This window comes from Amia ocellicauda, chromosome 3, assembly GCF_036373705.1.
Source record: "Amia ocellicauda isolate fAmiCal2 chromosome 3, fAmiCal2.hap1, whole genome shotgun sequence".
Taxonomy (NCBI): Eukaryota; Metazoa; Chordata; class Actinopteri; order Amiiformes; family Amiidae; genus Amia; species Amia ocellicauda.
This window is the reverse complement of record NC_089852.1, coordinates 12,134,478-12,251,689: the sequence shown is the minus strand read 5'-3', so window position 1 is coordinate 12,251,689 and position 117,212 is coordinate 12,134,478. Positions and strand designations below refer to the sequence as shown.

Below are 117,212 nucleotides of genomic sequence, written 5' to 3'. Positions count from 1 at the left end.
AGGAAGGCAAGACCAAATATCCATTAAACCCTTACAATAAGAATATAAAGCCCATCTGCGATCTGTACTGCCAATACTATACGACGTTATCATCGTGCGGGGTTTTATCAGACTGATAATCGGCACGGTCCTTGGTTTCTTGGCATGAACTCCTGCCCTCATCAGACACTGTGGTGGGGCAGGAAGGTGGACTGATAACAGCAGCAGCAGATCGGCCTCCAGGAATAGAAATGCCGCAAAAAGGACCCTGCTACCCCCACAACCAGTCGTGTTGGGGCCGCAGTAACGCGAGTGGGGTCGTGATGGCTCTGATGGCCACAGGTGGGAGAAGTGGGGGTTATATCACAAAGGTGCCCCAGTGCACCCAGCACTTCTGCAATGAGTTTCATCTTAAATATTATTATTACAATGTTGCACTTTTTGTGGTTAGGTTCTGCTGCGATTCAGTCCAAAGCAGATCATGAATGCACAGGAAGGCGAATAACATGGAGAATGTTGAATAGGTAAATGTCTCCAGCAATATAAAAAGTTATTATTAATTATATATATATATATATATATATATATATATAAAAAAGAACATGGTGAAGTACATATGCTTGTCTTTTGCTGGGAGTGGACATGAAACCGATTTGTGTTCTCTCGTAGCTGACAGGTTCCAGATGTGCTTCAATCCAGCTACAGATCGGTTCATGTCTGAATTGTGCAATTAGGCACGCTTTCGTCTCTTGACATTGTCAAAATGAACACACTGTTAGGGCCTTGATCTTGTCAGATAAGTTAATGCAATAATATCTCGCTGATATGCACAACTGTGTTAGCTGCACTGAGACAAATGTTTAATCATCTATTTCAGTCACAGTTGAAAGTGCACAAGATTGTAAATCAAATTTAAATGTCACTTTGTCTTCCGTGTAACACAATCAAGATGTATCTGATTATTTATATAGAGGTGTACAAAGCACAGTGAGATTACATGTTCAAAACTGGTGGTTCTTAAACTAAAAAAGTAAAATACAATTTGGACAGCATGTTCAAAAAATAAAATAATCTACTCTGATGCAGATATATTTAATCACAATGGCAGCTTAATCCAAATGGCTAAATGCCATATTTTTACAACTGTGCCTAAATATTGTGTTCTGTTTAAATATGTGTTACTCTGGGTTTGGTTTGCAGAGGAGTTCATTGTACATTTCATTGGGACTTCAGAGACAGACAAATCATTCAATAAATTATATATATACATATGGTTTAAAAAAAAAAAAACATTAAAAAGAGACTAAAATAACCCAGGAAGAATGCAGAGAATGTCCACAGGATATTCAGCCAGTATTAGGTCCTGTTTAGTCCTGTATGGATTTGTGACGGTTATTTTAGTGATAGTGAATAGTCACTTCCTGTCCCGCTGGCCCATGTTGCTCATTTGGCAGTAAGGAGATTGTTTGTCTTACACTTTCGCCTGTTGTTTCTGAAAACAGTGTCAGTTTCCCTGCAGCAGAAACGCTAACTACACGATGCCTGAGAGAGAAACACTCTGGCCTCTCAATATGTTTCCTTTCAGATAAAGAACAGGCCTATCTCTACATTCACAACCTCCAGAGCTCGAAAGGAGTTGAACTCATCAGCTAGCTCCTAGTCAAACTGGGATTCCTTTTTCCCCTTTCAACAGAAGTCAAAACATAGTGGGTGTTCCTTTGCTAGTTCCTAAAACCCAACAATACATTCTTTGGAAATAATAGAAGAAAAGAAAACAACCCCCAACAACTTATTGTACATTAAAAGTGTTTGACAATGTAGAGAACAAGAGAGATTTAGCAGGCACAGGCTTCTATGCTGGTTGCCGAGAACTGAAACCTAAAAATAAATGTAAGCCACATATATTGTTGTAAAACTTTAACGTATTACAACAAACACTGTCAAAACTCTTATAAGAGAACCTTGAAGACTGTTTCCACAAAGAAATACTTTTCATGCACAACATGTGAAAAATATCCCACCACATCCAGACAGAGTACAAGACAAATCAAATGAATGGAGAGGGTCGTGTATCTTGTGCTGCTTTGGTGGGAAACAGCGGCGATCTCTAATTTGGGTTCAGTCCAGTCTAGTAGTTGGGTTGTCACTTGGCTGCCTGGCCGGTTGCTCACGGCTCTGTGAATGAGTGTGCTCTTTAGATACAAGCTGGGCCCCTCTGTCGTAGTCGTGGTTAAATATCCCGAGGTTAGGAAAGGGATGATAAGGTTATTGCTCATGTGAAGGGGTGGTACTGTATTGCTCCTTATGGGCCGGGTTCTCTCCAGGCACTTAGGAATCTTTGACATGTCTTGTGCTACATCAACACTGCTTTTGTTTCACTGCCTCTTATACATTTTTATGGTGTAAATATAAACGCCATGACCTCATATATCCAGTCATCTTTCAGACTTTTTTGTCTGTAAATACACAGTAAGTGCCGGGGGCAAAGTGTGGGGGAGTCCTGCACTGTACTCTACTAATAGTCACACAGAAGACAGAAGCCTTCTGGCCTTTATCAGGATGTTAGCAAGCAAAATTATATTAGCTGGCTTCTTTCTATCATTTCCCCTGAACATTATTCCAAGACAAAATGATGCATCTTTCAAGAAATCAGCTCAGCTGAGCAAATGGTCACAATATCAATATTTCTTTTGCCTCATTTTCTCTTCTTTTATAGTGATACCATCAATTCAGAAAAACTAGATGCATGTATTCTGTGAAACATGTGCCAGACATTGAGGGGGAAGGATATGTGTACATTTAGACAGTAAAGTGACCTTTGCAGCAGTGAGTGGATGTAAATGGCTGCGATTATGATATTTTCTACAACAGACGAGCATTGCGTTTACAATACAAAACCTACAAAAATAGATACAAAGCGTTTAAAGACTCACAACTATGTGTAAGCCTTTCCTTAATACATTGTACTGACTGAATAGAAATTTCACATTTTTTACCAATATATATATTCCTTTTTATTGTAATTAAGTTATTAAGCAGATATGCCAACAAAACAAATGGCAATCCATAGTACAAAATAATCAAAACCACTGTGGACAGATAGAGCCCCCTCATCCCTCTGCTGTCTGGAGAGCATGAGGGCCTAAGTCTTCTAATGGGACTGAATAAAGCAAGGCACCAAGAAAATTCTGACCCCCAAAAATGATAAATATGCAGGTTTTTTGGTCCCTCATTCCATTTGTGCTTTCAGATGATGATATTGTATTGTACATTTACAAACATTAAAAATAAATGGTAATAGCCCTTCACCAGGTTGATCATTTTTGGAATATGTCCCTTTTTATATTGGACAGTGAGAATCTTTAATCCCTATTCAAAGATCAATCACTGTTAATTGTATAGCGGAAACACCATCCCAAAGCATGTCAACATAAAAAAGAATAAGTGCATGAATAAATACATAATATGAATATTGCAGAATCGCTACAGTGCAGTAAAATGCACGAATCACGTTTCATCACGAATCAAGTTTGAGGATTATAATGCTAAAGTACATGAAAATAAACAATCGCAGTGCATTACACTGCAGCAGAGGGACTGGTCTCATGGCTGGTGACATCACACACATACGCTCGTCAAATTCAAATGCTGTAGTGTCAAACTACCGTGAAACAAATGAGGCATAATTATTATTACTTTTTTAGAATTGACAGCTTGCTTCCCCCCACTTCCCACCTGCGGCCTCCCATATTTTAAAATTGGGTCTAATTATTGTGTACATTCCTCCATTTAAAACAGGAGATATCGGGAAGGAAATTGTTTCTTTCCCACATGTCTAAATTATGCATCCATTGCTGACCACAATTACACAGACAGACAGACGTACCGTTTGTGTCATCTTCCTCCTGGACCCAGAGTGCAACACAGCAGCATAAAACAGTCATCATGACAGGCAAAAAAACAACAAAACTCTAAACCCTACAGATAACCTCTCTCTTGGGTGCCAACGTATTGGGCTCTGCTGTATAGGTGCCACAGGTTCGCCATCCCTGACCTAGGCTTACCATGAACAACAGTTCAACTCAGGTCATGGAAAGAAAAAGTATGGTACAATACTGCCACCTGCTGGACAATGTACCTAGCTAATGCACAGAAATTGGAATTGGGTGGACACACTTGAATCATTCATAAAAATAAACTGAAAATGTAAACACTGTTGAGTTTATTTACATGTACTTTTCTGCAGTGAGAAACCTCAACACTGCTTACGCAAGAGAATGCAATTACAATCGCATCATTATCAGACACAAATATTCTGTATTGCAAATCTGATCTTCTACCACTGGATGGCACCGAATTGCCACCCAAACCACAGTGTGGGAAATGATTAGGGTTGCTGAGTGGGGAGCAAACCATGACACTGCAATTCCTTTACATGCCAATTAATGTGTGTTAACATACAAAAGGTAAACTAATTTGTTATGATTCCCTGCTAATGAGCACATAGTAAATATAGAGGAATAGGCACATTACAAAGTTTGGAGAAAAAAAAAAAACAATTATAACAACAAATATAAAAAAATAAACACTGAAGCCCAGACTTGCCTCACTGGTGGGAGACTCATACTGCAGCGCCACTGGAGTGAAGTCATTAATCTAAGTGAGGGCATGCAGATGCAGCAGGCTGTATGGGGCTCATTAATCCATCATCGGCCGCACACCTGGTGGGGAGAGCGACTGTGAGCAATTCTGTACAGAGCTAATTCAATGGGAGTGGAACAGAGGCAAAGCAGATCTCAAAGACTGGACACTAGTGGGACAGCACACAATTCACACATCAGGTCAAGGTAACACTGTCAGCCTGTAATGTGACTAAAAGAGGTTAGGGTGGCAGACCAAGCAATTAGAAAACAACTTTAGTGAAGATTTTACTGCTGGGCTGTGATTAATCCACCTGTTTCACACTGTGTTGATTTATTGTATATAGGTCACATTGTGAAAAGGAAATCTACGTTGCAGGCATTTCTTACCCACATCACAAAATGTAGTGATCTCATCATGTGATGTGCAGCACATAGCAGCACACTGTCCGTACGAACAGAACCACAGTTGTTCTAGTCCTCGGTCATGAAATCATAAATCAGATGGAGACATGCTGAAGCTTTCCCATAATGATTTGCATCAGATTGGTGCCTTAAAGAAAAAAAAAAAAAAAGAAAACTGTGCCACAGATTTTAATGTCTGTATTTTCAGTTGTTCCACATGACTGTCAGGTCATGGGAAAGTTTCAGTGGTAGCCTTTCTTCCTAAATATGTATTAACTATGCCGACTAGCATATCCTATCATATGCAATCCTGTCATATCAAATCCTTGAACAGATCAGCTCTGAAGCCAAGAGGATGACAGCGAAGGAAATTGGGGTTGCACACTGTTCAGAAGTCTACTGAAGTGATGTTCTGTGTAACACAGACACATTTCACCATCTCATTTCCTTTCTTTCAGGCTCAAGAATTCTCTTCGGATTAAAAAAAATAAAATAATGATAATTTCATTTGTGTGGCAAAACGGAGAAAATAAAACGATCAGGGAACTACATCATGCCAGTTCTGTCTAATCCAAAGCAAGGTATTGAGAAAAATAAAAAAAACGAAGAAAACAATAACCTTCCCCTAACGATGCGTGGCAAATCCTCAGAAACTCCAAAATAACTTGAAAGAATGTGTGATTTGGGGGCTAAATCATCTAACAAGCCAACTGTGAAAATAAAAGAGGAAAACCAGAAGACCATTTTAATTAATAGCCGAGGTCTTTATTTCAGTTTTATTGTACAGTAAAACTGCCACAGAACCATCTGCAGCAATCAAAACAAGACAATGTAATTCTTAAAAATCATCCTTTACAATTAGCAGCTTAAACTCTAAAAACTACAGTGTTACTCCCACAAGTGTCGTTTTTCCTTCTTTTTCACCGTACTTTCAACCCGTGCTTGTGAGGCAAATTACAAGTGAAAACTCTTGCGGCTAAAACAGACACCTACTAAAGGTACCACCTTGCACACAACACAGACACACATACAGGACTAGTTCTTTTGAATTAAATGCATTTTATTCATCAATCTTCATTAAATACTTATTGTTAAAACCGGCAAGCCATCTTGCCACAGTAAACTCTCCAAGCCTTGGCTGTCTTTGATGTGTATGCTGTTGCAGTGTAGCTTTGAGAACAGAAACACAAAATGGAACATAAATGCAGTTTGTGAGACAGTATATTTTCCATTTTCTTTTCCCCAAATTCAATAGATTAAGAAAAGAAAAACAAAAAAACATTATCAGCAACTTAACAACGACAACATTACAATCTGGTAAGGATTCACATAGGAATCATCAGATGACACTTGGACTTCAGAAAAATGAAGCACAACCACAATCCCCCATATAACATTTTTTTGACCAGTTCAGGTTTTAAATGTTTGCTTCTCCACAGAATGTTCTGTGTTTTAAGACTAGAAACAGGTTTCCAATTAAGCTTTCACCCTTTGCAGGTTATAAAATGTTTTTCTAAGGATGCTCCAAAACATTGGCCCAAGAGCTGTTGAGCTTCAAAGAAAATAAACTATTTTATTCAGACTAATCATGTGAAGTGTCACCCTGTTGCAATGTGACCATGTTGTCCGTGTATGCATACATTACCTCATAGCACAAACTCCTAAATTCCAAAATGATTTGAACAGTGAAAAGGGTGAGGTTCAACTGAACATGAGGTACGGAAAGTCAAAAGGGACAAAGCTCTCATTTATTGATTTAACACCGAAGGAGCTTGAACATGAGGTAACCTGGCGGCCTCCTTTTTGTCAACAGGAGTTCATGTCAACCGCAAAGAAAAGGCAGGTTTGGAAATAATGCATCATTTTAAGTGGGAGTATCAAGCTTCAGAACTGCTTTTCTGTCAGGATTCACTGGGTCAATTTAGAGGAGGCTGGACATGAAACATTGTGAACAGGAGCTTTAAATCCTGGAGAGACTGCTTTAAGACTTTCTGAGTAAAGTAATACAAAGGAATTAAAATAGCAATGGCAGTTCCCCAAAATTTGTCTTCCTTTTTTATAATTATATATAAATATATAAAAGCCAAATGGTAACCGCATGCAGTGTTTATCCAAGCCAGAGCAAGGTCTGTGTTCTTCAAACCTGTTTTGTATGCAATTCCAAGTCACATGCAGGGTGAAGAAACAAACAGTACAGAAAAAAAGGTGACAGAGGTGGCAAAGGCTGGGGGGTGGTTCACCATTTTTCTACGCTCTTTTCAATGTTCGTACATTTGACAGTTGCCAAAGAATCATTGCAGAAACAATACATAATACACAATATGTGGGGCAGGTCACAAACAAGTAGGCTAGCTGGTCTACACACGAGGTGCCAAAATTGAGCTGAAAGAGTCCCGTTTCAGCCTGGCTATTGCTGGAACACCTTGTGGACGATGCCGTATAGATCACAGAGGAGACAACACACAGAACCCAGGGAGGGTTAACAATTGTGTAGCATTTTATACAATGTCATTGAACCGGGAAAGGAAAGAGATTCTGTCTCAGCAGGTAAATCCGGAATGCTTCACTTTATTCACAGAATTATAAAAAGAGAAATAACAAAAGGCACTGGAGTTCTTTTGATCTGACCCCCACCACCCCCATGCCCTCCCCAGAACCATCAGTCCAAACTTCTACATTGGTCTTTGCCATTCACTAAGGCCTGTTAACACTGGCCACCAGAAAGGGCTTTTAAAATTGAAGGGAAAAAAAGTGCAACAGTAATATAAACAAAAATAAAAACGAAAAGATTTGGCATTGACTCTGAACTGTGGGAATTTGTCAGGCGCACTTGTAACTCACCTCAATAGCTTGTGCAGCAAGTCATTTTCAAACAACAGCGAGAGATTTCTGGGCAGCTTTGGTGGGGCATCCCCTGTGAAGTGGGGTGATCTGACAAGTTCATATGGCATTGAGGGCGATTAAGAACATGACGGGTGGGCCTTGGGAGGAGCCGAGGAAAGTGGCTGTTGTGATGTCAGACATCAACACCCCGGGCAGGGGGCAGATTTACAGCCTGCCACCCACAGTACACACACCTTTTTAAGTCGTCTGTGTTGCATACCTTCGAGAGAGAGACGGAAAGGATGAGGAAGCATACAATACTCCTGAGTTACACAATCTGACACATCCTAAAAATTATTGCTCTGACGTTTTCAGCAAAATCTGGAATCAAACCAGAAAGCCAAACTCGAAACCGGGGAATAGATATTCACATCGAGGTTTTGAACCAATTAAGAAACGTGCAACAAATGCCAGGCTGGCTGAGCCCAGGAAGCGATGGAAAAACAAACCAGTACAGGAAATTAAACCAAGAGCCTACCATCTTTCACACAACCCCTGCCTCGGGTCTCTCTGTAAACACTGCGAGCCGTGAACAACCTGGAAATGACACGATACCTGCACATTGTCATTCACAGCAAAAAATAATCATAATAGAAACAAAATCTACAGAACTTTTTGGCACAAATGGGGTCTTATAAAACCAGCGACTTGTGTTTTCCTGATAAGTGGAGTAAATCGTTTGGCTACAGATGGAATCCACTGCATCACAACCTCCACCAAGATGGCCTTTATTGTCCAAACGGCACAGATACAATATAAGAAGTCTGGCAAACCTAGACGATAACTTGGCTATCCCTCCACCCTACCCAGGTGCAGGATGTGCTTACATAATTGTATCTTCAATGCCACTCGCCCCCACCTCCCTGTTGGGCAGCCATGTGACAGTCAAAGGCAGGCATGGTAGGTACAGAGCTCAGTTTGCCCCCCCCCCCCCACCCCAGACAGCTGGCAAACAGAAGGGCAGAGATAGTGGAAGGAGCAGTGGAGGTAGCCAGGGTGATGTCATACCAGGAAACTGCAATTTGACTGTAGGCGTGACTAACAGAGAACGGTACTGGCATTTGGTTTGACGAAGAAAACAAAAACCTCCACTATTAGGCTTTCACAGCGTCCAACAATCTAGTTTGGCCTCTGCCAGAGATACAACACCAAGCAAAGTGACGCAAAATAAAAACAACCGTCAGTCTGAGCTACAGTACAGGTCTGGCTGAGGCCTACACTTTTGATGCAAAAGAATCTCTGTACACCCTCCGAATGGACGAGTGGGAACCTGGTCAGCTGATGCACAATACAGGCGGCCTGCCCCTAGTGCTCTCTCAAGTGTCCAGCAGTGCTCCAGGCTGTTATTGCGGTTTACAATCAGCAAGTGGTTTCACCATCAGGCTGACAACATCAAAACGCACCATTTCCAGGTCAACTGCACTATCCCTGTCCATTTCTCATCTCTGCAGCCCATGGGGCCAGTAAGATTTTCATGGTGTATAAAGCAACACCAGTATCCAGTTAATGTATTGAGATGCCGCGAGTTGATATGTTGGCCAGAGGAGCTTCCTTAACTGCCTAAATAAGCAAGAAAAAAGGCCATTCACACAAAAACTGTTTTGCACTGAACACAAATGAGAGGATGTGATAAAAAGCACATAGCTGTGATACTAAAGAACTGAGTAATGTCAAGACCAAACACATCCACCAAAGGATGTCCTCGAGATTTCAGTTATATAAACTATTAATACAATTTACTGGTTAGCAGATTTTTAAGCATTAAAAAGGCTAGGCTTTAACCAAGGCCTAGTTGCGCTAGACAGCTATGCAGCAGAATATCATTTTATGGGCAAGAAGGGCTTCATGTTTTACCAAGGGCATTATTCAGAACTTTATATAGAGTGCAATAGTCAACAAAAAAACTAATAAAACAATTACAGTTATATAACAACAAACGTTCTTTAACTTGACCTCAAATGTATGACTTCCACAAATCTACTATCTGCTACAATTATTCATCCAAATTAGAATGGTTGAGTTTCATGTCTCCTTTTGCATGAGGGGACCCTGAAGCAAAAATTAGTATTTCACACGACTGCCAGCTCCTGTCACTGTCGTAGCTTGACATTGGAATTATGGCATCCTCTCCAAGGTGCCGAATTACAATTTAATTCTTGTACATGCGTCCCTAGACAACCACAACCACCCATACACACTTTGGGGGCTAAGTTGGTATTTTGCACTGTTAAGTGAAAAGAGAAAAAGAAACAAAAAATTAAATCACTGTTAGGGCGATGAAGCAGAAACTATGCACCACTTCCTGGTTGGGCTGCTTCACTCACTCAATCTCTCTCAGGGACTGTCCAGTTTTATCCTTTCCTCAGCCTGAAGTGAACATATGAGAAGGTGTGCGTGTGTGTGTGATCGAGTGTGAAGGCCTCTTTCTGATGGCACCATGACAAACAGGTTTAGGAAATTCACCTCCCCCCTTGAGATGGTTCACACTATAAATTATTCACTCATTACTTAATTTAAAACCGCTTCTTTATTTAAAAAATAAAAAACCTAAAAATTACTTATCGCTAATAGAAACAGTACGGAAGCACTGAGAGTCTTTGAGCATTACACTCTTCAAGTATGTTAATCTGTCTTTTGTTTGTCATTTTTTGCCACGAAAAAAAAAAACTAAAAAAAACTAAGAAAGATGAAAAAAAGTAGCAGGGTTTCTTAAGTCGGTACTTCACAATACTTTTGTCGCAAGAAAAAAAAAAAAAGAAAAAAGGTGGAGTATCTTGGTTATGGTACAATGTTTGTTGCTCTGTTAGGCCAAGTTTTAATCCACTCTATAAAACTTTGGCAGATGCATTTCAGTTATCACAGGAGTGCACGACACCCCCCAGCCCACCCCAGCTCTCCCACCATCCTTTGCTCCTGTTCTGTTTGTGGCAAAAAAACCTGAATCCATGATTTTTTTAGTTTTCTCATCTGTGGAATGTGCTCATGTTTCACAGTAACTGGTGGATTTTGCAGATTCCATTCTGGTGCCATTGCTCAGGGCAGCGGACTTCATTTCTCGGAACTATTTTCTCTGAGTTTTTTGTTTTGTTTTTTTAAAAAACAAATCTCCTCTGAAGGACTTTGAGTGCAGAGCCGCACATCAGAACCACTACCTTCCTGATGACAGACTTTCTTCTTCCTTGTGCAATCCTTCCAGATGTGTGGAAAAAAAAAAAAGATCTTAATGCTACATGTAATTTAACAGAAATAATAATATAATAATAATAAAAAAATGTCTTGATTTAATTCTAAAACCAAAGATAAAAAAAAAAAAAGTATTGCAATGTATTTTGCAAGATTTCATTAATCTTTCTCCAAAATTGTAAACAAATTCACTCCGTTCCTTGAAAAAAAATAATAATAATAATGTAGGGATTTTGTTATCTTTTGCCTCAGCCTCTTCAGTTTTGTGCTAAGTTTAGTTTCTCCAGAGGCATTGGTACACGCACATGCGCATGTGTGTGTTTGTGTGTGTGTTCCAAGTCCCCCTCGCTCAACGTGTTATTTACAGCGGTCATCTTGGGGGCTGCAGGAATCGATCCAGGTATCCCGATATGGCATCCCAGTTTTTCCAGAGGAAGGCAAGGAACACCACCAGGAAGAAAGTGCTAAAAGTCCGGTTGCGTGTCTTCATGAGGGGCACCACGCAGTTGGCCACAGTGGAGACGAACACCAGCAGCACGGCCATGACAGCCAGCAGCACGTTGATGAGCTTGCCCAGCAGCGTCCTTGCCGTGGCGTTCTCCAGACCCTCCAGCTGAACCACCTGCTGCTGCTGCTGCTGGAGCTCCATTTTGGAGATACGCGTCTGACAGGCCTCCAGCGCCTCCTGGTGGTGGGGGAGAGGTAACACAAAGTGCAGATTAGTGAGTGTCCGGGGTTTGAATGCTGTCCTGCTTACACCAACACTAGTCTGCAACCCTAACCGATGGTTTTGTTTTTGTTGCCGTTTCTGGTCTATTTCAATTAATGACATTTTAAAGTGCAGAATAATACAGCTATGGAAAAAATTAAGAGACCACTGCAAATTGTTCTTAAATCAGCATCTCTACAGGTATGGCAGTCGTTCCATTCTGGTGTCTGTTGAATTCCAACACAGGCACATTCTACTGAATGAGGTACTGATTAGGTGATCACCTGAACCAAATCTTATTTAACAAGGAAAAGTATAAAAACCACTGCTGTAGTCATCACTATCCTCTTGCAATAGGACCAGCTGGATGGCAAAGCAGTGCTAGTTGTACCTCAAAAGTAATTGGAATCAAAAAATAACTATTGACCATTCCAAAAGAGTTGAAAAGGAACGTTTTGAGAGAGGAAAAGAAGGGTTCAATTCTGGCTTTACTGGCAGGGGGATACAGTAAGTGTCGGGTTGCTTCCATCCTTAAAATTTCAAAGACGGTGGTTCATAAGAACAAGGTCAAGCAGCAGACATTGGGGTCAACAAAGCTACAGACCGGCAGAGGGCGAAAACGACTCTCCACTGACTGGGATGACCGCCAACTCATTCAAATGTCACACAACAACCATAGGATGACATCAAGTGACCTACAAAAAGAATGGCAAACAGCAGCTGGGGTGAAGTGCACGGTGAGGACAGTTTGAAACAGGCTCTAGGGGCAGGGCTAAGTCATGCAAAGCTAGAAATAAGCCCTTCATCAATGAGAAGCAAAGAAGAGCCAGGCTGAGGTTTGCAAAAGACCATAAGGATTGGACCGTAGAGGACTGGAGTAAGGTCACTCCTGGTCATCTAATGGTTAGACGGAGACCTGGAGAGGCCTACAAGCCACAGTGTCTCGCACCCACTGTGAAATTTGGTGGAGGATCGGTGATGATCTGGGGGTGCTTCAGCAAGGCTGGAATCGGGCAGATTTGTCTTTGTGAAGGACGCATGAATCTAGCCACGTACAAGGTTGTCCTGGAAGAAAACTTGCTTCCTTTTGCTCTGACAATGTTCCCCAACACTGAGGATTGTTTTTTCCAGCAGGACAATGCCCCATGCCACACAGCCAGGTCAAGGTCAAGGTGTGGATGGAGGACCACCAGATCAAGACCCTGTCATGGCCAGCCCAATCTCCAGACCTGAACCCCAATGAAAACCTCTGGAATGCAATCAAGAGGAAGATGGATGGTCACAAGCCATCAAACAAAGCTGAGCTGCTTGAATTTTTGCGACAGGAGTGGCATAAAGTTACACAACATCAATGTGAAAGACTGGTGGAGAGCATGCCAAGACGCTTTTGCAATCTGTGATTGAAAATCAGGGTTATTCCAGCAAATATTGATTTCTGAACTCTTCCTAAGTTTAAACATTAGTATTGTGTTGTTTAAAAATGAATATGAACTTATTTTCTTTGCATTATTTGAGGTTTGACAACACTGCATATTTTTTGTAACTTTGATCAGTTGTCATTTTCTGCAAATAAATGCTCTAAATGACTATTTTTATTTGGAATTTGGGAGAAGTGTTGTCAGTAGTTTATAGAATAAAACAAAAATGTTCATTTTACCCAAACACATACCTATAAATAGTAAAACCAGAGAAACTGATCAATTTGCAGTGGTCTCTTAAATATTATACAGCTCTGGAAAAAAAATAACAAATACAAAAATGTTAATTGTTAATTGACCTGTTAAAAGTGGAAATAAATAAATACTAAAAAGAACATAATGCAGGATCAATACTTTTGTTTCCACAGTACTGAGATTATAGGCGTAGATGACACGGAGTGGGAACTAGCAAGTTTCGTTAATGAGTAAACGAACGTAAAGACCGATCTTGATATCAACTACATCTCAAGCTTGACAGCCTCTGTGTAGCTGAAGTTCATCACCATAGGGGTGTCTGGAAAGGACACAACCACCATCATTTATGAAAAAACCTGTGGGTCTGAAGTAAAGATCACGCGAGGCTGCAGGGTGCTGTGGGAATGCATGCTGTGTGTGCGAGAAGCTTCCTTCACATGAGGGGGAAAGGTCACTGTCCAGTGGAAGTAGCACTAGGAGGAGCCCAAAACACGCACTGGCCTAGAAGTCAAAGAAAGTTGAAAACCCTTGCCCTCATTATTGCGCTTTCGTGTGGTCTTACTCAGCCCCACTGCCAAGATAAACAAGAACTTTCAACAGATTGTTGTTCAGTTCCTGTGAAAAATGTGTTAGATTGCCCACTATATTATTGTTTTTTCACAATCCCATTGGTTATTGTTGTCAGGAGAACGAGTCAATGACTATAGACAATTTTGTGTTGTAGGGTGTAAGCGTAATATCTCTGCAGTCATACCTACTCTGCCGGCCAAATCAGTAACCTAAACAAGGTGCTGTATCAAGTGAGCTCAGATGATAATTTTTCAATTCCTCAGCTCTGGACAGAATCCAAAGACAATATCATCATAAAAGGCACAAGGTACAAGAATAGATCACCAAGCTCATGCATCATCTGGTGGAGGCTTTAATTAACCTGTAGTGTGTGTGTTGATTGTTTGGGGGGGCAAAAGGAAGTTATAACAACAAGTGCAACTGTATGAAAAACTATGAAAGATGAATCTATAAAGAAAGCAGGCAGAGAAATCACTTTCAAAGCAATCTGGGTAGAGAAATTGAATTTATCCAGTAAAAAGAAGAATATGGCTCTGAAAAGTCATGGACACTTCACTCCTTGCTCCTCTTCTGTCACAGAGCAGTTGTTCATGCCGGTGGGGTGTCAGTAAGTAAACAACCCACACTATCATTTCAGGACAATTATAGCAGTTCATTTTGTTAAGAATTTCACTTATCATTTAGTAGTAACATCAAGAATAGATTCTATGTAGGGCAACCTTTTAGAAAATGATGGTGGTTGGGTGGGCATAACATCTCAGTATCTCAGTATCCGGCCATGTGGAGTTGGAACCCTAGATTAAAGTCTCAACCCTCGCCGACATGGTGAGTGAGTGATGCGAAATGTCAGCTCACTCTTGTAGGCCGACTGACCTGAATGTCCCGTGCTCGCTCGTAGGACTGATAGGCGATCTTCTCCTCCATGCTGGCCAGTTCCTGCTTCAGATTGAGGATCTCGTTCTGGTGCAGCTCCGTCAGATCGTTGAGCTGCTCCTCCAGCCGTTCACACCTGGAAGGCATAGACAGAGAGAGCTCATGATCTCTCACGCCCGGACTGGCGACAGGAATCTTGCCATTGCAGAAGCCCCATTGATACCCGTGTGCTCTGCAGTTACTCAACATGCCTGGAGGGACTCTGTTGCTGGAGACACTGGCAGACACTACAGGAAGATTGCAGAAGACACTTGTACATACCATACCTCAGCATGGTCCCCTTGGAGGACAGGCAGAGCACCCAGAGGTTTTTAATGTTTGTACAACACTGATATTTCTGTACAACTCTGCTGGTATTCTTGTGCACCTAATCTTTGGACTGTTAATTACTCAAGTGATTTTTTGTGAAAATAATCGAATCAAAAAGGCAATCAGATAGGCAGAGTGGTTTTACAGCTCCTTTTATGGGACAGTGACAGATCTGGAGTCCGTGGGTTCTCAGATCTAGGGAACAGATATTCCCAAGAGATGGAGCCCATTGAAAACATGCACCACTGACCCCTGACCCCAGACAACTTTTGCTTTGAGCACTGGAATACCTCGAAGACACACAGGCACCATTTATTAAAGACATTGTCTAACAGCATCTGAAAGACATCTTTAGCACAGATTAGGTAATGGTGATCAATATGTTCTTTCTCCTAAATTGTGACACAGATCTTGTTCCAGGATTCTGTACAAGCAATCATAATCCACATCATTCACTGTCACTGAAACCTGATCTGGCAGATCTAATTGAATTAGGATGAAAATCAAATGCACAGGCCATTCTTTGTGTGAATGGCATAATGCTCTATTGTTTGCTCACTCTTCCGTGAACTTAACCCCCTCATTGCAGATCTCATCAGGGCTGCACCACGCTCACAGGTGTCCAGCTCCGACTGCCGTCAATTGCCAGAAACGGTTCAAAGAAATTAAAACTATACTGAGACCTGCTGCAGTACAAACCAAATACGAATGGCAGAAGACTCAGCATTTCTGCAGTATGGAAGACCAAGGGCAGCATACGGGTAGCACCTCAGATGGAGAAAAATATTATATGTGCTGATTGTAAAACATTAACCCTCGTGGGCATTATCAGTTCGTCATAAAATAAAATCTACATTATAAAAAAAAAAAAAAATAAGAAGCAAAGACACTGTTGATAGGGAAAATACCTGGCAAATAATCTCTGATGGTGACTGCCAGGTAATCAATGACCAAGCTACTCTTTCTGGCTCCTGGCCAATCACAGAACACTTGCCGTAAATGGTAACTTCCCGTCTGATGCTTTGAAACCTGCTCACCTGGGAGCGCTACCTGTGACAGGCTGAGGAAGACCTCCCTGCCCTGTGGGGCCATGACGGCAGCAACTGACTGAGGCCGAGCTAAATTTGGTACCGATACTGACAAGGCCCCAGGGTAAGGCTGTTGTGTACAGGGATCTTTAATCTCTCAAACTCCTTGTGTGTGGGAATGGTACCCTTTAAATTTATTATTTTTGTTCTATGCTTTAAAATGTGATGCTTCATTGGAGGCTGAAGTTAAGGATAAAAAATATATATCCATTAGGAAAACTTCTACACAAGATGAATGTCTTTTGAAGTTTCAATGAACACGACTGCAGTAAACTCCATTATACACAGGATTTGTCTTCCTGAGCAAAGTAAATGTCACCGCAAAGCTCCAAGACAGAAATCTGACCAGGCTTTCATTATATTTTCTTTTCGACTAAATCAAAAGTTATAAAATGTCAAAAAGGATAAAGTCAAATCCATCTGTGAAAAAGATAATATCTGTTTATGATGGCCTGTGGTTGCTCTGAGCTATGCTGCAAAAATCAATATGTATAAAATAAGCACAATTCTATGACCAGAGAGTATTAAATAAAGTGCACCTGGCTTGATTTTTTGGCTAAGCTGAACAAAACCTTACAATACTGTGTGAAAACACAGAGGATTTTAAAAAGCAAAGATGAAGTGCTTTAATCATTCCCCTAACTTGATGAGATCATGGTTATGTAATGTGCTGCCCCACACTAAACCTCCCTCCTTCCAGCACACCTTCAGACTTCCCCAAGATAAAGAGAAATATCAAACAACAATGACATAAAACGAACATGTCAAAACGTTATCTTTAGAATCCTCCTTTTAATTCAATGGCACCACTTTCAAAGCCTGAGCTGGACCATTTTCACTGCAGCCTGAGAGGACAGATATCTTTAGACAGAGCTCCTCCTGCTTTGAACCCAAAATAGCAAGCAGTGATGATCTCTTTGCGATCAGTTTTGCCACTGTACACGAGAGACCAAGTGTAAAAACACAAGAGCACAACCTGGTACTCACCTGGTTTGCATTTGGTCTTATTGACAAGATAGCCTACATACTTTGGGGAAGTTGACGGCTATGTTACGGGGGAGAAATGGAAAACAACCCAGACCTTCCGAGACGCCTTGGGACATTTAAACTATGATACAATTTGCTACAGATACTTTCTATTTTGGTATTGGGTGTGATAAACCTACTAACCTCTTCCCCAGGCAGGTTATTTACAACAGGTCTGGTAGCACTTGCCTGGAACACATAGGAGAGATCAAAATAGAAACTGAAGTTTTGTTCTGATTGTTCATGGTATTACATCTGAAGATCATCAACTTAAAAACAACTGACTTCTTGATGAAGGATGATCATATTCATCACTGAAGTGCAAAACAGTAATTCTACTCAACGGATGTTTGGGGAGGGGGGGCAGGGGCTAGTGCTTTTGAATCTATGAGCAAACATTGAACAACATTTTTTCTCTCTTTTGTCAAATGGTGCAAGGGATAGTTATGTGTTTGTTGGCCTATCCTTTAGACAAACACCAGAGGCAAATATAAAGAATTTTAGTTTTAAAAAATCCCTACGAAAAAAGTAGTGTTGTATGAGAATGTTTGAGTGCTGTATCTTCGGGTAAAAGGATCATCGGGCCATTTTCCTCACAGGGACGAACAGGTAACTGCCAACATTTACAGGTAATCCTGCCCTGTGAAGCGGGGACAATGAAAGCTGTGTGGAGTTACCTCCCTCAGCACCCTACCAAGGGACAGGCCCTCAGGCAGACAATATGTCAGGATGTGGAGTCGACTTACCAGGTTTTTAAGTTGAAAGTGTGGAGGTTACTTTGACAGCATGCAAACATTATCCTGCAGTAATATTACATACAGGGTGTAGATTTAAATCTCTTTAGAGTCTTGGCACAGCTTCTGTACTATCCTTATTGACCGAATTCTACCCATTTCCATGTTTTAACACTAACATATTTAAATTTCCCACCTTTAGTGCTGCTTAATGTGTTTAACAACAGCAACATGAACTGGCTGTATTAAGCTGGGTTGGGGAATATTCTTCCCAGTGTAATTTTATATTGAAAGGTAAAACTATAAAGCTTAATTTGAGAAGGGTTAAAATGGTTAAACCGGGTATCTTGGCAATTTATTCTTTAATTGCACTCTTCTTTAGCAGAAAGACATATGTAAAGTTACATATTAATTTGCCTTCCATGGCCACCATCACAGCTATTACAGGGAGGTTATGTCCCCTACTTCAAAGTAAACAAGAACATGATTATTGATTGAGCCGTTTCTTTCCCCCTTAACTAATGACAAGATGCTCTTTACAGCTTAACAGCAGAACTCCCCTATTGTTCCTCTCTTTGAATTTCAAAAGCAATTAAGTTCTTTGCCATGCGTTAATGACTGAAGTCAGAGTGCAGGACATATCCTGTGCGAGAGTTTACATAGCATACAAGATCCGCAATCTGGTCTGAGGTACCCCTGAACTTACTCCCACACTCCCGCTTGTCCTCTTTGTAACTCCATGCACTTCCACGTTTTATGACTGTGAGAAAGTTCCTTTGGGGAGAGACCATGAAACCCTTAAACAATGGAGTCTAGAGTGCGGCACGTGAAACAAGACAGCTGGCCAGATGCAGCTGCCAATGCCAGTGGCTGTTAAAAGTGACATGATTGAAAGAGTAGAAACTTCAAACATCTATGCAATAGAAATGGTCAGCTAGCTCATGTAGTTTCTTTAGACCATGCTGTACAGTCTAATTAAACTAAATGAAATTAAACTGCTTTACACCAAACCAGAGAGAGCGCACAGGGCACGTCTATTTGACCATTTTATTTATTATTGCTGTTGTTAATATGATCAGTATCAAATATTATGAGATTCGCCTTTATGAAAGGCAAAACAAATAAAAAAATAGAATATACTGGAGTGCTCAGTGTTTTGCAGAAAGACATAGATTACAGATTAATGTAAATTATTTCTCTAATATTCCTCCTACTACCAATATCAATTCAGTGCCACTGGCCTTAACACTAATCATGTAGTGGCAGGACATTACTCTTCTCTCACATTACCAGAATTACCGAGATCACATTGCTGTATAAACTGCATTCTGAGCATGATTACAGCATGGGATATGTAAAGCATTCGTACACTAGTTGATTGGCAGCAGTCTCGCATAAGGAAGCAGGAAGAGGACTGTTCCTGAATGAACACAGCCTGTCAGGTCCCTTGCATGAATGACCTACAGCACAAACATTACCTGCTGAAAAATATATCCTGTCTCTATGCTACCCTAAGCAGTTTCGCCCTCGGCTGGAGACGCTGTCAATTACGGTGAGAGGTAGACCCTGTTCTGTTAGATGCTATTACCAAAACAAGGCTCACAGTTTTAATTTTCTGCATTAAAAGTGCGGTGCAGCTCTTACAAGGCTGGGCACACTAGCAGTGAAAGGACTGCTGTGCAGAGGCTCCAGCCAGCTGACTCGGCAGGCGTTTTCTAATTGACTATTTTCAGTGGACACATGGCAGATTCACCCGCAGCGTTACCGTCCACCTAAAGCTAGTGAGTGGAATCTAAAGCTCTCTTCACGAGATACTTCCTTGATTAAAAAAAACCTTGCTCATTTATTTAGAAATTCCAAGTTATGTACCGTGTCTGCTTTGCATTTTACATCTCGTGTTTCCGCAAACTTGATTTTTCTGTCTTCCTGCTACCAAAGAAAAGTGAACGATCTTTGGAGCTGAAAGAACGCTTGTGTGGAAAATTATTACATTCCCCAGTCAGTGCAGATGTATACATTTGCTGAACTGTAAACATGTTTTTACTGGGGTTTTTTTTTAAGTAGAAAGATACCTACAAACCCCCGTCACGGTCTTGTGATCGCAACTCACTGGCTTTTTAAACATCCACTAATTAGTGATCTGGTTAAAGACAAAAGAAAAAAACTGCTTCTCACGTACCTGTATCTCTCCTCCTGTAGTGCTTGCATTATTAACGTATAGTCCCTCTGGTAATGAGTTTTGAGGTTCTCAAAAGACTCCTCCAGGCGGCCCTGCATGTCTCGGATCTCTTGGATCTCATGGAAGAGTGCATCGAACCCTGAGCTCTGCATGTCCAGTGTGTTGGTTTTGGAACTGGGGGGACCCCCGGGGGCTCCGGTGGTGCTGTTGGCCCCTGCTGACCCTGATGTGGCACTGGAGCAGTCTTCCTCGCTGCCGTACTTGGGGCTGGACTGCAGGTGGCCGCACACACCCAGGGGCTTGCCTCCGTCCTCGCCCTGGGAATCATCCAGAGAGTCCTTCAGGCCTGCGATGTTGTCAGCGCTGCCAAACTTGTTGCGGATGAGGGAGGCTATCTCCCGTGGCTTGGAGACCACGGCCCCAGCGGCAGAGTGGGTGGCCTGGGAGAAACTGGAGAGGCCGCCCTTCACGCTGTCCACCACGCCTTCACTGAAGCCGGTCACCTTGGCCCCCACGTCCTTCAAGCCCTGGTGCATGTCCCGGAAGACGTCCTTGGGCTGCCGCGGGATGCCGTTGTGCTCGATCTCGCGCAGCTTGCGGTGGTAGTGCTCGAGCTTGCGCTGCAGCTGCTGAATGGTCTGGGCCGACTTCTGGTTCTTCTTCTCAAAGACCTGCTTGATGCGGGCGCTCTGCTGCTTGTCAGCGTTGTTGGCCAACTTGAGGTACTCGGCCACGTTGTCGTCACGCGCCGTCTGCTCGATCTTGATCTGCTCCGTCAACTTCAGGATCTTCTGCTGCAACTGGGTGATGGCCTGCTTAGTGCGCTGGGGATCAGGGGTGCTGTCCACCACGTCCCCAGGGAAAGAGCCATCAGCGCTACAGGGCACAGCGTTGGGCGACTGTGCTAGGCTGCTCACCTCCAGTCGCTCGATCTACAGAGGAAGGAAGAGAGAGAGAAACCCATAAGAGAACGAGGCTGTCATAGTGCATTGATCCTCACTTCTGGTCTTAGAGAGGACATCTCCTTCAGGTTTCATTAGTACTTAAAAAATCTTCAACAGTTAAATACTTTCAAAAGAATGGTAATTAAGGCCATACTGAATCAATAATTGACAGCATTAAGTAATTAAGTGCTTAAGTTGGAATGAAAATATGGAGTATATTTAGGAACAGGAGCATCCCTATCCAAGACTAACAATTTTGATTTTGTTTCGTTTTCCATTTATGGAAATAATTTGGAGTAGCTGGCATTTTCTACATTTTTCCCCCAATATGCATACATTTGTAAGTGTTCAGTTTCCGAGCAATTGCTATGCAATTACTTGTTCAGCCCCATGGGAAGGTATACTCATTTAAACTTCTCTTGTGTAAAAAAAATAAATAAAGAAACTATTGAAAAAACATTTGAACATGTTCTGGAGGTCTGAACCCAAAACCAGCTACAAAAAGTAGCAGAGTAAAATAAACTTACTAATGAAGATCTAATTTGCAATCAAATAAAATATTATTCCAATATTATGTCTGTAATTCTTGTACTTTAAAGCAAACAGGAAAATCCCATGCAGTTTCCAGTTATAAGATACAGCAAAATGTAAGCTCTTTTCTAAAGCAGGAACTGAACACAGGAGTCAAAATGGGTTAAGAATGTAATCAAAATGTTAACAGAATCAACACTTCTACATAACTGAACTTACATGTCAAGATGCTGAAAATAATAACAATAGCAACAGAATAAACTATTGGAAATAAGCTTTCACGTGGAAACCATACTCATGGGTCTGAAAAATAATATCATCTGTAATCTGTTCGAGTATGAGCATTGAATGAAAACCTGAGACACTGAGCGCAGTTGTATGTAATCAGTTGTATCTGAAGGCACGACGCAGACAAACCGAATGAAGTGCGGAACCGTGTGCAGCGTTTACACCAGCCTACGTAACAGAATCAACAACTGGACTCGGGAAAATACTGACACAAATAATAAAAAGCCAAACAAGTTTTCTTAGAGAGAAAACATTAGCCGCTGCTCACAACGCCGTCATTCATTTTGCACTTGATTTCGCAATGCGTAACTATTGTATTAGTTCCATACAAACACACAGACACATACATCACATGCGTGCACATATTAACGGTCATCTTTCTTCGAAAACATTCAAAACGTGAACAGAATGAAATAGAACAGCGAAGAACATGACATAAAAGCGTTGTTATAAGGACAGTCTTACCTTTCCATTTCTTATATGGAGTAACTTTTCCCAGTGCATTTTCCCCACACGAGGGGATGAACATTAATAACATTTAACTGGCTGAGCGCAGCGCACCGGGTCTCGCACTTGTTTTGAAAGTTAATCTCCACCTGAAAGTCTCTCATCTGCTCCCGCCGCGGCTCCTCCCTCCCTGACGTCACCCCGCGGGCAGCTCTGCGCAGGTGTACAGAAACCCACCGCTCCCATTGGCGGAGCAGCGCAGAACTGCTTACATCTGCGCCACACGAAGGCGACTTCTGCTTTCAACCACAGAGCAATGCTTTCGCAAATCAAGTTATCAACCGGTTATCTGTGTTAGGCGATTTACACGTTTATCGTGCGTTTATGCGAGGCACAAACACAAATACTGTTGCAGGCGGGAGCATCTGCTGTTGCTCTTCTTAACCGATACAAAATAAACCATCAAAACCGAAAACATGAGTTAATCAACAACCAGGTCTATGAAGGTGTTCTCCGAAGGCACAGCCGTCGACAAAGTGTGCTGTGTCTGCATTTCACTCAAAATGACAACTGCAGACAGAAACCAGTGACTCAACATGGTGCCTAGTTTCTGTTGTGTCGTTCATTCGTGCCGTTTTGCCGGATGATGTTGTGAAATACATTGCTGTATAGGTACCAAACATCACTCGTTTTATACAATCACTGATGTATTTCCGAGATAGCTGAACAACGGAGAACTGCATTCACACAATGAATAACTTGTTTCCATCAACGGGATTATACTGCGCGATTTTATCTTAACCCCAAAGTCTGCCGGTAAAAGTATGACAGTCCTACACATTTCAGAATAATTTTGAAAATGTTAATCAAAACATATTTAAATATATAAAAAGTAACACAGCTTTAGGTTACGGTCATATTTCACTATTCCTGTGAGTAGCACTGCATACAGACAGCATCTGGATAGATTTGATCCAACTCAACTGCTGCTGTATGCCCCTTTCAGCACAATTTGCACACAGTACTCAATTAACACACACAAACTAATTAAAGGGAGCCAACTTATCATTACTATGTTATCCACAGAAACCAAACAAACACTTTTGGAGCATTCATGTGTGCCATTGCTTGTTTAGGAGGGAGGGAGGGAGGGAGAGAGAGACTTTCTTGACTTTGTAATCTCCTTTATTTATCAAAAATCATCAGTCGTTTACATAATTATTTTTCCAAACAATCCAAATTAAATAAAAAAAAGTGTGCCACTGACTCTGGCTGTTTGCAGAACGAATAGGCCCGGCCTCCAGGTGTGCCAGGCACCTGTTGGTGGCTATAATGCTGTGTATAATCCTGCATTGGAAATCTCCAGTCCTCTTAGGCACTGGCAGTCCTCCAGGTTATTGCACTAATGTGACCATTTATTAAAGCTTCCTTTCACTTTGACTCCCTGATCTCTGTCAGTAAGTGAAAATGGCAAATGTTCACACACACACTGCATACAGCGCCACCTTCTATACCACGTAGACAGGGCCCAGTGTGGGGATGCTGAGGGACAGAAGCCAGCCCACTCCGACCCCCTGCTCCCCCACGGCAGGGGCGAATCAGCGGCTCCTGCTCCCTTCCCTGCTCTCCTTGGTTTCCTTAGTTCACTGCATTCCCTGGCTAACTATTACAGAGGCCTTGACTGTGTTTGTATCTGGGTATTTAACCTGTAACCTCTCCAAGTGAGTTTGAGGCATTAATCTGATAGAGCACCTTGCCTAGTAATGGTGACTTTTTAAATATTTGAGGCAGGGGCTTCTCTTTGTGGCATGTGCAGGGGTCACTGCACTCTGTAGAGCACACTTGCCTTGCACAGTTCTGGCTGTGTAACTTCCATCTCTGCAGCACTTTTCATTTTTGTGCTGGTTTGGCAATTTAGCGATATTATTATTTTAAGTTTTCATTTTGATTTTGTAGTGGGGAAAAGAGAAACGATACTGCGGTGAAGTAGGAAACAGGAATGAGGGCAGATTATTTGAAAGACTGTCCATGTGATCAATTAGATCTGACAGAGATTAAAAATAGACTGACAATACCACATTGTTTTATGTCATAGTAAATGTCCCACGCAGCTGCTCAGGCCTATATCCAATTACATAGGTATTCTAGTTGGACCAGTCAGAAGTACCATCCAATGCCTGTCTCTGGTAGCAATCCCACTGGTTTCGCAGGAGAGACCTGTCTTATTCAACCAGGTGATCTTCTGCAGTAGGTTCCCTCAAATAGAAGGAATTTCTTTTTTTTTCTAACTTGAAAAAAGGACAATAAAGCCTTTGAATTGAAAGGCACAATCACAGTCAATGAACGTGCCCCTCCCCCCCCACAAATACCCACATAGACATCAATGTTGATTATTAACCTTAATCTTTATTTACTGTCCAATCCAGACAGACTCTGATTGAGATCTGGGAAGTCAAGGAGCTAAAAGCATGATAAACAAAGGTGTCTTTGCTCTGCAATTAATTGCTGTCTTCTTGTGAGCCACTGTTGTCACAGTCTAACTGCACCCAATCAGAGCTGAATGGGCCACTGTAGCCTAATTTCTGGGTGTCGTGATATGCAGCCCAGCTGTGTGGACTTGTTTTACTCTCATTATGGCCCAGAGCTAAAGGCACAGGGTGATCCAGAACGACGTGATTAGATTAGATTAGAGCCTCAAGTAAACTGATCTAAAAAGTAATGAAGTAATCAACATCAAACATATACCGGTTAAGCATTATCCTTAAATGCATCCCATGTTAAACATTGCAATTGTATTGCTTAGTTAGTGATCTGTTTGATCAGTTTATTTCAGGTCGCTTTATTGTCATGTTGAGGTTTCGGTCTGAAAACCACATTAGTTAGGTGGTCCTCGCTGACCCAATCATTTGATAAGGCCTTCATTATCATGTTGACATTTGCATTGGTCAGTTTATATTATTATTATTATTATTATTATTATTATTATTATTATTATTATTATTATTATTTGACATCCTACCTATCAGGAAGAAGAAAAATGAGTTATTCCAGTATTTCTGGTAGGATTGGACTGGTTCCATGATAAAATCCAAAAGAAATGTAGAACAAACACTAAGATATGTTCCGTTTTATGTTTTCAAGGCTAAGTGGTTATTTACTGAAGATCTCTTTAAAAGAAGACCACATTTGCATAAGGAGGATGAGAACAACAGAGTAAGATATGAATGTAGAAAGCACCTAAAGAATTCAGGTCTGATGCCTATAAGGAAGTGGGAAAACAACAAACAACAACTACGAAAAAGAGGGATGATACTGTGTTCCTCACTCATGCTAACCATAGTGCAAACAAAGACTGCACACACACAGAGCTAGGTTAGGTATCAGAGCAGAAAGCGAAACATGCTAGCCACTCCCTCAGCTGCTCCAGTCCTGAGATTAGGTGGTGTCTCCTACTGAAGCCAAATCTCATGCTAATTTCCCGGTCTGTGCTGTGAACTAGCTTTCGCCCTGTGCCTCAAGGTTAATAGATTAATTTGGAAAGGAACAATGTAGGCCTGTGTATTAATCTGCCTCCCTATTCTTCTCATTTGATTGTGACTCTGAATCGAGCACTTGTATTACATTTGTTTAAATTTATTTTGGTGGGCACACATACTGATACATCTCTTGGCTTTGTCTCTCTAGCTGACTATCTATTCTAGACATATTTTAGAATGCAGTTAGAAAGAAAACCTGTGCTGGAAATCCCATTGAAGTTTCTCTGAAATACAGGCTACCTTCTCTAACCCCCTTTGGAGGCTGGGTCTCTCCCCCACTTTGGATTTCAGAAAGGTTCTTAGTCTGCATGTGTCACACACTACCTTAGTAGAAGCACAACGATTTGTCGAAGCAATAAACTGACAAGAAAGTGGGCCAAGCATGTCACCCAGACAGCTCAAAACATTGATAAGCATGACACCCATATCAATTCAGCCTACAGTACTGTGCAAAAGAGACGACAGTTTAAACATGGTAAAAAGGAGTGTTGCTAATAAACACATTCTGTTGACATTAAATGTACATCACGCCAGCCAATGTTTCAACGCAAAACACTTATAACAGGAACTACTCTTTGATCAGTCCCCTCTGGACTGTGTGGTATTTTGGCTACTCACATAATCCAGTTAGTATTATTTTGGGGGAGATGGCTGCTACAGATTATCAAAATTTCCTTGATAGGTTCGTGGTTCATGGTGACGTCCATCACATAACCTCTGATTCTTTTATTTGGATTTTATGTGGGAGAAAGCCAATGTTGTAACTTGAATGTATTATTGAATGAATCATTAAGAAACGGGACATTATTTTCCCTTAAGGAATTATGACACAGACATTTTTACACATTGTGTAACCGGCTGTAAAAAAAAAAAATCTTCAGGTAGAGAAATAACCGCAAATGCCACTTAATATGAATCATTAAACCTTAAAGATAAAACTAAAACAGCCTAAGGGATAGCAATCTCAAAGACACTGTTTTGTTCCCCTAAACCAATTAATTTCTGTACCTGTATGTGAACGTACTGCATACGGTACGTCTCATACAGATTGTAATGCTTATGTATAGGACGACACTAAAGATGAGGTGTTTCAGTTAACAAATAACACAAGGAATAGTACAAAATCTTTACAAATATTTAAAAAAATACAAAACATAGAGCACCAAACAACTAACAGATGCATGGGTTTCCTCTACATATCTTTTCTTTTTCAATTTCAGTGTTTTAAGCTCTTGTCTTACACCACCTGAAGAGACCATTGTTCACCTCGATGATGACATTCTGCACCAGCCGGATGTGCATTACAGGGGGATGACATCACATTAGACCATAAAGCAAGATTCCTGAAAAGCTCTCCATAGGCCAACCACAGCCTCCTCTGAGCCCATAACACAGACATTTGCCAGGGGGCCAGAATCAAAAGCATTTCTTCTCACTTCATTGCAGGTCAAGCAGCCTCTTTTATGGCATTTGCTGCAGGCGAGGCCTACACTGCCAAGGTAACTGAATCTGAGGCCATGTTTTGTTGTTGTTTATTTTAAAAAGGTTTGGACATGCTGAGGTGAAAATCAAACATTTTATTAGGCTTTCCTCAACTAAGCCTTCCTGTTTAGCTTTTTTTTCCATTTGATTTTGTAAGAATTGGTCTCATCACCTGACTTCTTCCTGCTTTGTTCTTCATCACTGGCCCGCTGGTCTTCCCGCCTACCTTTCCAGGTATTCTGAGGAGGCTCAAGTGTGACTGACACGACTGTAACGCTTCAAGTGCCTCTAAACCTCTTTCGACCGACTTGCCTGACTGGTTCGGCACATATCTGAGGAGAAGTATATCACACAACCACCCCCGCCTCCCCCCCAAAAAAAGAACAACCCAAATGAAACAATAAAACAATACAAAAGCCTTCTCTTCATCGGGAGGCCAAGATAGGTGCACTAAAATGATGTCACTCTTCCCCCCCCACTGTTCACTGGTGCTGTCCAATCCTACACTCCCTGACACCAAACTCTTTTAGAATAATAAACGATTCATAATTCTGAAGATGACTGGCGACTTCAGTCCTGTTGCGAGTTCCAATTCAGCTTTCTGGGGCCTAATTACAGTGAAGATGACACATGGCATTAATTAAAAGTATCTTATTCATGGTCTGTTCTTACTGGCAGCCCCTGGGAAAGCACCTTTTTAGTTTATACATTGTCATCTACATGCATCTACGTGTATTCTCTGCTGTAAAATACAGAAATAATGAAAAAAAGGTTTATTTGTTTGTCAGAAACGATACATAATGTTATCTCACATTTACTCTCATGCCTCCCCACTTCTCTTTTTCGTTTTCTGTTTTTCCACAGCATCAGAACTTAAAATTAGCCTGACAGTGATTGTGTAATTGACTTGGTATAAGGGATTAAGCAATCAGGCCAAATGTCTCTGGTGGATGCTGAAGAACTTGCTCACTCCTGTTGAACCTCCCAGATACCCAGTGAGCAGCACAGAGACTGCAATGGCAGAAGATATTTCACTGCTGGCATTCACAACGTGATGTCCACTGCTCTGTCACATAAATAACACACATTACCTAAATATAATTAGCTCTACACTGCTTTCTTCTGAACTGCTGCTACCTAATTTCCTACAATATTTTTTCACAAATGCACTTTAGGACCAAAAATATTATTATTTTTTTTTAATCGTCCTTTATCATTGTTCTGAGATGAGCTCTATGGAGTGCATATCTTTGTTTTAATGCGAGAGAGAGAAAAAACATATAAAAAGATCGATAAAGTGTAGGTAACAAAATGATCATTACAAAGCTTGAGCCTGAAACTTGTCTGACTGTTTCGTCACTGATTGCTATAGTGGCGCAATCTGGAAATATGAACAGGCAACATTTTATTTAAAAAAAAAGCTGCCAGTAAAGAAAAAAAAATGCATAAGGAAGTAATGTGTCCTGAGCAGTCCTGAGCATATATATACATATATATATATATATATATACATATATATATATACATATATATACGTATATATACATATATATATATATATATATACGTATATATATATATATATATATATATATATATATATATATATATATATATATATATATATATATATACGTATATATATATATATATATATAAATAAAACAACAAGATAAAATGTTTCACTATCCAAAAATACTACCCTTATGAGGAAGGTTGCCTCAGCCAGAAGTTCCTCATACCCAGCTCCTTGTCTGATCAGGACAGATTCTCACTCACACTTGTGAATCACCCTGAACTGCTGGGTCTGAATGACCAATCCCCACTGCTGTCAGCACTTTGGATGGTTCTGTTTTCTTTATTACATGACACTTTTATGGTCTTTTATGTTTATGCTCCTCCTACCAAGTAAGTGAGCAAGCTGGCCTGGCCGCTCACACAGGGCAGGGTTGCGGTGAACGTCTTTTCTTGTCTAAATCCTACACAGCCCAACCCTCCCCGCACACCTGTGGAAACATCAGACAATGCCGTACCTCTTCCTCCACAGTGTTGGATTTCCCAACGTGTGATTTGTGTTTCGGATCTATTTCATGACTAAGTGCTTCCACTGTATAAACGTGTTTTACAAAAAGTGAATAGATATATATATATATATATATATATATATATATATATATATATATATACAGCTCTGGTTTTACTATTTATAGGTATGTGTTTGGGTAAAATGAACATTTTTGTTTTATTCTATAAACTACTGACAACATTGCTCCCAAATTCCAGATCAAAATGTATATGACTTTTGATAGTAAACTGTCTTCAGGAACCTCACCTTGTTAGCTGAGTTTGGCTGCTTTCAAAAATAGACATGTTAATTAAGAATGGTCAATTGTTATTAACCCAGCTCTAATGATAAACTCCTGCTCTGGCCTAGGAGAGATGAAGGAAGTATAGATGCAGCCACTGAAAAATACAGTTTTCTAAAGTATGCCAAGTGAAATGGAAGCCAAACATTTTTTTTTTAAATTGACCTACCCTGAGCATAAAAGCCAATCTGAAGAGCACAGGAACCCAGAACCACTCAGAGTAAATTAAAACATGGTCTGGGGAGGTGAAAGCACTGCACAGCAATTACTTATTTTTGCGTTTTCTCAAATGCAGCACTCAGGACTGCAAAGAATCAAACAAACAAGTCCCAAGGAGCTGGAAAGTGGGAAAGTCTTAGTTGGAAGGTGTTTCAAGGTGACTGGTAGGTGCCAGTACTTCCTCCTTGCTCTCTCAAGTCCTCCTGCATAGAGCCATGTTTAGAAGTGACTGCACTATTATAAAGTTATTCGCTTGGCTTCCCAATGCAAACAGGGCTGTCACTACAACTTGAGTCCAGCTCTGACATCATCAGTAAACTTGTGTGAGTAGCGTGGCACAGCAGCAACTATTGAAATATTTTGGGCCATTTTTGCTTAATTTGCGTGTGGCAAGATGATGTGGCGCCCTGTACTGTAAATCAATTGAAAGAGCAGATTACCAGGATTCTGAAAAATACTGCATCACACATCACCATGTGCGGCTTCAGCTGTTTTACTTACATGTCTTAATTGTTCTTTTCAGCATTTATGGCCTGGCATGGTTGTCAGATATCTCACTGAATATGTTATGTAGGCTGCAATCTCCTTGACATCACTTGCAGCTACTAGAGACATTCCTTTCTCCAAAAAGTTATACAATAGACTGACTTGTATTGTTTTCTTTGCTTTTTTGGTTGTTTTGTGGGAGTTTTTGTTTCCGGTATCAGATAAGACAACCGCCTGGACAACACACTGCTTACCAACATCCTGAAAGTCGATATGTTCAACTCTTAAACCGCAAATATGAGCTAATCAGAACAGGAGCAATAGAAAAATGAGAAGCATGTTAGTGAAACAGCTGAAGCAACATGTGATGATGAATATGCAAGTGTTTCTCAAACTCACCATCCTGTATAAGAGATGAGCAACAAATGGAACAGGTTCACACTGATTTTATTCCCATTCTGTCGACAAATGGAAGCTTCGAAACTAACCTGTAATCTTCTGTATTTTCTCATGGCGCTGTTTTGCCAGACATTTTGCAGACCCATCTTGGTTGGCTTAAAACATGCTGCACATGTGTTATCCAAGACAAGAACAACATGTTTCTCATGCATCAACAACCACTACAACTATCCTCCTAGTGAGCGTAAAGACGACAAACATGGACACTTTTGATTCAGTGGTGAAGAATCCTCAATCTTCAAAGTGCAAAATGTGTTCACTTTCTTTGGTATAATTTCAGTCTTCTTTCCTAATCAGGGTCTGTAATCAAACCAGACACACCATCAACCATGCTCGCATAAGAGTGAGACAAATTCAGAGCTCGGGGATGTAGTTTTTTCCAGCTTGCAAGAAGAGAAAGAGACAGGATTCTTGTCAAGTTAATTAGAAACTTCAGGAAACAAAGAAACAAAAAAATCCAACATGTTTTGGATGTGGACATCGGACTGATAGGAGTTGCCTGTTCTTGTGGTTTGTCTGCCTGGACAGTGAGAGCTCACAGTGTCGCAGTGCTGTGCTGTGATGAAGCTCACCTCGCTCGGATCCCAAAGCTCTCTTCCGCAGCATGAACAAATGTGGCAAGAGGAGCACATAAACATCGCCATAGCTCTCGCTGCTGCTGCTGCTGCATCGTCCGAGCCTCGCCCAGCCCTCCCTACTCCTGGCACTACCAGCCTCCCCGTGTCCCCTCTGGCGGCTGTTGAAGCTGCTGCTTTCCCCAGGAGCGTCTGGACCGGCAGAGGCAGCTCCCAGCCCCGAGACTCACACAGCACAAGGCCCCACTGAGTCTGCCGGCACCAGCCTGCCAGCACTGCTGTGAAAGCACACTGTCTGGGGCTGACAGATGGAGTGCCCCCATACTGCACAAGCTCCCAGTCTGCGAGAAACGATGTCCACCCCCCCCACAAGCCAAGCATTTCCCCACACCGCCCTCCCTTCTGTAACCACTCCTGTCAACGGTGCACTGCAGAGTAAGAATAATGGGAATCGTAATATCTCTGGACATGCCTTTTGCTTTTACATTTATCATCCCAACGTTTGGATACTGGTGTACAAAAACTAAAACATAAACACATACACCTCCTTCACTCACACACACATCGCATAGATATGTGTATGTTTTCATTTTCATTATTTTTTGATCTATGAAGGGCCAGATGCACTCATCTTGATTTGAGATATTTCTGAAAATCATCCACCGAGGGGTGAATGTTTTTTCTGCATTCTTAACTTAACAAAACATACAGACCCAACAAGTGAAAACAATTGATTTTGTTATTTTTGGGCATAGGGTCTGCTTGCAAATTAATATGAGTCTCTGTACACAAACGAAACAACCACCAACAAAGATCACAATTTCTGCAACGGCCATAATTAACTGCTGCAAAAGGCACATATAACACAAATGTGTCCACATACGCCTATCAAGGGACTACATTTGTGGGTTAACTTAACTTTACCCAGCAGTTCAAATAATTAACTACAAGCCTTGTTTAAAGATACAGAGACCATCAGGTGATCCTACAGTGAAGACTGAAACCTAGGATGTCCTACAAAAGCCTCTAGTGCCACATCAAAAGCCATCTTCTGCTGTAGATTTCAGCTTTTCAGAGTACCCTGCCTGTGCCAAACAGGTCCTTAAATAAGGGACACATCTTCACACACACATTAAAGGCTCTGTACAAGTTGCTTACCTGGAAAACACATCCCCACTGCACTACAACCTTTACTGTACGAATAACTCTTTAAATACTAACCCTCCCAATATTGAGAGAAGGATAAAACCCTTATGTAAAATGTCCTAAAGATTTACCCTCCCCCTACAAAATTTTTTTTTGCCACAGATTTGAGATTAATAATGTACAAAGCAAAACAAACAAAAACAAAAAGAGAGGTTTGTTCAGGCCCAATCCTTTTCAGTGTCTCCCAGATTAACAACCTGCGCTGCGCTAAGTCGCATTACTGCGGTTATTTCTAATGAGAGCCGATCCTTGTCCTAGACGAGGAATGAAGTAACCAGCTCTGGTCCCCCCTGCTTTGTGGTCCGATGTGAATTATGTAATTGACCTGGTGCATTTGAAACTAAAACGGCTCTAAGTACGGCTTTAGCTTTGACAAAATGTTAATATATTTTAGAGAATAAACAAATGCATTGTCGCCTGTTTCCCACGTGTACAAACAAAATGACCCTCTCCCCTGTCCAGTTCTCTTAAGAAGTAACAATCCCACTATTTAGAACTTCTAAACCATATGAGAAGGCATATATAATCTTCTTTCTACTTACCACATTAACACCACAAGAGCACAGAGTATTACACAATGCACGAAAGGTAAAGTGAAATGTTCCAGAGCACTAAATACTGGTTATTCTGCGCACACACAAGCCTTGTTTTACAAGCAATACAAGTGAAATATTCCCATAAATGCATCAAGGTACAGCATACGTGAATAAAGTAAGGCTAGCTCAGTAATGACATAGTGTAATCCATTTATTGGTGCTCTAGTTCTCTTTGGGGCGATCCTAAGTCTGGTGATTAGACTAAGTCTTTCATTTTAAAAGATTTAGTGCAGACAATCTTTAATTACCAGCTAAATAACTTTCACTGCATTCTTTTGAATCGAACAGTGTAATACGCAGTCTGAATACCCTTAGGTCTGCTTGTCTTGCCCTTCTGCAGATTGTTATAGCACTTAGCAGCCACAAGGATTAATTTGTTAAGGCTACTGAATCAACAACAATGTAGCTTCAATGTTAAAGGGGCTTTTGAGATCATGAAAGTCTAACACCCATAATTGTTTGCTTTGGGAAAAATGAGTCTAACTAGAAACAAAACGCCTGCAGATTAAGAAAGGGATTTTCTGTGTGGTTTCAGTTCACGTTAAACTAACACAGTTGCATTGGCTCAGGTTCCACCTCCTACAAAACTACTCAAGATGAATCGTAATGATGTTTCTGACAGATGCACCTATGCTGGCTACAGAAGCTTCCACAGTAGGACCGACCATGAAGCATCAGCCCTGGCTTTGCATTGGAGGCACTTGGAGGTGCATAAGCTCTTAAACAAAGCTGTCCAACATCTCACAGATTATTGTTTGATGGATTGCGTAAAGAATAAGGCCAGCCCAAGGGTAGTTCTCAAATAGAGAAGGTAGTTCCAATGAAAGGAGACAATTTCAAACAAATATCCGGACTGCGCTGTTGAACAATGATGAAGGCAGTGAGTTTTATTGGGGTTTTCAACACCAAGATTAATGATCCCATAGTTCTTTACAATGTTGCCCTTCTTGACTTAAAGTGGTATGCTACCTCTGCGGGTGTAAACGTTTTACTTATCGGCTCCCAAACAGCAGAGAGTGAACTGTTTCGACAATGTAAATTTAGAACAAAGGCTGTGAATGAAACAGTGCTCTGAATGGATGCCAAATTAGACTGTAGGGCTACGATAAGAGCCTGCACTGCTTTTTCTTCCAATTAAAAAGTTTAGGCAAACAGACGAGAGGGCCCTCATTTTGACACGTCCACGACAAACGGCCACTGTCAATAAGGGCTCTGGCTCACTTTCATGACAAAACGTTGACGCTTCATTGCTCGGATGTGCCAAGTCGTCTTTTACAGTGGTCGAAACAAACATCACAGTGAGGTCAGTTTAAGCTGCCCTAATATTTGCACAAAAGCCCTGTTTTAATGAAACTCCCCCCCTCTTCTTTTGCTGGCGACAATACCCTCCATTCAATGTTTATGCACAATTACATAACCCTGCATGAGACTGGGCATGCAGTTATGTGCGCGCACCATGCCAAACTCTCCCAGAGACCAAATTCACCAGCAAGCAACACTTTTGTTCGGAAGCCTGAGAGAAGCCCAGGGAAAGAGGCTGCCGTCTCCCGTCTCAAAGAGAACAGGGCTACCGTGTCTCTGATATGGGCTCTGTAACTGAAGGGAGCAAAAACACATACATTTCTTTCAGACATAAAACCATATTTGTATTACTTAAATAAATGATAAATTGCAGACTGTAAAATAATCCATCTTCGATATTTCTATAGCACTCACCACGCTTCTGCAATAACTAAATACAACACCATTTAAAAGGCGTTTGTGATGCACAAATACCAAATCTTTACTCACCCTGTGCTACACCTAAGCTATTTGCTTCACTGTTTATAGTGCACATTACACATTACACATTTCTTAGGCTTTACATTTGTAAGAGCTGTTTCAGAGACAAACTTAATGGCAATCGCCTATAATGTCATGCGTTTTAAGATTTGAAACAGAGTACCAATCTACCCTGCTGACACCCTGCAATGACAATCAAACCGTCACAAACACTTCATTTTGGTTTTGTTTATCTTTTTTTAACACTTTGGGTCTAAGGAAGCAAAGAGGTCTAACCTGGCTGAGGCCGATATTAAATAGTCAGCATACCAGACTGAGAATGACTTCCATGAGCAGGGTTGGGTGTACTAAGTCTCCATCAACTGAGCCCGCTGTAGTACCCTGTAGGCTCCTTCAGATCAGGCTCCGGAGGTCCTGAGGAACTTCACCAGGGAGCAGGTGAGGTGACACACATGGGCTAACAGATAAGGCACTTCCTGAGAGTGGCAAAGAGCCAGCAAGGAGACTATGCATGGCTGGCTATCAGGTAGTCACAGTTCTTCTTGCTTGGCTTTGTAGAAGTCGGCATCAGCCAGCACCCTGCTTTCAGAATAAAACCAGTCAGACGAAGAGAAAGGAAGTATTTTTGGACTGATGAGAAAAGGCATGAAAATCTGGAAAGTTGACAGTGTCTTAAAAAAAGAATCAATAAAACAGCTCCAGGGAAGTCTTTTCTCCAATTCGTGAGGATTAGTCCTTCAGTGAGCAATGTGGACTGTGGGCATGCGGTGCCACAGACTGGCTAGACGGTAGGAAGCAAGGAGGGAGAAAAAAAAAAAAAAAAAGAGCACTGACTGACTATAGGCTATTCAAGACTGCGTCTGCAGGCGAGATGCCAATAAACAAAAACAACTTCAAAACTGCAAGAGAGCCGGCGTAGAGACACACATTCCCACTCCAGTCTCCTGTTCCTCAGCTGGCTGCTACCTAATTATTTGCACTTGCGCTCCTGCTGTGTTGACGCGAGGCCCGTGCTGTCCCTCGTTGCTGCCTCCCGCAGTAAGAAAAAAGATAGTAATAACCCCAGAAAAGAGGGATCACAAAAAAAGGAAAAAAAAGCACATGGACTTTCTTGGTGCTTAATCCCCCCCCACCCCGAGATTAGACAGTCATATGACTTAACCAACAACAGGGTGTTTTTTTTTTGCTTCTTTGTGTGTGCTGCGCAGAACCAATTAGCAGCGAAGTGAGGCGGGGAGTTGAGTGCAGTTTTCAGGGTGCTGCCACTGCCAAAAGTGCTGCATAACCAGAGACAAAATAATCGCATTAATGAGGGGAGGCAGCGGCAGTGGAGGGAGCACACTGAAAAGAAAGGTGGCTTACATAAGACTGGGGTCTATTTCTGGGGTCAGGGCAGACAGGGGGGCGGGGGGGCAGTGTAGTACCCTTATTGTGAATTCTGATTCACAGCGTAACATGTTTTCTTTTCTTCTTTTTTGGAGCAAACAAACGCACTGCTTATGGCGACGATGCACACTGTTTACAATAAGCTAACGTTGGTTTGTCCCTCTAGTTCTGCGCAAGCCAAGCCCTAGAAGAGAAGACGGACGCTACCATGCCACCCGCTCATTATAAAGTGCCTGCAAACAACAGTAAATGAGAGTGTGTGTGTGAGTGTGTGTCAAGCTTTTTGACAAACAAGATAAAGCCTTTGTGGTAATACAGAGTAATAAACAAAGAAAGCGAAACAATAAAGAAGTACCGTCCTACTGATGTCCTCATGTAAAAGAGCTGCACAGAATCCTTTCTGACCTATAATGTTTATCTGCATTCAGAAACTACCTAAGAGACACACCTGGAAAACATCTACAAATGAACACAACAGACATTCAGGCTCTGAGGGCGCAATGCAACAGAGCAGCTTTGGGCGAAACAGCCGCACTTGGCTTGTCTCTGGACAATATAAGAAGTGCAGGGCTGTACTCACAAAGCTTTTCCCTGCCAGGCGAAGTTCATTGTTCATCTTAGGAGAATGATTTAATATCACCAACAACAAGAATGTTTTGAGTTGTTTTTTTTCATATTTATGGTGATTGAAATTAGATGCTATTTGAGAACTGCTTGTTCAAATGATTAAATCTGTTGAAATGTTTTAACTGTGGCCATAAATGTGGTTAGTTTTACTAGTGACCCCATAAAAAAAACACCTCGGAGAAAGAGAGAGCAAAAGACCTGTAACCTAAGAGGATAGGAACAGCTTTTAAATTAAACATAACAGAGAAGGGAAAATTGCCCCTGCGTCCTTGTGTCTCTCCGGCCTTTTATGCAGTGGGAATCCCTCAAGTGCAATAGTTTACCATCCAGCCTTGGGATTAGAGGAAAGTGGGACACTAAGAATATGTCACAAAGGCTGATGGCCATATAGAAACACCTGGCTAATCTCCTCCCTTTGTCTCGTTCTCTTTCAGGTGTGGTAGTTTCAGTCAGGGGCCACGGCTCAGAGCTGAGGCGGCAGACAGGGATAAGCTCATTAAACTCAGCAGGCCTGTCCCTGCACCACTCTGGGCCCCCCAGTCCTGCCAGATAACACTTTACTGTATCAGGAAGACAGCTGACAGTGAGCGGCAAAACCACGCTGCACAAGACAGGAGAAGTCACCGATGTGCAGCACTGTGAACCCCTCGGAGGAGGATTCAAACAAGAACTATCACTAAGATGAAGGAGAGGGTTGTTGTGATAAATGCCCTGACTGCACCAGGTGCTTTGCCACATTGATTTCTTTCTTTGTTTTTTATTAGGTCACTAAAATGCTACAATCATTCATCTTGGAGACTGCTATATTTGAAAGGACAGGGAAAGCCAATATTATATCAATAAACTCAAGAGAATTGGAGGTATTGACTCAACCTCACACCAGCATTCCTACGCAATCAATTAATCCCCAAACTGCCCCTTTCAGAGCACTGTCAACTATGCCCTCCATGCAGTGCACAAACAGCTTTGTTTTTGCTTTTCTACGCCTGGCCTGGTCCCAACAAGGAGAAGCGAGATTAGCCTTTCACTTGTGGACATTTGGTTTTACTGAGAAGTGCTAAAAGAAATAGGCTATCTTTCCCATACAGCCTCCCAACTAAGATTAGTGAACACCAGGGCTATGCATGGTATTTCAAGATACACACACACAAAAAACTCCCAGCAGAGTCTGATAAGGCAGAAACATTAGGAATGCCCCTGCCATTAATACCACCCAGAGTAGTTATTGCAGAATTCCCCGTGCGCCTATGAAATACACATGGTTGACAACTTCTTACCTTTCATGGAAGTGTTAAACTGGTAGAACCACAATGCACAGAAAATACCAAAGAGTACTCTCAGTTCTAGAGTGAAAAGTGCTATTCATACTTGATGCTGGCTTCTATGAAGGGCATTTCACAGCAAGACGGCCACCACAATTGGACTCAAAGTCCTGAAGATCAGCTGTAACCCCACTGACCCGTCCAAAAGGTGTCTGAAGAGGACATCACATTTTTACTTTAAATAAAGGTTAAATAGGCCTTTGAACATGCCTATGATGATATTCACACGCACTGTATGAGTTTTCAAATGTCAGGCCCCACATATTATTGATTTCCTACTATATACTTCAAGTCCCTGCACCCTACTCAGCATCAGAAAACACACTGAACTGGCTTGTAACAGAATTTATCTACGAGGATTTCAGAAAGGTCTCATCTGTCAGAAACTCTACATTTATGGATGTCTTCCCCAGTAACCAGAGAGTGTTGGCACACATCCATCTTGTTTTTGTATATGAAACACAACAGGAGCTCAAAACCATTTCAACTGGTGAACAGTTGAAAAATAGCAATGTTACATAAGTGGAAGGCCAAAACCATGGCCAGTTCCAGATGGTTGAGAGCTGGAGCAGGGCCTCGACACAGAAGGGCAGTGGACCTCACTAAATCACACTCATCAATGGCCTGGAACACAGGGAATGTTCCAGAGAGTTCAGTGACACGAAGGAAACAAACAGCAGTTTGTGTGTGTACGTGTACGTGAATGTGTGTGTGTGTGTGTGTGTGTGTTTGTGTGTTTGTGTGGGGGGGGTATATGTGTGATGGTGGAGTATTATTTTATTTTATTATTTATTTAGATATTCACAAGAACACAAGAGCATATGGACAGGAGGCAATACACTCAGAAACATATTATTTGTTAGTCTGATCATAAACAAAAAGACGTCACATGGAAATACAGCAAAACATACGGCCTTCCTTAAATTGGCATCTGTGTATTTTATAACCAAATAGATACAAATATTTGTATATATGTTTGTCTTTATAATTCCTAGTCAAGTCCTGTCCCCCCATCCTCTGTTAATAACCGTGCTTGAAATTATTAGTAACTGAGAAATGCTCTCAGATGATGTGATGCTCTCAGTTTATGACCTTGACAAATGAGTCAGGGCTTTACAATTAAGCTTCTCAAAAGTGTAGGTGAACATCTTATGCAATGTTTTTTTTCCTTCCTAATTATGGTTCTTTGGGCAGGTGAAGGTCCAGTTAGAAACACAGAAATTCAAGCTAAGAATTTATACACGGAGCCTTTTAAAGTAAGTTTGCCTTAATTCTAGAAGAGGGGGAAAAAAAAAGATACACATGAATGTTTCCAAAAGCACAGAGCCTACGTGGTAAAATTCTGTGAATGACAGTTGTGAATCGGGTTGCCTCTGGATCAGTTCCAGCTATGGGCTGCTGCCACAGGACAATGGGTGGCTGTGTGCCCCCTGGCTACTCCCAGCAGCCCCGTGCTCATCTGACTGTAAGGCACAGGAACCTCGCATCAGTTACAGGCCTGGTTAAAGACACACAGGCCTCTGAAACACTTAAACCGGAAAATGGATTATCATGACTTTTCAGTTTGTCTCTCTCAGCTGTGACAAAGGCTGGAGAGATTTCCCTTTCCATACAAAAACCCTCTCTCAAGTGGTAACCTGTTGTGAAACTAAGCACAAAGCTTTCTGCTCCACGGCCACACACGGCCTCCCTGTTCCACCGGGGACTTTGGTAAAAAAGGAATTGTCTATTATTGTATTTTCTTGGGGTATTGACTAAAATTTAGTTATTTATTAGGCTTGCATAAACGAGGCTGAAGGGCAACGGAGACTGCATTTCAACGGCTGATATGGGGTGAACCCACAGTCTGCTAGGGGTCAGACAAAACATGGGATGAATGTAAACCTTATAAAAATGTTCTTCTACTGTGCGTCGCTAATAAGGCTCAGATTTCCCCGGGGGGGAAACGCACGTACGAGGAAGCCTGTGGGCGGCCTTCAATGAATTAGCCCTTTTAATACAGGGATGCTGTAAAATCACCATACGCCTTCCCATTTTCTGGAGTCACACGAAGACATTGTAACAAAGACCGCCACACTTTGGCAAAAGCAGACATGTGGACAGCGATTTACGGGACCAGTTGAAAGATGTTTCTGTCGTCTGTGTTTCCTGTTAATGCCTGTATCGTTTTCCCAGGCTGGGATTTGCCATGGTGAAGAACACTCGAGAATTGTGCCCAATATGATCAGATATAACATGTAAGGAATAAGTGCAGCAGGTGGGATGAACCGGTAGGCTGAGTTCTGTCTGTACATTGGACAGAAGAGATACCCTATCTGCAAATATGCAAGTGTATGGTGTAGGTGACTCATATGAAGCTGCATATAGAAGGTTCATTGAATTAGCATGAAGTTGCCATTTGTGTCGTTGTGTCCAGAAAACAGAAGGTTAAGGGAGAATTACTGTAATGCTTCCTTCTGGCTGAACAGCAATTAGCCACAAGCTGGGCAGTAATAAATGATGGGTGTACTGTAACTGAGAGTGCATATCATAGAAGATGAGCAATTCAATCGGATTCATTTGTTTATAAGGATTATGAAGAGTAGACAGGCTGCATTTTACAATCTTTTTAAAATTAATATATTAGCAAAACAAACAGGTTGTTCTCATTGCTTATTTCCACATTCTGTTTATGCTAATATTTCAGTCTTTTCACTTTATACTGGGCTGATTTTGTATTTCGTATCACAGAACATAAGAGTAATTATAATTACAGAACTGTGATTAAGGCACAGCTTTTATTCAATAAACCTTTATACAGAGTGGGTGTTGGTTTGCTCCTGCTGGTTACAATTCATAATTATCCAACATGACTGTGAGACAACATTAAACTTTTTTTGTGCTCTAAAATATAGGGGAGAGGGTCTTATTTTTAAGTTCAAATTTTCACAAACCATGTCCTGCAGTAGCACTGTACCCAGTCTTTCCGCAACTGGCTGCTTTCGGTTTTCATGTGTGATTATATAACGCACAAAAAGGAGACATTTCCCACAGTTTTTTAGGCGGGTTAGAGGGAAAAACAATGGAGTCTGCAAGCTGACCAGCAGATGGAAAAACGAAAAGCTGAGAGGCCAGCTCCTTGGCTGCCAATCCATTTAAGGGCAGGAAATGACTGGCCGTAAACAATTAACTTTTCTGCTACTTAATTGTGCCTGGCTCTAATCAGATCTTCATGGTAGCTCTGTGCACACAGAGGCAAAGTACAGCAAGGAGATGAGGTGGCAGGTAGCATCGTGAGTGATCAGATTGCACTGGCAGCTCTTGTAAGGTTTGAACCTTAAACCTTAAGGTTATGGCTCTACACCAGCAAGAAGGAAAAAGCAGGAATGTATCGACAATGGTATAAAAAAAGACATTTAAAAAAGCTAAACCCAATGTAGCATCCTGAGAAACAGCAGTGTTTTGTCTGCTGTGGTGGTGGTGGTGGTCTGTGGCTTTTACTGGCCCACAATCAAGGAGGACTAGGAGAACATACTCAATGACCTGAAGGCAAGTGGCACTGTCTATCTAGAGCACAAACACACAATGTCACAGAATGAGATCGCCAGAGGCTCCCCCGTCCAACTGGTTCATGCCGTAGCTTGCTCACTCACTGGGAGGAGAAAGCACTGAAATACAACAGAAACACACTGGAGGGTAAGTGGTTAAAATCACCAGCTTCCTTACAGCACCTCTATCTTCGCAACCAAATTAGAAGATAGCACTTATGTGGGGCCGGCCCCCTAGAATACATCTCTGTTTGCAACCCCAGCGCCACACCTAGGCCTCCCCTTGGGCCCCATAACACTTTCATCCAGCTCTGTTACATTCCATTATCATCTATAACAAATTACTCCTTCTCCCAGGCCTGAGCCCAGTTGGTCCTGGAGCAGAAAGAGGAGATATGAGGAATGGGTTGAAGGAGAGTTCAAGATTAAATTAGGCTAATAAATGTACCAGAAAGGAAAGGAAAATGGGAGAGCCTAGTTATATGGTCAAAAGCCATAAACAGAAGTGAAGAAAATATGGCGAGCTGGAGATTTATGCTCCACACTACTCTGGCCAGAAAAACAGGCCTTGTGGTGAGCATTTCTGGATGATACTTAGAACCCCCCCCCCCCCATCTGCTACCCTGCACTGTTCAGACACTGACCCACAACAGAAGCCCTTATCGAGATGTCCATTCAAGGTACTGACTGTTGGAGAAGCACAGAGCGCCGCCTCCCTTGTCAGCTCCGGGCCCTTGGGATAATCCAGGACAGTGTCCACGTACACACACAGCCACTGACTACACTGCCCTTGTCAAACTGCCTTCCTTCAAAGTATCCTGGGCGGGTGGACATAACCTCATTTTTTCTTGCTCTGCATCCACCCCCTCCCCCTGTTCCACAGCAGATACATTTTCTTGGTCAGTTTCCGGGGGGCATGTACTGCTGTACTGCAATGTACAGCTTCGCCTGGCTTTTGTTTATCCCTTTATTTTTCTTCACACATTCTGCTTTTCACCTTCCACTGAAACAACCAAACATACTCAATTTCCTCAGAACAAAGTCACATTTATTTCAAATGAATAGTAATGGATACCAGATAACATTATTTTAAGTTTGTGTTTTCATGAAAGAAACAACCCCCCAACATTGCTGATATGCATTAACATAAAAAGGAAAGCCATGTGCCATGTCCACTACTTTAGCTGAACAGAACAAGATATTTACTGGAATAAAACCTCACTGAAGTCTTGGAACAGGGCATTCATTGAATAGTGTGTAATCCTGAGGTCCCACTATCTTATAAAAGGTTACTAAAGGACAGCAAATCTATCGTACGTCCGCTAGGTGGAGCTAGGCTCAAGGCCCCAGTTAGTGCTACGCTGCCGCACACGGCCTCTCTTCGGGGGGCCAGCTGTCTGCTGCTCCTGACCCGCCTCACTACACAGGGGGGCACACACACTTAGGGGACTGTGAACTGTGTCAGAGTCGAGTAATATCCCATATCATCAATCACTTGAAAGAAGCTGTCAAAAGACTATTGTGTTTCTGTCCCTTTTAAGACTCTCTCACACACACACATACACATATTTAAACTCCTTAGAATTAGAGATGGAACAAAGATTCAAGACAAACCTGAAAGCTAAAACCAAAATAAACAGAATAACACCTTACCAAGCTGGATGCCATTGTCGACTATTGAGCAAATACCAAAACATTCAAATGTGGGGGCATGGCACACCACACTACAGCTTTCCATCTCATTAGATTGGTTATCAGTTTAAGCAATAAAAGCAAACTTTAGACAATGTTCAAAACCTGAAGCTAAAAATATCCTGAAAGGCCTTCAGAGCCGCCTCCGTTTCCTAGTGTGGCTTGAATAGTGATACCGCTGAAAACGATCAATGAGATCAAATTGTTGACAGAATCACAAAGGGGGATGACGCCAATCAAATGGGGAATCACACACCATATTGAAGCTGCTCCTTCGCCAGGCTACTATCTTTTCATATGTGCGATCTACAGCCAGTGTGGTGCAGTGTATAGTTCAGGAATGCATTTCCGAACAAGCCCTATCCATGGGCAGTGCCACATTGCCTACTGGATAAACAGTTTATTTTGGCTCTTGGAAATCAGCTGCTTCCGAACTACCGGCTGGATTAGTGAGTCGATGAAGTCACGGCCCAGCAACGCACATGAACAGGGGGCGGCACTGTGCAGCCGTGTACTCCGCACTCGCGCTTACCTGCTGAGTGAAGGAAGAAGGGGACGATTCAGGCAGAGTTGCTGGATCCACCATTTCTGGCATTAAAGAAAAGCTCCTTCTCCTGTGCCTTTAAAATTGCCAACTCTCATATTCCCAGAGCTGAAACCCTCCCCCCTGTGGCTGTACTGTATACATTACCACACGTTTTGAGGTAAAAGCCTGATCTGCAAACAAGTAAATATCTGAAGGAGTATAAATGTGGCTGCCAAGCTGACCACCTGCTTCTTCTTCTTTAATAGACTTTGTCCAAAGATATGCTGCAGAGACTAAACAGTTCAAACTGACAAATTTGTTGTTCCTCCAAGCCTGCCAAAGTGATAAGTAGCGCAGCACTGATGTGTCCTATACCAGCTGACCCACAGTCATAAATAAATAAAATAAATTAATAAATACATACATAAAATTAAAATCAAGCTAATTCAGAATAACTCTAAAAAGATTAATTTGAAGATCCAGGACAAAATAGATGCAGAGAGCTAACTGGCTGAAATGATTGCATCAAACACACATACAGACTGCCACAGCTCACCAAACTCTTTCGTCTATCTTCCTCACTCCATAGCAGGATTGTTCTGATTTTACTGTCTCTGTGATGGCAGGTTAAAGGGTCACAAGTATACGGCTGCATTTTTCCAGAAAAATGTACACTCTCCATGTCTCAGACACACGTCTCAGTCACATGTCTCAGCACAGCGTCGTCCCTTTTGTCCAATTCAAAGAATTAGAGTTAGTCTCCCGAGAGACTTCAGAGAAGCTGAAGATCACTGCCTCATCAGAGCGTTGCAATTGTAGACAAAATCTAAATTAGCATTTTGTGAAAGCACACACAGAGAACATTAAGATTATATTTTTTTTCGGCAGAGAAAAAAAGGAACATTCCGATATAAATAAATTTTACACTTTGGACGCAAGCTCAGACAGCAAAGATTGCTGACATAAGGGGCAAAAGATAAAGGTCCTTAGATAGACACATGAACTATCTCACCTGTGTAATAAATCAGAGCATTGATAGTGGGTGAAAGGTCATTTATTTTATGGTCTGCTTATAATAATGTTTCATGCATTTTAAATAGGTACATTTTAATTGGGATATAGCCTAGTTTAATTAAATTGACTGAGCATGTTAGTAATGCCTAGGAGAATGCAGAAGAGGCACAGCTGTTTAATTAAAGCTCGTAGGCCAGCTTTTACAGTAGCTGTATGTAGACAGTATTTTCCAAAGTATCCTATAAAAAAACTAGCAAAAGAAAAATTCTGTACAACCAGGAAATGCAAATTAGCCCTGGTATCTTTAACCAAACAAACTAGACTCAGCACAAAAAGTCATACATTAGCACAGAGAGGCAGACATTAAGATGTAAAAAAACAAAACAAAAAAAACACAAAATGAATTAGAGAGCTAAAGGTAAAACTAACACCAAGAACAACAACAAACTGGCATCTAAAGCCTGCCTGCCTTCTCAGCTCATTGGGCACTAAATGAAGTGTACCAACCGCAGCACTCTCAGTTACAGCTTAACCATTAACGTACTGTATCGCCGGACTGACGTCTGCTTTCCATCCCCAAAGCAGGAGCCCCCCGAACATTGCTTTCCCTTTCTGCTGATCAGGGCAGTGTGGGAGATTTTGATGAGTCGTGCCTGCCAGGGATATTTAAAGATGCTCCCCCTGACAAGGCTGGCCAGGCTGTAATGTGAAACAGGGGGCAGGCTGCTGGGCAGTCGCAGTCAGTTCATGTAGAAAGGTTCTGCGTTGCTCAATCCACACAGGGGCTCTCAGCTCCAGGCCTCCCAGCTACCGGGAAGGGGTTTTGTGCTCACAGAGCATGCTTAGACATTTCTGGGCAATTCACAAACAACTAACTGGGCTAAGAAGCCAAAACAAACCAACAAACAACATTTTTTTTTCCATTTGTTATTTTTAGAAACATTCTCATATTCAGAGGACTTTGATGATTTGCGTGCAAATACTAACACACCAAATTGTGTTCAATGGTGTATGTGCACAGATTGTTTTAATCATTTAAGTATTTACCAAAACTCCCCCTTAGAATCTGATGAATGACACCCAATATAAAAACCTGAATATGATGCCGCTGCAAAAAATGTTTATTGGTTTTAACAGAATCCATTTATTTTGTCTCTACAATGTACAAAATACATTTGAATATCATTTTTGTTTTGTTTTTGTTTATTTCAGGTTTGATATCACAACCAGCACCATTATGAAATTTGTAACAAAACTAATATTTTTATTTGATTTTATTACTATACTATATACAGGGCTTCTAGTATGCCATTTTGCACAGATCAAAAACTCAGCATGTCCAGACGTTTCTCCTGAGAAGACCCTCTGCCTGGCTGGCTGGCTGACTGTCTGTGACGATTTGGAGCAGTAGGCAGAGCCAGTGATTTGAAAGAGAAGCATTTAGGACGAGCGCAGGGCATGTGCACTAATGACAGCTCTGGGCCGAGAGGGAGGTACGAGAAAGCTTCTGTCAACGTCAAGGGAAGGCGAAGAGCGGTGTCTTAAAAGAACACAACGTTCCCATTGCCCCTCATGAGTTTGCTGCCATCGCTGTCTTTTCACTCCAAATATGTATGCTTTTCTAGAGTTGAACAAAAGGACCGTTATCCGTGTGGTAAGGGTGGTAGTAAAAATTCAGTCTATTAAAAAATATATATATATCTGTCCTCCACTTCTGTAGAAACCATTAGTCGAAGATCTACCACATCCATGTCATATGTTCTCTGACACTGACATTTGGAGATAGTGAATGCACTGTATCCGATAAAATTGTGTTAACCAGTAACTTTTGAGCAGCAACACACGCAAAGATTGTGTCTAATAATAATTATTTGGGGAACAACATTAAGACAAACAGAGATGCTGCATTTAGGCCTGTAAATTATTAAAAGGAGCAAACAATGTATGTAAACCACAGCCTATAATATGTGACTTAAATATTAATTCCTGTACCCTTTTGTGAAAAATTATCGGTCATTTCTAGGAACCAGGGGGTTCACTGTAACCAGCTTACAGTTCACCTGATTTGAGAGCCATTGACTTTACAACTGCAAAGAACTAACATAACAGGACTGTAATACCATATTGTCCCAGCATGTCTTTAAATAGGCCATTTCTGTGGACTGCACACACTGCTGGACCCCCACATGCAGCTGCTGTTGCGCTCTTGTCCCTACATTACACTGCATAAAAACAGGAACATTCTTCATATAAACGAAAGCTAGCAGTCACATTTTGAAAGGCAGTGGGGAATTATTTAGTTTCCAAGAATGAACAATATCTTGCCTTTAATTCACTGGTGCACTGAATGTAAGGCAACAAGAGTTTGGCGCATTGGGAGACAGGCACTACCTAGGTCAGCAAAGTTTTCTATTCTGACTGATGAAACCAAAAAATGAATAATGGACATTACTCTGTCTGCCAGGCAAATTGCATTAGTGTTCAGCTTAGCTAACCTGCTGTTCTTTTATGCACTGTGGTCTCTGCAATCGACCAACAAACAATAAGAATAATAATAGGAAAAACCTGATCTTCTTAGTTTACGGATTAAGTAGTAAATCAGCTCTTGTAGGAGACTGGTCTTTTTGTTTCTGGACTATGGGAAAATACTTGAAGGTTTTAATTTAAACTGCATAACCCCGCCACCCCCTCCCCCACACACACACACACAAACACAATCCACCTTTCAATGCATAACAACATTCAATTCAGAGAGAGCTGCAGAGACAACTTGAGCTGTGTGTGAAGGTGAATGTACTCCCAACTAGAGAGTGGATGATTATACCTCACTGGGTGTCTTTTCCTGCTTCCTGAATTCATGTACTAACCACAGTCATAACCCTTGACCTGATACACTGTCACCTCCTGGCTTATAAACAAGGTCTCATAATTTAGACATTAAATCTTGCTCCCTCATCTGGCTACCTGGCTCCCTGCCTTTTCAAGCCAGAGGTGTGTGCTTAAAAATGAGACGACAACAGGAAACTGCTGTGGTGACAATTTGCTGCTTACGCTACATTTTCATTTAACAAACAGCCCTAATGCTAAGCAAAGACAGCTGTTCATTATTTTCTTACAAGAGTCTGTGGTCTACAGGCAGAGCAATAAACCTGGCAATCAAATCTACTTTGCATGTTCAACAAAGCTGTACTTAATAGTAGTTAGCAGCACCCGGTTGTTGAAAAATTTATGTTATCCATAACTTGATTTTAATAGCAGGATCTCAAGAGAAGCTCGGTCAGGTACTTCAGGTATGTTGATCTCTGCCTGGTTATCTTAGGACAGATAGGATAGGCTGGAAATCTTGAAGACAGCAGCTGGCCTATCAATGGACCCATTCCAGACAGTAATGGACTCTGTTTCTTCCTTGAAGATTATGGACCTATGAGACACCTTAATTCGTGGTGATCGTATGCTAGGATTGTTCTGGTGCATTTGTGAGAAAGAAACATTAACTCAGAGGTTCATCTGGCAGAAACCACACAATTTGACTTCCAGGCCAGTCAAGAGCAAGGTCAAAAAGGCCCACAGTATCTCAAGTGAAGTTCAGTGAACTTCTAAACTGCTGATGCATCCATGTTGTATCAGTCACCATGCTTCTATCTATTGTGTGTCCTTCTGGCTCTGCAGAGGTGGAGACAGCCTGCACCAAGCTGCTATATACTCAAGCCATAACAATAGAAGATATCTTTGTTTAAAGTATAGCTTTCATTGTCACTACAGCAGGTGATATTTAGTACTGGTCATGACCATCTCCAGCCATTCAAGTTTAATAGGTAGATAAACAATACCTCAACCGGAAAACAGCACAGGTTTAGATTAATTAAGTCAGTAACTGAATCAGTGAAGTCAGTAAGGGCTCAGATGGAATGAAAACTTGCAGTTCTCCAGTGTCAGCAGCAAGTCTGACTCTTTCCCCTTTTTACTAATTAACACAAACGTGCCTTATACACTCTGGGATAACTAACATGACCGTCGATCAGACGCCTCTATCCCTTCTAGAAAGAAAAAAAACATGGATGGCACTTTCTGTCCAACTGCTCAGAGAAGTGTCACATCAAGCAAAGGCACAGCTTATCACAGCCAAAGTTTTGTCTGTTGAAGTGAGTCAAATGGTTAAGTATAAAAACCTCTAAGCAGCGGGACCTATTCACAAGCACAAAAGGAACTTCCTTTGTACTGCTGTAAACCACAAAATATATCTTGTGTGGGAAAATACATCTGAAAAACCATTCTTAAACTCTGCTTGCAGAGAGACTGAGAGAGAGAGAGAGAGAGAGCGAGCGAGATAAATGCATCTTCTTGAGCATTATAACCTTGATAACAGCCTGAGGCAGACGACAGAGAATTTGAATAAATGTAAACCTCATGTGCTTGCCATTGAGATTTCAGTAAAATCATTCTGACCCCAACCATGCCTTAATTTGTTGTCAGAAACCACTTTCTGCTACTTTTAAGTAAACATGTGATAGGTTGTACTTTGAGATTTGCGGGTAGGTCAAAGTTTTGAATAGGTCTAGCCCTAAGATCCACAAATGATAAAACTGAATAAAATAATCTGGTAGGAGTCAAAAGTGTGAGGATGTGAGAAAGTTAGAGCTGGAACCTGCACTGCACTCGCTCCCCTGACAGTTAAGTGGGTCAGTAGGACAGAATGGAACTCGGCTTGCTCCTGTGATCTTCAATTATTCATCATTGATGCACAGGGCGGATTTTACACATGTACACAAAGAGACACACATACGCCTGCACACCTTCAGTACCTTCAGCTCCCAGCTAATCTGAAATTATATAAAAAAAACATGCACCACTAGCCTACAATTTAGGCTTATGGCCCAAGCGCACATTAATGTCAGTTTTTGCCTAAAAAAAAAAAAAACTATTTTTCATTGTGAATGATCCATACCAAAGCATGTAATAAATAAGTAAGACTGATATCAAGAGGAACTTTTTTGAGCTGTAGTGATAATAGCAGAGCTACATTTCTTTATTATAAGTATAGATAAATCGAAAGAAGAACAACTCAACTGCGTTACACCCAGATTTCCTTCCTATCACACAGAGAAACAAACTGAAAAGGGCTTCAGACCAAACCATCCTTCCTGGAGGAGGAGAAGAGAGCAACACTATACACAAGCATGTCATACAGCTATTGTAAATAACCTTGTGTCACTCCATACAGTTCCTCACATGCTGGACGTGTACAAATTAACAGAAACAAGAATATAAAAATAGGTCTGAATGCTAATTACTAATTACTAAGTGAATGACTGGAACATTATTATCTGTCATATGAGGTATCAATTCTCTTCATAAGAAATACAAATAGGCTGTAAAAAGAAAGGCAGATACATCACATTTCCCTGAGAAACACAATTTCATGCCATAAAGTGAATTTGGGAGAAAAATGGCCAGTAAACCAGAAATATGCTAGCAAACAAACCAAAGAAAACAAACAAAAAACAAGTCAAATTATTATATAAAAGTCACAACATTTTCATTTCGCTGCAGCACAGTCATTATAACAATTTCTGAATGGCTCAAGCTTGCAGTCACAGCATTGCGTACTGTATGCATCACTATTTGTTTAACTGGGCAAGAGTTTCCACACAACCCTTTTCCCCAATAAATGTAGCAAATGTAATTTGAAAAACCATTATGATTGTTAACTGGCTCAACAGGAAGACAAGCTTTTGCCAGCTTACTCTGTGAGAAACAATGGAGCCCAGACTGACATTTCCTGTTTTAAACAAATAATAATCATAAAGAGAAATAAACATTCAGGGTGAATGGTCCTTCACAGTGCTATGATGAAGTAGGAAAGTATTTGAAAGAACTGACTGGATCAGACTGTAACCAGGACGTTTAGCTTCAGCTCTGACGAAAGGTCCAAATAAAGTCCATTTCCTTCAGTAATGACTTGACTGTTGAGCTGATTATAAGAGATGTCCCTGCTCTGCACAAAGCATAACTGGCTCCTATGACAAGATTTTGACATCTTGCCCACAGCCTGCACAGAGAACAGTACCGTCCGTTTTCACTGGATCGCAATGCAGCAGAGGAAAGTGAGTGAGTTTGGGTTGCTATTTTGGGACGTCTTCTAACACAGACAGTTTATACTTGTACTCAAGAATTTCATGGGAATGGTTTCTGTTGGGTTGTTCATTTATTTTGTCAACAAAGCTGAGAATGAATTCCATATCTTTAATTTCATGAATTCCACACAAAGTGTGTGTGGGGGGGTATGATTTAGGTTTAGTTTCCTAAATCAATAAGAGATCAATTGGAGATCACTGGACTTTCAAACACATTAAACCCAGGACTCCTGCATAAACTGAGCCCCTTGGAGAAGCTGATTCCAAAGACAGACTCCAAAGGACATCATGGATTTTATGTAGAACAGGTGTATTGTTCTACTAATTTCTCCTCCTGCTTCATGTGGTTGTATCTGCTCTTCTCTTGGACTGCTAGAATTGCACATTACTGCTATGTTAGGACAACACTGAGCTCAAGATCTGGGCAGCAGATTCTTTTGTATTCTTCTTTTGTACTCTGATTCTCCTAACTAAGCTTAAAGCTGTTTGTTGTTCTGTTGTTGTCTTTGCATACATTGTAATTGGCTTTCTAATGAGAGCTAGGAAGGGAAAAAAACAGACATTCTTATAATCTCCTCACAGCCAACTGACAGAATGTGTGCTTGGCAGATGCAAATTGGTCTCACACTGTGTGGAATAGTCCCCAGACAAGAGAATTCTGGGTAACGCTCAGAAACACTTACCTTTACATTCTCTTGTACTGGGCTTTGGAAAAGTCTGTTTAGAAGCCGAGTCTGTTGTGTATCTTAACAGCCTACAAAGAAACATCCAAAGAATACAAACACAAAACTAACACAAAAACTACAGCCACAATAAAATAAATAAAAGTTAATATGGAGGAAACTGTGCACTACTTAATGGGGAATGGCCTAGTAAACAGGACCAATTACAACAATAACAAAGCTGTTACTTGGTGTGTAGCCCCTACTCCGCCTCATTAGCATCTGGTTTGTAATTAAGCGAAGCCAATACCAGATTCCCTGATGTATCTCTCGGCCAAAGCCCACTGAGGTATTTAATGTGCAGCGTCCGGGGCTAAGCCCTGGGTAATTTATATTGTCCGTCAGGTGAAGGAGGAGGGAGAGGGGAAGGAGAGAGACCTCATCTGGCTCATTCATTATTAACGGAGACATGGAATACAAACACAGTACTCTGCTAATACGCTGACTGAAACACACTCGCTCACACTCTGAGGCACAAAACCCGATCAACACATGACAGACGCATTCACACAGACATAAACTCCCTGACAAAACACCAAGAGATGCAAACACAGGGTTTTGACAGTGTTCTTTGGCGAGACATGACTCTTCTGGAAAGATGAAAGGACTGCCAGTATTCTCTCCCAGGGGCTTCCCTCCCCTCCTTTTATTCCAAGGACAGGGTTAAAACACTGAAAGGAGTCAGGAACAGCTTGGATTTCTTCTCTAAATGTCTTAAAATGACATGTAGTCAATCTCTACGATGAACACTGGGGAAAGCAATCCCCTGGTGAATCGGTGGCATTTACTGTCCTGCACCTCGGTTGCCTGTGCCTAAAGAAACTGAGCACTACACACTGAAGAAGATGGAATTATCCCAATTAGAAAGATTAGCATTGTATTCTAAGAAAAAGCCCGGCACTGTGTGCTGATCAGTGTTGGAATCTGCATGTTTTGTTTTGTTTCTTCCTTTCAATTTCTCCATGTGAAAACTACAAACAAACAAATCCTTACTCCAGCTGGTTTCTCTTCTGCCTGGCACAAAGACATTGTTCGCCTGCTGTGAGTCAGTTGACTCCCCAACTGCACCTGCTTTGCATTGACCTAATATTTGCCTTGGATACACACATACACACACACATATATATATATACACTCACCTAAAGGATTATTAGGATCACCTGTTCAATTTCTCATTAATGCAATTATCTAACCAACCAATCACATGGCATTGCTTCAATGCATTTAGGGGTGTGGTCCTGGTCAAGACAATCTCCTGAACTCCAAACTGAATGTCTGAATGGGAAAGAAAGGTGATTTAAGCAATTTTGAGCATGGCATGGTTGTTGGTGCCAGACGGGCCGGTCTGAGTATTTCACAATCTGCTCAGTTACTGGGATTTTCACGCACAACCATTTCTAGGGTTTACAAAGAATGGTGTGAAAAGGGAAAAACATCCAGTATGCGGCAGTCCTGTGGGCGAAAATGCCTTGTTGATGCTAGAGGTCAGAGGAGAATGGGCCGACTGATTCAAGCTGATAGAAGAGCAACTTTGACTGAAATAACCACTCGTTACAACCGAGGTATGCAGCAAAGCATTTGTGAAGCCACAACACATACAGCCTTGAGGCGGATGGGCTACAACAGCAGAAGACCCCACCGGGTACCACTCATCTCCACTACAAATAGGAAAAAGAGGCTACAATTTGCACAAGCTCACCAAAATTGGACAGTTGAAGACTAGAAAAATGTTGCCTGGTCTGATGAGTCTCGATTTCTGTTGAGACATTCAGATGGTAGAGTCAGAATTTGGCGTAAACAGAATGAGAACATGGATCCATCATGCCTTGTTACCACTGTGCAAGCTGGTGGTGGTGGTGTAATGGTGTGGGGGATGTTTTCATGGCACACTTTAGGCCCCTTAGTGCCAATTGGGCATCGTTTAAATGCCACGGCCTACCTGAGCATTGTTTCTGACCATGTCCATCCCTTTATGACCACCATGTACCCATCCTCTGATGGCTACTTCCAGCAGGATAATGCACCATGTCACAAAGGTCGAATCATTTCAAATTGGTTTCTTGAACATGACAATGAGTTCACTGTACTAAACTGGCCCCCACAGTCACCAGATCTCAACCCAATAGAGCATCTTTGGGATGTGGTGGAACGGGAGCTTCGTGCCCTGGATGTGCATCCCACAAATCTCCATCAACTGCAAGATGCTATCCTATCAATATGGGCCAACATTTCTAAAGAATGCTTTCAGCACCTTGTTGAATCAATGCCACGTAGAATTAAGGCAGTTCTGAAGGCGAAAGGGGGTCAAACACAGTATTAGTATGGTGTTCCTAATAATCCTTTAGGTGAGTGTATATATATATATATATATATATATATATATATATATATATATATATATATAAAATCAGAAAGACAGAACCACTCTTTCATCTGACCTGGAGTTAGCAGTCAGGCCAGGACTATCATATTTCAAACTTGGCTATAACCAGGTGAGACAGAGAGGGAGACACTTATTTAGATCCTAAGCCTTTCAAGAGACCAGCTACATTGAAAATAAAGCAATTCTGGTGCCAAAAATCAGCAGTAGTATTAGAAGACTGAACAATCCACATTGATCATACATTTCATGATAAAAGGGATAGTTCAAACATATAAAGATGAGTCTGAATTAATGGCCAATTCTGCAAGAACAAGGCCAACCAGAATATAACGTTTCAGGAGTTCAAGTGCACAGTAATGGTACAGGCAATGCAATGCAAGGTGACTGTAAAAGTCACAGACAAGGAGTGTGAGTTCTGCTGACCCTAAGACCATGTCTGTGTTGAATGCAGGGAGGAGGCTGTTCCCCAGAGACCCTGTGAGTAGACAGTAGTTGACGGCTCTTCCAGTATCTGAGCCTCTGCTGCCTGGCAACCAGACGAAGCTCTCTGCTGGACTGTTGGTGGTTTACTGAAGACTGAAATATCGACAGCTCAGGTATATCTGCCCAGAGCTGTCTGGAGCCTTGAATTATTCAGTCTGTCTTGGGGCCACAGTGTACTTGTGTTCCCTTTATGTGAATCACTCATCTGCTCATGTATAAACACACGGCACTTTTCAGAGGTGTAAATGACCCTGCTTCAAAAAGGGATAGAACCTCCACTCACCCTTGAAATCAATACATTCTGTTTTTTAATGAATAAGCAGACAGCGCTAGACAAGACACCTTGATCTGCCCACTGCTGGGGAGACAGTAACTTTCTATCAGCAGGGTGAACAGGAAGGCTTTCATAAAATGACAGAGTCTACCTGGGGCTTCATGAAAATAAATAACCCCCGCGTCTCATTCAGCAACTATACCATTCAAACTATGGGGCTCTTTGATGCAAAACCAGCAACAATGCTGCCATGTGTGTCGCCGTTCTGGCTGGCAATCTCTTTTAACTAAGCTCCCGTGGCCTTGTTACAAATGTTCTCTTAGAGCTCTGAAAGTCAGATTTAGTAACTCTGTCTGCTGCACTGCATTCAATTTACATTGAATGACTAACACAGTACATTTCTGAGGAGCCAGAAGGAAACAAAAGCCCTAGGATGTGGCACACACTGTCACCTAAGACACAAGACTCCAGCAATACCTAAGTTCTGCCAGACCACACCTCACTAATATATGGCCACTTGAATTACTGTATTTCAGGGTAAACTGGGTTGTAGTTAATCACATCTGTACCTTCTAGTTCTCACTTCTTTTCACTGGGCTGACAAATTAGATATTTGTAGAGAATACCAATGTAGTCCATTTGCTATTATAGTAAAAACCCTTTGTCCAGTGTGCTTTTTCTTACCATAGTGAGGAAGGTGTCTCTGGCAGAAAAGTAAAGAAGTTAGGGCAAACTAAGAGACAAAAACTAAGGAACTGATTATAATAATAGAAAGAAACAGACAACTGGCATTTAAAAATTAAAGTTGTTTTTTTTTGTTTTCCTATCTGCTTCTCTGAACCAATGTCAAGGCAAGTGATGTTTTTGCTAACGCTATTTGAACATCTATTAGTTGCTAAGCACAGAACGATACTGGTACCTTTCGTGTAATCGTGGAAAAACAACACAGCAGTTGTCACCCAATGAGCCTTGACTGGGGAAGGTAGCACGGTGAGAAGACAAACAGATTTAGTAGTTGAGACCAGGAGAGAAAAGCTTTAAAACTGGGGATGTTTTCTAAGGCGACTACCTTGGTTAGTTATGAAGCCCTCCCGCAAGGGGCAAAAATTAAAAATTAAAAATTAAAAACCAATAAGAAAAAGAATACAAAAACGGCTGGTGACTGAGCAGGGATGTGTTCGTAAAAATAGCATGTGGCCACAAGCATGGGCACAGATGGGTTCCAGTCATTTTCTGCAAAAAGGCAGTTTTCACTAAAGCTCATCTGGTATACAGCGTCTATGTGATTAATAGCCGGATGCAATATCTTTTGAAATGTACATTAATTATGTTTCTTTATGCAGGGCTGTCACTTCATCATACTCTACAATATTATGGATTACAGGTTATATTCACAGGGGCTCTGATTTGTAATTAATAGTGGCCTGCCAACTGGGCCTCTCCATGCTCACATTCCCAGTCTCTCTGTTAAATGACCTTCTGGGCCTGTACTTGTTTGACCCCACTCTTTAAACTGGACCTGCTCAGTCTTTCACATATTTGCTTTTAAACTGAAGACAACTACCTATGCAAGAAGCTGACACTATGTAATGTGTTTGACTATGGAGCCTCTCGGACACTTAGCTCTCATCCCTGATACTGTGGGCTGCTTCTACAGTCCGTGTCCGTGTAATCCGTGTAAAAGCCGCCAACTGTTTCTTTCATGACAGAATTACTCTTCTTATAAAGAGGGTTCAAAAGGCAGCCCCTGTGTCCACAATGCTGGCAACGTTGCAATGGGGCTTTATGCTCCTTCAGGGAGCGGTATAAACAGAGAATGGCATTTCGCGTTTCAGAACAACAGTTGTTTATTATAGTTTAGTATTATATCACTTGGCAGAGCAATCATTCCAGTTAATTTTAAAATACCTGATGCAGATTGTACACAAACCACAATGCAGGCACTCACCAAGCTTCTGCAGAGAAGGAGATGAGGGCTCCGTTTTCATAAAGTAATTTGAGCCACAAAGCACAGACAGACGAGTAATCCCCTCACCCTGCCCCCCCAACGTCCCCACCCCCCACCACCATCCAGAGCACAGCACAATAACTCAAGCTAATAACCAGGCAAATTAGGCTAACTTTATTGCTGCTCAACAGCCATTTCCTCTCTGGTAGCACAGAATGTGTGCTCTAATATTAATACATAAGAAATGTCTAGTACAACACAAACATGGGAATGCTGGCTTTAATTAGATAAACAACCTTCACATTTCCTAAAGGTGCAATTTCCGATGCATACCAGTGAGGAGAATTCAAAGGGAGCTTAATTTTGGGGGGCCCAATATTTAGTTGATTAGTAAGCACAGATATGGTGAAAGTGGAAACTGCGCATTTGACAGGACAAACAAAGCCAGGCTCTCTAGACTGTCCGATTTCCGTCTTGCGAGCAGAAACACTGCACTCCACTCCCGTAGCTGCCCACGTTCTGCACACAGGCCGTACATTGTTCCCAGGCCAATCCATCTTTGCCTACTTGTTGTCTCTGGTGCCAGCGAGGGTGGAGAAATATTTACAGTTTCAGCAGAAGTGTTTTTCAGCTGCTGTGAGAAAAAAAAGAAGGGCTTGTTTGAAAACACTGTAAGAGGAACAGCAGAGCACAGATATCATCTCAGAGCAGAAGTGCAGTTGTTCAAAATCACTGAGAGCCTGAATTTTAATATTTGCAGACGTCAATCCCAAGAAAACCACCAGGGCTTAGTGTAAACACAAATATCCACTGTGGAAACACAGAGGAACACTTAATTTCTCAAACTAGTCCAACAAAGATGAATGGTAAAACTAAATGTTTCCATGTTTATTTTCACACTAGTTGACACATACCACTGACTTGGAATGACCTGGAACAGGCAAAGCAATTCACCAACCGTTATAGAGCAGAAGACAGATAATATTTGACTGTGGTGGCCACGTGGGATATTGGATTCAGTATTTGCTGCAACTGAAAGCAAGCTTATTTAGTGTGAGCTTGAAAACATATTGGTAAGGGCTGCATAACACAATATATACCCCGAAGCCTACCTGATTGAAAGTTAATACTGGAAAACAGAACAAATGAATCCCCATATTACAGGAACATTATTTGGCTAGTGGGACTTTTTCCGCCATCTCTATCCTCCTATCTAATTTATATTGATTAAGATAATTGAATACTTCTTGTGTGTGCGATTGCCCAAGAGCAGTTTTTATAATTGCATTTTCAGCTACTTAAAGAAATTGCAATTAATCCAATGGAAGCAGCACGCTCTCCTTTAATCTTTTGGGGAACAGTATGTTACGCTGCAGTTGACCTGCCTTGCAAATGAAACATCATTAATGGCAAAGTCATTCCTGGTACCATATATTGCCAGTGTTATTTTCTGATACAAAGTGTAAAGCAGGAATCTTTTTAACAATTGGAAAAACAATTTTTATAACTTTTGGATGCTGAAGACCACAGTGCTGGAAATAATTACTGACAGGGTCGATCTGTGTGCAGCTCGTGCTGCAGGTGTGTGGGCTCCGACTACGTGTATGTGCTGAGTGCTTGATCTTTATTCAGAAAAGGGGACATTATGTCTACGAGGAGGGGAAGTTAGAAGGATAATAAATGGGGAAACTATTGTAATATCCAAATAAGTACCATTAGTATGTTACAGTCTTCAGTTTAAGTCCTAGTGTAGTTTGTTTGTTGTTTTATTTTTGTTCGTCCTATCTTCTTTCTTATTGTTGCCTTGTTTTTGTGATTCACTCATCAAGACCTACCCCAGTTCCATGTGAATTCCAATGGGCAATAAATAAGGTTTTGGGCTCTATAATTTTTCTCAGAGCTTTTTTTTGTGTGATCCCTCATATTACCAACAGTGCTGCAGGGTCCTCTACTAACAATTACATAGAGCTCTGCATCAACTGAAACTGACATTTATGAAGAGTGAACATTCACGTGGTGAGTGACATGGTGTAACAGGCTGGTCTTATCTGAAACGGATAAGGTGGTAAAAAAAGCATATAAAATACTAAAGAATAACAAAACAAGGTAATATTCCACTTAGGACTGTTATGGTTTCAGGTCATAAAGCGTTTATTGTTGTCTACCTTAACATTAACATGGGAACAAGAATTACTTCAGGGCTTGGTGTATGATATTGCAACTTGTCTACAATTGTATCTCCATTACTGATTCATAGTGGGAGGAAGATCATACCCAGGGGAGGCAAAATCTGTCTTCCATTAATCTGTGCATCAGCTCCTTGACAAGAATAGTGTCAGGGAAATTACTAACCATTCGGGCTCTCCCATATCCCTAGAATCCAAGAGCGGGCACTGGAAGCATCAAGGGCTACACTTTTAAAGCAGCACATTAACACAGAGTTTCACTGATAAAGGAAATCTGTTAGCAGCTGCAGCCAGTGCCGAACAGCATTGCATGTTTTTCTGGCCCACATCAGCCTTCTGTCCGTGGCACTCGGGTCCTTTCGCCTGATATACTAATGCAATTAAATGAAACGTCTGCAAAGCTGTCTGCAGGAGGTACATCAGCCCACGATAATCTTCGCTCTGGCAGAGACTACTTTTTTTTTTTTATCTTAGGTGAACAAACAAGGGAAGAAAAAAAAAAAAAACACAACGAAGTTTACATCACCTTCCCTCGATAACTGCAAATCTTATCGCTGCCTTACTGCACTTCGACCTCATCCAAGGACATCTACATTCAGAGTGTCTGCTGTGCACTTCTGTTTATGCAGCTACCCCGAAACACAAAATAATGCAGACTAGACTCTCTTACCACTTCCAGAACAAAAAGAGGTTTATTGGAAAAGTAATTTTTCCAAAGGACCTGAATATTCAGCCCATTTTCATACACACACATACACTCTACTGCAGATCACAATCATGCTTTTAGGGCTACAGTCCCCGTATATGAGGGCTGCACTGTGCAATCGGAGTTTTGCGATAGCTGTACTTTTTCTGTGTGTGCAGTTTGACCTTCAGCTGCCACTGCTTATTACTTTGTTACTCCAGCAAAATGGACAATTTTCAACTCTATTATCTCTGCCTTTACCCCTTCAAATTCTTTGTCCTTTTGGATATTGATATTGCAGGCAGCGAAGAAGTAATAATGGAGCTCAGCTTCACAGGGGCGCCACAAAAGCTGATGAGATCTTGATAATGCCATCTTTTTATTTTTATTAGATGCACACCAAAAAGAAAATAAGATGGAAGTGAATCCCAAATGAGCAAGTAAGTCGTGAAATGCAACCAAGAACCTCAAGTAAGATTTCACATAAGGTCTGTGAATTAAAACTCTATTGTAAACACAAGCTACAGTCCATTGTTTCTGCTGCAGGGAGTTTTTATTATAGCCCATTTTGAGTTCCTCTCTGCTGAAACAAACTGTTAAACTCTGTGAACATTCTTTTTGGTCAGATATCCCTGCCTGTCCAAATATTATACACAAATGAAGACAGACAAGTTGTGCTGCTTTGAAACTCTAAATTGTATCAACGATGCACTCTGCTTTATGGGATGAAATACTGCAGTAGTAAAGCTACAAAGGAAAACTCATAAATCACATGACTTGCAACCTAACAAAAGCTTGGAAATAAATGTGTCTTTGGAGTGAAGTGTCCTGGAAGAGGGGCAGGAATGATGTTATTCTTTACAGAAATAAATTAATCACATTCTGCATTTCTGCTTAGGATTAATTACCAAAGGAAATTCAGTTATGGAAAAAAAAAACTCCAGCCATTTAATGAACTGCGCTGTCTTTAATAACACGTACACCACATTAAATGATTCTCAACGCTAAATTAAACTGGCAGGCTCTGTCTGCGCTGAAACTTTGAAAGCAGACCGTCCTGATGTAATAGTGACAGATGGGGGAAAACCCAAGGGACAGAATGGCTTCCTGTACTGGCACTGCGGCACTTCATATGAGACCATCACCACGCATCCTCTCGCCACTAAACTTCAAAAAAGAGTTTTTGACATCACTCTCAAAACCAGGAAGTGAGTGTCACTGGACAATAAGATTCAATAGCATTCGACTTCCTCTACCATGGAGTTAATGCTTCAGGATAGCAATTATTGTTTTTATTTTTTCTTCCCCTCCTGTTAAGGACTGTGAAATGTATATAAATACAATGCTTAGATGCCAATACCCAGAACCATCAATATTCAAATACTTGAGACAGCTTATCGATAAGAGTGCATGAAGCCTCACAGCAGAGCTGTTCAAATGTGGTCCTTAATGATCTCTTCAAATGCTCATGGCAAAAAAGGTTCAATTTCCCAAATATTTAGGGAATATTACACTTCTCCTGCCACAAACACAGCAGCGTATATTCGAATCAAATACTCGTGGATTAAAATGATTTTATACAGAGACTAACATCCTCTTCCCCTAGCAAAGCTGACAGAAAAATTAATGCGGGCCCCTGAGGAGGACCATCTACCCTACAGCCAAAGTCGGTCATCATTTATTTATTCAGCTGTCAGAAACCTGTGGGTGTCTGGAAGAGGAGCAAGACTGGCTTCCCTAACTCACCCTGAGTGTCCAATCACTCTGGGAAAAATGGATCCAGGGCAACCAACGCCCACTGTGTCCGAAGCCTGCATCAATGCCGGTCCCACAGGCCCGACGCTGATCAATCTGTTTCAGAAGGGGCCTGGTGACCGGCAGTCAAAAGGCAGCTTCAGCACAAAGGATTTTCAAGAGGCTGCGATCAATGAATCCCCACAGTACCTCCTGTGCAGATTATGCAGGAGGCTCCATCAACTGAAGCAGTAACAGCCTAGACTCGGATTACAGGGAATCGCTGAAGGGCTTCATTAAGTAGGCCTAAAACAAAGTGGCTACACCCCTGAGTTGGAAGAGCAGCACCAGCTCGCTGCAGCTACTCTCTCTAATCCCCAGCTAGCACTGGCCAGTGGTTTGGGGCTTCACTAGGGAGCTGGGGGCTGGAGTCCCTTCTAGGATGTCAAATGGGCCGGATCAAACGGCTTGGCTATTTGTGTTTTCTGCCTTTAAAGCCGCATGGGGAAGCCAATCGGTGGGAGCGGGACTACAGATGTCTCCCGTCCTATGAGGTGTTAAAACAGGGCTGTGAAAATAACACTTGTGAACTTAAAACAAACATAGGGGCGTTTAATGACAATCACCTCAGAGCTGGGGCGTAAGCATCACCATGCTATAAAATGAAGATCTTGTAGGAGAATAGTGAGATGCTGAAAAAAGATTTCCTGTTCTAAACAGGGTACAGAAAAGGGGCGCCTTCTCCGGCTTCCCCTGGGAAGCATGTTCAAGCATATCAACCTCATCCTGATGACTCACAATTAGGGTACACCTTAGAAATTACACTGGCAGAGATTCTTCACTGTTAGTTTTGCAAAACTGACTGCTGACTGTCTTCACAAACAGCTTGAGAGTGACAAGCTTCTGAAACTGAGATGGAAACACGGACCAGCACAGAATCAAGCACTGGGGACCCCCTGCATTCTTCTACACAGTAGGCTCCCAATCTATTAGTGCACAGCCACAGAAATAGGGGTGATTAGATCCATGCTAATTGTATCCATACTAAGATGAATATGCAAAGATGTTACTGAGCCAAAGTGGTCTTTGTAAAGCTGAATTCTGGGTGGAGATTTTCTTTTTTCACCAGCTGTGTTAATGGAGCCGATATGAGCATGAGCTTCCAAGCCCTCTACCAAAATGGATTCACATGAAAGATCCATTTGGATGAAAGGATCTGGCTTCACTTCTGAAAAGCAAGAGCACAGATCCCTTGTATTACCCACTGCCCCCCTTGACAAGATTCCATAAGAGAGCTTTACTGTCTGGTTACATTTCGGTGGCCTTGCTAAGCTATGTCTTTATTGTTCAGCTGCAATCCCCACAAGTGTCAGGAAATCCTTAAAACAAAGATGTTCCACTTGCTGTCAGCATCCTGTCCACATATCTTAGGCATTTTATGAGAATGCCTGACATGAGTGCCAAACAAAACTCTACGCTAGGAACAAAAAAAAGAAATCTACTAAAAATGACTACCTAAATAAATAAATATAGAAAGAAAGAAAGAAAGAAAGGGAAATTCTCCACAACAAAGATCTGATTATAGCCATGCTGCCAGCTCTAAAGGACGCTTGTTGATAAATAATGTCTCAAGCAGGAATGTGCGAGTTGAACAATATTTGAAATCTGCTTGTTAGTTAAAAGCTTTGTTCAACCAAACAAACAATCACACAGAGCTGCCATCAGGCCTGAATGTCCAAAGCATCTCAGGTACAGACCTATCTGATTATCAATCTTTATTGCCTTCAGAAAAAACAACAACAACGTGATGAGTTACTATTTTAAACTGAGGCCAGACGAATAAAACACTTTTCAGTAAACCCTTTTCTTCAGACTGGCTTCAGTTCTAGGTCACAGTCCTAGATATCCAAATGCCAAATGAGAATGAGCTGCCTCATATTAAGAGATTCTTTTCTGCTTTGTGATACCATAAGGACAGGCAAACCACCCCATGCTTGTTGCATGCGATACTCCATGTAAAAAAAGTCATGGAAGACATGGGTGGAAAATAACCAGTATAGGGATTTCACTGGCACAGGCTTAAACCAAAACACCATGAAAATGCAGATCTGGGCTTACTCTCAGAGGACAGTGGGGAAAGAAAGGAGGACCAACACTGCACTGAGGAAAGTGCATCTGTCACTCCACATTACTGTTACAGAGACATCCTTCAGTGCTTTGATAGCATCTGTATGCCACGGCAGACTTGCAGCGAGCACGAGTGAAAGGAGACAGCTTGTAAGAGGAAATGTACTTTAAAAAAGAAAACGAAAAACGAACATTTGACAGAAATGTCAAGCTCTGATGCCAATCAATGGAAAAGCTTCATTTCCACTCTGGCAAACCGTCACTGTAGGTATTTTAAAATGTAATTTATTATATAAAATAACATAAACTCTTCATTAAAATCTTGACAAAAGAAAAGGCTTCCCAGGGTAATTTTTGATGGAAGGTATCCGGTGAGGATCCAGGCCCAGCTCAGGTGGCGAACTCAACAGCAGCTGACAGATTTCTATAGTGAGTTACTACTCTTCAAGAGCATATAGGAGCTTTTCCTAAAAAACTTGCCGTCGAGGACAGCAGGGAGCTCCACAGCAGGTAGGGTTTCATTATTACCACATCAAGAACAGGGAAAGCTCCACACCCCTCCTCCAGGACTTGTAAAAAACAAATACTATATATATATATATATATATATACACTATCCTAATACCACAGAAACCTACCTAAGAATCAAACCCATTGTGTCAGATGGTGAAATAAACTTGACAGAGAAGCACAGAGTGGAAGAGAACAAAACACAATCAGAAGAGTCTTTTGTGCTTAAAAATACAGCAGACTAAGAGAGAGAGAGGGAGAGAGAGACTCACCTTAGAGAGCTGCCTTCTGAGGCTGAAGCGCTGAACCATTGTCACTGTCTCTTGGACTCTCACTCAGAAATGCCGATTTGACCCCCCAAAGCAGACTTTGGGGTGGGGGCCAGGGTTGGGGGAGGTTGAAGGACAAGGGGGGTAGGGGCTGCAGCAGAGGAGAAGTGCTACATGATGACAATAATGCCACCCCCCAAAAAAAATAAAAAGACAGAAAGGAGAGTCCTGTCTCTGTCACTCCGTCGTCTTGCTGGAAGGAGCAGCTCCTCTCATGTCCCAGCACACCACATTCAAACGCAAAACAAGCCAAGGCTGGGCTGTTAACACTTCCTGTGAGTCAGCTGTGCACTGTGCCGTGCCGTGGTGTCTGGCTGCTGGTGAGGAGGGAAGAGGGGGGTGGGGGGAGTGGGGATGGAACAGGAGAGGAGACGAGACGAGAAGAGAAGAGGGAGGGGCTGGTGTCCCTCTTAGCCGGGTCTACACCACTCCTCCTCCTCGTGCTATTAGCTCCCGGAGAGACCCCTTCCACAGCTGCAGCCACCTGACCCTATCTCTGTGTCAGCCAGCCCGGTGTGAGTGAGTGAGAGAGAGAGAGAGAGAGGCAGAGAGAGAGAGAGAGAGAGAGAGAGAGGAACAGAACGAGAGCCAGCTCGGGCTCCTTTTAGAGAACCAGGGCGGGGCATTCAGTCTGGCAGGACCTTGCAGCTAGAGCCCTCCCGAAAGATCTTAGCACACCACCAGCTTCTCACCAGCCCAGGTCCAGGTCAGCCACAACTAAAACCTAATTTGCCCGGCAACAGCAGTTTGCACATCAAAGTGCTGTTCCATGTGCACACCGGGCTGGAGAGTGAAGCAGTGTTGTTACAAGCCTACTGAGAAACAAAGGAGACTCCCAGCGACAGCTTATAATTAATTAGCCCGATTGTGAGGCAGGCAGCAGTCCTAAGGTGCAGTGTTGATAAAATGCACAGATTATACCAGCAGGCTGCAACCACACTGACCCGTACAGATTGCACTGCGTGGTGGTATTATTAGTTATGCAAAGATGAGGGTGGTGGAAAATAAATAAATCTGGAAACGGCCTCTGCAGAGCAAAGACATCCCATTAACACCAAGACAAGCCACGATTCCCCCAGTTTAATCTGACAAGGGTGCTTTTCGCTTTCACTATTACAGAGTTGGTGCTTATTTGCTTGTAGCCTGCATGGTAGAAATCCTCTTAATGGATATCCACTACATTTAATCAGAAAAGCCAACTCTGCAACCTTTTGACAAGATATATGAATTTCTCTCAGGGGAGCAAGGGAGTAATTCTAGCGCTGTACGCAAATAGCATCGGTTTAGCAAAGAACAAAGAACAGAGTGTCACCAAACACAGACCAGTGCTGGCGTAACTTTTACAGCTCCTAATCAAACGAGCTAAACCACAAACACGTGTGTCTCATGCAGGGGAAGCATTCCACTGGGTTGTATCTGCACAAGAAAATGCACAGATCCGGCACACTCTCTCCTACTTGGCTGCTAATTGTTGCGCTCAGGCTTGCTTGCGACAATGGTTGAGAGTAGCTCAGGTCACCAGGCTGCAGTGTACAGTGTACAGTGCTTTCCCACAGGGCTGGCTTTTGCACAGAAGGTGAAGTATGGGTGAACAGGAGGAACAGGAAGTGGCTTAAGAACCCCAAATAGCTGCTTCCTGCTAGCAGCCCGCACCACCACCACCACCACCCTGACGACTGTTGTTTCACTATTTATGTGCTAAGCTCAGCAATTACGAGAACTTCAATGAAGAACTTCAAAAGAAGATGAAGAAAAGGACAGTGTACCAGGTTGCAGCAAGTAGTGGAAAGGGACTCTAATGCAGGAAAAGCCTAATACCCTGCTCTTCACTACCTGAAGCAAAAGGTCTTTGTTTGATTGTTTCACATTAAAAGTCTTGCTAAATGCTGCTATCCAAGTTCACCCTGTTTGTTTATGAGAACTGCTCATGTGCAATTCTTACACATGGACTAAACAGTAAAGCCACTCAGTTTCCTGTTAAAAAGAAATCAATAAAGCATACAAAAACAATAACAACAACAACAACATAATTTTAATGTACACAATCTAGCACAGAAACGGAACAAGATTTATCGCTGCCTCAAAATGTGTGATACACCAGCACTTTACAGCTGGACTCCTGTGCATAACCTTCTTAAAGATTTGGGTTCTCATGTTAACAGAGCTGCTTTATAAAATTGTTCTTTAAAAAAAGTTGCACGGAGATTGAATGTTTGCCATGTTTAGTTATATTTCCTGTGGTATAAGCTTACTTTTCCTGGCACGGAGTTTTAATACTTACAAGTTTAAACCTGCATCTCTGATGGAGAGTTCAGGGCTGCCTGTTGAGCTTATTTGTTCTGGATTAAAGCTCTGTACAGTGGGGCATCATTAAGGGCGGATGTGTTCGGTGGATCCACACATCCCTAGAAACAGGTGCATTGCCCAAATCCATCGCTCCTTGTGTCTGAACACAACCCATGCTCTTAAAGTAGGAACGTACTTAATTCCTCTGCACTTCTGAAGGTAATGCTATCAGCTTACTCTCGTTGTTTGATATTTTGAATACTCCATCATTAACGATATATGGAGTGAGGGCTTATATAAATAAATTAATAAATACATACATACATACATACGTAAAATAAAGTACATTTCCCAAACCTTGTCATTAAGGCAATTGTTACAGAGTTTAAGCTCTGACCATAGATAAACTTGCAAACCAAACAATTAGGCCTAACACTTAAAGAGGTTAAATGCCACCAAGCCCTCACCAAGACGTTTCAGTCTGGTTAACTTGGTGTATTTTTGGTTGACGTTTAGAGGAGTTGAGAGGGAAAGGGCAGATAAATAATCCTGAAATGTAATAGTGCACTTTCTGTCTGGTGACACATGTTGGAAAAGTGCTCTGGCTGTTGTGAGGTGAGGAAGATCCCACTGACAACAGCACTGAATTACACAAGGAAAGAGTGAAGGTCACAGCTACAGACACACATGTCCAGATATACTTAGCACACTATTATTTATCTAATGCCTAAGGCAACTGCGAGGGAACAAGACTTCATAAAATTATTTATGCCAAGGAACACACTGTGCTTCAAAACAGGACTGATGCACGACTGAGAGGCTCAGCTTGACTCCAATTCAGCACGACTCCAATCATGTCCTCTGTTTATTTACTGCACATGATACTTCCCAGTGTTTGCTTCCAACTATTATGAAAATCCCCTGGACAATACCTCTTAGAGCTTATCTTTCACTGCAAAGCAAACACAACACCACACCTTACACATGAAGGATGAAACAATGGAGATTTAAGTGGTAATGAGAATTACTAAAGGATGATTTAAAAAAAAAATTAACTTTATTTCTTAGCTTCTTTCTCTGCAGCGGTGATGTGTGTATGACTTTCTTGAGGTCAGGAGATTAAGCAGGCAAGTCCGGCAGAACAAGTGAAGTCTATGAATGGTGAAAAGTGTACACATTGCCATGTCATGTCCTGTTCTATTCAACAAACCTTGTTGTATACAGGATGGCCCAGAGAGAGCATTGAACAATTGAGCATTGGTCACCTTGAGGAAATATTGATGAGCATATTGGCAGAGGGCTTGATTGTTGTTTAATACAAATCAATATATACTTTGTGGATAAGAAAGCCAAGGGAAAAGAAAAACAAGCAGGTATATCACAGAATAATATGGAACAATGGATATGGATCCAATAATTGCGCACTTTGGATCACTTTCTCCCTCTCTCTCTTTGTCCACGAGCAAATCACAGATCAATTAATTCCCCAGATTCCCTTCCCTGAAAGCCGCACCCAATGTAGAAAAGTTGTATTGCACTAAGCAAGTAAAAGCTGCTATTTAACTCCACAGATGGAGAGCTACAAAGGCGGCAATAACTAAATATTCTGACTACTGCCAATGTTGGAAATGGATCTGGGAAGAGACTCTTGGATACAGAAACCCATATTTGTTTTAATGTCTTTCAAAACCTTCAGAGGAAACACAAACAACCACACACCCCACCACGCACACCACACATAATGCATGACAAAACACAAAACAAGTCCTAACAAAAGAGCTTTATTGATTTCTGCAGATTGCAGTTTTAATTGGGAAACAAACAGGTTCCACAGTATAGTAACCAGACGAGAGATCACCAGAGATCATTAATAAAGGGGTCTCAAACTGCTTAAGCGGGCTGCTTTCAAACCAGCATGTCGCTAAGCAGAGCAAGCAACTTCACAGAATGAGACCATCTGATTGGGAGGGAGCTGGTGATGCAGTTTGAAAGCTCACAAACTAAATTCCTTAAACCTTGGCCTTAGGACATTCCATGCCAACTGTACTGTTACTGCACAAAGAGGGCATCTCAATGTTATTTTAGCTTTTTAAAGGAACCCTACCACCCAAAAAATAGAAAAGCTGTCAGTTAAAATGCTCTTTGTATCACCAGTGGTCATTGACAACATACTGGGCTTTCTCTGTGACTACAGTGGGTCAGACACTTTGATGAGCATCAATCTCTCCCCCTTCCGCCACACACTCAGTTTGTCCCTAGGATGAATTCACACAGTCCAGGTGCTCTTTCTGAGGAAGCTTTGATGCCTCAAACACCCATGCCCTCCAACAGGGCCCAAAGCAGGTGATGTGAGGGGCGCCTTATCAGGTGGAACCACACTCACTCAGCCGGCACCTTTTATTCCCTGACACCCTCAGAGGTCAAGAGTCAAGGTTATCTCTGCAGTTGCTATGAAAACACTCTGTGAGACACACTGCAGAACTGCAGTCTCAAGGCATTTGGTGGAAGATTTCCTCCAACACACAGGCAAGAGAGAGGGAGAGTAACATAGCAGACCAGTCAAACATATAGGCCATGTGAGGGTGAGGAGGACATAATTTGTACTGACTTTTTTGGGGGGCTCTGAAATTATATATTGGGAAGCTGGTTCTTTGTGTGTGAAGAGACAAAAACTAAATGAATGTGCTCACTGATTGGCAGGACTCAATGTGCTCACTGTTTACTAACAAGCCTTGTGGGAGGCTGCACATTTCAGGTGATACACCGAATTGTTTTGAAGGGATCTTTCCACAGGACACCAGAAACAGATATAAATGTTGTTGTTGTTTTTTTTTATTTTAATGTACAGTTTCTACAATTATAATTATGTTGAGTGGAAATGGCATACACCATACATCTCACTCATACAGTGGTTGTAGTTTAGTCTTCTCTGTCTGGACTCTGCAACACTGAGAGAAGGTAGGTAGCTTTTGCCTGTGTAACTCTTTTCTGTGGAGACAGTTATTGTGTCAAGTTCTTCTGGGAAGGCTCTTCACATGGGAAAAAAAAAAATCATGCCATTACAACAACTGAGAAACTGGACCACTTTTGCCACAAAGTAACACACTGCTCCCTTTACCACCAAATGCAACTGACAAGCAAACAACCCCAATTAGATTTGTTGCTCAGCAGTCCTGAACAAGTGATATTCCCCTCAGATTTCAGACACATCTTTCATTTTGACATGCGTTCCTGCACAGCACAGTAGCGTCATGTTCCTGTGTGAACACCTGTGATATTCAATCACTGTCCGTTGGGGTGGGTGCTGCTCGTTTCAGTGACGGAGGCCAGGGCTCCAGCGGTTTTTCAGTTTGGCAGAGACACTCGTACAGCGGGCCTGTGTGCACCCAGAGGTGCAGAGAGTTCGCCACACTTGGCTGTCTTCGGTCACCAGAGAGGTAGCTGGTGCTGAGAGAGAGGCAGGCCGACCGGAGAGCACACTGGACTCTTGGGAACACCTATCAGAGCCACAGATCCCCACTCTCTCAAATTCAAATTCAAAAACACTATGCTACATCAGTGTTGCCAAAGCATTGACAGACAGGTCCAGTGCTCAGGAACAGGGCACTCTCACTCACTCGAACCACAGAAATGAAAATAAATAAATACACACTGGCAGAGGAGAAATTAGGCCACTCTCCTCCAGTACAGAGAGAAAGAGAGGGGGGAGGGGAGCATATTCAGAGATAAAGCAGCATCCCATGAATATGTGTGAAATCAGCATTTATGCTTTTTCTTAGGTTACTGACTTAACTGTTTCCATTCTGTGTGCTCTGGGACCCCCCACACAACCCCTCACCCCCACACTCAAATCACATGCATATTTGCATTTTAATTTAAATATTTTCCTCCCATGTTTTCAAAACTGGGTTAGACTCTGATGTGTGATAGCAGCACACACGGGGTGATACCTGCTAAATCACAAGAGTTGTCTCATCAGGCAGGGCTGTCTTCCCCTCTGTAAAGAAAGCCAAGATACTTTTCAATAGCTTTTAATCATCAAAGTCCAGTCAGGCAGTCTGGTACTGCCATGCCACTGCAAAGTACTGTAAATGATTAAATCTCGCCTTGAATGTGGGAAAAACAAACGCATGCAAAAATAAACACAAAATAATTGGACAGCCTATTTTTTTTGGTTCTGATTCTAACCTCGTGATGTTTGAAATAAGACATTCCAGACTTGTTAGGGGGATACTGTTACAAGTGACAAGTTGGTTAGTTTGATCACGGTTAAAAATAACAGGAACAAACTGAACTCATTCATTTCTGTCGGTCTGTGTTAGTTCATACCAATATTCCACAACAACTGCCTCCCACAGAAATGTGTTGAATTGTTTCAAATGCTTTGCTGTTATCAGAGTGTGAAAAACAAAGCATACAGACTAAGAGACAGTATTGCTTGCAGTTAGTATGACTAGAGAGTTGGGCCGAATGAGTGCAAACATCCAACAATAGGCATGCCAAAGAAAAAATGCTCTTAAATGTTTCCCTCATTGCACACAGGCAGAGGAAGTTGTAAAAGGTATTTCCAGTCACAATGCACAAACCAAACTCAAAATAAAACTGTGAAATGTATCAGTGCTAGGAGGCATAGTCCTCCAAATATCTATCACCATAATCCGTATAAAATATTGTACATATTGCTTTGGAAAAAACAATAACAAAAAAGAAAAAAAAGGAAGAACTTAACTTTACAGGATGTTATTCTAGACAGGATGTGGTTCCACACTTGTGTTAAACAATCATATATTTGTATGAATATTTAAGTGTACTCTAATCTCTTATTTAATACAATTGTATTTAGCTTGTGTGTGTGTGTGTGTGGGGGGGGGGGTAAATTATTTCCTAGTAAAGAAAAAACAAAAGCTATTACAGAAATTCAGCTCTCCCCTGGTAAGTGCCCAACAATTATCATTCTGTTCGTTCATTTGGTTTCATAATTAGAGATCTAATCTTTTCTTCACCAAACCCTCTTGCGGTGCAAAATAAATCAAGGTGCTCCATCTTGTGGTCAAAATGAAGAACAGGACACATCTCATCAACACAGAAGTTCGGCACTTCACTTCACTGGAAAAGCATTACATGGACAAGTATCGATGGCGGTCTCATATGTGCATCATAACATTAAAAATACTTTGAGGACTTAATTAGACCTTGTTTAAAAATTAGTAGTAAAAAATTACAACTAGGAGTCAGTTAGTTAACCAATTTTGCCTATGTAACTAATACTCTTACTATAGAAAACTAAGTGTGATTGACACAGTTGAAAACTGACATGAACCCTGTTTCACAGTAATGGAACAGTATTATTTAAAACTTGATATAAACACTAATGAGAAAAAGTGGAGCCTGTAAAATACAACAACAAAACAACCAAGAAACAAAAGCACAGGCCCAGTGAAAGGAGAAAATTTAGTTGGAAAAGCTCTGGGTGTATATAATCTTGGGCCAAAGGCATGAACAGCACAAAAACGCGACGAGCCGCGAGGGAGGGGGCATCCTGTCAGTGTGCGGCTGTGGTGCGGTACAGAGAGTGTACGGCAACAGACTACAAACAGCTCTGGACAGGAGATTTGAGGTTTCTCCGGGGTCCTATTTCTGGAGTGGACGGCCACCGCCATGCACACGAGGTCAGGCCTTCGATTTCCGGATTTCCCTGGCAATTAGTTAAGTCACTTTTGGAGCTCCTCACCACAAGCACGTTAAGGGCTGAAAGCTGAATAGAAGCAGGCGCTTCCACAGCCGTCGCCCCACGGGTGTCATCACCAACCTGACATGCCCCCATATAATCTCAGCAGAGAAGTCAAGCTGTAGCACTGACAGTATTGTATGTGTGGGGAAGCCACATGTTCATGTATGTTCATTCTCAGAAAGAACAATTGAAGGCCTAGGTTAACACAGTTCAGAAATTTTGGAAGTCTCTGCTGTCAGAGAAGTAGCGTCCCCTAAGGGTCATGGAGAGTAGTGCACAGAGAAATTGTACAAATGTCAGGAAGAGAATACTGACCCCTATTTAAAAGGCTGGGGGGGACCTACAAATCACCCTGCCCAAACAAAATTATATCCTCCTGTTCATTTCCAGGGATTCAGAGGCACAATGCTAAATCTTAAAACTGGGCAACATTTCCTTCATATTGCTCATTGAGATGTCAAAACCCCATCACTCAGTTTCCCTAACTGGGCACGGAGAGCCCAGTACCGGACGTTGAAGAGTGCAACACTATTTAAGCGCCATCTAAAACAGTCAGAAATCTCAGCCCACTAGCGCTCTACATCATCTATGAGACAACAACTGGATTGCCAACCTAGGCTGGGCTTGAAAACTTCCGCCCACCTGTTCATAATTATTCTTTTAATGACAAACCCGTACTCTGTGGCGGCTTTATTTTTGTAAGATCCTTCCTTCTATTACTCATAAATGTAACCACTATGAAGTACAGGTTTGCAGAATGGTATTAGTGGGTGAATTGACTTGAATCCTGACCGTAGACCTGAACATTGAACTCTTGCCCATAACCGTACAGCACAGTACCTATTTCCAGTACACCGTCGGCCTTTGACAACGGTGGGGTTGTTCAGTGAAGGCTCTCTTGTGGAGTCACTGCAGCGTAGATGGGGGAGGGGTGGGGGGGGGTAGTCATCAGTGCTGCTGTGAACCTGACGCACTGCTGTGGCGGAGGAATACATCAAGGCACAGCGTCAGGAAGATAGAGTGAGGCCTCTATAGATAGAGTGAGCACAAAAAAAAACTAAAAAAACACTAACACATGGATCATGGTTCAAGTGAACAAGTTGTGCAAAACGAGACGCTCAGGAGAGAAAGCTTGAGATCATGTATCTGGCCCTCACCTCCCACTTGGGAAGTCGTTTGTATCAGAGCTGCGAGACAAATGTCTTGTTCATGTTCGTAACAATCAGCATAAATCTAGTCCTTTTATTAACTGGGCACAGGAATAGCATCGTCTTCACAATACTGTGATAAATCCTGCTGCAAATTCTGTGCACACTATGGGTTCTTTGTTTTTTTAAGTTATTCATAGGAGTTTTACCCTCTTGTAAGCAAGCGACACATTGAGAATTTGTTTTAATGGAATGAGAGAATGAATTACATATTAACTGTCCACAAAGTTCCAGCATTAGGTATGTATGTGCACTCGCAGTTGATTTATTAAATGAAATGTTGTCAAGTGGTTATGTGCTACACTCATTTTCACCTCGACAGCAGCGTACAGGGCCCTGCCAGGTAAGTGCCTGTAATTATGAAATAGAATCACCACAAGCCTCTTCATAAATATTTAAAGAACTTCTCAAAACGCGTTGAACAGGTTCAAAGACAGTTGAAATGTATATTTGCCAAAGGTAAAACTGATTACAGCGAAATAGCCCTCCTCTCAGGGGGGAACCATTTCATTCAGAGCCAAACGGAAAAACACTCCACTCCATTCTCGGGGTCTCACTGAAGAAGTTTGTCTTTTTGTATGGGTCCATCTGTAATAAAGTGCCATGAAAAGACCGGCGGTGGTACGGCTTCCACTGTGTTTGACAGGTTTATGTAAAGCTCGCCCCTTTCGTCCTCCTTCGCTGCAGTAGCTGGTCTTATCTGCCAGTGAAAGATAGGGTAAAATAAATATTGAGGCTACGGCACTGGAAACGGTGCACAGACATGAATACGCGTAAAGGTTTACATATTAAAAAAAGAACTTGGCAAGAAAATGTAAAAGTGATGAGTCATTACTCAACAGTTAAGGTCATTACATTTGTGCTTTGTTCCTTGAAATGGACATTAAAAAACATGGGATGATTTTCTTTGTTTTAGTTTTTTTACACTCATTTGCATCAAATTAGTCATTTTACTGTAGAAAAATCATAATCCAATACACTACGCTGTTGTGCTGCTTGTATCCCAACTCCAATTTTCAACCACAAGTTCCGATTTCCACACCAAGAGATCAATAAAATGATCCCATTCTTCACTTTCTTTGCTGAGGACTTGCTTGCTTCTATATGTGTAATTTGCTTCCTGTCTTGTCAATGATTTGCTAGGGCTTTGCACACTTTAAAACATCAGTAAATACCATAAGGAACTAACTGTCTGACACACATTTCAGGGAGGTTTAATGATTCTCCGTGTTGACACAGACACAGTCAAAGACGGTAATGAGTGAATGTAGCTAAATATAGAAAGGCCTCCTAAATCACATAACCCCGCTGCCCCCACATCTACTACTGGCTGACAGTCCCACTTGAGCAAATACACTGCTTTTTCTCAAAGGCTGACAAAGAGGCAGCTGGGGGGGTTGGGGGGGACGGACATCTTTTGTTAAATAAAAACAAGAAAAAAAGAATATGTACAGCTTGTCTGGTGATTGCAGCTGGGCAGGAATGAGAGAAAGCCAGGCCAAAAGTCACACAAGTAGACAACCGACACACATAAACCTAGACCGAACAGGCCACATGCCATGCAGAAAAAACACATTAAAGACTCGAAATACCAGATTGCAGATGGAGCCTGCAACACTGACTTAAAAAGACAGTCGGCGATACGGCACCGTGTAGAGCTGGAGATAAAAGCAGTTGCAAGCGTGAGTTGTTGGCGCCAGAGGGGACTGTGCGCCCCGGCAGTGCAGCGTGGCCTTGGGCAGATCTGAATGGACACTGACACACACTCATGGATGGCCTGATCTAGGCTACGTCAAACATCCCACAGTGGATGCGAGCTGAGAGCGTATTATACGATTGCACTGAGGTATAAACACACTCATGGCACAAATAATAATAATAATAATAAAAATCTCTGAGCCCGTGTGAGCGTTGAATGCCTCACAAAACACTAACACTGCTGTCACCACAGCCCTATGCAACAGCTAAATCCGACGCCTTTCCTCCTTGCGCCCAGCCAATCGGTAATGAGGGCTAATGAGAGAGGCACAGACACCAGCCAGTGTGTGACAACTGCAGTGTAGCCTATTTAAGGCCTGGTGGCCCCTCCCTCAAACCTGTCAGGACACTGGAGGCCACCACGGGCCTCCATCGCTGGAGATGAAGACGGCAGAATTAGGGATAAAGCAGATTAGCTGTGCTATGCAGCAGCAAGTCGTTTACTACTGGACCCCGGCCAAGGCTGACAGCGCAGCGCAGGCTTACGTAACAGCTCCCACCACGAGGACTCGGGGGCCTGACCGCTGCACCACGTTTACGAGGGGCTCTGACACGTGACGGGTGCACTGTTCTTTTCCTCCGCATCACATGGCTCTACCCTTTCAGATCTCTTGCTCTTGTTGGCATCAGGGTGGTGACGGCGGGCTGACAAGGGAAGTGTGTATTTGTGCTTTAAAGCTCCGCAGCAGATGGTGGGCCAGGGGAGCGGTGGGCAGACGCAGAACCTAGAAGATCTGCAGGGAGCATACTGAAAAACAGCAATGGCCGCTTGGAAAGACAGGCAGGTGCGTGTCCACTTTTGGCCGTCACGCCTGCCTTCTGTTAGAGGGCTTAGGGTACCATTCCTCCTCCCGCAGTGCAGTTTCTAGGTCAGCGACAGAAAGCTGGTGTCTGTGGGATCCTGCTGATTCCCTGTACCAGTTTATCCCAGGGGTGTTCTACAGCACTGAGGTCAGGCAGCTAGATGTTTTCAAGACTTTCAGGGAACCCCTGCGTTACCCTCTGAGCTTTGTGACGAGGCACTCTCCTGTTGATATATCATGGTGCCATTAACAAACAAAATATACCTACAGACCACACAAGGCAGTGCAGGGTGCTGCTGTTTTGGTCAACAACGCCATTTCATTTTTTACAGACCAACTGTTTTCAACATAAAGCAAAGCAAAGCAAAACAAAGCAAAGCACGGGCTTCTTTAATAAACGGACAAACTATAAATAGTGCCTAGCCTATAGCGTCTGAGAAGAATTTAACATGACATAGACAAATTATTTGCAGCTCACATCCCAACAGGATTGGACTAAACTCTTTCAGCAGTTTGTTTTCTAAGCAAGGCTCTTAGATTAACAGACCAATCTCTAATTTCAGTATTTAGTATACAAGAGAATACTACTCTCTCCACACTTTTTGTGATAATACATACACCCACTTTACTGGAGTGAAACTGAACACAAAGCCAAGGTTAAGACCTGCTATTGGCAGCTGTCTCGAGCACGTGTGTGTGCTTATCTGACCGCTTTTGTCAGCTCACAAGATCACTTCAAATCTAAGGCCTGTAACACACTCGTACTGGTTGCAGGTTTAAGGTCATTACATTTATTTTTCCATTCCTAACCAAACATGACTGTACCTCTTATCCGCTCTCTCCCTGTCAATCACTGTAATAAGACTTATGTCATTCTGGGTTTACCAAGCTAGGTTTAAAACATTTCTTGGGCAGGTTGTTTCTTTATTATACTGTCATCCAACTCAGAGCTTTTTCACCCACACACTAACAGCAAACTACAAACCTGTATACAGTGGTGGCTTTATTTTTTTAGGTGTTAACAAGGTAACCATCCACCTAATAACATGGGGCACTTTTAAAATTATGTTCTGAGTTTAAGCCTAAATCTAATTCTGAAATATCCATCACAAGAGTCTTATTAACAAATCATGGGAACAGATTTTTTTTTTAAAGCTTAGCAAAAAAAAAAATGACTATGGACAACTGAACAATTAATTTTACTGCATACATGTACAAATAACATCCAAGGCAGGAGCCAGGAGCAGCACGTATGTTTTAATTAATAGAATAGGCCTTTGTTTTTTTACTTAAACCACACTTTTTTTTTTATTAATTAATTCTTGCTACAATACCAGAGATATGCAATTTCTAAATTATCTGGGGGAAAAAAAGTTTTGCATCGATTGTACAATCAAGAAGTACATTTTGTGTAGTGGAGAGCAGGTTCAGACTGCAAGGAGTTAAAAATGCAACTACCTCAGACAGCCTGAACATGGAAATGTGTTGCACTTATACTGGGATTGACATGCAAAATAGCAAGCTAATCCAAATCCAAAATTCAAATGAGCACAGGCCCGCTCCTGTCAGGCACAGGTGATGGCGGCTGAATCGGCATTGTTTCTTTTTCAGTACTGGCGAAACACAATCCCACAGCACAGGCATGGTATGGTCCCATAATGCATCACATCCTCGACCTGCACCAGAAACACTGCATGAAACACTGGCGAGTACCATCATCTTCACCAAACTTATCTAAAGGGGGACACTGGGACTTCACTCTCTATACCAGTGAGCCATGATGCTGATGGGTTATAATATATGCCAAAGGATTAACGCATAAAAGACCTGGGAAATAGCCATAGTCAAAACAGAGGCAGAACACAGTCAACTGACAACAATCTCTCCATAATCCGTCAATACAGACATAAGAACTTATAAATCAGGCTTCTGCTGGAATTTAGAAGCCACTGTCTTGAACCGCTGATTCTGCAGAATAATCCCTCTATCTGTTCCTTCAATACCAAGAATCTTTCTAAAAGATCAGGGGGGATTTACTTAAATTTATCCAAACCATGACTGTCTACAGACACCAGATCTGTTTATTCCTGAAGATGCCAACAGATTGCAGTGTCCCTCGTTTCGCGCTTAAATTATAGTGCAAATGCAAAGGCAGCACTTTAACGGATGCATCTCGATTTTTTAAACATACACTAACAGCAGTAAGTAGATGCTTTGTGGTTAGCCCGAAGTGGCACCTGTTATTATCCGTAAAACTGACAAATGACAAATAGCAACTTGCAATTCCTCAGTAAATTCCTGTTTGGTTTGTCTGCATTAGGCCTTTTGCAACATTCCCTTGTATATCAAACTTTACACCACCAAAAGGAGTGATAACTCGGCTCAGGACAGCAAACCTTCATCTGCATCCGTTTTATTATAAATCGGTGATTATCGATCTCCAGCCTCCAACTGCTGCTTTGCCAATATCTACATATCCCTTTTGCCAATTTAATCCTCATTACCTCACTGAGCCCTGCAATTTAGTATAATTTGCAGCAGTTTTACTGTAAAGAAACAAAAACCCCACTTGACGCCACTGCCACACAGAAACTGTGGTTGCAGACTACAGACTACTTAATAATTTTGCCGGCTAACAACGTGACGCATGACTGGGGTTTTGAGGAGCAGTTTATTCAGTTGGCTACTTCGCATCCTACCTACTCACTGGGCAGCTCATGACCAAAAGGCGCCGTTTGGATTCTTTAAATCTCCATTTACCTTCTTTACAGCCACCAGAAATGGAAAAACACTGGTGCAGCTTTCAAGAGACACTACAGATTCATGAGATATAGAAGGAGTCGTTACTCCTGCTGCAGTCACACTTGGACCAAAGTCAGACTCCTGACTGTGAAGAAGGCAATAAAGTGAAGATTAATAAAATGCTTTATTAAATTACACTGCATTACTATCATACTGTATTACAAAATGTGGATGTAGAGGGAGACAAAACAGCCACATTATGCAGAATCTTTCACTGCAGGATAAATATTTACTCTTTCTATGAAATTCCTTACAGACATGCTGTAGAAGATAACAGGAGTTTTGTTTATCCACTAGTTTGACTTGTTTACAATGGCGATTTCCTACTGATTTTTAATATGCAGAAATACAATTAAAATTCTACAAAAGCTACTACTAAGTAGCGCATCCTTAACAAAGTGCACTTCCATGACAAACGGATGATTGTAGTCCAAGGTATACCTTTCAAATTTCACCTCAGTGTATCTTTGGGCATAATTGAAATATAAAGCACTTCATCTGGTCTTGAGCTATCAAGTTTTCAGACTGGGATGAAAATAAAGCAGTAATGTTTCCTTTTCTCCTCGTCTCAGTGTAATATATAGACCCTGTCAAGCAGACCTCAATGAGTTTTGATTTTCTATCACGCTGCACTGGGCTTCAAAGAAAACGCTCTGCAGCGCGTTACACAGAAATCTATTTTTGTCAGGCCCTGTGCTGGATCCCAGATCTATCCTAGTTCAGTTGAACCAGGAGAGAGGGGACAAAAAGGCCGCTGAGATTCCTGGTCATGGGGCCGTACTTTGCCTCTCTTATTGTCTACACTGTCCACCTCTTTAAGGTAGGGCCCTGTAGCTTCAAATTGTAAAACAGAAAAAAGAAAACAACCTGAATCCAATAAAATCTTACAGGACTAACATCTTGTAATATATATTAGAAAACATCAGTTCAGATGAATAATCTACAGGTGCTCCATTGGTATGTCCATTTCATAAAGCATTGTGACATTGTTATATAACTGCTCTGGCCCAGATGTCGCCGTGGTCATACACTTATCTCAGTCACTGTCAGGATGCTGATGAGAATAATTAAGGGGGGCGGATCGGGCCCAGCGTCTGTTAGACCATGATGGATGGCACAGTGCTTGGCTGTGTCTTTATCGTTTTTCAAGAACCCTAGATCATGACAAAAACAATGACGTAAGTAAGTGGTGCTTTGAAATTTGAACTTTCACTGCTGTTGCATTTGTCCCATCTGAGCTGATGTCATGTTCGCTGAGGCTTTTGCCAACACCATAATAATAATAATGTTCCAGAAAACCTCAATGTTGCAGCAGGAACCTGATCTGCAGGGGAAAGGACATGAAGAAATATGTGTGAGGAGGGAAGAAGTTTTGACACCTGTGGTATAATTCTGGTAGTTTGTCATAGCCTTACAGAATGGTTTTGTTTATGCTCCACGCAACAACTATGAACATTTTATTTTGTAAAACACCTGTCACAAAGCAACTTAATTTCAATGCATTTTATTTAAAAACCACAAAGCCACACAATTTGGCTTCACTTCTATTTTCTTTGAGGTCTGACTCCCAGACAAAGGGAAGCAAAAGCTTTTGATGATTTCAGAAGAGAGATCCAGGAATCGGCAGTGGAGCAGCTAAGCAGTGCGACAAAAAGGCCAGGATTTGGGCACAGCCTGCCTAGTATCTGTGAGCTTGTGTCTTTATCTGTCTTGGCATGCAGTGCTGTGTGTGTCACAAAACATTTATGTTCAACAGAGGGAGCTGGAAGGCACCCACTGAGACGACCGGTCAAAGATTCCCCTTGAAATCCAGGAGGGCCTAAACCAGTTTAATTCAAGTAGCAACTGCCCTGAGCAAGCCTTCAGGACAGCATGTGCCCTTGGCAGGACAAAGCCACTTCCAAGGTCTTGTCTCAGCTTCTTTTTATCAGCTGTATTTGAGCGGGGAGAGTTGTCAAGCACCGTGTATGTGTGTGTGCGTTTTGGATGAAGATGGGACATTGGTGCCTGGTACAGGGCTTCTGTCAGTTGCCATCTCCAGCTCTTAACTGTGATATACTGCATGAGTGGGCACCACTCCAGGGATCTGAGGCCCTGTTACCATTTGTTCTGCAAACTGGAATTACTATTTCACGGAGACAGGTTTGCATTCAAGGTTATTGAGTAACAGCCCCCACCCCGCTATGTAGCACTGTGAGTAACCTTTTCAGTTCAACAGATTAGACCAGAGCCTTTCAACTGTGCATGTGTGTGTCAATACAAGAGAACCCTGAGGAGCATCGACTAGGTATGAATTGTCAAAAACAAGTACGTGCTCATATCATATTCACCCCCCTCAGCCTACGAATTGGAGTTTGGAGTTTGTGACCCCGAGTGCAAACAAACACATTTTTGTGGTTGTTATTACTATTATTTAATTGAAAAATACACAGTCAGTAGTATAAACTCTGTTTTCCATGCAATGTGCTTCAAATTAAATAACCACCTTTTTGAAACATTATACATACATTTAATCTTTAATCACCAAATTAATAAAATCAATAAAATCACTCTAACCTGTTTTTTCAATTTGTATTTATACTTTGTTTAGTATTACTGGTTTTGGCTCGGCAATTAAAACACTCTGATGTTAGGGATGGACAAGAATCAAATTTGGGCAAACAGCAGGACTATTATTAAGCCACAAAGGCTGTTTAAGAAGAAGAGCGATTACACGTTTTCTTTTATTCAATTTTGCCTTCCCTTTGTAAAAAATCAAATTTTAAAGTGTTCATAAATGTCTCACACTACTTCAGAGAATACAGAAATATCATTCAGCTGGCAGTAAATAAAATTCCTGTGAAAGAAGGAAAGCACAGTGAAAACCTTCATAAAGCAGTGAAGGAACCTTGGAGAAAAGCCTTTTGAGGTAATTTTGAGAAAATAAACAATACAAAAAAAGAGTTATCTTAATTTATCTCGGCGCCTTTGTGGCACAGCTCATGAAAGTCAGTGCTTTCGATCTTGAAACTGGTCAACACAGTCAGGTCATCTGCTGCAGTTCTTGAAAGCACCTGATAAACTATTCAAGCATGAAGAAAAAAGTATATATATTGAGTATTGAGCCTCCCTACACGTAAAACAAATATATATAACCAATGATAAAATTACAAACTATAACTGCTTCAACACTATGGACTTTTTAATGTTTTGTATATGTAATTATGGCAAAAACACCAACTCAATGTCACCTTGCCTTTCCATTTCACTGTGAAAACAGATTACAGGGCTATTGTAAAGCTTTTGCATATTCATTTTGCTGTCCCATTTAACTCACTCACCTTGATTTCTCTCATGGTTGTAAATCCTGCAATAAAAGGTGCATTGGGCAGAGATTTAAGCTGCTAATAGCCTTACGCGGCCACAGAGGGTGGCAGGTACAGCACAGTACAGCAGAGTGATTGTGATCAGTGAATTACACATAATCCCCATTCAGAAGACTACAGTTGTCTGGGTGCCAAACGAGGCCTATACAGTACAAATGGATGATGTACCTCCCTGTCCCTGGTGCCATACACTGTCTCTGCCAGCTATTGTCTGCAGGGGATGGCTGCCAACAGAAGCCTATTGTTCTGTTCAAAGTTCTTCTGGGTCACTGTGGGAGAAGGACTAGCTGCCTTGTCATTGATCTCCTGCCTGTTTAACTCACAGGAGTACGTAAGAAGGAAACAGGCCACAGGGTAGCTGTGTGTGAAGGTTTACATGCTTAAAAAACAATGATAAATGGATCTGTTCTTGTATTTTGTAATCTGGTATTCAGCTGGGTCAATGCATCTTAAATTCAGTGTAGCTGCATTGCTGTCTTGGGGTCTAGTCTGTACCATCCACTAACAATGTCAGACTCATTGTAAACTGCTCTTACTTTTTCATAACATACTAGTTCTGAAGATGCCCTCTCCCCATCTTCCCAAGATTCGAAGAGATTATTGCAGAAATCTTATGAAAGGAAGGAATAATAAAAAATAAAATAAAAAATCTAGTAAAGCAGAGATCCTAGTTTGCTGGATAAAGGCGTCTGCCAAGAAATACATAATAATAATTACTGTGCTGATCTTCAAACACTGCATGCGATGAAGCCATACATTGTTGGCAGTCTGTTTTAATATTACATAACCCAAATATGTGTATATAAATAAAAGGCAATGCTACATTCCTGGTCATCACTGTACTCAGGGCCTCGGTGCCCTACTTTAAGCTGTCACCGCATGTAAATTATCAGCCAGAGTTTGGTTTATACAAGCAGGGATTTCATATCTGGGGAAACTGATTACTTATGACAGACATAATGTGAAAATAACACTAGGGTCTTGGTTGTGAAGTGGGTTTAGGTGTTATTGACAAGATCTTTAACATGGATTGGATGTCCTAGTTCTGGGAGTCCAGCTCACTGATGGTTAATTCCTGTGCAAATCCGCATGAAAACCTACTTTTGGCTCTAAGACAGGGCTCACCCAGTCACAGGGCCCACATGGAATATTGATTACTTTTCATTATGAACAAAAACACAACGTGAGACCTCACATGTACACAGGATGGGCAATCTCCTGTGATGTGGTGTTGTCTGTACCCCCCCACCCCGCTATTCATTCGATACTTTATCTTTTCTGACCAATCAGGTTGAAGCAGGGGATCCTCAGAGCCGCTGACTAACTGCAGTGCTCGTTTGGCTTCATGCAAAAGCAAGAAGAGATTGTTTTGATGGCTCTCAGCAATATGGACAGGCAGCTGCTGATGTCAGTGGCAACCTGCCTGGAGCTATACTGGGCTTTGTGTACCGTCCCATGTGTTTTACTCCTTTGTGAACTGTGAGGACTCAATCTTCATTATGTCACTAATGAACCTAGAACGTAATACAGGGAAAAACTATAGTGACCAATCCTACAGTACTGCTCCTAGGGTAGTCCTGTCTTGCAACGAACAGAACAATGTCCAATCTATACCAATTAGTGACAGAAATGGGAAATATCTACCACACATTAAAAATGACATATTTCTTCTGCTTCGCTGCCTTCATGGCTATTCCTTGCAACACACTAGCCTGTACGACAGGACACTTGGACAATTTCATGTGTGCTGCCATAAGAATCAAAGGCAGACCTACGGCCGTCATTTCTGTGTAATAATGCAGCCTTCCTTTTAACACAGGGCACACTACACAGTTTTGATGTGATTATATTTACACAGCATTGGGTTCCAGGTTTGCATTTCCCTTACATTATCTACCATGCTACAGCGATGCAAATGATTTTTTGGCCAAAGCTGTGCAGTGTGAAGAAGGAGTTTATAATAAGGGTCACCTCTACTGCTGCCATGGGTGATTTCAGGCAATTTGGCTCAGGAAGTCTTATAATCAAAGCATGAAATAACCTATAAATCAAATGAAAAGACTGAACGGGGAAAAGGCACAAGTCCTGAAAATAACACTCCAGTGGACTTGGGGATGAGAGGAACGGGTTCATTTCATTGACTGTCGGGGTCAAGCTATGGATTCCACCATGAAGAAAATATTTGGTCATGCTGAGTGAATCCAAATAGTAGGCCAACATTCAATATGATATTTGCAGCAGCCTTCCATTGCTTCGCAGACTAATGTGAAAACAGTTTTGCAGATTTTCGCCATCTAAGGCTTAACCTAAGGGGCGTGACAACAGTATTTAAACTGTGAATCAACAGCAACCGTTTATCAACATTCTGCATTACATTGAAGGGATCTGGTATATATATGTATTCAAAATAACAGCTAAAAAGCAGATCAAGATAGTTGGAGTCCTACAAAAGAAGTGACAAGTGATAAAGTAAAAGACAAAAATGTAATTGTCTACTGTAGTTTTCAGATGCCCAAAGCAATGCCAGTCTGATAGATTTTTTTTTCCTTCACTTTTTATTTGATTCGCATCTCTTATTCCTGCTTTGAAAAGTGTTTGGCATACTGTCCGTCTACATCAGAAAAAAAACAAGCTTCTAAAAGGGCTTTATATTGGTGAATGTAGAGACACTGATTGGAAAGTGTGTTTGAGTTTGAGATAATATTTATTAACAAAAGTCTCAGCGTGGGGATCATACAGTAAGTGAAAACCATAGACAATATGTAGAAGTGACAAGTACACAAATCGTGCACCATCAGTGAGTCTTCAGAACGGGAGGTAGGAAGTGGTGGTATACAGTATACCCCTCATTTAGCATTTAAGTTCAGATGATCGATTGATAGCAATTGTCAAGAAAAGAGACAGGTGTTCTGAATACAGCCAAAGCTGTCATTGTAAGCCTTAGGCTGAACACTCTATTGCTCTCAGCAATGTGACATTGGCACAGGCAGTTGGAGAAGATAATTCTCAGATGAAGGATGAAAAAGAGGGGGCGCACCCACAGAGGGGGCGCCATAATGCTGGCAACAGGCAGGGGCACAGCAGCGGCTCAGATGCTGAGTCTAGGTCAGGTTTCATTTTGTGCCAACGCGGGCAGCTCAACCTGTGGGCTGCCAGATAATCTGACTGGCAGGGTCAAAAAAAGTATTTGATCCCCTGCTGATTTTGTACGTTTGCCCACTGAGAAAGAAATGAGCAGTTGTCCTGTCCCCTTAGCAGAAAAACACCCCCAAAGCATAATGTTTCCACCTCCATGTTTGACGGTGGGGATGGTGTTCTTGGGGTCATTCCTCCTCCTCCAAACACAGCGAGTTGAGTTGATGCCAAAGAGCTTGATTTTGGTCTCATCTGACCACAACACTTTCACCCAGTTCTCCTCTGAACCATTCAGATGTTGGCAAATTTCAGACGGGCCTGTACATGTGCTTTCTTGAGCAGGGGGACCTTGCGGGCGCTGCAGGATTTCAGTCCTTCACGGCGTAGTGTGTTACCAATTGTTTTCTTGGTGACTATGGTCCCAGCTGCCTTGAGATCATTAACAAGATCCTCCCGTGTAGTTCTGGGCTCATGATCATTGAAACTCCACGAGGTGAGATCTTGCATGGAGCCCCAGACCGAGGGAGACTGTCACCTTCTCACCAAGATGCTTGGCGATGGTCTTGTAGCCCATTCCAGCCTTGTGTAGGTCTACAATCTTGTCCCTGACAACCTTGGACAGCTCTTTGGTCTTGGCCATGGTGGAGAGTTTGGAATCTGATTGATTGATTGCTTCTGTGGACAGATGTCTTTTAAACAGGTAATGAGTTGAGATTAGGAGCACTCTCTTAAAGGGAGTGCTCCTAATCTCAGCTCGTTACCTGTATAAAAGACACCTGGGAGCCAGAAATCTTGCTGATTGATAGGGGATCAAATACTTATTTCCCTCATTAACATGCAAATCAATTTATAACTTTTTTGAAATGCGTTTTTCTGGATTTTGTTGTTGTTATTCTGTCTCTCACTGTTAAAATACACCTACCATTAAAATTATAGACTGATCATTTCTTTGTCAGTGGGCAAACGTACAAAATCAGCAGGGGATCAAATACTTTTTTCCCTCACTGTACATCTTAATATCCATCCCTAACCAACTATAAAAATATATAAATCAGGAAATATTAAGTATTTCAAAAACAAATAATTGTTTCAAATGGTGTGATCTATTGATGTATCTGTAAATATGTATGTCCTTTTTAGTGCCCCCTATCAAGTAAAAATGCTCTTAACAATTCCTGTAATTTAAGCATTTTTTAAAAAAAGGATTCAATCCTCTGAATTATCCTTCCATTTGCAAAACAGTATGCAAAGCACACCTAGACATACAAAAGATGCATACATTTTAGCAAGGCATTCATAGGTACCAGACCATGCACCATTGAATTAAATGATACCCAAAACAGAACAATAATGATGGGCCACACAAGACACAACACAGTGGATTATTGTGGTGGACTAGAGCTTTAGAGCTCATCACTGCGAAGTCACAAGGTTCACATTTTAACTGGGGATTTAGTCATCACTGCTGTCTGAAGCCTTTACTATCAGAATATTAAACCGAGCAGAGATTTTATACTATAAGGATTTTCATTCAAAACAGTTAATTACTCCCTACCAAGTGCAAAAAGGATAGCCAGAGACTTCATAGCTAGTGCTGAAGAGATTGCAAGGATTAGCACAGGACATATTCTTGCTGATCCCAGAAAGCAGAGGAGCTAATTTTGGGCTTGGTAACTGCATTAGGATTAACGCAAACAATTATTTTGTAAATCAGTGAGAAAAAGCTGTGGCATTAAGACTATATAGGGGACCAGAGAGAGAAGGAGAGGAGGAGACAGACAGAGAGAGAGAGAGAAAAAAATCAAATCTCATTTCATGGTTGGAAGGGAAGTGTGATAAAGTAGAACATCAGAAACACACACAAATCACGCTGAAACGTTTGAACTTGAATGTGAAGCTTTTACAAACAAAATAAATCTGCAAAAACAGTGCTTGCTATGGTTAGGCTCTGGTTATGTTACTGTGAATGCCCCATTTGATGGTGTCTAGCACTGCAAAATAAAATGCTATCTGCCGTGGACTCGTTATCTCATATCTGTTTTGTTAGTGTGGGCAGGGAAACACTGCCAAAAAACACCAGTTGAAGGTCTCTAACTGCCTTCTCTAAGAAAGCTGGAGGTGGGTGTCTGTGCAGGTAAACAGTCACAGCAATGGTGTTAACAGACCGTCCAGGACCGTGCACCCTAAAATAATTCCGGCTCCTGTACCCCCGCTTTCAGCATAATACACATCTTCAAATCTTGTCTGTACAATCCTATGGGAATTTTTGAAAGCTAGCCTCCTTAAACATGTTTCATACTTGATTATATTATGTTTGTTGGAAGATGGCTAGCTAGTCAAGGCTGAACTATGCTTTGTTTTTGCTGTTTCTTGATGGATAAGAAGACATAGGCTACATCACAGGATAGGTGTAAACTGTGGAGCAGGTCTTAGAGCAACACAAATTTCCATAGTCAATGGTGAATCACTGTTTTTCAGGCTGGGCCACAATACTCTATGTGTGCCACACCTTCCTTCCATGACAACAGCGACTGAAAAATTCAAACTATGCTATGGCTCATTTATACATCACAATCTGTGTCTGAATATCCTGGGACACATGAAGAACTGTAACACATGAATAATGCACAGAGATGATGTTTCTCCTTTCTGTGTAATAAGGTGATGGGAATGTAAGTGGCATGTCAAGCCAAGTTGACAGCTGAATCAATACAGCTTTTTTAACCGAGTACTTTGTAATATAATAGAGAAATCTAATAACTGAGGCAAATGTGTGGAATTACATTGTAAACAAAAGAGATACATATATAAAATACAGTTGGTTAGTTGGTTAAGATACATATATATTTCCCCCTGTAATAAAATGTTTTATTGAGGTCATGCTTTTGCACACACAACAAGAAGATAACATATAGGCCTAGTACCTCTCAATGACAAATGCCTCTATACTCTAACATGGCATTCAAACATCACATGCAGGCCGCCTACTTACAATGTGGAGAGGTTAAAAAAAACACTCCATGTTGCTCAAGCCACAGACCTGTACGAAATTATAGCTGCCCGCACGTTACCACACTACTTGAAAACCCATCCTTATCTGATGACATTGCCCAGCCACCCTCACATGTGAATTGAGAAACCTGTCATTACAGATGATCTCTTTTGTTGGAAACAGCCACACCGGTCTCTCTCTCCATACTTTTTCCTATATGACATTTCCCCTCCTAGTTTTGAGCACAAAGCCCAATTTCACCAAATGTAAAGCATGACTCGCAATCAAAACACATCCACGCATCGGTCGGCACAAAAAATAAACCTTTTCAAATAAAAACATTTAGCAAGGGGGCTTGTCAAACAGGTCTGCGACGGTATCCGGAAATCTCTATCAGCTTGACTAGCAGCCACTTTTTGATTCACAGACTACAATAACAGATGTCTGATTAGTGTTAAATAACAGGTGATGAACAATTCTGTTAGCTTGAGCCTACATCACTGCTCCTGTGTGGTTCAGACAGCCGAGCTACAGTAAGCAACGAGCACCTAAAGCCCCCCTTCAACATCAAAGCATTACTTTGCACTTTCAATAGCTGTTTTCTCAGCTGTTTCTAGTATGGATTCACTGCATCCATGGACAAACACAAACCACAAAATCCTGAATCATGTCTGGCCAAACCTCCCGCCATGTTGCACAGACAGACATGGACATGGATGTGACTTAGGTGTTCACTTCTCTTTCTCTGTGCAAACCACCGCGTTCACTAAAGCACTGAAGGCCCTGTTGCCCGTGGGAATTTAACCCGTTTTAAGCAATGATCTTAACAATTAGATATTTTCTCGAGATAAAAAAGAGTGACAGATACTGGGAAGCTAAGAAACTGCTAGAGAAAAAGATGGATTTGTGGAAGTTCCCATCAAAATAGTTGAAGCAAGCACCACACTGCACAAAAAAGAGTCTTACAATGCAGAAACACCCAGCAAAGACCAGGTGCACGTGATACAGTATACAGTGCGAGTCTGCTGGCAAAACAACAACCCTGTCCTACAGCAGCTTGTTAACCCAACTGGAAAGACCCACTATTGGGACAGGATTAATGCTCAGTGACCTGCAAAATGATACCGCCAGGGAGCGCATCATTGGGCTTGACCCTGAAGGCTGGAGGAGGAAAAAAATTTAACCTAAAAAAACAGGTCTTTCCATTGTGTTAACTACATTGCACAATTCAGCACCAAAGCAAGGCACTTCCTTCTGGGTTACTCCACACACTGGAAAACACAGCAACATGCAAATGTGGAGCAAATATGGAGATTCATACATGGATCAACCAAATCTCAGAAACACCTCCCAAAAAAAAAAAACGAAAACAGGCATTTGTTCTAAAGCGCAGGAAAAGTGATGCTGGGGTGAATACCCTTTTACACTCGATTAACAAACAGTTTAGGTCAGTTCTGAATCACTAGAAAAGTGTTCCCAGAAAAAGGCTGCCACTTAAAAACACAGTACGAGCAGGTTCCATATTTTCAGTCATAACAGTAAGATAAGCTGACAAACAAACACTCCTGGTACATGTTACGGACTATTAAAGCTCATGTTAAACACCAAACAAAAAAATGGACATATAAAGTAGGAAGAGAACTTGTGAGAGAGTTTATTTTAGCCCATGTTAAAACCAGCAACTTAAGTGTAACTTGTCATTGGAAGTCTTTGATTTTGGGTTCAGCTCAGCAGCGATTAAGCCAGCTATGCAGTAAGAGTCTGATGGTCTGCCATTCATGTAGCATTAGAGGGGAAGCAATCCACTTAGGACATGCACAAGAATCATGTAGTGGAGATGGTTATCTGGACACACGTGGCTGTCCCAATGTAGTGATCTGTCTGCTGTGCAGTGAGATAAAGACCGTTAACTAAGGGCCATTTTGCATTGCAACACTTAAAAGAGCTGGTAAAAAAAGCATTCATAGCAGCTCTGAAGAGCACAGTAATTTATTTAGGACCCAATTAATGGACAAGTCACGGCCTGTATGTTGCACAACTTAAATAATATGATTGGGGAAACAAGTGTAAGGTACTAATACAGTTAATACATTTATATAAAATGCAAATTCATACAGTTGCTTGATCGAACACCAATGCAGTGTTATCATGCAGTGCGTCATGTATACCTTTGTTGAGATCTCGTCTGTATGTTCCCGTGTCTGCTAGCCCTTACCTCCCTCACTGCAGTGCATCAACAGCAGACAACCAGTACTGTCACATCCAAGTGACAGGTGGACACTTTCTTAATTTTGTAAAGTCGCCCAGCCACAGCGGGTGTGAGCAAAGAAGTACGCTGAGACTTACTCTCTCGACCTCCTCGCAGGCAGGGTGACCAGGGGTGAGCAGGACCTCGGCCAGGGCAGAGCTGCTGGGGGCATCCGTGGTGGAGGAGGAGCGGGGGCGCCCCGAGTGCAGCAAGGTCTCCTGGGTGCTCCTGCGGTGGAACTGGGGGCTGCCCTTGGGGGGCTCCCCGGCCGCCTTGCTACGCCGGCTGTGCAGGCTGGTCCCGCGCTTCATCATGGGGGCGCCTCTGATCTGCTGCAGCACGCGGTTCAGAGCTGTGGGGTGGGCGGAAGTTGGGGGGTCAGTTTCGGGATTGGCAGCCGCAGGGCTCTCTGCCAGTTCGGGCCCCATCTCCGGAGGCTCAACAGGACTCCCCAAGGAGACAGAGGCAGGAACGTCGTGGGGTGAGACAGACGAGCGCCGGCGCTGTGGGTGAAAGAGCTGCTTCAAGCCCTGCCCGAACACCCCAATGTTCTCCAAGGCATTGTGGGTGATTTTGGACAAGGCATGCTCCGGCTCATTCGGCCTTTTGCCTTCGCTGAAGTCTGGTGGTTGGCCTCCTGGGTCTGGCTCCTCGTGATTTTGCTCACTACTATCGTGATCCATCAGAAGGACCCCCAGCTCGACTCGGACACAACTCTCATAGAGGTGGACTCTTGGTGCAGCACTCTAGCTATCCCGTCTGTAAGGCGGGTCAGAGCCGTGCAGCAGCACTCAATGCGGGCCTGTGCGCGTGCATGCATCAGTGGGTGTGTTCAAAGTCATGCTCGTCTACCACAAAAGGAAATAACATAAATTATGACATGCACTACGAACTCAAAGGAACAAACAGAAAAATAAACAATGCATCTGGTGCAGCTATAAAACATGCCAGTTAGGCACACCCATATGATTTTGGTTTACAAATTTGAATTCGTGGGCTGACCACCACCGAAAATTATTTTACATTTATGTCCGTGGCTTCGTAAAAACTTTTTATGGTCTTATCTAGGTGTGCACAATTGCCATGTTTTATACTGATGAGTGAATTAACAAACACAAAAGTGAAAGTTTAAGGACAAGCCCTGGGGCATTATATGGGTCAGAAGAAATACTGCATCCAACAAAAACCAAAAGCAAACAAAGGACTAGAAATAATTTCTGATTTAGTTTTCCGTTTTCCTTCATCTATGTCTAAACATATCCACACTCCTGTATTTGTATACCCACGTCCTAAGAATTGTACTTGATGGAGAATATGAGACCAAAAGAAAAATGTAAGATATTGATGAAAGGTAGATTGTTTTGTGATTCTTTTATCTTTGGGATGAGTAGAGCAGAATAGGCTGCGTGACTGTCATTGTCAGACAATAAGTGTCATTTTGGGCACTCCTTATCGTGAGTGTATCCCAAGGGCGTCAGTTTCTTGTACAGAACTAGAAATAATGGAATAACACCTCTTTGTGTTAGATGTTTCCACTGTGAAAATGAGATTAATATACTGATAAAGTAGTACGATCTGTCACTTTGTGCCAAATTTCTAAAATATTTTTTAAAGATACTGACATTAACTGTGATCTCCAATGAAAGCCCTGCTGGATCCTACAATTTGCTGTACTTTTGGAGTCAATGAGAATTGTTTCCTGAATTTTTCCAAGGGTGTATGCAAATCAGAAAGTATTTTGTATAATGAAAAACAAAAATCAATCTAACCGTGAAACAAGAACTCTGAAGATTAGTCATCAGATTTTTAGACATTTGTAACAACTGGACAAAACCAGCATTATTTATTTTCTTTTTTCCTGAAGCTGACAGAAAATGTGATTGAACATTGTGGTTCGATTGTGATTTAAGAGTATAACCTAATGTAAATGGGATGCTTTATCTGGCTTGTCTCCCTACATGAGAATTCAACAGCAAAATGATTGAAGAATGAAAACGCACCTACCATCAGCCCACCACAGCATAGACTTCCTCAGTGCCCACGGTCCACTGCAGAACACAAAAATGGGGGAAGAAACAGATTAAACTCCTTCATAGCTGCCTTGCTTTGGCCCAGTTTCAGTTTCAATATACTAAGAAACTAGTGTCCACTGTTATTTAAGAAAAAAAAAATAGAAATCATCAGCCAAATGCATGTCATTCATACTTAACAGGCTAAATATTACATGCTTCTTATCCAAGTCCAAGTCAAATTACATGTATGCTTGCTGCTCCCCTGATCTTGTAAGGTTGGTCCAACAGTTCACAGCTTGTAAACATGTACATGATCACACTACTCTGATCTAATATTCCCAACAGTTGTTGTTTCTTTACATCCTGCACAGTGAAATTCATAGAGAAACCTGGCCAATAGGCATCGCATTCATAACTCTGTGAAGTCACATTTAGTAATACATTGCTTTTGCCTCAAGAGCAGGTAGCCTAAACCAAATAGGACCTTAAAGAAGAGTCACTGTTCCAGTTATGCGATTAATACAATTCCCACAGTATAACAGGATGGCATGATCTGGACGCTTGAACAACTAGTGATGGAATGATGTTCTTGTCGTGTCTTTTTTTTTTTTTTGTCAAGCCAGTTTTTGGGGTTGTTGTTGTGTCACGTCAATTTTCAATGTCGTTTTTGTATCATGATGATGTTCTGGTCGTGTCATAATTTATTGTATTTTTTTGTGCATTCTTCAAACCTGGCATGGGTCTGATGTGAATAACAAAGTCGAAATTCATTCAGCGACTTCATGTTTCCAATTAGCACACCCATTAGACACACTAAAGAACAGCAAAAGAGATTAATCCTTTTCTGTAAAATCCACCCCATGAGCAACAGTGATCCAAGTCAGTGGTAGCGATCGGCACTGTCTAATGCCTCACCATACCAGATTACTAGGTAAACCTTGAGAGGAAGGCCAGGACAGGATGATTGAGTCATGTTAATTTCAGGTTTCAACACAACAGGTTGATATCCATTCATTACACTACGAGTCAGCTATATACAATACTATGACTAACATCCTGTGTGTCAGATTACATCATTTTTAACTTTGTAGACAAAGAAACAACCAAAAAAGAACTGTCCAGAAACAGGTTTGGGTTTCTCTATTTTTAAATGTTCATGTCACAAAGGAACATGGGGAGGGGGCAGGGTTTGCACAATTTTGTTCTGTGTGGATAATACAAACCACAGTTTGTGCATTAGCTAATCCAAATGTCAAGTCTTGTCATTTTTGTTATTTTTTACTTTTAAATTAGGTATACACAAGAAATACAGCGCAAAATTCTGTTAAGGTGTGGTTCAACTAAAAAGTTAAATATTTAACATTTGTATTATACAGTTATCCGGGACTATCAGTGACATAGGCCTGTATTCAAAGTTATTATAACGCTACATGAACACTGGGATATTTGGTAAACTAATCATGAAGGAGGCACTCATTCAAGTTTTTAGATTATTGGAATCTGCTGTCTAGAAGTAAGCCTACATATTTGAATAGACTGTTATATTCCTCATTCTGTGCCCTTAAAAGAACTATGACCTCAAGAATGTGCACTGAACCCTTATTGTAAAGGTTGGGCAGACCACACATTTTTATGAATCCAACTATCATCAACTCCCAAGGGTTATAAAACTGGACTGTCTGGAGTTCTGGAATATTCAGTGTTCCATAAATTCAGTTTGAAATGTTTTAAACCTTTGCATTGTGTTCTATGAGGGTCTGTGGTGTAAGGTAATGCAGTGCTCCTTCTGCAAGATTGCCTTTGTCTTTCTTGATAAGTCTCCTACAGACCTTCAGCGACTGGGTTTCAAAAGATGTTTCCAAATATATTAATCCTGGGAACATTTTGTATGCTACATCAACAGCCACAAAAGATTTCTTAAGCATCTGGGGATGGGGGGGTGCTGGAAGGCAAGAATGCAATTACACCAGGTAATGGATCTGTGTTCCAACAATGAAAACACCACACACTCAAGGGAGCTCATTTGTCGTACAAAATAAAACTACTCGTGTCTCTGAAGAATTTTGTATATTTATTTTAAAGAAAGACATGAAAACCAATTTCCCACAAGTATGTATTTTCACAGTCTAAATACCTATATTAACATATGCTAATTTCGGTTCAGATACAACACCTTTTGTGTCCAAAAAGAGTAGAAGTCCAAGGAATTCCTCTGAATAGATTTAGGCTTTCAGCTTCTTATTTGTATTCAGCAGCAAAGTAAGTGAGGTAGGACAAGCCTTTAAAGAATCTGGGATAGATCTGTATGCGTTTCCTAAAGCTGAAGCTTCAGCCAAAATTTTAACATTAGTTAAAAAGGAATCTACTTTCGATGTACTTTTCTAGCACATGATGTCAATGCTGTAACTTGGATGCGAATTCCACTTTAAGACGCTAAAGGAATAGGAGGTTAATTGGCGAGTTAGAGGGCTGCTGTAGGGAGGTGTCACAACAGACTGATGTGATGGCCTGCACTGAAATCCATGCTGGGCTGAGATGACTGAGGGACAGGACGCTACTTCCTTCGGATGGGTTAGAGAGTTGCACACTAGGTTAGGGGGAGAAAAAAAAAAAAATCAGGCCCGATCACACTAATACAAAAACACTAAAACTAATGAAATAAAGGAAATGGCGTGCAGTTCTTTCTTATTGATCATTTGGGGGTGTAATTGTGTTGTTTATGTGCTGCAGACATCCACAACATGTCATTACACCAGCCACTGGGCTGTGTCACCTTCACTACATGCACTCAAATGAGAGACCCTCCGCTGTCGTGTTCCCCCTCTCCTTGCGGCACACTGCCCATCTCTCAAGTATGTTTTCTTGAAAAGCGGCACGTGGAGACACTGTGCTTGACTGTAAGTGTGGCAATTTCATTAAATGGAATTAGATAGGGAACAAAGGAGGGGCTTTACATTATTATTATTATTATTATTATTATTATATTTCTTAGCAGAAGACCTCATGCAGGGCAACTTACAATTAATACAAAAATATATATCACATTACCTTTACATACAATTACCTATTTATACAGTTGGGCTTTTACTGGAGTAAAGTACCTTGCTCAAAGGTTTAACTCCCATATCCCCCACCTGGGATTGACCTCTCGACCCTCCACTGAGGAGTCCAGAGCTCTGACCGCTACTCCACATTGCTAAACTCGACTCAACACAACACTATTTTTAATGTTTTAATACCAAATCATGTATTTAGACATTGGAATGTTGCAGTGTTTTCTTTGTGTTCTTTATCCTCATCTACCAAGTTTTAAAGAGATCTACATTAATACCGCTTTTAATGACTGAAAAGGCAGATTTAAACTAAAAGACTAGTCTCCTGCATATTAGCCTACCTGTATTCCCCTATTAGTTTTCTCTGCTAATTTGGTGCACACCCACAACTTTTCCTTTATGTGCCAATTAACACAGATCCCTATTATTTCAGCTCCCATTTCTGCTGGAAAATGACAGCAAGGAAGTGGCACAAGGAGGGGTATCAGCATGACACACAGCCGTCCAAGACCTTCACTGGGAAAGGTCAGTAAAACAGCAAGTCAAAAAGGCCTCAACAAAAAGATTCAGAAGAATATTAAATCCACAAATGAGCACAATGGGCAATAAACTAACAGGAAAAGGTAGGTTACATAAACTAACCATTTAAATCCTTCCTAGGCTTAGCCTTAGACCATTTGGGCACAGTGTTACACTAATTTCCACTTACTTGTTCTGGCATTGAGCTGATATATCTAAAGCCTCAGCAAAAGGCTTTAACGAGACATGTACTTTCCAAAATTAGCTTGTCTCAGAAATACAGATTCTAACCCCTAACTTTGCAAAATGTACTCTTTGTTCAGCCTTGTGTCCGTCTCTCCTGAATGCGTGCCTTCTCCTCCTTCAAATAGCAGGATTTGCTTATAGTGTGATTGTTTTATTTTTAAGAGGAATATTTTTTTATGTTTTATTATTATTGTTTGATATAGGGAATTATTCTTCCAAATCTTCCAGGAATTCTCACTTCCTCAGTTTAGCACTGATTTGAAAGGCTGACAGTACAGTATTTTCTTCTCCAGGGAAGCTACTATTTCTATCACAATTACTGAGGTGGCTGTAAAACAGTTTCAAAATGCATGCAGGGATTTAAAGAAAAAACAACACTGAATAAAATAGGGAAAAAAAATAGGGACAATCCGATAAAAAGGCCTCTCTGCAATACAGATGAAAGGATTGTCTCACTGATCAAATGTGCAGCATTCTGGCACTGGCTGGTTATGTCACTTGCCTTCCCCTCTATTTTGAGTTATGCTCCCTCACCAGCAGCATGTTATTAACACTGGTTTAGGCAACACAGGGAAGAGTTAAGTGCTTTAATTGGCAATAAATGCCTGTCAAGCAGGTTATAGTATGTGGATTCCCACAGTGCAATTAAGCCAGGAGTTTTCCTACAACTGTGATTCATGCCAAGTCACCAAGAGGCACTTACTCTACAGTAACGCTAACCACGGCTCCCTCACACATGAAAACATTCGCCCCATTCACCTGTCGCCATTCATGCTGCGGGCTTTGGCTTTAATTCCATTACCACTAATAGTACCACTTTAATTCCTGCAAATTAAGTCCAAGGGAGAAGAAAGAAGGTACACCTATTAGTTCCCTGGAGACTGGTAATTTGATTTATTGTAGACAACCATCTGTCTTTTTTTTATTTTGCTTATTCTGCATTCATAATTTATTTCATTGTCACACTGTGCTGGAAGAGGGACCAGAGCCAGCAGTCTATGGTTCTAATCCACACAGTCAAACAAGAATGGTTAAATCGGGTCAGTCATGTGATCGATGAACTCCCTTATGTAACTCAGGGCTCAGTTGGAAAGAGAATCAGAAGAACTTGTGTCTCACAAGGACTGGAGACTGGGAACCTTGTGCCAGACGGGAGCTAAAATCAATGCAAAGCAGATCTTCCATCCCCTTGTCTAGTGAAGGCTGTCAATCACTGCAAAGTTTGCTATTAGACTGCTGGGATTTGATTGACAGGCAGTTTGAGGAAGCCACCAAAACAGGACAGGGCAACACATATGCTTAAAAAACTGTGGACAAGGTTTACATTCAACGAGCCGACCTATGTACCTTCTGCAGGATACAGACCTCTGTTTGTCGGTAATGGGTGACTATAACTCAAACAGCATTGAATGACAGCGGGCTGTTGAACATGATGAGCTGGCACATCCACAGCAATCTGGCCCCTCTCTTTCACAGCAGCAGAAAGATCTACCGTTCTGTATCCATAAAGAGAATGTGCTTTCTGGTACATGCTGTACATTATGTTGGCCCCTCTTTAGTGGAGGCACAATGCTAAAGTCGCACACTGGCTTTTTCTTTGTTTCTTTTTCATCCGACTCATCATGTGGAGAGCAGCCCTGCTGAAGAGCCAAACAGCAACTTCATTCTTTCCACTGCTCTGGGTTCAAAGAGTGTTAGTAACAGTCTGGTGCTGTAAAAAGTGATAGGGGTCATTTTATCAGCAGGGACATCCACAGAAGAGATAAGTGAATTAAAAAACAGAAAATCAAACAAATAAATATCAATGGTAGATTTATAATAAGGAAATTGGCCAGTGTGTGCTGTATGCTAACTAGGCCTACATGCAATCCGCCTCTTCCACAAGCCAGGAATCTTATACTTGGACCCTGGCCCAAGAAATTTCAATCTTAGCACACACATAACATTGTTTCTAGCTTTCGTTCTCATACATACAGACCAATAGGAAGAATTAGGACAGAGTATTATGGGTATGCTGTAGATTCTGCGTGGCTGCTAATGCTTTGTGTTGGATATCTGTAGAAGTATAACAAAGGCAGGCAGCAGAGAAACAGATATAGACAGGAAGGATTTTCACGGGGAGCTGGGAACCAAAACACTACTGTGCTGGATCACTCTCTCGCTCTCTCGCTCTCTGAGAACAGGGCTGTGGAGCTTCGGAGACAGAGCTAAGCCCTTCTCAGAAACAGACAGAATCATGCACAGACAAATAATACAACCGTCTGGTAAGGTGCAATCAATCTTTGTAGCCCGTTTCTCTTACCAGACCTTCTTGTCACTCTGCCTCGGAATTAGTCTCTCTTGACGTGAACTTCAACGTGCTTCACAGTCCAGTCCAACACCACCCAGCACAGAAGTAGTATTCCTTGCCCAATGAAACTTAATTCACAGAGGTATGTAAAAGAGACCCCCCGTGCCTGCATTATGAATGCACATAAACAAAAACGCTCTAGAAAACTCCTGGGCAAACCGCGTCACGTGCCCGTATGTACACTTGTGCTGTACAGCCTGGCTTGCGTAACATTCACCAGTCAGACACTTCACAACTGCGCAGATCCCGGCACTGCACCTCGTTCTAGAATGCCATCGCAAGCTGCCATTCATGACTCTGAAAAGACTGCCCTGGCACGTCGAAAACAGACTAAAATACATAAGGTGCAAACAGAGATGACACAAGTCTCCGAATTATGAGGCTGTTGCTGTATTGCTCTACCGACATCGCATTTATTTATTTTTGTCCATGAGTGTAAGCAGATTTTGAAGGCCGTAGTCCAACCGAAAAATATAATTTCCAGGGTGCTTGAAATTGCCTGGCTTTCCGTGGCTTTTTATCTCCCCTGTGAGAGTACATTAGTCTTGCTGTTATAAAAAACGATCCTGATGTTTCTGAAGTGCCCTCATGTTAATCTCAGATTTCCACAGTCGATAACACTTTACTGCAAATGTTTAACACTGCAAGAGAAGGCTAAGATAATCCAATCGTTTAGATTTCCTTTTACCACTCCACCTAGGATTACAACTAGGGCCTCAATATAGGGACACTATGTGTGCTCACCTCACCGAGGACTGACTTGCTCACACACTCTCCTGTGGAAATGCATCTTTTCATATAATTCACTAACAAAACACATACATCCCCTAAAAGCACAAGGGTCATATATGATTTGGCATCAGTCAACATGTTACAGTCAAAACAAACTCCAAGAATTAGAGAGACAATCTTTAGGCGTATCAGCCATCCTGAAGAGAATCAAGTTTTCTACTATTACATTTCTATGTAATGTTTGGTTCACATAAGTTTAAAAAGATTACAGTTCTATTTACAACAATGTTCTGCACAAGCTTCCTAGTATGCAGAGATTTTTTAGGCTGTTTTCTCCAATTGCTCAGTTAATGACAAGGGAATATTGGTGGTCACAAAAAAGAGTTAATATAATAGTAATTCATAATAGCAGATGTTGGAGGAAAAATATATACAATCTCAGTCCTTTCTGACCGTAAAGTAAACCAATATCAAAAATCTATAAAACACCACTGATTTACCATTGACGTCAAACCCAGTAGCCCCAAGGACACATCCTCGGCACGAATGCAGGCCAGCATCTTGAAAGTGATTACATTAGACTCATAACTTCAGCAGTAACTTAACTCGTCAGGATGACAAACCGCTTCCAGCAGGAAATGCGGATGTTAAATGCAATATTCTGTGCTATTCTGAATTTAGACATTTCATTTTTAAGTTCACAGGTGAAAGAAGCCCGAGAGATGTGCTCCTGAGATATCGGAGAGATGTAAGAGATTGCTTTCAATCACAAACACACTTTCAAAAAAAAAAAAAAACAGGCTGCAACACTGCACTAATAAAACAAGGAAGGAAGGTGTAGCCTGAATTCCAAACGCCAGGAGAGGCATTCTGCCTGCCGTTAAATTGAAACACTATCGTTTCCACAATTAGAACAGAAAGAGATCTTGAGTGATCAAATAAGTCAAACATACAAACCTCTGAATATACTGGAACTTACTCTCCTGTGGATATTCCTTGTCTGGCGAGATTTATTGCCAACACCACCGGGCAAGGTAAGGCAAGGCAAGACAAGGAGCCCGACTGTGATGCCTGCTTTTCCAGTTTCAGACGAAGTGCTGATAAAGAACGTGTCTGCAAATCAATTATGCATTGGAGAGATTACGCAGATAGCCTAGTGTCTTAATGCACAGCCTTCCCACTCTGCTGAAGTGATTTTTGTTGAAGGGAAAGCTGCCGATTCACATTCACGATGCATGCACCACCGAGGGTTAGATAAGGCAAACGACAATGAGAAAATAAATGTAAAGCATTTTTCTAAAACAACCGAAACTGTGTCAGAGCTAAGGAGGCTGCTGGTGCATTGTTTTTCCAAATTAAAAATCAGTCATGGCTTGAATGCTATGGTAAGGGCACTCAAAAAATGCTAACATGTCCCCAGTAGGCCTTTGCTTCTATGTAAATGCATCATGGGGTTTGGCTATACGGTAAGTTTTTTTCATGTTTACAGAGCATACGAGCATAACGAGATTGTCATCTGAGGAGATGGGCAGATACCTTGCAAAGATCTACAATGAAACAACAAGGTGTGTTTCAGGATCATGAACTGCTAATACTGTTTTTAAATTGTTCTTCACGATGACAGCTTGATCTTAATGAGAGGCAGATGTAGCCAAAATCCAGAAAGCAAAGTTTGTGCTTCTAGCTGGCAGACAGAACAAGCACAGACATACATCTTGTCTAATCAGGACAGTTTGATAAACAAGCAAACTGATACAATGGTAAAATATATTCATACATTACAAGAATAAGAAGAGCTCTTGCCTTAATGCACAAACATCAGTAAAAGTGGAGACCATTAAAGTACAGGCCGATACGATGGGTTTAAACAGGGTAAATCTACACTTAGCTTTTGGCATGAAACTACTACCACTGTAGCACTTCTACTACTCATGACTATGGGTAGATCTGCAATTAATCATACAGAGTAATCCAACTACATTCTCTAAACTTCTACAACAAATATTATTACTCCTATTTCCATGACTATGATCATCATCCAGGGCCAAAAGCCTTCAGTCAGAAAGGAAGTTACAGTAAGACCTTGTTTAAGTATTTATGCATCATAATAAACAGTCAGCTAAATGATGAGTAATTAGCAATTTTCTAGCTGAGCTGGCCAAACAAGTCCATGTTTATTAATGCTCACTGGAGATTTTACAGACTGATCCCACACTGGACACTAAGGCAGTTTTATCAATCAATCACAACAATCGCTGTCAGTCCTTGAGCTGCCCACTTCCCGAGGAAAGGTGCAGTGAAGTCAATAGTGATGTCCTTTTTTGCCAAGTGCACATTAGTGTCCTCTACAAATGTGTCCCGAGAATATCAAAAGGGCAACAAACCCGACATTAAAGAACTGTTGCTGATTGAAAAACAAGAATTTGAAGAGAACCAGGCTTCTACAGGATTTTAACCTGTCTGTAGCAAAGCAAATGTAAGAATAGTTCTTACTAACCCACGGGACCATTATAAGGTGACCCAGGAATTTTTACTTCCTTTGTGAACAGTACAATTAGCACTCAGAGGTGAGAGGGCATATTCTCACTGCTTCAGTCACAGCTATTAGAAGGGGAGAGGAATAATGTAACTACAGTAGAGCAGTTTCACCCCATGTACAGCTATACTGTAATAAAAGGCTTCTGAGCAGAGTGCTAATCCAGACAGAAGAAACTGGATCCCTCTCAAACAATGAACACTATTAATACTATACTCTCCTCCAACAGAAACATCATAATTAGTGGCAGACACAATTTCAGCCCTGCAGGCTGTGCAGTAATCGAGCCCAGGGGCCAGCGGGTGAGCGGTAAATAAAGACCACAATCACTGATACACTCTAGTGGATTGATCGTTCCACATTTAACATCATGACAAACCAAAATGATGAGCAACTCCCAGCACCCCAACACAAGCCTGCTGAAAGCTGCAGTGCACATCCTTGAGGAAGCCCCCAGAAGCCAGTGGAAATTATCAACAAGACTGACAAGACCAGCTGGGGATGAACTATCACAGCCTCCCAAAGACGGAAGCAACTTCAAAGACTGGAAACAGTTCATTTTCTGTATAACATTATCTTGCACCTCTGGGCTGGTACTGTACAAACCCTGCAGCTCAGCGCTTCACTTCATTGATAACAGCAACACACACACTGTTTATTTTTCATTTCCATTAGTGAATGGGTAATGACTATAATGGACAACAGACAGTGGGGGTGTAATGTGGTGAAGGGGAATCCAATCAGCTCCGGGAAAAAGAATATCAAACACTAGGAGAAATAAAGTAGTGCAGGGCAGCAGCAACACTGAAAATCCACAAGTATAGTATTCAGCACTGTACAGGTACTTCAGAATGTATACATGAGTTCTGGCCACATTGTAAATCTGTTTTTAATGAAATCATCAATACTGTTTTAAGAAGCATGAGGAAAATTAATAAAAACAAACAAATACTTACAAGGGTGTCTGAAGACAGAACTCAGACCAATGCACAGGGTACACAAAATGCTTAATCCTATAGTATAAATGAAGCTGCATTCCGGCTATTAAATGATTTTAGCCTACACAGGCCTTAGAAAGCTCAGAGATACGTGTCAGCAGAGTGGTCTAGCCCACGGACAGAAAAGTGAATGGATACTTATTATGGGACCCCCCTCCTCTAGGATAACTTGTTTTCCTGTTGTTTTTTCCCCCATTTTAAAGTAGGTCATTCAACTTTCACATGGGTGCACCCGAACTTGATGTAAAACCATCACCCCTCACCAGACCCACCAGAAAAGTGTTTGACTATGAATGAAAAAGAAAACATACCTTCAATCCCAACCATAAGTGACGGCCTGTTTGCATAGATGGGGGGAAAGGCGTATGCATTTAATCCACTAGGAAACCCCCAAGTCGTCTTCTTAATTTCAAATACATACATACATATATACAAATAAATACAAAATCAGGTTTGTAATCCGAGAGAGCGGGGTCCGTTTCCAAGTCAGGCTTATGTCAGCACGTCCTCTTTGTGTTGGGACTCATGCATGCTGCAAATGGATGAGGAGATAAAAATACTGTCACTACAAACCAATACAAGGACTAGTACTGCTGCCTGCAAGGATGACATGTAAATACAAGATAACATATCCGTCTTGCTATTTAGCTAAATCAACTCAAGACTGTTGAAGGACCCTGTCAAAACAAACGCATGAAGTTGTTAGAGAAAATACGTTACCATGAAACTGTGGACTGCGAATAATAATAGACTATATAAACACCCAACACGTGTGCCCATAAACAACAGCACCCTTTACACGTCATTATAGTACTGATGCACCATCCATCATGACAAGGGCGGATATGATCATTAAACACGTCTACACCTTAAACTAGTTAGGAATGAAACATGCAAATGAGTATGCATTTTGATGATAAACACGTCATTTAAATACTATGTATACGTCGAACGTCAATACGTTCTGATTAGAATATCCAGAATTTTTGGAAATGTCTGTTCTTTTATGGTTTCCTTAGTTAGTACGTCGATGCATGTGTTGATTCTTGACTATGATTTAATAATAACAAAATGCGATTAGCCCAGAAGTCCCGTCCGAGTGTGTTTGCGATCTCAAACAGTATATTAACATTTCTATCCAAAGCCGCCCATCCATAAAGTTACAGCAAGCTCATCTGTGAGTATATTCTCCTTCCACGTAACGAACTGGTCAATAGCGCCCAACATGAAAACGTTAACAAATAACAGGTTGCTAATATTTTTTTTGCTGTAGTCGGGCTTATTTTTCACTAATGCAATGACACACACATACACAGAGTAGGGCAGCCAGCTTTGCAACGGATCGGCTTCCTGAAAGGCAAACAGTTCACAGGATTAAGGCCAGAACCGATGTGTTTTATTACAATCACGCATATGTACTTTTGAATAACCTTCTTATTGTTTGCATTGCTGTCGTCCCGCATTTATTAATTGAAACTGACACAGGTTGCCCCCAGCCCGCTGGCGTGTGTTGGGTAGCTGCTATTAAACTCAAGATACTAAGCAAACTGGCTGTAAAGAGCCGCACCAACACCCCCATCCCCGGCCAGATCGGACGTGCCGAAGCAACGCCGAGCACCCATCCGCACCGCAAATGTATATTTTTTGCTCAGAAATGAAAACGGCCACGGTAATTTGAAATTGACACTTACAGGAGCGCGGAGGATTGCGCTGATGATGGTTCATTCCTCTTGATGGAGCACGCCTACGATGACGTCAGGGAACGCATGCTACGTCGGACGTGGTGGAGCGAGGGGGAGGAGCCGAGCCGGGCCGCCGGTGGCCGTGCTCCCCGAGCTGCTCAGCGCCCAGGCGCTCCGTGCAGCGGGAAACGACGGGCTGGGGCTGTTACCCTGCAGTTTGCTGGTTTTTCTGATGTTCTGCAACTACACCTTGAGAAAGTAATAGGTGATATGTTGTTCTCTATAATGACCCTGCAGCTGAACATGTGTATATTTAACTTCATCACTACTACTGTTTCATAATACAGGAGGATTCCATTTGGGTGAATATAACAAGTCATGGAAAGCAGTTAATTTATTGTGTGTGTGTGTGTGTGCCCTGTCTTGCATCCCTTGGGAAGCAACATCTGAAAAAGAAGAGGTCCTTTTCATTTAGATTTGTACCTGGAAATGAGTGGCTATCCACCGGTGACAAATGGACATGCTGCCAAGCCTACTTTAGCATTCATATGGTCACTACTTGGTCAGCATCAGCCAGGTTATGCCACTTTATCGTGGGACTTTTTTCCATCAGTCTCTCACAGATGTCAAGACACTGGAAACAGAACATACGCTGTTGTCTCAGCCTGGCAACTCGGTTCTAGGAACTTTGCAAATATTTAGCTTTGTTGTTCGGCACACAATTTGCACTTTCCAAGTAAATGAAAATGCTGTTTTGATATTGTTTCTTCCCCCCAACCCCCTTTTTTTTTTTGCAAATGCACTAGTTGCTCTGAAGGCAAGCCATGAAACATGTCTAAGCATGTGGCATTCTGTATTCTCTCATGAACTGCACAGACCTGTGGACAAATATTGCAAAAGTAATAAATAAGTTTGACTTTGAGCTGTTAAATTCTAGCTTGACAAGAAGAGCCAGTAGGGTGGCCATAAAAGAATTTAAAGAATTATATTAAATTCAATCTGCCCATCGGTGAAGCACTTTCCTTCCAGGTGCATGCATTTGTGTGTACTTCCTCACCACACTGCACAGGTAAGAGAACACTTTCAAAGGTATACTGTAGTAAAATCACAGTAAACTGCAGTCTTGATAATGCACAGAGAGGTACAGTAAAGTCTGATGTTAACCACAGGACTCCCATGGCAAAGCAAAGCACATAATGGTAATTCATAAAACATTAAAATGTGTGACTGATTTGTCACCGTATTGAAATGCGGGGGCATCATACCTAGACTGAGAGGTTTCAGTATTTCACTGCAGCTGAGTGTTGACTCTATTCTCAGAGGCCTGCTGTCTCAGTGCTGTGTGCCACCTTCCTGAATGCAGGAGACGTGGAGAATGTGAGGAAGTGCCAGCTCTGTGCCATGTGCAAGCTATGTCAGGTCAGACAGAAACTTGACAGGCAGGTTTCTTGAGCTTGGCTCACGAATGGAAAAAGTGCATTTTCAAAAACAGCTCAGCCTCAGCCAAGAGCTGACAGTTTCATAAAACAAACTGAAAAGATTATCATAAGTATTCCTAAATCAAGTCTCTTATCTCTGCTCTGATTAAGCATTTCTCTGCCCTGACATGCACACGCACACATGCATTTCATAATTTCACACATAAATATAAACATATACGCCAGGGTTTGGTTAGACACAGACTTTTTTGTCAATTATTTATTTATTTATGACATTTAATTTCAATGACCTGCATAATTTATTAGCTGAAACTTCGAAACTGGAACTCACTTGCTTGGTAACCATGGCAATCTCTAACTTGTATTGAATTTGAGCCCCTTTGAGATTCTGAGTGATTTTACTTTCAGAATCACATTTTAAGGCTTCACAATAATATGCATGTTTTGTTTGTTTGGTTTGTTTGTAGTTCATTAAAGCAAGTGATGTTCTTCGCTTTGCATTAAACAGATTATTATTGTTATTAAAAAAAAAAAAATTAAAATCTCCAAAAAGCAGATTCTGGTCTGGAAGTGTGTGTTCATCAGAAAGCTTGGAGGTTCAGCATGCAGTTACAAACAGAGAGAGAGTAAATGATAGAAAATGCACCAAATAAAATGTATTTGGCCCCTTCACTTCTCATCCTGTTGAGACATTAAACAAATGACTTCAACTGCAAGACAAATAAAGGGAAATCAAATACATGGGTTTATGTTCTGAGTCAGCGTGTTACCTGTCAGGCGTTCTGTGAGTTTTCCAAACCACAACAGGAATGGGGCACGTTTAGGCAAATGAAGACTCCTAATGAAGGTATTAGAGGTTCACCAAAGAGTGAACTCTGCTTCTTCCGATTGCAGGCTGCTCCGACCATTTCACATCCCCGATAGACTCATTAAAGCACACGACTTGACATGCTGCAGTATATTGTACACAATTACTATCCCTTGTGTTGGGTAGTGGTACTAATATTGTGCAACAGAAATACTGAAGGAATCCTCTGATAAAATGTCCTACTAATCCTGCCTAGATGGTGAATTTCTGACACCAGGATTGACAAACAGTTACACTGTCCCAGTTAAATGTTGGTCCAGACAGAATAATTTTGCTTTGGCCCTCTGAGAAAGCAATGACACAACAGCAGTATAGGCCATTCTGTTTGCTGTGCAGGAGCAACTGTTCATGCATATTCTAATGTGGTGACAAAACCGAGTGCATTCAGCTCTACCCACTACAATGCCAATTGCTTTGCCCATGTTTTCTTTTCCTTTTCACTGGATGCTTTCCTTTGTGCAGATCGGCAGCCAACACAAGGTCCCCATTATAACCCTTCTGTTTGTAGGTCATAAACAGAGTGAAAGTGCACCGCCAGGAAGATGGACCACTCACAAGCACCGGTCACACTGTTGACACCCTGGGCGGAAATGGGCTGTGCAGGGAAAGAATTACCACAGTTGGTCTAAAGGTCAGATTTAGGGTAAAGTATGAGAAAATATCTTAGATTAGTGTGTGTTCTTGAGAGTAATGAGGCAAACCTGAGGACTAACTAGCTGCCAAAATCATCTCTGACTCGATGTGTTTGCCTGTCTCCACCAGTACTGTACTGTGTTTATTAGGCTGTCATCAGCCTCACGTTAGACACATATTCCAACATTAATAATAAGTCATAAGTTCTTTTCGATAGTGAAGTTAAATGATTGAGTTCTAAACTCCATGAAGGACTAATAGATTTGTCCACAATGGTGTGCAACTGATAAAAAAGTGAGCAGAGATTCCCGTTACAGAGCTATGATGTATTTTGCCCTGGAGAGCAGGGTAGTCAGTGCCTTCATTCCTGGCCAGACCCACGTTGCCTGGATGAGGTGTCAGCCACACCTGTACAACGCACAGCAACAGCACTGAACCAAGTCTTTCTAATTGCTTTGCTGAGCCTTGTTTCACTGCATTAAACACAAAACCAACCACAGATTTAAAAACTGTACTTTGCTAAGCCTCGCTAGAACTAACAAATTCCTTTTAATTAGGTTACTTTAAAGATAGTTCTGCTTTCTCTGCTTTATGTAACACCCACTCCCAGTCTAGGGAAACAATGGCACCTTTGAAATGAGCTCGGGCAGCAGATTGGACAGGGTGAGAGCGTGTTAGTGGCAGTGAGAGGTACACACGGGCACTCTCCTGCAGTCGCCTCACTCCGGCTAGCTTGGAAAACAGACATTTTATTTGTATATATTTTGTATATATGATTGTGTAGCAAAATATCAGCGCATGTGGAAAAAGTTCAACAGAAAAGGGTGAGAGAGACATAATAGTTACATTTTCGTGGGGTAACAGATCACTGATGTGACAGGTACAGCAATTTGAGTTAAAACAGAATATGTTATTTAATTTTCTTCAACAGAGAGCCTTCAACAGAGAGTAGCTACCTGCTGACGGTGCAGTTTCAATGGCTCCTTTGAAGACACTCTATCTGATAGGCAACCAGATTCACTCCTGATAACACGATATCAACACTGTGCTGTTGATATTGAAAGGAGATATGGAATGGGAGAAAACAGCTGCAAACAGTGAAAACCATTCATGCACATCATAGAATAGTGACATCAAGTGTATTTGTTTTGTTATGTCATTGGGAAGAATTGGCACTCTGCGTTGAAATCCCATTATATAATTGATCGTTTTTTTTGTTGGTGCTGTTTTTAAACCTCTGCAATAGTTATGTAAGAGCTCCCTCTTGTGGCCCTTTCTATATATTTTATTAAAGAGTATTAAAGCATGTCTGAAGCAGGTTGGCAGTCTATTGAAATTAGTTGTATATAGGTGTATGTCTATGCAAGTGGCAGAAAAAAAACAAAAATTCATAACAGTATCGGCAATAAAAAACATATTAAAGGTTCAGAAATTACATGTTGTTTGAACATTTCTGAAACGGAACATTCATATTATAGGAAAAATAAAATAAAATTAGTTGAATTTACTTAATGATGACTAATGGATGAACAATCTATTATTATTATCTATTATTACTGCTAATGGCAGTACATACAGGAATACAGACATTGAGCAAATCTCCTTCTCGAGTTTCAAAGCTAGAGGGTGCTCTTGTCACAGAGAAAACACCTACAGGTACAGGGGTCTAAACATCCTCCTGAAGAATGGACACATAATGGATGCATTAATCGAAATATGACGTTATAATCACACATTAAAATGATTAGGAAATTAAATACTTAAGGGGACATTTCAGATCTGAGGCGGGTTAGTACACAGTATGCACATTTCTTTTAATTTCAGGAATCAGGCACATATTTAATCCTCAATTTATATGAGAGAGAGAGAGAGAGAGAGAGAGAGAGAGAGAGAGAGAGAGAGAGAGAGAGAGAGAGAGAAGTAGATTGTTACATTTCTGCAGCAGCAAAGCCACACTTTTGCTTCTCTCAGTCCTGTCATGCTGTCATGTAAAAGGCTCCCTCTTTTAAAACTTGTACACTGGTTCATATGGGTGAGATGGTACTATACTAGTGTTGACATGCAGTGTATATATATATATATATATACAGCTCTCTGTGCTCTCCCATCTGTGGGTCGCAACTGAAGCAATTTCCTCAACAAATATTAAACTGGTTTGATAAAGCAGAAATATAGTTGCCAGAAGATGGCACCAAAGTATAGTGTCTCACTTTCCTGCACATTTGTTACAGTGAGGGAAAAAGTATTTGATCCCCTGCTGATTTTTGCCCACTGACAAAGAACTGATCAGTCTATAATTTTAATGGTAGGTGTATTTTAACAGTGAGAGACAGAATAACAACAAAAAAATCCAGAAAAACGCATTTCAAAAAAGTTATAAATTGATTTGCATGTTAATGAGGGAAATAAGTATTTGACCCCTTCGACTTAGTACTTGGTGGCAAAAGACACCTGTCCACAGAAGCAATCAATCAATCAGATTCCAACTCTCCACCATGGCCAAGACCAAAGAGCTGTCCAAGGATGTCAGGGACAAGATTGTAGACCTACACAAGGCTGGAATGGGCTACAAGAGCATCGCCAAGCAGCTTGGTGAGAAGGTGACAACAGTTGGTGTGATTATTCGCAAATGGAAGAAACACAAAATAACTGTCAGTCTCCCTCGGTCTGGGGCTCCATGCAAGATCTCACCTCGTGGATTTTCAATGATCATGAGAACGGTGAGGAATCAGCCCAGAACTACACGGGAGGATCTTGTTAATGATCTCAAGGCAGCTGGGACCATAGTCACCAAGAAAACAATTGGTAACACACTATGCCGTGAAGGACTGAAATCCTGCAGCGCCCGCAAGGTCCCCCTGCTCAAGAAAGCACATGTACAGGCCCGTCTGAAGTTTGCCAATGAACATCTGAATGATTCAGAGGAGAACTGGGTGAAAGTGTTGTGGTCAGATGAGACAAAAATCGAGCTCTTTGGCATCAACTCAACTTGCTGTGTTTGGAGGAGGAGGAATGACCCCAAGAACACCATCCCCACCGTCAAACATGGAGGTGGAAACATTATGCTTTGGGGGTGTTTTTCTGCTAAGGGGACAGGACAACTGCACCGCATCAAAGGGACGATGGACGGGGCCATGTACTGTCAAATCTTGGGTGAGAACCTCCTTCCCTCAGCCAGGGCATTGAAAATGGGTCGTGGATGGGTATTCCAGCATGACAATGACCCAAAACACACAGCCAAGGCAACAAAGGAGTGGCTCAAGAAGAAGCACATTAAGGTCCTGGAGTGGCCTAGCCAGTCTCCAGACCTTAATCCCATAGAAGATCTGTGGAGGGAGCTGAAGGTTCGAGTTGCCAAACGTCAGCCTCGAAACCTTCATGACTTGGAGAGGATCTGCAAAGAGGAGTGGGACAAAATCCCTCCTGAGATGTGTGCAAACCTGGTGGCCAACTACAAGAAACGACTGACCTCTGTGATTGCCAACAAGGGTTTTGCCACCAAGTACTAAGTCGAAGGGGTCAAATACTTATTTCCCTCATTAACATGCAAATCAATTCATAACTTTTTTGAAATGCGTTTTTCTGGATTTTTTTGTTGTTATTCTGTATCTCACTGTTAAAATACACCTACCATTAAAATTATAGACTGATCATTTCTTTGTCAGTGGGCAAACATACAAAATCAGCAGGGGATCAAATATTTTTTTCCCTCACTGTAAATACCTTGTATAAATCTTTTTTAAAGTGCAAATGTAAAGCTCTGTTATATTATACAGTGTAATTGTCATAAAAAAATGATATTCATGTCATTCATGGGAGACATTCATGTTTCTTCTGTTTGATCTCTGGATACATAAATAAGCTTTTCTATGCCTATGGTCCGATTGAGCATTTGTGACTGTAAAATTCGATTTTTTATTTTGCTCTAAATCCACCAATCTACAATAATCCACAAGGATTTATTTCCCTCATACATTTTCAGTAGTTGATTTTTTCAGTGGGAATGAAAGAATAACTGTGAGAAGTTTACTGCAAAACAAAAAGTAAAAGGAAGGCACAGATAAGATGGTCACACTGGGAAGACCATCAATTTTCTTTGAATTATATAATAGATTAAACTGTAAAACCACTACTCAGATCCCAACATAGTTATTCTTATGTATATGTTTCTATGGATATAGATTCTACATCACTTCATATAAGTACAAGTGCATTTCAATGCTTTCCTTGCTGCATCACTCACACCCCCTTGCTCCCAACTCAGTCATGTACTGATTTTTGAAGATGACACATTAAACTCTTGTGGGGTGGGAACAGCAAGAGGAAGCAACATCTGCATTATGGAAGATAGGAGAAACATGGAAGACCATTCATATATATGGGGCAAAATAGCAAAACAGAGAAGCTTGCATTATTCACAAAATCCGGGCTGATTGTCAAGCCCTGGCTCCTTCTCGGGTGGTCAAGTCGTGCTGCGTGTGGTTAGCAGTCAGACAGGTCTAGTGAAACTACAGCACGATGGCAACAACACGTTGTCTGAAAAACAGACCAACATGTGCTGGCAAACTTTAATTGCTCTGCTCTCTCAGCACCGCTGGAATGACGCCTCTTCATCGCCGGCCTTCTTTCCCTTTAGTTTTTTCTTCTTTCAGTATAACACATGTAAAGGTTTTTGAATAAGCATTTGGCTTCAGACCTACATTCAGTCCCCATTTTCACTCTCATTTCCCCACCGCTTACCATTTAACACATGCTTAATCTAGGAAATGAACTGTTACAGAAATGACAATCAAATGACAATGTTGGCCTTGAGATAAAGTTTTGGATTTCCACTTTGATTTAATGAGGAGAAAGGAAGAGTCCATCCCGAGAGGAAAACGGTTCTGTGAAGCCAGTGAGCAGTGAATAGTGTTAGCAGACTTCATAATGCAGTGATAGCTGCCATTCTCTGTGACAGTTCATCCCATAAGGGTTCTTTTAGGACAAGGGTCAGGGTGGAGGATGTGATAAAGTGTCTCCATGCACATATCTTAATAAGATATGTATCTAAGTCAGTAAGTGTAACACTGAATGTACCCTACCACTACTTAAAGAAATCATTTATGTACCTTTCTAAGCTGTTTTGTCTATGAAACAGCCAAATTAACTGTCAGACGTCAGGGACTGTCTTTGGATGTGGTTTGTCGACAGGCAGACTAATTTCAGAGCAGGTTAAACGGCAGCGGCAGTCTGGGTGCCTCATTATAGCATCTGAAATCGGACAGGATTACAATTCCCTTATAATCTGTTGCTCGGCAGTAATTGTAACTATTGCCTGTGAACAGTCGTTTCCTTAGGCCTTATAATTATCTTGCTGTTTATCTCGCTTTGCTTGAAGGCTCCTGTAAAAGGAACTTGACTGGTCTCTCCCCCCCACCCTCCTCCTCCCTTCCCCTCTCGTCTCCTCGACACAAAGCAAAAAAAGGATCCAAAACGGCATTTTGCATAATTACAGTCTGCCTCTGAGCCCGCGGGTCACGGGGTCAGACCTGGGTCGCCCTGAGTGTCGCTCAGGAGGCCGTCAGGACGTTGGACAGCTTGACAGACGTGCAGGGAGTCTCACTCCCACGCACTCCCCCGAGGAACGCTACTTCAGGAAAGAGGAATGTTTTCAGCATCGCTTCTCAGGCCCAGAGCTGCGAGGACCGACACTGGCGGTTAGGGCACCGTCTCTTGACTTCCGCTTACCATCCACTTACTTAGCAAGACACGCTGAGCATCTCCTCCACAACAAATAAAGAGTGTGTTTTTATTCTTTTTCTCTCGCTGTGTGTGCTGCTGAGGCTAGAGTTGAACCACTCCTCCATTTCCTCCCGTTCTGCCGTGTCCTCTTACGGGCCCCAACACTATTCTGCTACCTTTGGCAAGGTTAATGAATCAGTCATGTCCCCTTGTGTTAAACCTACCTAATTAGTCATACATCCTTTCAGACTACAAGCACAGGAGATAATTAGATTTCCCCAATTCAAAGCAACAATCTTCTGTCCATTTATGAGATGACTGAGAGAGTAAAGGAAACAACACCTTTACCCTTTTGTTGCTTTTCATGCAAAGAAGTTGTGGGGTAAATCGACACCACAGGAGATGAAAATGAATATGTGGCTTATATATATATAAGTTATATAAATAACTAATTTCAACTGGGACTAGTTTGTGTACAGGAAGGGCTCAAAACAAGCCAAAAACAAGTCAACAGAAAAACAAGATGCAGCAAAATCCAGCAGAGAATAAACTTATTTCTAGATACCTGTCACTAGACCTCAGCTCTGAGCTCCCACAAGCACAAAAATATTTAATTCTCCTTACTTTGCGAAATGAAATGCGATTAACATCACAGAGCAGTTGCACTCCTTCTCTCTTTTTTGGCACATTAGGGTATTGAGAACTGTTCACAGCATTACCTATTATCTCCTTAATCCGTCCTTTGTCTGTTATTTTGCATGATTAAATTACGAGGTGCATTCTCCCACTGGAGCTGAAAAGGTACGACACTCGAAGAGAATGGATGATAGCACTCTCATTGATTGCTGGCACCCGTACCTGAAGAGTGATTCATGGAGGAGCACTTCCATTTATGTTGAAGCAGCTTTTTACTATTCTCTCCTCCTCCTCCTCTTCCTATGGGCTTTAATAAGAAGTGACGGACTCCTGAGTGTTTGTATGGTTTCTTGGACATGCAACATGTTGTGTACTAGTAGCAGTTTTGTCAGAAGTTGACTCCTAAGGTGAATGAATGCAAGCAGGTAAAGACCATGGGAAGAATAATCCAGAAAGTGTGCATGGAGTAAAGTAAAGTGTGGGGCATAAAGAGATGGCACATTTTACAAAGGAAAGTATGAGGTACCTTCATCTGGTAGCTCAATAGGGTATACTGTTGTAGCCCCTAAGTTGCAGTTATATTGGCTCATCTTAGGAATGATTAAAAACAGGCAAGCTCAATTTGCAGACACTAACTGGGAAGGAAACTCTGTTATACTTTCTTAGTTCTCTGTGACCTACAGTGAAAAACATCTTATGAGGAATGTTTGTTAGTAGCAATTAATGAGTGTTGTATATATGATGTGCCTTGTAGCTAACTTTGTTATTGCCTTCAAGTATTGCACAGGAAGTGTTAGACAGCCATTGCTTAGGAACCATTACAATGTGAGCCTGAGGCCCAAGGGTAAGACGCAGCCTGTCTGAGCAGTGCCAGTCCCAACCCACTGTGCCCAGCGAAGCAGCACACATGACACCTCACACTGTCTCACTAAGGAACATCTGGTGGTGGTTGTTTCTAAGATAATATCTCTAGGACTGCTGGTTTTGCATTAGATTACCTATTTATGACAATAGGTAAAAGCAAACATTTACCAAAGATATTTACCAAACAAAACAAAAAGATGATTTCCTTCCATCCAGAGAAATGTCATTTTGGAGACCTTCCCTGCAGGCTGACACAGAAGAAGTGTGATGCCCAGCACCGTAGACTGATACACTGTGCTGGCACATTTTCACACTTGGCATTAAGCATGCAAATTTGATTTCCAAAGCTATTAACATCCCTAATGGTTTAATTTAAATGTGCAATTAAAACATTCATTAAGGTGAAGCTTAATTATTTATTCTGTGAATCAGAACCAGATTCCAAATTTATTTAAGACTGCAGGTGAAAAAAAGTGTCGCAAATTTGTTTTACTTTTTATTTTATTTTATTCTTTAAAGTGTATGCAATTTTATAACCGTCTGTAATGCTGTGTACTTCTAGACAGGCAGTCCTTATCAGTAAAGTATTGAATTCTCAATTGATTAAGTTGTTTTCCACTTTCTATTCAGTAATCACAGCTTGGTGGTAGTCCTTTGTAAATCACGCTAATGTTGATAAAAAAAAAAAATCCACACTGCCAGAAAGGTGAATCTCTTCTAAGAAAACAATACAGGTTCAAGAAATGTGCTGTTGAGAAAGATGAAAACCGAGTTGCCAGATTATCTACTAGTGCCTTTAGATATTTTGTGAAGAATACATTCTATTTGATAGCTGTTCTTGCCAATTTCCTACTTTATTATGGAAGGTAAATCTGCTTCTAATGAGTTAACATGAGGCAAGTCTTTTTAATATTGACTGAGAAAGCTTGGTAAACATCATCTTGTTGAGAGTAACAAACCAACTGACTAAGAGCTCCCAGAATGCACCGAAGGATTCCATTAAAATGTAAACCTGCTGTAACTTGAAATGATAATGCTGAAAATAAAACTGTCCACCGTGGAATACTCTTCTTCATTAAATGGCTCAATGAATGCAATGCGTCATACGCCAGAGAGTAAATCTTTAATCTGCATGTTTAATTGTGAGTTTGCGGGAACGATATCTGCCATCCGAGCACTGCTGTACTCAGTCAGGGTGAGGATCTTTTCTAGTCACTGTGACAGAACTACAGCGTGTGCAGAAATTAAGGGCTAAGGAATTTATCACAGACCAGACATTTGTTGCCAGGTTGTTGGCATTAAGAAAGGATGATGTATGATATTTACTTTGGACATTTAAAATGTACAGATCTACCCAGATTCCACTGCCTGGCAGCTCGCTCACTTACTGCTGATAGATGAGGAAAATCAATAAACAATAGCAGACAATATACAAATTGAAGTTGCTATTCCGCATTAAAACAGACACAGAAACACACAAACAAATAAAACCTGCTTTAGCACATGGGCAAAGTAGTGCTTATTGTCAGGGGAACTTCTGGAGTCGGACTCATTAGCATTTGAAAATAGAAACATTGGCTTTCTCTTGGCAGCATACAGTGATCTAAAACATACCATGGAGGCTGAGTGAGAGAGAGAGAGAGAGAGAGAGAGAGAGAGAAAAACAAAACTGGTGTTCACCGCTTACAAGTTGTTAATCTTTAGTTGGCTGAAAGGGAATCATTCTGGCTTGATGGATGATGCAACGCAACAAGACAG

General features: G+C 41.6%; 1 protein-coding gene across 6 annotated transcripts; it reads right to left on the bottom strand.

Annotated features, from left to right (window-relative positions):
* Positions 1 to 5,764: 5,764 nt before the first annotated feature.
* On the bottom strand, positions 5,765 to 105,365 carry tmcc1a (transmembrane and coiled-coil domain family 1a). Of its 6 annotated transcripts, none has more exons than XM_066698170.1 (7): positions 105,303 to 105,365; positions 103,923 to 104,143; positions 93,166 to 93,213; positions 91,264 to 92,013; positions 20,312 to 21,243; positions 14,916 to 15,051; positions 5,765 to 11,775 (listed from the first exon to the last, which is right to left on the bottom strand). In XM_066698170.1, exons 4-7 carry the CDS (start codon positions 91,846 to 91,848, stop codon positions 11,461 to 11,463), a joined length of 1,968 nt encoding a protein of 655 aa, XP_066554267.1. In that variant the 5' UTR covers positions 91,849 to 92,013; positions 93,166 to 93,213; positions 103,923 to 104,143; positions 105,303 to 105,365; the 3' UTR covers positions 5,765 to 11,460. The 6 variants fall into 6 exon arrangements, with proteins under 6 accessions (XP_066554267.1, XP_066554266.1, XP_066554268.1 ...); XM_066698169.1 differs by having other exon boundaries at positions 93,170 to 93,213; XM_066698171.1 differs by lacking the exon at positions 103,923 to 104,143 and having other exon boundaries at positions 93,170 to 93,213; positions 105,303 to 105,358.
* Between the last annotated feature and the right edge of the window lie 11,847 nt (positions 105,366 to 117,212).

Excerpts from the sequence above, each read along its gene's own strand:
- tmcc1a (XM_066698170.1), bottom strand. The coding sequence starts at position 91,848 with ATGGATCACGATAGTAGTGAGCAAAATCACGAGGAGCCAGACCCAGGA. Across the intron at positions 21,244-91,263 it reads CCTGCGAGGAGGTCGAGAGA|ATCGAGCGACTGGAGGTGAG; the intron begins GTAAGTCTCAGC and ends CTTCCTCTGTAG. Across the intron at positions 11,776-14,915 it reads AGCGAGCACGGGACATTCAG|GAGGCGCTGGAGGCCTGTCA; the intron begins GTCAGTCGGCCT and ends CCCCACCACCAG.